Below are 121,896 nucleotides of genomic sequence, written 5' to 3'. Positions count from 1 at the left end.
TCTGCGCTTACCGTACCTTCGGCTCAATAACATCGTGCTGAAGGTAAGCTGTGCCCAATATCAGTTTGGGTAAAAATACATATTTTGCTAGATATGGGAGCTGCTGTCACGAACTATTTTTGTATATAAAATGCATATGAGTCGTGCTAAACGTCGTATATTAAAAATAACTTATTCAAAGTAAAGTAATGCAGCTTGAAACGATGATGAATGTGAGGAAACATGTTTCAATGCAACCACGCCACAAGGTGCGGCATTGAGTGATGTCCCATTTTTGAATTTTTATTCATGTTTTAGATGATTGCAGTCTGCGCAGACGTCCTGACTTTTTTTTAATAACTTTTTATTTCTCACGCAAATTTTGACGGAGGTGTGATTCCACCATCATACATAAACACAAACACAAAATATATACACTTGGCACAGCCATAAATAACAGACAGAACAACAGCAAAAAAATAGGTAAAATAAATAAATGTTAATACAATTAATACAATAAAAATGGAGGGGAGGTGTTTAGTCATCAAGTAAAATTTGTGTGATGGGCTTCCATCTTTTCTTGAATTGATCGAGTTTCAGTTGAAGTCTTGCAGTGAAGACGCCATGACTTTTATATTGTTTTGTTCACTGATTGCAGACAATAAACCGAATGACTGTCCATCCTTGTGTCGCTCATGATTGAGGGTCGTTACACTGGTATTGTGTAAGGTTTAGTTTAGCCTCTGATTTTATGACCGGAAGGCAGATATTTTTGGCAGTCTCCAGCGTGCTGCTAACGATGTTGATAACCAGCGGAGGTGCCGACCACATGGTGCGTGTATGTTGTGTCGCTCATTGCAGCAACTGAAATAAAAGCCTCATCCAGTCCAGCCTGAACGTGGATCCTTGGTAGGACGGCGACACCGCAGTTATATATATACTTAGAACAGTTCATATTTCAGTTTAATGCTGTATAACAATGTGGTCATGGTGCTTTCCAGTCTCAACTTCATTTTGGTCCAGGAAACTCCAAGTGCCTTTTCTTTTTTGACTTAACACATCGTTAAGTTTCGGTTCTGGCAAAAGTCATCACTCATAACGTGATTTCTGACTCTTTTATGGCCAAAATGACAACACATTACCATATGGCTTTCAATTATATTTGTTTGGTTCAGAATCTAATTTGGCGGTTACCAATACGATCAGCAGGTGGTGCTCTCGGTTTCAAACACGAATTCGTTTGAAATAGCCTGTGTCTAGCGTTTATCGTGAAGGGTCCAACTTTAAATACTAAATATTTTCAGCGTTAATTGATCGACTTTGTAGTTCGTTCATATGGATAATGATTGATCAGTCCAAAAGAAAAATAAAATCGACCCTGTTAGGATTGTATAATTATATTTATCCTACAGTTGACATTTAATATGTTATATGTGCTCTCAGCCATTTTGAAGAGTTCTCAGCCTGTAAGCTGCTCTTCAAGGCCATGAGTTGTTTTTGATGTACAGACTGTCTTTTGTCTCACATACCAACGGATACATCCTGACCTGGCATCCCATAACTCAAGATTGTTCTTCACCAAAAAGCCTGGGAAGAAGGAGGGGAGGAGTTTGCCCAGGACCGAGGTCACCTGTCATCATCGGATGGAAAGCAGGCCTTTGAAAGGAGACTAATTAACTCTACGTAGCAAAAGGCAAAAACTGAATATTAGAAGGGAGGTTTTTCGAAGACATCTTCAGAGCCAGCCAGCCAGCGAGCAGAGCAGAGCGAGCGAGGAGATGTCTAACAGCAGGATCTCCGCAGCTCTCAAAATGATGATTAATAAAGTAACTAATTCTAAAGAACCGATTCTCTTTGTCCTATATTTCAGAGCGTTTTATTATAAATGTTGGAGACTTGAACCCAACAGACCCACAAATAATGCACGCAGTTTGATTTTATTAAACTACGTTTTATTCACAGGACAAAGGAAATTGGATCAAACGAAAGAATAAAGCAAATTGTATACACAAGCACTCATTGTTACTAAGGGGGAATGTGGAAGAAATGATGCAACAGGTTAACAGTACTGATCAATGAACCCGTTTTGAAGATAATAGGCTCATTTCAATGATCAGGGATTGTTTTCATAGCGCGCCAACATGGGATATTTGACCTAAACACCAAAGAGGTTGTTGCACTAGCCCTTTTTGTGAACTTTTGAGAACAAAAAGTATCTCATTGAAGGAGTGCGTGAGAAGCAGCACATGGCCAACCGGGAAATTGAAAAAAAAAAGGTACCTATCGCTTTTGGCGGTGGACTTCACGGGGATTGTTCTCATCCCGACGACAGGGACGGAGAGAACCACAGGCTCTCCTAGCTTTGTGGCTCTGGTGAGGACAAGCCCCGACCCTAAGGACCTTGGTCGGCCATCTTATTGTTATAATAATCATGATTGTTGACAACAGGCAAAATTGCCGACACACGATAAAATAGATAATCTATCAAGAAACATGACACATATGCAAATCATTAATCGTTTGAATCCATCCGAAGACTTTAGGGTTTCAAATCTTTATTATAAAGCTGGAGAATCTGCTCACTTCCTGTGAACAAATGTGGGTTTTTTTGATGTGTTGGCAAAGTCAGTGGTTAGTGCAATATAGACGGCCTGTGTGATACTTGGTCAAGTTTTTAAGCCCCCACTTTCAGTAAATGTTTGACCACAAACCGAGCAGGCAAAAGTCTTCTCGCCAGTGTTGGTTCTTGTAATTTCTCGTGCCGATATAGATACATTTTTACCCACTAAGTCAATAGGTCAAAGGTTTTTCACCAGGGTGGATTCTGATGTGTTTCTTTAAGCTTCCACTGTGGCTGAATCTTTTATCGCAAACTGAGCAGGAAAAGGGCTTCTCTTCAGTGTGGGTTTTGGTGTGTATTTTTAAGTTCCCACTGTTAATGAATCTTTGACCGCAAATTGAGCAGGAAAAAATCTTCTCACCAGTGTGGGTTCTCATGTGTTTTTTTAAGTCCCCACTATGGGTGAATCTTTTATCACAAACTGAGCAGGAAAAAGGCTTCTCACCTGTGTGGGTTCTATTGTGTTTTGTTAAGTTCCCACGATCACTGAATCTTTTATCACAAACCGAGCAGGAAAAAGGCTTCTCGCCAGTGTGGGTTCTTTGGTGTGATTTTAAGTCACAATTATATGAGAATCGTTTTCCACAAATTGAACAAGAAAAGGGCTTCTTGCCAGTGTGGGTTAGTTCGTGTGATTTTAAGTGTCCATTTAGGGTGAATCTTTTACCACAAACTGAACAACAAAAAGGCTTCTCGCCAGTGTGGGTTCTAGTGTGTCTATTTAAGTGCCCACTTATAGTGAATCTTTGACCGCAAACTGAACAAGAAAAAGGCTTCTCCCCAGTGTGGGTTCTACTGTGTAATTTCAAGTTTCCTTTGAGGGAGAATCTTTTATCGCAAACTGAGCAGGAAAAAGGCTTCTCGCCAGCGTGTATTAGTGTGTGTTTTTTTAAGTTCCCACGGTGGGTGAAATTTTTTCCACAAATTGAGCAGGAGAAAGGCTCCTCGCCAGTGTGGGTTAGTTGGTGTAATTTTAGGTGTCCATTTAGGGTGAATCGTTTACCACAAACTGAACAAGAAAAAGGCTTCTCGCCAGTGTGGGTTAGTTGATGGAATTTCAATTCTCCATTTCTGGTGAATGTTTTACCACAAACTGAGCAAGCAAAAGGCTTCTCCCCAGTGTGGGTTAGTTGGTGTGATTTCAAGTGCCCTTTTTGGTTGAAAGTTTTACCACAAACTGAGCAAGCAAAAGGCTTCTCCCCAGTGTGGGTTAGTTGGTGTGATTTCAAGTGCCCATTTTGGTTGAAAGTTTTACCACAAACTGAGCAGGCAAAAGGCTTCTCCCCAGTGTGGGTTCTGGTGTGTATTTTTAAGTTCCAATTTTCGGTGAATCTTTTACCGCAAACTGAGCAGGCAAAAAGCTTCTCGCCAGTGTGGGTTCTAATGTGTCTCTTTAAGTCTCCTCTTTGAGTGAATCTTTTATCGCAAACTGAGCAGGAAAAATGCTTCTCGCCAGCGTGGAATTTCATATGCAACTTCATAAAAGACTTGTGTCGAAATGTTTTCCCACACTGAGAACATTTGTTACCACCTTCCGACTGCGAGTTGTCGTCATTTGTTTCCACGTGTTGAGGGGAGCTGATGCTTAGAGGCTCCTGCCAACCGTTATCTTCAGGTTGACCTTGATCTTCGACAGTTGAACGGACCCCGCTCACGAGCAAGACTGGAAAATCGTCCTCCTCTTTAACGCGAACAGGCTCCCCATCCTCTGTTTCTTGCTTAACGTGATAAGGCTTCAGATCCTCCTCCTCAATTTTAACGTCAGGCAACTCTGGTTCCTGCTGTGCAGTAGGAAGATATTCTTGGCTGACTTCTGCAAGACACAAGACACATTTATTTGTATTGCCCTCAACTCGTTCAGTGCCGTAAAATAACGTTTTCAAAAGCATTGTCCCCGAGTGCAAAAACAAAAAAATCTAAAGGCTTAAGCTCTGCTGATCAGTAAGTATTAGGCCTCTGGGAATGAAATCAATATGATAAATCACCACTAGATGCCAAGAATGGCTTTGTTCGGATCGTCTTGTAAATTGTTCATAAGTGTGACTCCGCACACAGACACACACATACTTTTCCTGACGGTTCTCACCTTTGGGATTATGAATTTACGACAGCCCCTTAAGTTATAATTTCCCTCTTTACGAATGAATCATTTTTGGATGTTTTCTGGCACTATGTTTTTGTTGACCTTAAAACAGCAGTTGTGCAGTGAAAAATTTGACTAAACCATCTAATTTTAATCATTTGTACTGCAGGAATAAAATATGAGTATTATCCCGATATCTTACCCTGTGTATGGTTCTAATTGCTTGTTTTTGGAGGATAAAAAGGGGCTGGAGTCAACTTTTGTAATGATTGCCCCAGACTTCTGCACAATATGTTAAGTATGGCAGAACTAGAGAACAATATAATAAATAAAATGCATTATAGTTTAAAAGGAATTTGGCTTTATTAATGATTGAAATGCTTTCAGATACTTTAGTTTGTATGTGTCTGATGTGTGTTTTCCAACGTTATTTATTGTCTATTATGACCCCTAAAAACTCAATTTCTGTTACAGCGTCCATTGCAGCACCATCCATTTTGACTTCTAAATCTTGATTTGCCTTGCAATTACCAAAGAATATGACTTTGGTTTTATTTCAATTTAATGATCATTTATTTATATCCATCCATACTTTTAGGTTAATTAATTCATGATTATTGCAAGTCACTGAATCAATATAGTTATCATTTGAATAGAAAATGTTATGGTCGTCTGCAAATATTACTAATTTTAATAGTTTTGAAACATTAAAAATATCCTTAATATATAAATTAAATAACTTTGGACCCAGGATAGAACCCTGTGGTACTTCACATCAGATGTCCAAGTATTCAGATGACAACTGTCCCATTTTCACATAATTCTTCCTCCCCGTCAAAAAACACACGATTGAAACAGAAAAAAAACATTTTTGGGGAGGAGAGAATCTTGAAAAGGAGACTTTGGAATACCATTAAGAGGATATTTGAGATGAGTGGCTTGAAGTGGAGAAGTTAGAATGTGAAAGGAATTGATGGAGGAGGTGTAGCTTGTTGATTTGGTGAGTGGAAGTCTACAGCAATCTAAATGAGTGAGCAAAATGAGGTGGGAGCCTGGGGTACTCATAGAAGAGGTGGCTTATTGTCTAATTGCAAAAAGTGGATGGGGCTGGAGCATGTGGTAAAGGTGCCATCTTTTGGATATAAGAAGGACTGAAGGCACCAAACCCTGACATTTCCACATGGTTGTGTAAAATTCGCGCAATTTAAATTGCGATGCACTTTTGGTTTTAAGTCATGTCGGTATTTGTCATTTATTGTAAAGAAATCAGGGAACTATTGAACTTTTGATGCAACTTCATACGAGTTGCTGCTAAACTTTATTTTAATTCTGGCACTTTTGCTTTTTAGTTTGAGGGAACATTTTCAGGGAGCCATTTAAGTTTTCATGTTACTTTACACGAGTCACTCGAGGTTATTTCCTGCACTTTTTGTATTTGCTAGACGTGAAAAATGAGTCATTTACAGTCAAAGGCTGAAAAGACTGCATTTCAAACCACTATTCTTTCTTTCTTTCGAATGCAGTGGGACCTCGCTACTTCGCGGTTCCACGTTCGCGGATTCAGAGCTTCGCAGGTCCAAATAATAATAATAATAAAATTAAATAGTTAAAAAAAAATGAAAAATAAATAAACATTTTTGAAGGGGTGGGCGTCGCTACTTTGGGGTTCCATCGCTACTTTGTGGTTCCACGTTCGCGGGTTCAGAGGTTCGCAGGTCTAAATAATAATAAAATTAAATAATATAAAAAAGATAATATTGTTTTTTTAAGCATATTTGAAGGGGGTCGCTACTTCGCGGGTTTTCACTTTTCGCGGGTGGTTTTGGGCCACATTAACCGCGATACCGAGGGATTACTGTAGTAGATTTTTTTTTCGCTAGCCTGCAAAAGTTTGGGAAGCATTGTCACTGTAGCAGAAAGTAAAATGACGGACCTGCCCCGAGCTGCTTGGAAACAGCGTCCTGTTGTCGAAGTTCTCGCTCGGTCTCCTCTTTGGCTCCTCGAAGCTTCTCTCCAAGAAGTCCATCTTCCCCATTCGAGGACATTTTCTCCAAGTTTGAACAAAAAAACGCCACGAGGTGTCGCTCCAAATCGGCAGTGAAAAGGACAAACCTTCGGAAGGACCGCAAAGTGATACTTCTGTCGAGTTTAACGTCGTTTTAAGTAAACGACAGGACTTTCTCGACATTTTCTTGTTCGGCGGCCATGACACCTTCACCTTCGAAACACCGCCGCAATGGATTGTGGGACACAGAAATAGACGACTGGATATGTTGGTGTGCTGTGGTAGCCCACTAACAAGCGGCCATTTTGGTCGGGGCAACTTCGCACAATGGACATTGAAAAGAAATCACAACTTGCTCATTTTAAAACTGATTTTCATGTGGGTAACTTGTTGTTATCAACATCACGGCAAATTAGACTGAAAACATTTAAGAAACTGAAAAAAGATTCCTTGAAAAAAACTTACGTTATTAAAACAACAATTTATAAACCATTATGGAAGTTAAATTTTAACACTGTATATTAAACGCTGAGAATGATCTATTTCTAATTCAAAATCAGTGTTAGGAGGACTCTTTGAGACTTTGAGAAAAAATGGCATAACCTTTTTTTATCCTTTTTATTGTTTTTTTTTTCCAAATCAAAGTAAATGAATTACCGTTATATATACAAGTAACAAGCAAAAAAAATCATCTATGTATAAAAATATTTAAATAGATAAATAAATAAATAAACACTTAGTTAAAGGGAATTGGTACTCTGACTTGTACTGACGTGTCCGTATGTTGCGACCCTCTTTCATGCACGACACAAGGTTTCACAATCTCTGGGTTTATTGCCTGCATTCAATAAACAAAACAATACAAAAGTCAGGGGCTTCTGTTCACGACTGCAATTATCTTCAACGCTTACAAACTTATTTAAGCTACAGCAAGCAGACAACATGCGAGCACATTAATAATGAAACTTCGATAATAACAATGAACATAACTTTCACACGTACCTGCATTCAATAAACAAAACAATACAAAAGTCAGGGGCTTCTGTTCACGACTGCAATTATCTAAAATATTAAAGATACAAAAGAACGGGTCATCACTCAACAGGCCGCACCTCGTGGCGTGTTTGCATCAAAACACGTTGCATCTTCATTTCAAGCTGTTGTAGCGAGCAGAGACGGGAGTCGTAGGCGGAGTGTCAACAAAGGTGCCAACGGACGCTGCTTTAATAACATGTAAACTTGCGATAACCAAAACAAACACACGAGAGTGGCTAGAACCGGTCGAATTAAGAGTCCCCCTAGGAACTCGCCAACTAAACAATAGTTCCGTGGGTGAATTATGTACAACCCACTACACAAGCCCCCCCAGAATTCACCCATAGTCAAAGTCTCTGTGCCTGGTTGGGACGCTGACCCGGCCACTGCGGGTACAAGGAGTTGGAACAGCGGGGGGGTGAGAGCTTGTGGACTCAGTTGGAAAGCCCACAGTTGCTGGGGGCGGAGGGTCAGAGTGGGTACCCACGGGACCGGAGGGTCGTGCCGCAGGAGGACGGCCGCGCCGTGGGGCTTGGGCCAGTTCCAATGGCTTGGACATATCCATGTGGGCAGGCTTAACCCTGTCCACGGAGACAGTCTCTGGCCTACCACCAATGTCCACGACCATGGTCTTGTCGCCATGCTGCAGGACCTTAAACGGTCCATCATAAGGAGGGCGCAATGGTCCGCGGTGGGCATCGTGGCGAATGAAAACAAAACCAGCCGAGCGCAGGTTGGAGGGAACCCGTGAAACTGGCCTGCCGTGTCGCGATGTGGGGATAGGCACAAACGCTCCCGCAGTGCCCTGCAAGATGGACTTCTCCCTGGATGCAGCCCAGGGTGTCGTTGGGTCTGGAATGAAATCACCTGGCACCCGCAGCACTTGACCGTAAACCAACTCAGCTGAAGAGCACTGAAGGTCTTCTTTGGGAGCGGTCCTCAGTCCCAGCATGACCCAGGGTAGCTTATCGACCCAGTCCCCATCGGTCAGGCTGGCGCGCAAGGCCGCTTTCATCGAGCGGTGGAACCGCTCGCACAACCCGTTAGCCTGGGGGTGGTAGGCAGTGGTGCGGTGAAGTTTGACTCCAAGGCTCTCGGCAACCGTGTTCCACATCTCGGAGGTGAACTGTGCGCCCCTGTCAGATGAGAGATCTGCAGGGGGTCCAAAACGGGCGACCCAGGTTCCGATGAACGCCCGGGCCACATCGACAGCTGAGGTGGAAGTCAGCGGAACTGCTTCAGGCCAACGGGTCGTCCTGTCCACCATCGTCAGGAGGTAAGTGAAACCGTGTGAAGGGGGCAGTGGGCCCACCAGGTCAATGTTAACATGGTCAAACTTCCGTTCGGGGATGGCAAATGGTACCAATGGGGCCTTGATGTGACGGTGCACTTTGGCGCGTTGACATGCCACGCATGAGTCGACCCAGTCCCGGACGTCCTTTCTCATCCCTTTCCACACAAACTTCTGGGCCACTAGCTTAATGGATGCTTTCCTGCCAGGATGAGACAGGCCATGTATTGCCTCAAAAACAGCCCGACGCCAGCCAGCAGGGACAAGCGGCCTAGGCCAACCCATGGAGACGTCACAACAAAGCTTGGCCCCTGAGTTTCCGACCGCAACCTCCTCCAGCCGCAAACCAGTGTCTGAGCTCTTGAGCGTTTGGATGCCGTTATCAGAAGCCTGGTCCACACTCATACTGGAATAATCAAGCCCCAATTGCACAGCGCTGATGGTTGCTCTGGACAGGCAATCCGCAACCACGTTGGACTTCCCAGCAATGTGCCTGATGTCAGTCGTGTATTCCGATATGAATGACAGCTGGCGCTGCTGGCGGGCAGACCATGGTTCGGACGTCTTGGACATGGAGAACGTAAGAGGCTTATGATCAACAAAGACGATGAACTCACGGCCCTCCAAGATGAAACGGAAGTGGCGAATCGCCAACCAGATGGCAAGTAGTTCTCTGTCGAATGCACTGTATTTACGTTCTCTGGGGACCAGCTGGCGACTAAAAAAGGCGAGTGGCTGCCAAGCATTGTCAACCCACTGCTCGAACACGGCACCCACTGCAAGGTCTGATGCGTCTGTAGTCAGTGCGACTGGGGCTCCGGGGGCTGGGTGAGCCAGCATGGCTGCCTGGCACAGCGCGGTTTTTGTGTCCTCGAATGCCTTGATCCTCTCAGTGGTCCATTCAACAGCTTGATTGGGTGACCTGCCCTTGAGGGCTTCGTAGAGTGGGCGCATGACATCAGCGGCTCGGCGAATAAACCTATGGTAGAATGTCACCATGCCGAGAAACTCCCTGAGGCCCCGTGCTGTTGGCGGCTGAGGAAAGGTGGAGACGGCCTCTACCTTAGACGGTAGGGGGGAAGCCCCATCCTTGGTGATGAGATGCCCAAGGAAGTGGATGGAGCGTACGCCAAAAACACATTTCGCGGGATTTATAATCAGGCCATGCTGACTGAGCTTGGTGAAGAGGTCTCTGAGGTGCTCCAAGTGTTCCTCTTCTGAGGAGCTGGCAACCAGGACGTCGTCCAGGTAGACAAACACAAAAGGCATGTCCCTGAGCACTGAATCCATCAGCCTTTGGAAGGACTGAGCGGCATTTTTCAGTCCGAACGGCATCCTGAGAAATTCGAACAACCCAAATGGAGTTATCACGGCCGTCTTCGGTATATCTGAGGGATGCACTGGCAGTTGGTGGTATCCGCGCACGAGGTTCACCTTGGAAAAGAGAAGTTTGCCCGCCAGGTGTGCAGAGAAGTCTTGAATGTGCGGGACTGGGTAACGGTCGGGCGTGGTAGCCTCGTTAAGGCGGCGATAGTCCCCGCATGGGCGCCAGCCACCGCCTGGTTTCGGGACCATGTGTAGTGGAGAGGCCCAGGGGCTGTCTGATCGGCGAATGATGCCGAGACGTTCCATGTTAGCAAATTCGGATTTAGCAACTGCCAGTCTGTCTGGATTGAGTCGTCGGGCCCTGGCATGAACCGGGGGCCCCTTGGTTTCAATGTGGTGCTCAACCCCATGTCTGGTCGTGGAGGCTGAGAAGGTGGGCTTCGCCAGACTGGGGAACTCGGCGAGGAGCCGGTGGTAAATATCACCGTCCAAGAGAGAGCTGGACAGACCCTCAAAAATCCCTTTGTCGCGGACACACGCGAGAGAGGAGAAATTCAATGCGTCAACGAGGCGGCCATTTTTCACATCGACGAGTAATCCATTGGCACACAGAAAATCTGCACCAAGAAGAGGAAAAGCAATATCCGCAGTGACAAAGTCCCATGTAAACTGCTGACCCCCAAAACACACGTCCACTGTCCGTGTCCCATATGTGCGGATGGGGGTGTCATTGGCAGAAGTTAATGGAGGTCCATGTGTTCCCCCCCCCCACATCGTCCACAGTGGCAGGGAGGACGCTCCTCTGGGCGCCGGTGTCACACAAGAACTTTTGGCCGGAGATGGCGTCCCGGATGAACAGTAGCCGGTTTCTTGCGCCTGCACTCACGGCCGCTACAGAGTGCAGGCCTTGAAGTTTCCCGTCGCGTTGGAGGTGCAAGGGGGACGGCACTTCTTGGCCCTGGGCCCAAAACGTGCATGGTAGTAACACAGACCTGACACATTCTGATCGTCGGTGGCCGCGCGTGCCTTGCTGGCTGGGGGCGTCGCACTTGATGGTTTGTAAGTGCGTGTAGGGGCCAGCACCTCATGTGTGTATCTATGTGTGGCCAGGAAAAAACGGTCCGCTTCCTCTGCCAGTGCACGCGGATCTGTAATGGTTGTATTCGCAAGCGCCGTCTGGACATGCGGCGGCATGTGACGCAGAAAAAGTTCAATGAAAAGAAAATTTGGCTCTTCGGTGCCAAGCAAGTTTAACATCATTTCCATGTGATCCGATGGCTTACTGTCTCCTAAGCCCTGAATAGCAAGGAGGCGTCGAGCACGCTCAGAACGCGACAGTTCAAAGATTCTGAGGAGATATGCCTTCAGTCCCTTATATTTATCCAGTTCAGGAGGGGATGTGATGAAACTCACCGCTCTGGCTGCAGTTGAGCTCCCCAGAGCAGACACCACGTGGTAATAGCGAGAGTCATCATTAGTGATTCCGTGCAGGGCGAATTGAGCCTCTGCTTGTGCGAACCACGTTAGCGCTGATGACTCCCAGAACTCGGGGAGCTTGAGGGTGGGCGCGTATGCCATGACGGTATGCTCAGTAGTATGCACAGCCTCGGAAACTTCCACGAGACTAATGTCGGGGTCACCAATGTAGCGAGCAGAGACGGGAGTCGTAGGCGGAGTGTCAACAAAGGTGCCAACGGACGCTGCTTTAATAACATGTAAACTTGCGATAACCCAAACAAACACACGAGAGTGGCTAGAACCGGTCGAATTAAGAGTCCCCCTAGGAACTCGCCAACTAAACAATAGTTCCGTGGGTGAATTATGTACAACCCACTACACTGTATTGCTTAACCTCTTATTTAGTGTTTTTTTAATATACATCATTTAGAACAACTTATATATCTTTATATACAAAAATAATTTCGAAAGCAGCTCAAATGTCTAGCAAAATATGCATTTTTTTTATCCAACTGATATTGGGCACATCTTACCTTCAACGCTTACAAACTAATTTAAGCTACGGCAAGCGCTGAAGCCCATAAAGTGCCAAACGAAAAGAACAGTCGCAGACGCCCATGACTTAACAACTGAATGAGGTACCGGAATATTAACAGTAATACAACAAAAACACAGATTTTGTGAGAATTCAAAAAAACATTCAAAACAATCAAATTTCAACTCTGTTACACGTATAGATCAGGGGTGTCAAACTCAATTATACAGAGGGCCAGAACTCAAACCACACCTTTGAACGGGATGAATATATATTGAATACACTTTCTTTTTAATAAATAAATAAAAATATATGAATTTAAAACAGTCAGGAAAATTATTCCAGAATAAACAAACTTAAAAATTAATTGAATTAAAAATCGTTGCCCTCCATAAAAATATATCTTGTCAAAACCATCAAAATGAAAATGTGAAAAAAAACGGAAAATATGAATGAAATGAGCAGGTTGTGATTTTTTTTTCAATGTACTTCCATTGCGCGAAGTTGCCCCGACCAAAATGGCCGCTGGGTAGGCATGCGGGTTAGCCGGCTGCTAGAGCACGCTGACCTATCTAGTCCTCTATTTGTATCTGTGTCCCACAATCCATTGCGGTGGGGTTTCGAAAGAGAAGGTGTCATGGCTGCCGAACGATAAATTGTCCTATATTCAACTTAAAACAACGTAAATTCGATAGAAGTATCACTTTGCAGTCCTTTCCGAAGGTTTGTCCTTTTTACTCCCGAGTTGGAGCGTTTTTTCGTTCAAACTTGGAGAAAATGTGCTCCAGTGGGGAAGGATCTTTTCAAGAGAAGCTTCGGGGAACCAAAGAGGAGACCGAGCGAGAACGTCGATTACCGGACGCCTTTTCCAAGCAGCTCGGGGCAGGTCCGTCATTTTTTGCTTCTGCTACATCCTTGATGAGGTTTTGTGAAAGGATAGTGGGATTGTGGATGCCTTCTTAAGGATGGGCTGGGCACCCATGTGATGCGGCAGGGGTAATCTGGAGGGACGAAAGCATGACCAATTTAGGTGCCGAGGTGCTTAACTTGTTTGGGTGCTTAGGCAATTGGGTTGGCCATGGTCCAAACATTTTTTTTCCTTTTATTTTCTTTGTTATTGTATGTGTTTGTCTAGCTGTCGGTCACCCCTCTCGAGGGATATGACCAAGGTAGATAGATAGGTAGACATCCTTGGCATCAGGGGCGTTACCAGTGTGGGGTGGCCTTTGTCATGCCGAGAAATGCATCCCTGCCGAGATTTGCATCCCGTAGCTACTATAACCACTTTTACCTCGTTTTATCTCAATTTTACATCAATTTTCGGGAATGTAATGGCGAACATACAACCAAAACCACTTCGTCTTGCATTTCTTGGAAATTTAATACAACTTAGACCATTCCGTCTTTGTATTTGTTGTGAATGTAATCGAACGGTAATGCACGCCTTATATAAATCACTTTTGAGCAGGTAACATAAACGTCTCCCGTTTATCTGTTGATGATTTGACAGTTCATTTCAGCATAATAAGCTTTATGGTAGATTGGATAACAGTTTCAAAACGAGCGATTTCAGTAGAAAAAGGCAAAATAAACGTGACGTGCATTTTTTGGTTTGAACAATTTTATTGACACTTTTAACAGCAATTAAACACATTCACTATTTCACTGTATCATATTCTAACAATATGGATCATTATGGAGTTATATGTTCGCCATAGTTATAGTAGCTACGGGATGTAATTCTCTGGAGGGGTGCATTTCTTGGCATAACAGGTTAGGTTCCCGGCTAGGGTTTGGGCTTCAAATCAGGGTTTTAAACATAAGGTTCCAAAATAGGATGGAGGCCAGGGCTAGAAAAACTAAGGCTTAGGCTCCTCTTTAGGGTCTCAAATTGAATTTAGTGATCTGAAATAGGATTGGGGCTAGTTTAAGCTAGAGTTATGTGTAGATTGTGCAGTCCTTTGAGATATTTTTTGTGATTAAGGGCTATATAAATAAATGTGACTCTACTTGAATCCAATGCGCTTCTTGTCATCTATCAAATGAAGAGTTCTGTACCGGGTACAGTTGTAACACAGACTTTTGGAGCTACTCAGCACTCGACCATAGATGTCTACTTGAAAAAAAAAACAGAATTAGGATACCATGTATAACAGTTTGAGAGGACTAGCATAAAATATCATAAAATGGACAGGGAGGAGGCAAAATGTTACAACTGTATGCGGTCTCTTCTATATACAGACGCTGCCATACTTAAGGACGATTGTTCATAAGTTGAATTTGTTGGTAAGTTGCTCTGGTGCTATATTTTGTATGTTTAAGGTTTATGTAAGTAACCTGTATTGTTTTGTGCAAAAAAATAAACATCTCATAAAAGAATATGCTCTATAAAGATAAATACAGTCAAGCTTAACTTACTTATGGAAACGCTAGGCGAGTTCCACCTCCGTGGTAGAAAGTGGGTGGAAAAAAAGCGTTCCGACCATTTTCCCAACCGCATCGAGCTTTCCTATTCCACATTCGTTTCAAAAGAAACGGCTCGCCTCTCCTTTACACTTTACACCAGGGGTCAGCAACCAAGAGATTTGATGACATTGCCAATTTTTCTGAAAATACTTGTTTCCCGAAAAACTTCAGAGAAATTTGGCTCCTTGCATAACGATGTAAGAAGTTTTCAAGCAGAAGTTTCGCCTCCACACTTTTTTTTATATCTATATTTTTGATACATAGAATATTTAAACAATACTTTCCATAAACAATAGGGCACTTTGCTTGAAAAATAACATTTGATTGCAAGAACACTAAACTTATGCATGACTTTGCAAAAATTCTTAGCCCCTGATGTTTCGGGTGCCGGATCACATGATTCAGGTCGTCATGGTGATTGTAGGGTCCTACGAAACGTCATCTCAACGAATGCCTTTAGTCATTTTTTTAAAAAAAGAATAAAGATTTAAAGCGTTAACAGTCTGTACTTATATCTTTGCTTTTCTCGTCACACTGTGTGTACTTAGCATATACGCCGACGCCAACTCACCGCCATACAGAGTAATTTGGAGAAAACAGGAAAAAAATGCGGCATCTGATCAAAGCTACTCCTCTCATCTAGTGATGATTTAATTCCCAGAGGCTTAATACTTAGTGGTCAGCAGCGCCTAAGCCTTTAGCATTTTTTTACATTTTGGCACTCAGGGACAAGCTTCTGAAAACATATTATATGGCACTGAACGAGTTTCAGATTCAGATCTACTTTATTGTCATTCTAGTACACGTGTATACAGAACGAAATGTCGATACATCTGACCCGCACAGTTTCCTTGAATGTACAGATATAAATAAAAGTTGTATTGTATTATGGCTACGTATAGTATTTTACCATAGTGCCCATAGTGCAAGAGGAGTAGCTAACCAGATGTGCAAAATGGGCAGTCAGGTTAACAAGTCAGGTAAACAGTAACAATAACACTGTAACAATAACGCTGTAAGTACAATGGTGCAGAGAGCAAATGTGCAAGGAGTGGCGAGCTATAAAGAACTGCCAGTAGTGCAAAAAGTCAGATTAGCAGCCGTTTAGATTTAGGTTAACTACTGGACTGTCTCAGAAAATTAGAATATTGTGATAAAGTTCTTTATTTTCTGTAATGCAATTAAAAAAAACAAAAATGTCATACATTCTGGATTCATTACACATCAACTGAACTATTTCAAGCCTTTTATTATTTGAATATTGCTGATTTTGGCTTACAGCTGAAAAAAACTCAAAAATCCTATCTCAAAATATTAGAATACTTCCTCAGACCAAGTAAAAAAATAATTTTATAACAGCAAAACTAAATCAAACATTTGAAAATGTCCATTGATGCACTCAGTACTTGGTTGAGAATCCTTTTGCACGGATTACTGCATCAATCCGGCGTGGCATGGAGGCAATCAGCCTGTGGCATTGCTGAGGTGTTATTGATGCCCAGGATGCTTCGATAGCGGCCTTCAGCTCATTTGCATTTGTAGGTCTGGTGTCTTTCATCTTCTTCTTAACTATACCCCACAAATTCTCGATGGGGTTCAGGTCAGGGGAATTAGCGGGCCAATCAAGGACAGTGATGCCATGGTCAGTGCACCAGTTACTGGTGGTTTTGGCACTGCGTGCAGGTGCCAGATCATGCTGGAAAATGAAATACTCGTCTCCATAGAGCTTTTCAGCAGATGGAAGCATGTAGTGCTCTAAAATCTCTTGGTACACAGTTGCATTTACTCTGGACTTGATGAAACACAGTGGACCAACACCAGCAGCTGACATGGCTCCCCAAACCATTGCTGACTGTGGGAACTTCACACTGGATTTCAAGCAACTTGGATTTTGCTCTTCTCCAGCCTTTCTCCAGACTCTGGCGCCTTGACTTCCAAATGAAATGCAAAACTTGCTTTCGTCTGAAAAGAGGACTTTGGACCACTCTGCAACTGTCCAGTGCTTCTTCTCCATAGCCCAAGTCAGACGCTTCTTCCGTTGTCTTGAGTTCAGAAGTGGCTCGACCATGGGAATACGGCTATTGTAGCCCATTTCCCGGACACGTCTGTGAACTGTGGCTTTTGATACCTGGACTCCAGCTTCAGCCCACTGTCTTTGAAGCTCCCTCAAATTCTGGAAGCGGCTCTTCTTCACAATTTTGTTAAGGCTGCGGTCATCTCTCTTGGTTGTGCAGCGTTTCCGGCCACATTTTTCCCTTCCAACAGACTTTTTGTGGATATGCTTTGAAACTGCACTCTGTGAACAGCCTGCTCTTTGAGAAATTTCTTTTTGTGTCTTACCCTCCTGATGGAGGGTATCAATGATGGTCCTCTGGACAGCAGTCTTCCCCATACTTGTGATTTAGTTTACTGAACCAAGCTGAGTGTTTTTAAGGCTCAGGAAACCCTCGCAAGGTGTTTCGAGTTAATTAGATGATTCAGGTGATTAGTTGAATAGCCTACTTGTATACTTTTGCATGATATTCTAATATTTTGAGATAGGATTTTTGAGTTTTCTTAAGCTGTAAGCCAAATTCAGCAATATTAAAATAATAAAAGGCTTGAAATAGTTCAGTTGATGTGTAATGAATCCAGAATGTATGACATTTTTGTTTTTTTAATTGCATTACAGAAAATAAAGAACTTTATCACAATATTCTAATTTTCTGAGACAGTCCAGTATATGTTAGATTGACCATTTAACAGTCTAATGGCCAGGGGGACTAGACTACTGCGGAACCTGGTGGTCCTGCACCGCACACTGCAGTACCTCTTCCCAGAGGCTAGCAGAGTGAACAGTCCATGATGGGGGTGAGAGGGGTCCCCGATAATGTTCTTAGCATGGGATAGGCAGCGCTTCTGGCCAATGTCCTGAATGGAGGGAAGTGTAGTCCCGATTATTTTCTCTGCTGTCCTCGTTACCCTCCTCACACTACCCCAGTCGGTAGCGCTGCAGCCTCCACACCACACAGAGATACAGCTGGTCAGGATACTCTCTATGGTGCCCCTGTAGAATGTGATGAGGGAGGGTGGGGGCAGGTGGGCTCTCCTCATCCTCCGCAGGAAGTACAGGCGCTGCTGTGCCCTCTTAACCAGTGATGCAGTGTTCACGGACCAGGTGAGTTTGTTTGTAATGTGCACCCCTAGGAACTTGATACTGCTGACAACCTCCACAGCCTTGTTGTTGATGCAAAGTGGGGCATGGTTGGGCTGGTTTTTCCTAAAGTCGACAATGATCTCTTTAGTTTTGTCAACATTCAGGACCAGGCTGTTGTCCCTGCACCAGCCCACCAACTGCTCCACCTCCTCTCTGTAGGCCAGGTCGTTGTCGTCCCTGATTAGGCCCACCACTGTTGTGTCGTCAGCATACTTCACGATGTGGTTTGTGGCGGACCTAGGGACGCAGTCGTGTGTCATCAAGGTGAACAGCAATGGGCTCAGGACACAGCCTTGGGGGGAGCCCGTGCTGAGGTAGATGACATCTGAGATGTTCTGACCTATCCGCACTGATTGGGGTCTGTCACTGAGGAAGTCCAGGAGCCAGTTCCGCAGGGGGGTGTTGAAACCCAGGAGTCTCATTTTGTTTACCAGATGTTGTGGGATGATGGTGTTGAATGCTGAACTGAGGTCCAGGAACAGCATCCGCACATGGGTGTTCTTCTCCTCTAGGTGTGTCAGGCTCAGGTGAAGCGCAGAGGAGATGGCATCCCTGGTGGAGCGGTTTGTCCGGTAGGCAAACTGAAAGGGGTCGAATGAGGAGGGGAGACTGGAGGTGATGTGCTCTTTAACCAGTCTCTCAAAGCACTTCATTATGATAGGAGTCAGTGCAACGGGCCGGTAATCGTTGAATGATAAGATCTGGGGTTTCTTTGGCACTGGGATGATGTTGGCAATTTTGAAGCATGATGGTACTTTGGCTTGGTCTAGCAAGGTGTTGAAAATGTCTGTTAGTACACAAGCCAGCTGATCGGTGCACTCCCTAAGTACCTGCCCCGGAATGTTGTCCGGGCCTGGAGCCTTCCTTGTGTTGACCCCTCTCAGGGTCTTCCTCACGTCAGTTGAGTCCAGGTGGAGTGCCATTTCGTCCTGATTTGGAACCGCTTTCGCTGCAGGGGTGCCGTTATGTGCCTTGAACCTTCCAAAGAATTTGTTGAGGTCATTCAGAAAGTCCATGCTAGTGTCCTGCACTGGGGCGGTGGTTGGCTTGTATCTGGTGATGGCCTGAATGCCTTTCCACATATCCCTGGTGTTGGTTGTGCTGAGGAAACGGTCCTGGATTTTTTGACTGTGCGTTCGCTTTGCTAGTCTGATAGCACGGTTCAGGTTAGCCCTCGCTGATCTCAGCGCCTCCTTGTCGCCAGATTTAAAGAAAAGGTTCCGTACTTTTAGTTGTTTGCGTATCTCAGCAGTCATCTAGGGCTTCTGATTGGCACGGGTGCATATAGTTTTGGTATTGCTGACGTCTTCTGCGCATTTACTGATGTAGGCTGACACAGAAATGGCGTACTCATCTATATTTATTTTGTTGTTGTAAGTGGCAGCCGATTTAAACATGTCCCAATCAGTGCAATCAAAGCAGTCCTGTAGTGCCTCCATTGCCCCCTCAGACCACACCCTCACCTGCTTCACTGTAGGTTTTTCTCTGGTCAGCAGGGGCTTGTATGCTGGAATTAGCATAACAGAAAGGTGATCTGATGAGCCAAGGTGGGGGCGGGGGGCTGCTTTATATGCACCTTTGATGTTTGTGTAGGCCAGGTCTAATGTGTTCCTACCTCTTGTAGCAAAATTTACATGCTGATGGAAATGCGGGAGAACTGTTTTCATATTGGCCTGGTTAAAGTCCCCCGCCGCAATAAAAATGCACTCGGTGTAAGCATGCTGCAGTTCACTCACAGTTCGGTAGAGAACGTCCATTGCCTCCTTCGTATTAGCGCTGGGGGGCACGTACACGGCAGTAATGATGGTCGCGCTAAACTCCCTCGGTAGGTAGAAGGGTCTGCAGATCACCGTCAAAAGTTCAATGTCTCGTGAGCAGTGATTCGAGATTATCTTCGCATTTCTAAACCAGTTGTTGTTGGTATAAATGCATAGACCGCCACCCCTGCTCTTGCCGGTGAGCTCGCCGCTTCTATCAGCGCGGAAAGCAGTTAGCCCCACAATGCTAACAGCGTCATTCGGGATAGATGAGTTTAGCCATGTCTCCGTCAGAATTAAAGCACAACAGTTCGTCAACTCGCGGTTCGATGTAAATTCCACTTGTAAATGGTCCAGTTTGTTGTCCAGGGAGCGGACGTTGGATAGGAAAATGGATGGTAGAGGCGTTTTGAAGGGTTTGGCCTTCAGCCGAGCCGTTAGCCCGGCCCGACAACCTCGTTTCCTTCCCCGGTCACAGCGCTTCCGCTTGCCACTTTTATTCGCTGCTTTGTAGGCCTCTGGCTTCTGTTGACGTAGCACTCCGAGGCTAAGTAAACACTCCAGAGTGATCGTAGAAATTTGCGCTGGATTTCTGGATGTTCGCATATCCAGCAAAAAACTGCGATCGTATATTAATCTGCAGTTAGAGTTGTCTTTGTTCGCCCTCATAAACTGAGTCGAAGATTGAGGTTTTTGACCAGAATGTGAGAAACTGTCGGGAGCAGATGCAGCCGCAGCCATACAGGGCGCCGCCATTTTGAAATCTTCAGGGCAATACAAATAAATGTGACTTGTGTCTTGCAGACGTCAGCCAAGAATGTCTTCCTACTGCGCGGCAGGAACCAGAGTTGCCCGCCGTTAAAATTGAGGAGGAGGAGGAAGATCTGAAGCCTTATCACGTTAAGCTAGAGTCAGAGGATGGGGAGCCTGTTCGCGTTAAAGAGGAGCAAGATTTTCCAGTCTTGCTAGTGACCGGGGTCCGTTCAACCGTCGAAGATCAAGGACAAGCTGAAAATAACAGTTGGCAGGAGCCTCTAAGCATCAGCTCCCCTCAACACGTGGAAACGGATGACGACGACACGTCCCACTCTGCGAGCCCTGAAAGCGACTCGCAGTCGGAAGGGGGTAACACATGTTCTCAGGGTGAGAAAAAGTTTCGACGCAAGTCTCATATGAAGTTACATATGATATTCCAGGATGGGGAGAACTCTTTTGCCTGCTCAGTTTGTGGTGTAACATTCACACATAGTGGGGACTTAACAAAACACATTAGAACCCACACTGGGGATAAGCCTTTTTCCTGTTCAGTTTGTGGAAAAGGATACCTCCAGCGTGGGGACTTAAAAAGACACACACTAACCCACACTGGGGAGAAGCCTTTCGCTTGCTCAGTTTGTGGTAAACAATTCACAGAAAAAGGGAGTTTAACAAAACATTTTAGATCCCACAGTGGCGAGAAGCCTTTTGTCTGCTCAATTTGTGGAAAACGATTTAGCCGGAGTGGGGACTTAAAAAAACACATGAGAACCCACACTGGTGAGAAGCCTTTTTCCTGCTCAGTTTGCGGTAAAAAATTCGCCCGAAGTGGACACTTGAAATTACACCAACTAACCCACACTGGCGAGAAGCTTTTCACCTGCTCAATTTGTGGTAAGAGTTTTACCGTGAGTGGAAGCTTAAAGAAACACATTAGAACACACACTGGTGCAAAGCCTTTCACTTGCTCAATTTGTGGTAAAAGATTCACAGAAAATGGGAGTTTAACAAAACACATTAGAGCCCATACTGGCGAGAAGCCTTTTGCTTGCTCAATTTGTGGAAAACGATTCATCCGGAGTGGGAGCTTAAAAAAACACATGAGAACCCACACTGGCGAGAAGCTTTTTTCCTGCTCAGTTTGTGGTAAGAGTTTTACCGTGAGTGGAAGCTTAAAGAGACACATTAGAACCCACTCTGGTGAGAAACCTTTTGCTTGCTCCATTTGTGGGAAAAGATTCACAGAAAATGGGAGTTTAACAAAACATAGTAAAACCCACACTGGCGAGAAGCCTTTTGTCTGCCCAATTTGTGGAAAACGTTTCATCCACAATTCGAGCATTAAAAGGCACACTAGAACCCACACTGGCGAGAAGCCCTTTTCCTGCTCAGTTTGCGGTCAAAGTTTCACCCGGAGTGGGAACTTAAAAATACACATTAGAACCCACACAGGTGAGAAACCTTTGACCTGTTGACTTTGTGGTGAAAAATTTGTCCATAATGGCACTAGAAATAACACACAAGAAACCGCACGGGTGAGAAGCCTTTTGCCTGCTCAGTTTGTGGTAAAAAAATTCTCCCAACAGGGAAACTTGAAATTACACTAACTAACTCACACTGTCGAGAAGCCTTTTTCTTGCTCAGTTTGTGGTCAAACACTCACTGAAAATGGGAGCTTAAAAAACGCTTAATTGACCAAGTATCACACAGGCCGTCTATAGGAACATTACTGCCACAAAACTATTTCCCCTCACCTTTTTCCAACAACTGACTCTGCCAACACATCAAAAACCCCACATTCATTCACAGGAAGTGAGCAGACTCTCCTGCTGTAGAATAAAGATTTGAAACCCCAAAGTCTTCATCTGGATTCAAAAGATTAATGATTTGTGTCATGTTTATTGATAGATGATCGATTTCATCGTATGTCCGCATAAATTTTGGCTGTTATCAACAATTACAATTATGAAACAATAAGATTGCCATGTGGTAGACGGCAGCAAGGAAAGTCGCTCTGGAAAAACCACTACAAAATAACGTAATACCTACCAGGAAAAAGACAGAAAAGGGATAATTTGTCATTTATATTAGAGAAAAACACTTCAATTAAATATAGTCAAGGAGGGAAGACTTGTCGAGGAAACTGGCGCAAAGGAGAAACAGAACGAGGGAGCAGAGGGCTTGAAAAAAGTATCAAAGAACTTTTGGAAAGAACTGTGTTGCTGGAGCAAAAAGTGGAGCGCATGGAGGAGCTGAATACTAACACGGAAGAGCGAACGGCGCGATTGGAACGATCCACAGCCTCCCTGCTCCAGCATACCGCCAAATTAGCAACAAAGTATGAGGATTCGGAGTCATGATCAAGACGCAACAACATTGGAATGGCATTCCGTAGGGTGCCGAGAGGAACGATACAATCGGCTTCATAACGGGCTTCAATAAGTCGGGCGTTCCGACAACAGGGCACATGGACATTCGTATTGAGAGGGCGCACCGCTCACTGGTGCCCAAGCCTCAAGGTAATAGTCATGTGGAACAAGTTAAATATCCAGACTGAATGGATTAAGGGAATTATTAAAACATGGTCAACAGTACAAAAAAAAAAATATCAAGGTCTGTGAAGAGGCTACAAAAATAGACAAAACTCCAGACTTTAAACCTGGGGTTGGTTATGGATGTAGGATTTGAAAAATGGGCCCAAATAGGATTGATGTTGATTACCCAAGTGTTCAACGGACAGACATTGAAATTGTTAGAACACGTTCAACAAGAATTTTACTTAACTAGAAATGATCTTTACAAATAGTTGCAACTCAGGCATTACCTCCAGAAACATGATGAATGGGGTAAAGTATTTAAAGAGTCAACTAAGGTTGAGGAATTATTAATTTCACACTCAAAAGGACAATCAATAAAGGGGGTTATCTCAAAATTATATAAAGCTCTGCGAATGGATCTCAGTAATGAGATGGTAATCAAGGAAAAATGGGAACAAGAAGCTAATGTAGTGATAAAAGACGACAAATGGGGAAAAAAAGAGGGACACAAAATAACCAGCCGTCCGACATGGAGACAGTTTGAATGGAAAGTAAAGATTGTCATTATCGCTGAGAGAGCGCAGCTGCGACAGCTTAATTTGCGCCAACAGGCCGAAAAGCTGATTGGCTGTTACTTTCTTTTTAAACCCCTGGTTTCCAAGAGGAAGCTGTCAGATCGTTATACGAACTATTGCTAAGAAACTCAGTAAGCCTTTTCGTCCGTCTCTGTGCCTGCCCTGCCTTTTTCTGCCTGAGCTTTGTTGCGAACCTATTTCCGGACCTCACTTCGCCCCATTCTGTCTGCCTGTTACCTGACCTTTTTTGCCCCGTTACCTGCCTGTCTCCCGTTACCGACCTCGTTTACGAACTCGACACCGCTTTTGATCTCCAGTCCCGGCCAACGACTTGCTATTCGCGCCTGTCTCCGATCCTCCTCGCCAGACACAAAAGTGCCACTTGCGCATCGCCCGCTCCTCTTGTACGTCAGCCATCGGATCGGGGAACCAAGCCTTACTCTTCCTCGTTTTCAAGAAAAACTGAGAAAACGACGCTATTGGGTTCTGTGTCCATTTCTGGTCGGCGGCAAAAAATGTGATTCTTCTATACACCCTCCACCACTTCAAAATATAAAATACCTCCAATCTATGTTGGCGTAACTGTGGGAGGGTCGGAAATTTCACGCATATTTTCTGGAATTTCCGCGTAATATTACATTTCTGGAGAAGTTTTCATACAGAAATAAAATTAATTATAGGTTGGGAGTTGCGGTTGGACCCAGTGACCTACGTATTAGGGATTTTGCAAGAAAGATTATTGACCGGTCATCATAAATATATACTAAAGGTGTTGTGGTAAATAGACTTGCATTTGTAGTATAGAGTTGCATACATTTAGAAATGTAGAAAGACTTGCTTACATTGCTTACAGTAGTGAGGGAATGTTGACATCATTCGAGAAGATCCTTGGCAAAACAGTTGAGTTTCCCTAAAAGGGCATGAGTCCTTCCTCAAGGACTCTCTGAGCAAACTGAGGCGAACAACATGTCCTAATAAGGTACGACAGCATCTTCCGTGTTGATTACTGAGGACTAGGGCCGCCTTTTGGGTTGTACTCAAACTGAAGCTATAAAAGCATTGTTATGTCTGGAGTTCTCTGAGTTCTTTTGGGATGACGAAATAAAAGGCTCCCCCTCATGGCTGGTTCCCGATGTACTTAATTCAATCACGAAAGAAGACTTAAAAGATTATCGAACCTACATTTTTTCTTCCACAAAGGTTATGCATCTGGTAGCAAAGAAAATGACCACAGTGTCCGAGCTGAAAACACAACCTCCTGACATAAAACAATGGAGAGACAAAGCAAATGTAGATTATGGCAGAAATCACTGCAAGACTTCAACTGAAACTAGATCAATTCGAGAAAAGATGGAAGCTTATCACACCATTTTTACTTGATTTCTAAACACCTCACTTTTTATTTCATTTATTTTATTAACATTTTTTGTTGTTGGTTCTTTTGTTTTTTATGGGTATGTCAATTATATATTTTGTTTGTTTGTTTTGTTGTATGATGGAGGAATCAAACATCTTTCAAAGTGTGTGTGAGAAATAAAACGTTATTAAAAAAAAAAGGAGAAAATGATCCCTTTAATCAGTATATTACCAACAATGATTTAATGCAGAAAATGAATTCATCATTTGAATAAGAAAATTCTACTTAATTCTATTTGCATGTGTTTTTTTCTTCTACAGTGAACGTTCAACCTACTTCATTTTTGAACTTTTTCTTTATAATAAAACCTCATTCATGTCGAGCAACTCACAACAAAATGTTCATTAACAATATATATGATATAACGAAACACATGTAACATGAAAGTTTGTTAGGGCCCGGAGCCCTGGAGCGCGACAGGTATGCAATTGATCCCACTTTCCTTCTTTGCGTAGCGCACAGCAGAAAGCTGCCATTGAAACGAATACAGCGCAGTATGTGACACTGCTCGTGAATCTGCACGGGAACTTTACTTTGCGGTTTGAGGACCTGCAGCAGAAACGACCACGGGTCACTTTCCCCATTGACCCTTTTAATGCAGAGACTGACTGAAATCCCTACTGGAATTGATTGAGCTACGCGAAGATCACAGACTGAAAGGCCCCGTTTCGTTTTGGACTGAAAAATACCCATGTGGAAAAAGAGCCGCTCTCAATGTTCTCGTCAACATATGTCTGCGATTCCCTGTTTTCTACCTTGAAACACGTGAAATCAATAATGGGACAAAGACTTCATCTGACAATTGGGAATATGTTACTCGGTGTTTTGTTTTGAGCAAATCTGCTACATGACAAAAGTAATACAGTTTTTCTACTGAATCCGTTCCAGATTGGAAATTTAGGTACGGTTTCGTCGTGGTCTGAATTGATTTTCCCCATAAGAAATGCTGGTAAACTCACTTAGCAGTTCTGTTTAGAGATCAACTCGGGCCCCCCAAAAAATCCAGCCTCACCCCAAGTGTTGAAACCCGTCGGAGTAACATGAATGGCAGGACGGCGCCCGGATCAAACCCTAAAATATTTTTTTTGCTAGGCCGCCGTCAGATTATTGAACTTGATTTTGCAGGACGAGCCCGGAAACCCCCCAAATGTAATATTTCATTTGTGAGGACTCAGGATATATAAGTTTCAAAACTTCCTTAGAAATTGTCATGGCCTGCATTTTCCTTTGTATCACTTCATCCCGGTGTATTTTGGGCAGAAAAAAAAGCTTTCTTAAGTTTAAAATAATTGACATATTTTTATGAACATCATAAACATGATCGATTCCAACAACGATCGTTGGGACACAAGATAAAAGCTAAACAACAAGAGCGAAGGAGAAATCTTGCTTAATCACGTGGAGAAATACTGCAGATAGATTTTTCAGCTCAAATAAATGACAAAAGATAAATGAAATCGATAATCATAAATTAAAAAAAACGCCCACAAAAAATACATATGACTCCAAAAACTTGGTGTTTAACTCCCGTGTTATACGTCAAAGTGTCCTTGGGTAAGACACTGAATCCCCAATGCCCTTAATAAGCAGGCGGCGCCATGCATGGCTGCATGGCCGCTATTGGTGTGTGAGTGTGTGTTTATGGGAAGAGAAGCTTCGAGGAGCCAAAGAGGAGACCGAGCGAGAACTTCGGCGACCGGAGGCTGGTTCCAAGCAGCTCGAGGCAGGTTCGTCATTTTCGCTTTTGCTACAGTGACAATGCTTCCCAAACTTCAAAATTAGTGATTCAAAAGAAAGAATGAATAGTGGGTTTTAATTCAAATACAATTTTTTTCAGCCTTTTACTGTAAATGACTAATTTTTCACCTCTAGCAAATATTAAAAGTGCAGGAAATAAAATGAAGTTTAGCAGCAACTGCTATGAAATAGCATCCAAACTTATATATATTTGTAACCGCGGTGTAGCCGTGCCACCAAAGATCCACATTCAGGCTGGACTGGAGGATAAGGTTTTTAATACAATTGCTGCAATGAATGAGTCTCACACAACACGTGGTTAGCACCTCCACTAGTTCTCAACATCGTTAGCAGCACGCTGTAGCCTGCCCTCAACATATCAAATACTTCTTTTCAGTTTACATAAAATACATTTTAGAATATCAAGCTTAACAATACATTTTTACATACATTTTAACACGAGATCGTATAGTGTTTTTTTTAACGTTTAAAATGAATTCAATTCTAATTGTCTTTAAACTTAATTTTAACCAACATAATTATTTTTATATAGATGAGAATATATAAATAATAACAAGAACGGGTACTATTTACCTGCAAATGAATGAGTCACAATATGAGGTAGTACAGAAAAATATTTGAAATAACTCTTTTCAAATATTTTCGACGGACGTTGTGCCACGGAACTTTTTTATAAATAAAAGTGTACCTTGCTTCAAAAAGGCTTTATACAATAAAAATGTCTATCCATGTTGTATATTTGGATTGGTGTAAATTAATATCATTACTTCACCGATATTATTTTGTATAATGTACAATATTGTTGTGAACGGAAAAATCTTGAAGTGATAACTGATTTGTATTACCAATAAACTGATGATTAAAACCCAATGAATATATAGATTTATGATATATTTGTTGCCGATTTACAATTTCAACCTCGATAACACTAAATTTTGTGAGATAGATATATATATATATATATATATATATATATATATATATATATATATATATATATATACACAATATGTATCAAGGCTCCCCGGGTCGGTTTTCTTGCTTTGTCCCTACATTACCAATTTTGTAACATCGTGCTAGGAAAATGAAAACAACCAGGACAAAAAGAAACAAAGGGGAAAAATATAATCAAGGAAAAAGAAATAAAAGAATAAACAACATTTAATTTCCTCGTGCTGAGGTTTTGAGGTCTTCCTTGCCCGGATGTCGGTTTCAGATCAGGAGATGGTGTCGTTGTAATCCTGTGCAGTCCAACGAGACGTCTTGTAATAAAGGGCCAAACAAAGAAATGGGACTTGACACATCAACACTGGAAGTCGCAGAAAGGGGAGTGGAAACATTTCAAAATCTACAAAAAAAAAGAGAAAATACAAAACAATTGGAACTTTTCTTTATGCCCAACACGTTTAAAGTCGACCACACAGGATCCCCTCAAAATGCACAGCGGCCAATCACAAGAGGGGTATCAGGCGTCTTGGAGGGGAGCCGGCTCCTTTTGTTCACTTCCAAGAGTTGGCTCATAGAGACCCTTCGTTCACAAAGGATACGAGTTGGTTGCCAGAGCTTCCACCAATGGCAACAGCGCTCGGCCCTCGTTTGCTTTTTCTTTTGGCGTATTCGTAAATACTATATTGGTAATTGCTATGTAGCCATATGCAGGGTTCGTACGAGTGCTTGAAAGCCTTGAATATGCTTGAAATTTAATGTTGTGTTTTCGAGGTCAGCGAAAAGCTTGAGTTTTGGGTGAGGTGCTTGAAAATGTTTCCATTGTTGCAATTGATATCTTGGCCATCTGACTCCATAAACCATGCGATAAATGAAGAAGTGGCTCAAGAGGACAACTCTATTTAGTAAACTGGCTCTTCTAATTCGGTTTACTGACAGCTCCTCCGAGTTTTTTTTTTAATGATGTATTATCAATAATAATAGAACATTATTTACCAAATTATTCAACAGTTAGCCATATATGTTTGCAGGGGATCCCCAAAGGACACATTCAATCAAAATATTCACTGATCTACAAAAACAAATTGTACAATACAAAACAATATAAGCTTTTTACACTGAATATGCAAAACATGAACATATCAATTACAAATATTAACCCTTCGGTGCTAAAATAGAAAATGCAAAAAAAAAAAACAATTTGCAATTCTACCATGAACGATTTAGTAACATATGATAAACGCACAAAAAATAAGAATTCAAATAAGTAAAACAAAAAGCAAAAGATCAGCAGTCAATTGAAAGATTGAATGCACTCATATCATAAAAATGAGTTCAAATTTGGCTCATTTTTCTGCTTTTATACACGATTACATTATTCTTTTTTTTTCTTTTGTGTTGAAATCTATTATTTCGCAACACCTTCAGAGCTGTTTCTGTGTTTGTAAACAAGTGTGATGATGCCAAGCGTTGTGGGCATTGTTGAAGCACAATGGCAGAATTGATGTCAGTTTATACCAGCACTTTCACACAAAGATCATAGGCCATGGATAGGAAAATCCCAAAGTAGCACAAAGTATGTGCTAGGAGCAAGATAGCGATTTTATTTTAATCATCAAAGACGAAAACAACAAAAAAAACTTTATTCTGATGCCCGCTGGATTTTTATTACCTTTGGAGGTACTGTAGCAAAAATACAAAAATGGCTATGGGAGTGCTTGAGAACAGCTCAAATTTAGCCATGAAAACGATGTATGAACCCTGTTTCCATTACTTCCTGTATAGTTAATCTTGAGGTTGACTGTGTATTACTGGCTAAGGCCCTTGCAACATCCATTTCCGCCTGGTCATCCTGGAAGGGGGATTACCCCATTTGCGGTCCCTTCCTAAAGTTTCTTCATTTTCTGCATCCTGACCTTTCTTGAGGTTTTCCTTGCGCTCTTGTAGCTTTCAGATCAGGTTGATGTTATAATGGTGTTCTGCGCGTCCCTTTTGTGAGTTTCTGTGATTAAAGTCGTCACACATAAATGCGATTCAACTTGTGTGTTGCAGACATCGGTGAAGAATATCTTCCTACTTCGAGGCAGGAACCAGAGTGTCCAGGAACTGTTTACAAGATACTCCAAATTGTGTTGAACAGAGCAGGTTGGTCGTTTTACTTTCTGCATCGTCCTTATTTTGGAGGGAACGTCATTGGCCATCGCCCCAAAAAATACGCAGAGAGGTGATATGGCAAAAAGGGAATGCTACTTATTGCATTGCTCGAAAAACCACTCGTGATGGTTGCCCGCCCCCGGCTCATGACTTCTGCCAGATGTCTACACACAATAGGCAATTGTCAGGTTCAACTTCCCTTATCCTTAGTTATTATCTACTTTCCACAACACTTGACATCTCGTATTTGGCCGTCGACGTCCACCGCCCTTTCTTTTCAAATAACGTCCGGGCTTCTGTCTCGCTCATTCTTTAAAAAAAACATACCTTATTTCTTAATCGTTCTATTTTGAATACGACATATTTGCCAAACGGTGAATATTTTTCATATCCACAAATCTTTTTTTACATCGGCAATCACCATCTATTTTCTTTACCTTTGACCGAATTGTCGAGAAATTGACGTCGACGTGTAGCGACGCGCAAACCAAAGCGGACCTTATGTTATCTGGTCATCATGGCGGCGCAACATTTACTTTCAAAACCAGGCACCGCTTCAGTGTTTTGACGTCGTGTATTTTCACACCCTAAGGGCGCAGTCTCCCTAGTTGGATTATTTTGGGTTTATTCCAAGTGACAGCAGTAAGAAGGGCTGCACGCTGAACGGAAATCGAATCGATATTGCCAGGTGACGTGGTGCGATAGCGTAACCGCAAACCACTGCGTTTTTTTTCCAAAGATTCATACTTCCAGTTTTTTTGTTTGATTGAAGGAGTATTTGGCCGACAAAAATGGTCACATTCCGTGGTTTAACAGCGCCGGCCAATCAGAAGCGGGTTTTTAATGGCACCAACCAGTAAAGGCGAGGCAAAGTTTGCAAGACGTGTGCGCGCAGAAAATCGCCCAGAAATTGCGATTCTGGTCCGAGAAATGGCAACTACTTTTTTTCCCCAAAATCGTGCGGCAAGTCCCAAAATACTGAAGAAGCGGTCTGCAAACTTTGTTTCGAAACGGCGAAAGTGATGTGAAGCTAGCGTAGCCGCTAAAGTGTGCCGCGATTTTGGCTTCTATGGGTTTGGAAGGAGAAAGCACAGTTATTATCATCACCGGTCTGGACATCAAACCTCGGACCTATCCAAGGCTGTGGGAAATAAAAGTATTGCAACAAATGCTGATCGAGAATCTGCTGAGCAACAGGGCCTTGCTTTTATGAGTCATAAAGGGATATCGATCCATGCTGAGTACATCAAAGCATGCCATCCATAATCAAAAGGTGAGAACCAGACTAAAGCTACCATAGTGAGGTTTGTCAACAGGAAATGAAAAAAATGAAATCCTTAAGCACCTAAAAAACTAAAAGGGACAAATGTTTATTTAAATGAACATTTAAGCAAAAAATACTTTTTAAAATACTTTTATATACTCTTATTTATTTTTTTTTTCTTGAGAAAACTAATAAGATACAAGGAACTAGGACTTCAAATTGTAGAGTATACATAAAGTAAATCGGCACTCCAGAAGGAGAAATTGTTTGGATTCGAGAAATGCAGGAGCTGGACAGGTTTGCCTGAAGATCTGGATAGAGCGGTAAATCCATATAATGACACTGGACAATGATGTATTCAAATGATAGAATGGCATTCTGGACTGACAACATAGACACCTTTATTAAAGATCACAATAAAAAAAAAAATCGATCATACTATATAAGGCCATGATCTACCGGAACTGAGCATTATTGATCACACTGACTCCAATAATTCTAAATTAGATGAATTTGAGAACCCGTTTGTTGTGATTGTATTTAATTTATATATTAACGATATTTTTGATATTTCAAAACGATTTAAATTAGTAAGTTCTGCAAACATTTTCTATTTAAATGATAACTATATCGATTTGATAAAGTTATGATATAATAATAGCAGCAATAACAACTACGTAACTTGTTTTAAATGCAGTATTTCCAATCTCACTCATATCTCATTTTCTTTATCCCTGTATTTCGCCGGTAATGTTTTTTTGTATTTAAATTTGAACACATGAATATTTAGACATTGTTTGATCTCATCTTGTAAATTATTCCATGGATGGACATAAATAAAGTATCTTTAAATTTAAATAAAACCAAAGTTATATTCTTTAGTAATCGCGAGGCAAATCAAGATTTTGAAGTCAAAATGGATGGTGCTGCAATGGACACTGTAACAGAAATTGAGTTTTTAGGAGTCACAATAGACAATAAATGAAGCTGGAAAACACACATCAGACACATACAAACTAAAGTATCTAAAAGCATTTCAATCATTAATAAAGCCAAATTCCCTTTAAAGTATACTGTAAAGCATTGTATTTATGATATTGTTCTCCAGTTCTGCTATACTTAACATATTGTGCAGAAGTCTGGGGCAATCACAAAAGTTATCCTCCAAAAACCATACACAGGGTAGGATATCGGGATCATACGGACATTTTATTCCTGAAGTCCAAATGATTAAAATTAGACGATTTAGTCAAAGTTTTCACTGCACAACTGCGATTTAAGGTCAACAAAAACATAGTGACGGAAATGATTCCCTCGGAAAGAGAGAAATTATAACTTAAGGGGCTGTCGTAAATTCATCATCCCAAAGGTGAGAAGCGTCAGGAAAAGTATGTGTGTGTCTGTGTGCGGAGTCACACTTATGAACAATTTACAAGACGATCCGAACAAAGCCATTCTTGGCATCTAGTGGTGATTTATCATATTGATTTCATTCCCAGAGGCCTAATACTTACTGATCAGCAGAGCTTAAGCCTTTAGATTTTTTTTACGTTTTGGCACTTTGGGACAATGCTTTTGAAAACGTAGATTACGGCACTGAACGAGTTGAGGGCAATACAAATAAATGTAACTTGTGTCTTGCAGACGTCAGCCAGAAATATCTTCCTACTGCGCGCCAGGAACCAGAGTTGCCTGCTGTTAAAATGGAGGAGGAGGAGGAAGATCTGAAGCCTTATCACGTTAAGCAAGAGACAGAGGATGGGGAGCCTGTTCGCGATAAAGGAGAGGACGATTTTCCAGTCTTGCTCGTGACCGAGGTCCGTTCAACCGTCGAAGATCAAGGACAACCTGAAGATCAAGGTCAACCTGAAGATAACGGTTGGCGCGAGCCTGGAAGCATCAGCTCCCGTCAACACGTGAAAACGGATGAGGACGACACGTCCCACTCCGCAAACGCTGAAGGTGGTAACACATGCTCCCGGTGTGGGAAAACGTTTCGGAGCAAGTATTATATAAAGTTGCATATGAAATTCCACGCTGGGGAGAAGCCTTTTGCCTGCTCAGTTTGCAATAAAAGATTCACTACAAGTGGTACCTTAAAGCGTCACATTAGATCCCACATTGGCGAGAAGCCTTTCGCCTGCTCGGTTTGTGGTTCAAGATTTGCCTTGAAATGTACCTTAAAACGACACTCTGATGCACACTGGCGAGAAACTTTTTTCTTGCTCAGTGTGTGGTCAAAAATTCTCCCGAAATGGACTCTTGAAATCACACCAACTAACGCACACTGGCGAGAAGCCTTTCTCCTGCTCGGTTTGTGGTCTAAGATTTACCTTGAAAGGTACCTTAAAACGACACACTCTGATGCACACTGGCGAGAAACTTTTTTCTTGCTCAGTGTGTGGTCAAAAATTCTCCCGAAATGGACGCTTGAAATCACACCAACTAACCCACACTAACGAGAAGCCTTTCTCCTGCTCAATTTGTGGAAAAAAATTCACCCAGCGTCGGGAGGTAAAACAACACACAGTAATACACACTGGCAAGAAGCCTTTTGCCTGCTCAGTTTGCGGCAGAGGATTTATCTTCCGATGGGTCCTAAAACAACACCTGCGAACCCACACTGGCGAGAAGCCTTTTTCCTGCTCAACTTGTGGAATACGATTCTCACACAATGGGAGCTTAAAATTACACCAAAAAACCCACACTGGCGAGAAGCCTTTATAATAATAATAATAATATCCTGCTTAGTTTGTGGAAAAGGATTCACCCAGCGTTGGGACTTAAAAAAACACACTCAAACCCACACTGGCGAGAAGCCTTTCGCTTGCTCAATTTGTGGTAAAAGATTCACTGATCGTTGGAACTTAAATAGACACATTAAAACCCACGCTGGCAAGAAGCCTTTGAGTTGTTGACATTGTGGTAAAAATAAAAATCATCCATATCGGACACTGGAAATTACACACATGAACCCACACTGGCGAGAAGACTTTTGCCTGCTCGGTATGTGGTCACACATTTACTGAAAGTGGGAGATTAAAAACTTGACAACGTATCACACAGGCAGTCTATTGGAACATAACTGCCACAAAACCTATTGCCCTCACTTTTTCCATCCACTGACTCTGCCAACACATTAATAAAGACACATTCCTTCACAGGAAGGATTTTCATTTGTGTCATGTTCCTTCATAGATGATCTATTTCCTCGTGTGTCCGCATAAAATTCTGCGTTTATCAACAATTATAATTATGAAACAATAAGATGGCCGACCTAGGTCCCCAGGGTTGGGGCTTGTTTTCACCAGAGCCACAAAGCCTGGAGAGCCTGTGGTTCTCTCTGTCCCTGTTGTCAGGATGAGAACAATCCCCGTGAAGTCCACCGCCAAAAGAGATGGAGACCTTTATTTCTTCATCTTCCCGGTTGGCCATGTGCTGCTTCTCACACACTCCTCCCTTGAGAGACTTTTTGTTCTCAAAAGTACACAAAATGGGTTAGTGAAACAACCTCTGTAGTATTTTGGTCAAATATTATTTTTTGCATGCTATGAAAACATCCCCTGATCGTTTAAATAAGTCTATTATCTTACAACCGTGTTCATAGATCAGTACTGTTAACATGTTGCATCATTTCCTCAGCCTCCCCCCTTGCCAACACTGAGTGCTTATGTCAACAATGTGCTTTATTCTTTCGTTTGATCCAATTTCCTTTGTCCTGTGAATAAAATGTAGTGTGTTAAAATCAAACTGAGTGCGTTACTTGTCGGTCGATGTTATTTTTCTTCTGGACTGATCAATCATTATCCATATCAACGAACTACAAAATCGATCAATTAAAGCTGAAAATACATTATGTTTGAAGTTGCATCCTTCATGATAAATGCTAGACACAGGCTATTTCAAATGAATTTGTGTTGGATACCGAGAGCACCGCCTTGCTGACCGAATTAGTAACCACCAAATTAGATTCCGAACCAAACAAATATAATTGAAAGCTATATGGTAATGTTTTGTTATTTTGGCCATAAAAGAGTCAGAAAACATGTTAGGAGTTATGACTTTTACCAGGACCGAAACTTAACGATGTGTTAAGTCAAGACAGAAAAGGGACTTGGATTTTCCTGGACCAAAATGAAGTTGAGACTGGAAATCACCATGACCACATTGTAAGACATCATTAAACTGAAATATGAACTGTTATAAGTATATATGTAACCGCGGTGTCGCCGTCCTACCAAGGATCCACATTCAGGCTGGACTGGATGATGAGGCTTTTATTTCAGTTGCTGCAATGAGCGACACAACATACGCACACCATGTGGTTAGCACCTCCGCTGGCTTTCAACATTGTTTGCAGCGCGCTGGAGACTGCCAACAATATCCGCCTTCCGTCCATAAAATCAGAGGCTAAACTAAGGCCCAATCTCATTCCTCTCGCTTGGTCCTGAGAACCCTCCAGTGAGGTCCCTCCATTGGGAAGTCCCATCGATGAGTGGAGTGCAAAGTGAAGATTGTCCCCTAAGAAATTGGACGGGACTTGCAAGGTTCCACCCCAGTCCAGTAGATGGCCGTAATACGATTGGCTGTAGACCTCAGTGACGTACAGGCCTACGTCACATGTAAACAACTTGAGTCTGTTGCCTGTTATTACCGATTGCCTGGAAGCCCATCACCTTTTCCGTTTCTCCAATCAACGGAGTAGAAATGCGTGCTATTGAAGACTGCTTCGGTGCTATGTAGCGCTGATTCATCTTTAAAAGGTACGTACACTCATTTTAAAAAAATGACCCGTTCGGTCAAATGCAGTAAGGGTTAACATACAACGCACGTTCACATAATACCCTATGTTTGTGTAGACATAAATGACAACCTACTTATTGGTATCTTAATGCCATTTTATGACATATAGTAGGGGTTTTTAACGCGTGACACGATGAAAAGTAAACAAACACAAGAACAGTCCACCTGACCCTTAATAATAATAATAATAATAATAATTTCCTTGTATTGTCATTCTGTGTAACAATGTACACAGAACGAAATGTCGATTACACCTGACCCGTTGTAGCAAGCCGATGCAGCCGCAGCCAACAGAGGGCGCCGCCAACCATTTTTTAAGTCTTAGGTATGACTCGGCCGAGGCGCGAACCAGCGACCTCCCAGTCTCAAAGCGGGCGCCTTACCATCTAGGCTACTGAGCCGGTTAAGCTGACATGATCGTCACCAAACTTCCCCGTATGACCCAAACACCTTAGTACATAAGGAATTGAATTCAAAAAGGTTGTCATTGGATATAAAAAAGGTCATTTCAACATTTTTCATGATGCTTACATCACAGTAAAAGCTGTCTTTTTCTTTTCTATGCCCACATTTATGTCTAAATTGTTTGTTATCTATTGTGTTCCAGAGTGGCCGTCCCATAAGCGTGGACAGGTTGGACAGGAATGTTCCCATCCTGTGCTTATGGTTGGATGTGGAGTCAGAACTCATTCAGGACTTAAGGTTGAGCAAGAAGGTTATGTGGGCCCTGCAGGAGCTGCTAAAGAGGGAACAGGGCCATGACTGGAGGTCCTGATCTACGTCTACTGGCTGGCCCACGGTCTGTCCTACCGTGTGGTCACAGGTCTTCAGGGTTCCCTGGTCCACCGTACAGAGAATTGTCCACAGTTAATATGGAATAAATTGCTCAAAAGCCATGTTTTAGCCTCTGGATGTCAGACCCACATTTGCATCCTGTGCTTTTCTGCATTACTATTCAATAAACATCTTTATTTTGAGTAACACCTTGGTGGTTTATTTCATAATGATGTGAGCTACTGTGTGTGAACTATGTGACTGTTGGACAGAAAACAACTACAAATCACTCCAGCTTAAATAATAGTTTACTTTCAGAAAATTGTGCCAAAATACATAATAGTAAATAAATAATATAAATGTGTCACAAAATGTAACAAAAATATACCAATACTTCCATAAAACTGGAAAACATAAACTGGAACTTCATTGAATTCTTAATAAAATAAAATATCTTCCTTTTATAAAACAAAGGGGAACATCGCAGGGATGTCACTGTTCTGGAAATTTGTCCACGAGCTTCCCAAATAGGATCGGGAACCGCTCAGTTTTGGCCTCAGTTTCCTTTTCTTCACTCTGGCAGACTCCTCTTTCAAAAAGTCAAGAAGTGTATCGTGCTTCCTTTTTTTCTGGGTGATTTGGGGTTTGGTGCCAGAGTGAAAGATGCCAACGACGTGCCCGGTGGTGTGGATGGTGTGGTTGATGTGATGGTGGCCAGCTCTTCCACAGGACGTTCTACATTGGACTTTAGGTTGGGTGGAAAAAACAAGAATAATTACTTCACTATACGATCACTTGTTGAAAGTATCTTGTTAAAATGGTTGATTTTGAAAACTATTTGATATGCTTAGCGAAGTCTCCAGCGTGCTGCTAACAATGTTGAAAGCCAGCGGAGGTGCTAACCACACGGTGCGCGTATGATGTGTCGCTCATTACAGCAACTGGAATAAAAGCCTCATCATCCGGTCCAGCCTGAATAGGGATCCTTGGTGGGACGGCTACACCGCAGTTACGTATATAACAGTTCATATTTCAGTTTAATGTTGTCTAACAATGTGGTCATGGCGATTTCCAGTCCCAGCTTCATTTTGGTCCAGGAAAATCCAAGTCCCTTTTCTGTGGTGCTCTTGGTTTCCATTACAAATTCATTTGAAATAGCCTGTGTCTAGCATTTATCATGAAGGATGCAAGTTTTCAGCTTTAAATGATCAATTTTGTAGTTTGTTGATATGGATAATGATTGATCGACCCACAAATAACGCACGCAGTTTGATTTTATAAAACTACGTTTTATTCACATGACAAAGAAAATGGAATGAAACGAAAGAATTAACAGGTTCAAAGTCGGCCCTTTCATTGTTATAATCATACAGTGGGACCTCGGTTATCGCGGTCAATGGGGAACAAAACCACCCACGATAAGTGAAAATCCGCGAAGTAGCGGTGCAACTTAAAAAAAAAAAAAAATTAAATTATTTTTTAGACCCGGTTAATATGGACCAAAACCACCCACCACCAAAAGTGAAAATCCGCAAAGTAGCTGTGCACCTTAAAAAAAATCCTTTTTTTTTCATTTTTTAATAATTCTTTTTTAGACCCACAAAATCTGCGAAGTAGCGACGCCCCTTAAAATCTTTTAACCCACGCAGGAGGTTTCCACGAACTGTGCCGCACACGCACTAACCACTGCGCTGCCGTGCTGCCCGGCCAGCCTCAGCGCCTAAGGTAAAAGTGGTTGTAGAAGCGGGAGTGACGTGTGCTCGCGAGGGGAAGAGAGTCAAGAGAGAGAGAGAGTCGAGAGAGAAAGCCAGTCGAGAGAGAAAGAGAGAGGGGAGACGGAGATGCGAGAGAACTTTTATAGAACGAGGTAAAAGCAGTTGTACTAGTAGCGGGAGTGACGTGTACGCGTTCCCGCGACAGGGGATGCAATTCTCAGCAGGAATGCATTTCTCAGCATAACACCTGCCTCCGCGCCGAAAGCCCGACTTGTCGCGGTGTCGTGCATATCGCGCCTGACGCGGATTGGGGGCTCGCTCGCAGGAGAGACTGAATGGCATTCGCGGTGCGGCGCAAGTAAAAAAAATATATTATTGTTATTTAATTATTATTTTTTTGGGGGGCGGCAGTAGCTCAGGAGGTAGAGCGCTCGTCTCGGGATCAAGAGATCACAGGTCGAATCCCGGCTCCTCCGTGTTACATGTCAAAGTGTCCTTGGGTAAGACACTGAACCCCTAATACCCCCAATAAGCTGGTTAGCGCCTTACAGGCCGCTATTGGGAAATGTAGAGCACATTGTAAAAGCGCTTTGGGAAGTCATTGACTTGAAAAGCGCTATAGAAATGCAGTTCATTTCATTTCATAGACCCGGGGGGACCAAAACCACCCCCAAAAAGTGGAAATCTGTGAAGTAGCGACACCCCTTAAAAAAAAAACTATTACAGGCCGCGAAGCTCTGAAGCTGCGATCGTCGAACCGCGAAAGAGCGAGGTCCCACTGTACTTGTTGATAACAGGCAAAATTGTATGTGGACACACGAGGAAATACATCATCTATCAAGGAAAATGACGCATATGCAAATCATGAATCTTTTGAATCCAATGGAAGACTTTGGGGTTACAAATCTTTATTATGCAGCTGGAGAGTCTGCTCACTTCCTGTGAATGAATGTGCCTTTTATGATGTGGTGGCAAAAAGGAAAAAAGTGAGGGCAAATGGTTTTGTGGCAGTTATGTTCCTATAGACGGCCTGTATGATACTTAGCCAAATGAATGTTTTTAAGTTACAGCTCTTAGTGAATTTTTGACCACAAACTGAGCAGGCAAAAGTGTGGAGTCTTGTGTGTAATTTAGTGTCCAATAGGGATCTTTTTTTTTCACCACAATGTCAACAGGTCAAAGGCTTCTCACCAGTGTGGGTTCTAGTGTGTTTTTTTAAGTTCCCATTTTGGGTGAATGTTTTACCGCAAACTGAGCAGGAAAAAGGCTTCTCGCCTGTGTGGGTTCTAATGTGTTGTTTTAAGTCCCCACGCTGGGTGAATCTTTTACCACAGACTGAGCAGGGAAAAGGCTTCTCCCCAGTGTGGGTTCTGGTGTGTAATTTTAAGCTCCCATTATTAGTAAATCTTTTGCCGCAAACTGAGCAAGAAAGAAGCTTTTCGCCAGTGTGGGTTAGTTGGTGTAATTTTAGGCTCCCATTTTTAGTGAACCTTTTGCCGCAAACTGAGCAAGAAAGAAGCTTCTCGCCAGTGTGGGTTAGTTGGTGTAATTTCAGATATCCACTTTGGGTGAATCTTTTATCACAAAGTGAGCAGGAAAAAGGCTTTTCACCAGTGTGGGTATTTTTGTGTAACTTCAAGCTTCCTTTTTGGGAGAATCCTTTTCCGCAAATTGAGCAGGAAAAAGGCTTCTCGCCTGTGTGCATGAGTTGGTGTGATTTTAAGTTCCCATTCTGTGAGAATTTTTGACCGCAAACTGAGCAACCAAAAGGCTTCTCGCCAGTGTGGGTTCTAATGTGTGTTTTTAACCTCCCACGCTCAGTGAATCTTTTACCACAGACCGAGCAGGAAAAAGGCTTCTCGCCAGTGTGGGTTCTGGTGTGTATTTTTAAGCTCTCATTTTTAGTGAACCTTTGACCGCAAACTGAGCAGCCAAAAGGCTTCTCACCAGTGTGGGTTTTAATGTGTCTTTTTAACTTCCCACTCTCAATGAATCTTTTACCACAGACTGAGCAGGAAAAGGGCTTCTCGCCAGTGTGGGTTCTGGTGTGTATTTTTAAGCTCTCATTTTTAGTGAACATTTGACCGCAAACTGAGCAGGAAAAAGGCTTCTTGCCAGTGTGGGTTAGTTGATGTAATTTCAAGTGTTCATTTCGGGTGAATTTTTGACCACAAACTGAACAAGAAAAAGGCTTCTCGCCAGCGTGGGTTTTTCGGTGTGATTTTAAGCTCCCGTTCTGTGAGAATCGCTTTCCACAAATTGAGCAGGAGAAAGGCTTCTCGTCAGTGTGTGTTCTAATGTGTCTCTTTAAGTTTCCACTTATAGTGAATCTTTGATCGCAAACTGAGCAGGCAAAAGGCTTCTCGCCAGTGTGGGATCTAATGTGACTCTTTAAGTTTCCACTTGTAGTGCATCTTTTATCGCAAACTGAGCAGGAAAAAGGCTTCTCCCCAGCGTGGAATTTCATATGCAACTTCATGTAAGACTTGCTTTGAAACGTTTTCCCACACTGAGAACATGTGTTACCACCTTCAGCATTTGCGGAGTGGGATGTCTCGTCGTCATCCGTTTCCACGTGTTGACGGGAGCTGGTGCTTAGAGGCTCCTGCCGACCCTTATCCTCAGGTTGACCTTGATCTTCCACGGTTGAACGGACCCTGGTCACGAGCAATCCTGGAAAATCGTCGTCCTCTTTAACGCAAACAGGCTCCCCATCCTCCGTCTCTTCCTTAACGTGATAAGGCTTCAGATCTTCCTCCTCCTCCTCAATTTTAACGGCAGGCGACTCTGGTTCCTGCCGTGCAGTAGGAAGATATTTCGGGCTGACGTCTGCAAGACACAAGTCACATTTATTTGTATTGCCCTTAACTTGTTCAGAAGCATTGTCCCCGAGTGCCAAAATGTAAGAAAAATTCTAAAGGCTTAGGCCAGGGGTCGGGAACCTTTTTGACTCAAAGAGCCATAAAAGCAAAAAATATTATTTTATTTTGGGAAAGAGCCACAACATATATTATGAGACAAATTTACTAAATTGCTAAACCCGCGCCCCAGACAAAAGCTTGGTCTTCAGCACATTTATTTTTGATGATTTGATAAAAATTATGAAAAGAGAAAAATGCCAGAGCCCCTGTCCCAAATTCAACAAACAGACCACTTTAAACTTGTCTCTTTCTTGCAATGACTCAAGATCGGTTAAATTCCTTTTGACCCTTTTTTTCATACATATTGGTTTCAAAACCAGATGCAAGCATTTATTTTGTAAAAACGTTACAACATTCTGAGAATAGGGAGCCTTATGTGCTTACCTTTGGCGAGAGATGGGAGGGAATGCTTGCACTTTTTGCATAGCTCCACCCATCCCTCCCACTCACCCAATCAAATGACTAAGTTCTCTTCCGGTGTTTTGGCGTATTTACAGTTCTGTGGATTCATCATAAGGTATCTGAACACTGAACACAGATTATATAGTGAACTTTTATATAAAGGATTCTTTAGCGTTGTACAGCCAAAACGAGTTTTTTTTCCCCCTTTTATTGTGTGACACCTTGACTGTAAATTGTAGTGAAAAACGTGCCCTATATATACTGCGAAGTATAATATAGTCATTTAGCTCTGGTTTGGCTTTGCGTGTGCTTGGATACGATGGACGACGTAGGTTTTAAACAAGATGTCGAAATTTTGCATGCAATCAAATTTATCTCTGAGCCACAGATACTCATAGAAAGAGCCATATATGGCTCGCGGGCCATAGGTTCCCGACCCCTGGCTTAGGCGCTACTGATCAGTAAGTATTAGGCCTTTGGGAATGAGATCACCATGAGATGCCAAGAGTGGCTTTGTTCAGATCGTCTTGTAAATTGTTCCAAAGTGTGACTCCACACACAGACATACTTTTCCTGGTGGTTCTCACCTTTGGGATGCTGAGTTCACGACAGCCCCTTAAGTTATATTTTCCCTCTTTCCAAACGAATCATTTTTGGATGTTTTATGGCACTATGTTTTTTGACCTTAAATAGCAGTTGTGAAGTGAAAATATTGACTAATTCATCCAATTTTAATCATTTTGACAGCAGGAATAAAATATGAGTATGATCCCGATATCTTACCCTGAGTATGGTTCTAATTGGCGGTTTTTGGAGGATAACTTTTGTGATTGCCCCAGACTTCTGCACAATATGTTAAGTATGGCAGAACTGGAGAACAATATCATAAATACAAGGCATTATAGTTTAGGTTAATTACTTCAAGATCATTGCAAGTTATCGAAACAATATAATTATCATTGGAATAGAAAATGTTAGTGTCGTCGGCATCTTTATACTTTTGAAACATTAAAAATATCGATAACATAAATTACTCCACAACAGATGTCCAAGTACTCAGATGACAACTGTCCCATTTTTAAATATTGCTTCCTCCCCGTCAAAACACTTTGAATCCATTGCAAAGCCTATGATTATCACCGTTAGGCAAATAGGTTGTATTCGAAACAGCCCTAGCGCACGTGACTGATTTTAAAATAAGGTACGTATTTTGAAAGAATGAGCGAGACAGAAGCCCGGACCTTTTTCGAAAGGAAAGTACGGTGGACATCAACGGCCAAATATGAGTGTTGTGGAAAGTATATGTTAACTTTCCCTTTTTGCCATATCTCCTCTCTGCGTATTTTTTTGGGGTGACGCCCAACGATGTTCCCTCCAAAATAAGGACGTTGCGGAAAGTAAAACGACCAACCTGCTCTGTTCAACACAATTTGGAGTATCTTGTAAACAGTTCCTGGACCCTCTGGTTCCTGCCTCGCAGTAGGAAGATATTCTTCACCGATGTCTGCAAAACAAAAGTCAAATCGCATTTATTTATGACGCCTTTAATCACAGAAACTCACAAAGGGATGCGCAGAACACCATTGTAACATCAACCTGATCTGAAAGCTACAAGAGGGCAAGGAAACACTCAAAAAAGGTCAGGATGCGGAAAATGAAGAAACCTTGGGAAGGGACCGCACATGAAATATACAGGAAGTCATGGAAACAGTGTTCATACATGGTTTTCATGGCCAAATTCGAGTACTTTGCAAGTACTCTCGTAGCCATTTTTAAATTTTTCTCCAGTACCTCCAAAAAGAAAAAAAATCCAGCGGCCATTAGAGGAAAGTTTTTTGTTGTTGTCATCTTTGATGATTAAAAAAAAAGTCGCTATCTTGCTCCGAGCACATACTTTGTGCTATTTTGGGGTGTTTCCATCCACGACCATTGATCTTTGTGTGTGAAAGGGCTGCTATAAACTGACATCGATTCTGCCATTGTGCTTCAAAAATGCCTAAAGGCGTTGCATAATAATAGATTTCAATGTGAAAGAAAAAAAAGGAAGAAGGTAATTGTGCATAAAAAGCAGAAAAATGAGCCAAATTTGGACTCATTTTTAGGATACGAGTGCATTCAATCTTTCAATCGACTGCTGATCTTTTGCTTTTTTTTTTTTTTTACTTATTTGACTCCGATTTTTTTGTGTCATGGTTGTCTATATCGGTCAAGATAGAATTGCAAATTGATTTTTTTTTTTTCATTTTATTTTCTATTTTAGCACTAAAGAGTAAATATTTTGAATTGATATGTTCATGTCTTGCATTTTCAGGGATTTTGTCTTCAGCGTGTAAAAAGCTTATATTGTTTTGTATTGTACAATTTGTTTGTGTAGATCTGTGAATATTTTGACTTAATGTGTCCTTTGGGGATTCCCTGCAAACATATATGAATAACTGTTGAATAATTTGGTGGATAATGTTATATGGGGTTTTGGGGTTTTTAAGGGTTATTGATCTATCTTCGTTATTCATTATCCATTATCCGTTATCGGTCAGTTCATAATAAGCTACAAAGCCTAGGAACCGGGACACTTACTCTCAGCCAAAAGGCCAAGCTAAGGTCCTAGCCCTAAAGCCTTGCTGCGATCATTGCGAATGCACCGTTCCCGGAGGTACTGCAATACCGAGCCGATGCGTGGAGTGGACAGAGCAAGCTCATATTCCATCTCCGAAAAGCAAAAATCAAAGATAGTGAAGGCCAAGCTAAGGACCTAGCATCAAAGCCTTGCTAAGGCCAAGCTAAGATCTTAGCATCAAAGCCTAGCAAGAATTCTTGGAGGCCAAGCTATGATACTGCCACTTCTGGAACATATCCACTAGTCCATATACATCATTAAAAAAAAAACTTGGAGGAGCTGTTTCAGTATATCCGAATTAGAAGAGCCAGTGTACTAAATAGAGTTGTCCTCTTGAGCAGCTTCTTCATTTATTGCATGATCTATAGAGTCAGACTGCCAATCTCGTGGCAATGGCGACCATTTCAAGCACTTCACCCAAAACTCAGGTTACAAATTTATATATAGAGGGGTTCGAGGTCCTAAGATTATCCACAATGCATTTGCTGGTGGGCATTTTTGGAAGTCAACAAAGCTTTTCACGTCATTGTCATTGTTCAGCGAACAAGTTGGATTCTACATCGTAATGCCGAATACGTGCGTTATTGTTGGCTGTTGTAGCCGAGGGGTTAAGGGTGGGAAGGGCTTCTTTAGACTTCCGAAGTGTGTTTACGAACAGGGGATTGAAGCTCAGGAGAAAAGTGAACGGCGAAGACGAATGTGGCTGGCAGCTATCAACCGGTCGAATTTGCCGAAGCTCGACTGTGTTCGTGTTTGTTCTGACCACTTTCTGACAGGTAAGTTGAATTATCTATGATGTAGAAATCAATTTTAAAAAGGTTATGGGACATGTGTACCCTATGTACATCTGTTGACACCATTCAAGTATGGCTAGGTTAAATATAGTAGGTGTTGCTTCTTGAGTAACATTTCTGAAAAAATATTCTTCACACAGAATCGATGATGACTTGTCAACAATGATCCATGGTTGTAAACTTGGCTGAGACAAACTCTGAGAATGTAGAACTTTCCCTTTCACAATCTTGTTTTCATCACCTTCGCTTGTGTGCACAGACTCATCCCGAACCCAACCAGACACAAATCTGTCGTAGGCTTCCATACTTTTGTAATTTTGAAAATCCTTCAGTTCACAAAAGGGACTTGGGTGGAAAATAAGATAGTTAACAAGTTCGATGTAAGTCACACACGGCAACAAATCGGGATCAGACTTCCAGTCCTTATTTTTAATTTTGTAGGGATCCAATTTTCCAATAAAATGCAACTTCGCAGCGTACTGCTCACGTGCTTGCTTGTCTAAACTCTCCACGTAGTTTTCCATAGTGTTGATGGACAAAATCCGTACACAAACGAAGCTAGTTGAGTAAATAAATAGACAAACTGAGTAAATATTTGCTCCTCTCGCTATCACCTCTTTGATCGATTGACTTCCGAAATGGCGGCACGAAGCCTTGTTACTATTTTTAGCACAGAGCTCGGAGCCCTCTATATGTAAAAAGTTTTGATGCGACTTTATTTCCTGCACTTTTAGTATTTACTCGAGGTAAAAAAAAGTCATATACTGTAAAAGTCTGAAAAATAATGTATTTAAATGAAAAAAAACCCCACCATTCTATCTTTTGCAAAATTTTGGAAAGCATTGTCATTGTAGCGGAAGCAAAAAAATGTTCAACCTTCCCCGAGCTGCTTGGAAACAGAGTCCGGTCGTCGCGGTCCTTCCCCACCGGAGCGCATTTTATCCGTCTTTCAAAGTAAAAACGCTCCAACTCGGCAGTAGAAGGGAAAAACTTTCGAAAAGGACCGATAAGTGATACTTCTGTCGAGTCGTTCTAGTGTTCGGCAGCCATGACACCTTCTCATTTGAAACCCCACCGCAATGGATTATGGGTACGAGTGACGCATGCTGAGTTCAATAAAATGGGTGTTTCGGAAGATCCTACCATATACGACCGAAAGGCGTCTCAAGAATGTGGGAAGTCTGGGTTTTTTAACCCGCAACCAGGGAAATATCATTAGAAGGACACTCGGGGTGGGAGGTCCTAGTTGGAAAGTTGGGGTACATGGCCTTTTTCCCGGTCGGAGGTTGGAAAAGTCAGTTGTCGTCTTTTCGGGAACGCAGCAACAGAAACACATAGAAGACGAGATACGTCGGTGCAAAATTATCGAAGCTTGGAGTTAAGTGGACATTAAAAATAATTCTAGTTGTTGTTTTAGCTCATCTGCCTAATAGATGCTGAATGTCAGTCTGACACGACACCATTTCATTGTTTGCATTAAGGTTCATCGGTTGAGCAAGTCTCGCTAAATCACGTGAGTTCCCGCGAGACTTAGCCCAAGCACCCTTCTCTGACCTGTGAGACTTTGCCATCTAGCGGTGATATACTGGTACTTCTCTTACCCCTTTCTGCTACTATTTACATAAACATATTTCATACCTGTCAACCTGTACTTTTTTTGCCGTACAAAGTACGCTTATGATGCATTTTAAGACGCTTACGGCGTACGAGGAAATCTTATATTTATTTTGAATGCCAACAGTTGAACCATCGAACTTATTTGAACCTTATTCGTTTTGATTGCTAAAGGGGGAACGAAATGGGCTACTGATGGGTTACGTGCTGTATAGTCTTCATATTCATATTTCAGTTTAATGTTGTCTTACAACGTGGTCTTGTGATTTACAAGTCACATTTATTTATATAGCCCGTAATCACAAAAATGTCTCAAAGGACTGCAGAGGATTACAATTACAAAATGACACAATTCCCTGATCTTAAACCAGCATGCGGGCAAGGAACAACTCAAAAACCTCAGTGTGAGTAGAAAAGAGAAACCTTTCCAGTCTCAACTTCATTTTGGCCCAGGAAAATCCAAGTCCCTTTTCTGTCTTGACACACAGTTAAGTTTCGGTTCTGGCAAAAATCACTCGTAACATGATTTCTGACTCTTTTATGGCCAACATAACAATACATTTCTAAATGGCTTTAAATTATATCTATTTGGTTCAGAACCAATTCGGACAGCAGGCAGTGCTATTGGTTTCCAACACGAATTCATAAGAAATAGCTAGTATTTATGATGAAAGATGCAACTTTAAACACAAAGTATTTTCAGCTTTAAATGATCGATTTTGTAGTTTGTTGATATGGATAATGATTGCTCAGTCCAGAAGAACAATAAAATCGACCCAAAAATAATGCACGTTTGATTTTAACACACTACATTTTATTCACATGACAACACGAACGAAAGAATAAAGCACATTGTTGACATAAGCATTCAGTGTTAGCAAGGGGGAAGGCTGAAGAAATGATGCAGCATGTTAACAGTAATGATCAATGAACCCGGTTTTAAGATAATAAACTCATTTCAATGATCAGGGATTGTTTTCATAGCATGCCAACATGGGATATTTGCCCAAAACACCAAAGAGGTTGTTGCACTAACCCTTTCTGTGTACTTTTGAGAGCAAAAAAATCCCTCGTGGAAGGGTTATGAGAGAAGCAGCACATGGCCAACGAGGAAGATGACGAAATAAAGGTTCCTATCTCTTTTGGTGGTGGACTTCACGGGGATATTTAGAAGAATGGAATATAATTTACTTTTATTGTCATTCTTTGTAACCATGCACAAAGAAGGAAATGTCGATAGACCTGACCCGTACAGTTAAAATGTAGCGAGTCGATGCAGCTGCAGCCAGACAGGGCGCAGCCATTTTAGTCATTAGGTGAGCAAATCCCCAATTCCAACCCATAGCCGAGCGCCAAGCAGGGAGGCAATGAGTACCAATGTTGTAAGTCTTAGGTATGACTCGGCCGAGGCTTGAACCAGCAACCTCCCAGTCTCGGAGCGGGCGCCCTACCATTTAGGCTACCGAGCTGATCCCCAAAAATGAAATGATCTGCATTTACATATTGATTGAAAAAGCGCTGATTTCCCAAAGCGCTTTACAATGTGCTCCACATTTCCCAATAGCGGCCTTGCAGCCATGTAAGGCGCTAACCTGCTTATTGGGGGTATTAGGGGTTCAGTGTCTTACCCAAGGACACTTCGACATGTAACACAGAGGAGCCGGGATTCGAACTGTGATCTCTTGATCCCAAGACGACAGGGACCGAGAGAATCACAGCCTCTCCAAGCTTTGGGGCTCTGGTGAGACCAGACCACAACCCTATCGACCTAGGTTGGTGATCTTATTATTATAATAATGATCTATCCATCCATCTATCTATCTACCTTGGTCATATCCCTCAGGAGGGGTGACCGACAGCAAGACAAACTCATACAATAACAAAGAAAATAAAAGGGAAAAAATAGCAAAAAACTCACACAAACATTTTTGGACCATGGCAGACCCAAATGCCCAAACAAGTAAGGCACCCCGGCGCCGAAGTTGGTCATGCTTTCGTCCCTCCAGATGAAACGGGACACAAGAAAGCGGCCGTGTCACTCAGGTCAGGGTGACACAACACACTCTTTTGTTCAACAGGGCTTAACAGCTTTCACTGGTTTAACCCTGCCGCATCATACAGGTGCCCTGCCCATCCCTTAGAATGCACCCAAACATCCCACTACCCTTTTACGTCACCTCTCCACTCATTCCTATCACCAACCATAGCTCTAGCTTTCACTATTAATGATAATTGTTGATAACAGGCAATATTTTATGCAGACAGACAATGAAATAGATCATCTATCAAGAAACATGACTCATATGAGAATAATTAATCTTTTGAATCCATATGAAGACTTTGGGGTTTCAATTCTTTATTATACAGCTGGAGAGTCTGCTCACTTCCTGTGAATGAATGTGGGTTTTTTGGTGTGATTTCAATTGTCCATTTTGGGTGAATTTTTGACCACAAACTGAGCAAGAAAAAGGCTTCTCGCCAGTGTGGGTTCTAATGTGTGTCTTTAAGTTTCCACTCACGGTAAAAGTCTGACCACAAATTAAGCAGGCGAAAGGCTTCTCGCCAGTGTGGGTTTGTTGGTGTAATTTCAAGTGTCCGTTTCGGGTGAATTTTTGACCGCAAACTGAGCAGGCGAAAGGCTTCTCGCCAGTGTGGGTTCTGGTGTGCATTTTTAAGCTTCCATTCTGAGTGAATGTTTTACCACAAACTGAACAAGAAAAAGGCTTCTCGCCAGTGTGGGTTAGTAGATGTAATTTCAATACTCCGTTATGGGTGAATTTTTTGCCGCAAACTGAACAGGAAAAAGGCTTCTCGCCGGTGTGGATTTTTTGGTGTGATTTTAAGCTCCCGTTCTGTGAGAATCGTTTTCCACAAGTTGAGCAGGAGAAAGGCTTCTCGCCAGTGTGGGTTAGTTGGTGTAATTTCAGGTGTCCGTTTTGGGTGAATCTTTGACCGCAAACTGAGCAAGGAAAAGGCTTCTCGCCAGTGTGGGTTCTTGTGTGTAATTTCAAGTGTCCATTTTGGCTGAATCTTTGACCGCAAATTGAGCAGGCAAAAGCCTTCTCGCCAGTGTGTGCAAGTTGGTGTAATTTCAATTGTCTATTTTGGGTGAATTTTTTACTGCAAACTGAGCAAGAAAAAGGCATCTCGCCAGTGTGGGTTAGTGTGTGGGTTTTTAAGCGCCAATTATGAGAATATCGTTTTCCACAAATAGAGCAGGCGAAAGGCTTCTCGCCAGTGTGGATTTGTTGGTGTAATTTCAAATTTTCATTTCGGGTGAATTTTTTACCACAAACTGAGCAGGAAAAAGGCTTCTCGCCAGTGTGAGTTAGTGCGTGTTTTTTACAGCTTCCACTCTGGGTGAACCGTTTCCCACAAATTGAGCAGGCGAAAGGGTTTCCGCCAGTGTGGATTACTTGGTGTAATTTTAAGTGTACATTTTGGGTGAATTTTTGACCACAAAATGAGCAGGAAAAAGGCTTCTCCCCAGTGTGGGTTCTCGTGTGTTTTTTTAAGCTCCCACTGTCAATGAATCTTCTGTCGCAAACTGAGCAGGCAAAAGGCTTCTCGCCAGTGTGGGTTCTGGTGTGCATTTTCAAGCTTCCTTTCTTTTTGAATGTTTTGCCACAAACTGAACAAGAAAAAGGCTTCTCCCCAGTGTGGGTTAGTGTGTGTTGTTTTAAGACCCAACGCAAGGTAAATCTTTGATCGCAAACTGAGCAGGCAAAAGGCTTCTCGCCAGTGTGGGTTAGTTTGTGTGATTTTAAGTGTCCGTTTAGGCTGAATCTTTTACCACAAACTGAGCAGGCAAAAGGCTTCTCCCCAGTGTGGAATTTCATATGCAACTTCACATAATACTTGCTTCGAAACGTTTTCTTACACTGGGAACATGTGTTACCATCTTCAGCGTTTGCGGAGTGGGACTTGTCGCCGTCATCCGTTTCTACGTGTTGACGGGAGCTGATGCTTCGAGGATCCCGCCTACCGTTATCTTCAGGTTGACCTTGATCTTCGACAATTGAACGGACCTCGGTCACTAGCAAGCCTGGAAAATCGTCCTCCTCTTTAACGCAAACAGGCTCCCCATCTTCTGTCTCTTGCTTAACGTGATAAGGCTTCAGATCTTCCTCCTCCTCCTCAATTTTAACGGCTGGCAACTCTGGTTCATGTTGCCCAGTTGGAAGATATTTTGGGCTGACGTCTGCAAGACACAAGTCACATTTATTTCTACTGCCTTTAACTCGTAACGTAACGTTTTCAGAAGCAGTGTTTCTGAGGTGCCAAAACGTAAAAAGATTCTAAAGGCTTCTGCGCTGCTGATCAGTAAGTGTCAGGCCTCTGGGAATTAAATCATCACGAGATGGTAGGAGTGGCTTTGACCAGATTCCTTTGTAGACACTTAAGCCGCGTTTGATTCCTGTATCCACCGTATTACTTTGTATGGCGGTGAGTAGAAAAGCAAAGATATAAGTACATACTGTTAACGATTCAAATCTTTAGTCTTTCTAAAAAAAATGACCAAGGGCCTTTTGTTGGAATAACGTATCGTAGGACCCTGCGATCACCGTGACGACCTGAATCATGCGATCACGTCAACAGAGACATCACGGACTGGGAATTCTTGCAAAGTCATGCATAAGTTTAGTGTTCTTGCAATCAAATATTATTTTTGTTTATGGAAAGTATGGTTTAGATATTCTATGTATCGAAAACAAAGATATTAAAAAAAAGCACCGAGGCGAAACATCTGCTTGAAATGCATCGTTTTGCAAGGAGCCATTTTTCTCAGTTTTCCGGGAAACAAGTATTTTCAAAAAACATGGCAATGTCATCATATCAACTAAATCAACTGTTGTCTCATGAAAGATGACTGTTAAAGCTTCCTCGTGGTGTGTCCTATGCCGGTATAGCTACAGAGCTAGATTTTCTGTAGGCCATCAAAAATGAGTCAATATGGCCAACATCGGCACTTCCCATTTGAGAGAAACGTCTGGCACTAATCAGAAACAGTCACAGAGGGCTGCAAAGACCACCAAGACAACATCCCATGATCTGAAACCTACACGAGGGCAAGGAAAAAAAATCCCAGCATGAGGAAAATGAAGAAACCTTGAAAATGAGTCACACGTGAGGTCATCTCCTTGACCAGGCCAAAATGGATGATGCAAGGGCAACACTAGAAAACACACAACCGACATCCGTGTTTTTTCATACCATAGGAAGTCTCTGGCTGGCTGCTGGGGTTTAATGGGTCCCTACTGCGTTTCTAAAACATGTATTATTAAAAAACTATTATTTGAAATTAATATGAATTTTATAAATAAGAAAGGTGAGGAATCCGCCCGGAACTACACGACAGGAGTTGACCTGAAAAGAGCTGGGACCACCGTTTCCAAGGTTACTGTAGGAAATACACTAAGACGTCAGGATTTGAACTCACGCATGGCACGAAAGGTTCCTCTGCTTAAACCAGCACATGTCGAGGCCCGTCTTCAGTTTGCATATGACCATTGATACGGAGGAGTCGTGGGAGAAGATTTTGTGGTCAGGTGAGACCAAAATAGAACTTTTTGGTCACAATTCTAATAAGCGTGTTCGGAAGAAAAACAATGAAGAGTGCAATCCTTACTCCGAAGCATGGGGGTGCTTTGGGGGTGTTTTTCTGCACATGGGACGGGACAAGTGCACTGCATTAAAGAGAGGATGACTGGGGCCGTGTATTGAGAGATTTTTGGGAACAACCTCCCCTCCTCAGTCAGAGCTTTTTGTCTTTTTGTCTGGCAGGTCTTCCGACACGACAACGACCCGAAGCACACAGCCAGGAAAACCAAGGTGTAGCTCCATAAGAAGCATATGAAGGTTCTAGCATGGTCCAAACAGTCTCCAGACCTGAAACCATTCAGGGAGCTCCAACTCTGTGTTTCTCAGCGACAGCCCAGAAACCTGACTGATCTCGAGAAGATCTTCGTGGAGGAGTGGGCCAAGATCGCTCCTGCAGTGTGTGCAAACCTGGTGAAAGACTACAAGAAACGTTTGACCGCTAATAGCAGACAAAAAGCTACTGTACCAAATATTATCATTCGTTTTCTCAGGTGTTATTTTCAGCTATATCACACAAATAAACTGTTAGAAAATTAAGCATTGTGATTTCTGGATTTTTTCTTATTAGTTTATCTGTCTCACAGTGGACATGCACCTGCGATGAAAATTTGAATGATTTCTACGCGGAAGATGTAGCAAAATAGCAGGGTGTTCAAATACTTATTTTTTTTCCACCGTGTGTATTTTGAAAGAACGAGCGAGACAGAAGCCCGGACTTTATTCTAAAGGAAAGTACGGTGGACGTCGACGGCCAAATAAGAGATGTCGAGGACGTTACAGAAAGTAAAACGACCAACCTGCTCTGTTCAACACAATTCGGAGTATCTTGTAAACAGTTCCTGGCAACTCTGGTTCCTGCCACGCAGTAGCAAGATATTCTTCACCCATGTCTGCAACACACAAGTCAAATGGCATTTATTTGTGACGCCTTTAATCACAGAAACTCACAAAGGGACGCACAGAACACAGCAGAGTTCCTACAGCTTAAGGCAAGTTCAATTCAAGACTTTTAGAATGCCTTTGATGTCAAATTTAAGACAAAGTTGACAAAAAAACACACAATTGAAACAAACAAAAACATGACACGAATAAGAGGCTATTTTAAACAAAGGTTTTTTTTTTAAATTACATATTGGTCCAATGTTTGATCTGAAAAAACATAAAAATCTCCAGAGATTAAGACATTTAACCAGGTTGCAATGGGTGTTGCAAGGGCCTCAGTGCATAATACACAGTCAACCTCAACATTAAATATAGAGTAAGTTGTAGAGAGATCAAGCTTCCTGTCTCAAAATTTCAAAAGATGCAGCAGGTTCTACAATAGCATGCATCTGGTCCAGGTACCATTCTGAATACTCAGGACGCCTGAACCTGTCAAACTTCTAAGCTCGTTCTTCTCCCTCAAGGACGAGGAAACAAAAGTATGCGGTTACTCTGAAGCTATTAAATATTGGAGTGTCCTAAGTCGAGATTAGAAAATTTCCTGTCACGAGGTGTCAGACAGTCCCAAACCTGACTTGAGAGACGTTTATTTAAACAGCAACAACAAAAGACTGTACTGACGAGAAGGGGGGTGGGAGTTGGGTAGTAGAGGAGAAGATCTTGAGAGGGAAACTTGAGAGGGGATCTTAGGGTGGCGAAAATCTTGAAAATAGGTTACTTGGTAATATCCTTAAAGAAGACTGTTGAAGTTTTGGCACAAGGAGGGGAAACTTGAGAGGGATACTTGGGGAAGTTCTTGGGGAGGAGAGAATCTTGAAAAGTAGACTTTGGAATACCCTTAAGAGGAGGGTTGGAGTGAATGGCAAGTCTTGGAGTGCAGAAACTGGAACGTGGAAAGGATTGACGGAAGAGGTCGCGGGAGGTGTAGCTTGTTTTGGCGAGTGAAAGTCTACAGGAATCTAAATGGTTCAGCAAAATGAGGTGGGAGCCTGGGGTATTCATAGAAAAGGTGACTGATTGTCCAATTGCAAACACCTGCGAAGAGGAAAAGTGGAAGGGGCTGGAAAATAGGGTGAAGCTGCCATGGTTTGGAGATGAGAAGGACTGAAGGCACAAAACCCTGACATTTCCAGATGGCACACACCAAAAATACGGCAAAAGGATCACTACAACTTTCAGCAGTTTTCCTGTATACAGTACAAATATGTTCATATAGAGGAGACCGGGTACATTTGTAACATTTTGCTTTCTCCCCCCACCATTTATGTCGTTAACTAGCAAGAAAATGAAGCCAAAAATGTGGACATGAGAAGCCACTTGCCAGAAATGTGACATTCTTCAGCAGGTTTGACATGAAATGAAAAAATAAACTGCGAGAAAGAAAGAGGTGGAAATTTCACAGACAATTGTGTTTTTGGACCATACAGTTGAGACACCTGTTTTAAAGAATCAGTGCGACGAGCTTGGGACTATTCCAGACCTAACTACAGGGTTTTCATAGCCAAATTCAACCACTTTTTAAGGAATTTTAAAGCCAATTTCCCAATTTCTCCAGGACCATTGAAGGAGGAAATTCAGATTCCGATTCAGATCTACTTTATTGTCATTCTAGTACGCGTGTATACAGAACGAAATGTCGATACATCTGACCCGCACAGTTTCCTTGTATGTACAGATATAAATAAATGTTGTATTGTATTATGGCTACGTATAGTATTTTACCATAGTGCCGATAGTGCAAGAGGAGTAGCTAGCCGTTAGCCCGGCCCGACAACCTCGTTTTCTTCCCCGGTCACAGCGCTTCCGCTTGCCACTTTTATTCGCTGCTTTGTAGGCCGCTGGATTTTGTTGGCGTAGTACTCCGAGGCTAAGTAAACACTCCAGAGTGATCGTGGAAATTAGCGCTGGATTTCTGGATGTTCGCATATCCAGCAAAAAACTGCGATCGTATATTAATCTGCAGTTAGAGTTGTCTTTGTTCGCCCTCAAAAACTGAGTCGAAGACTAGGGTTTTTGACCAGAATGTGAGAAACTGTTGGGAGCAGATGCAGCCGCAGCCATACAGGGCGCCGCCATTTTTAATACACGGATCAAAAGAACGGGAGCCTAAATCTTAGTGTCAGACCCTAACCTTATTTCGGAACCCTAAAATCATTAAAAATTCTAAATTGCAGCCAAAACCCTCGCATATAATCCTTGACCTAACCCAGTTTCAAACTATAACCCCAGCCCTAAACCTTTTTTTCCTGTTTTATGGAAACCTACATTCAGTTGAGAACCCCAATATGGGGCTCAAACCCTAGTTCACAACCCTCAACGTATCCCAAGAGCCAAGAAGAGATCCGCAGGTCCGAGAGCGTTCTCTATTGGGGCCTTGGTCCAGTGGAATGCGCTTCCCCTTGAGATTCGATCTGCAACCTCAGTGGAAATGTTTAAATCTAAGCTTAAAACAAACTTCTACTCTCTGGCATATGATTAACCTATATTTTATGTTGACAATATCCATGCATTATTTGCCATCGTGTAGGTTTTAGAACAGGGTATGGTGTCTCTTTATCCATTTTGTCTATTTTGTGTTTTTATGCTGAATTGTCCCCCCTTTTAAGTTGTTTTGTGCATACAGTTACGTAACAATAAGTCATACATGCATTAAAGCAACAAAAAATCTAAAGAGACGCTTCTGAGACGAAAAGAGCCGTCTAATTTTGGTCAGTCAAGCTGAAAGAGTCGCTTCTCTAAAAAAAAGAAAAACTGAATTCTTGTCACTACTACGAAGAAATATGCTGGGAGAGGCTGCTCCCTCCGTGGGGACTAATGCGCACCCTGTGTTCTGAGGGGGCCGGGGCGAGTCCAAGCAAGTGTCCGGTGACTTACACAATTATATACGAGATGACATATGCGCTGCCCAGACTGCCCTCATTACTTCATCCACTTATCTCTGGGTGGGCAGGGTGTGTCTGTGAATGAGGGACCCGCCACCCCCTGATAACGCCCCTGATATCAAGGATGTAGCAGAAGCGAAAATGACGGACCTGGCCCGAGCTGCTTGGAAACAGTGTCCGGTCGTCGGCGTTCTCGCTCGGTCTCCTCTTTGACTCCCCGAAGCTTCTCTTTGAGAGGCCCTTCTTCCCCACTAGAGCACATTTTCTCCAAGTTTGAACGAAAAAACGCCACCAGGTGTCGCTCCACCTCGGGAGTAAAAAGGACAAACCTTCGAAAAATACCGCAAAGTGATACTTCTGTCGTTTTTAGTCGACTACATGACGTTTGGTAGTTTTCTCGACATTCTCTTGTTAGGCGATGGTGCGGCAGCCATGACAGCTCTTCCTACCAAACACCGCCGCAATGGATTGTGGGACAAAGATACAAACAGAGGACTGGATTGGTCAGTTTTCTGTAGCAACCCGCGAACTAGCGTGCCTACGTGGCGGCCATTTTGGTCAGGGCAACTTCGCGCAATGGATGTACATTGAAAAGAAATCACAACCTGCTCATTTTAAAACTGATTTTCATGTGGGTAACTTGTAGTTGTCAACGCCAGCAATATTACGGAAAATTAACTTAAAATATTTAAAAACTAAAAAATGCTTCTGAAATTCTTTTTTATAAAGCATTATAGAAGTTAAAATTTAACACCGTACAAGAGATATAATTACACTCATTATTTAGACGTTACTTTATGTGTGTGTGTGTATGAGAAACATTGTTTTTATATTTAGTAATTTAAAAACAAGCTAATTACCTCGAGACAGAAATTCAAGAGATTTACATTGAAACCCTGACACTTCCGTGTTAATTTTTTAGGTAGTGGTGATGAAACAGAGCATCAATTTTAGAATTTGGAAATACTTTGTGTTCCTGTTTTGGTATTACGTTGTGTATTTATTCATTCTGCTCATTCATTTTAAAACCCATCACCATGTTTTTTAGCATTTGAAGGATTTTATATTTTATTTATTTGGCTATAAAGGGTTTTATACAATTGTATACAAATTACAGTTTTTGAATGTAATAAGGATTTTTCACAGAGGAGGCTTAAGGTCGGGTTAGGGTCAAAAGGTTTGGAGGCTGACTCCCTATCTGTATGTGAGTGTGTGTGTGTGTGAATGGGTAAGTGTGAAGCACATTGTAAAGCGCTTCGGGAGCTCTTCATTGACTTGAAAGGAGCTATAGAAATGCAGACCATTTAGCATCTTTATTATCCTCAAAAGGTTTGGAGGCTGACTCCCTATCGGTATGTGAGTGTGTGTGTGTGAATGGGTAAGTGTGAAGCACATTGGAAAGCGCTTCGGGAGCTCTTCATTGACTTCAAAAGCGCTATAGAAATGCCGTTTACCATTCCTGCAACAACGAGTCTAACAGCGCCACCTGCTGTCACTAGGTAAGGTTTAGTTTAGCCTCTGATTTTATGACAGACAGGAAGGCGTATATTGTTAGCAGTCTCCAGCACGCCAGGATGGATGAAGTCGGACATCCGGGCACTTGGTCACGTGTGTCATGTCCTGCATGGTCGCCATGACACCCAGCTGGCCCCGGCCCTCGACACCGGCTGACACAGATTGACTTAATTGCGTGGGGGATTCTTAAGGGCTCGTTTTGGGACTGCCGGTGGCGAGACCATTGTTTTGTTTTGTTTGACTCGAGGAAGACCTGTCATGCCCGTTTGTTCTGAGTTAGTGCCTTTAAGCCTGTTTTGTGAGTATTACCTAGTCTGAATTTCTGATTGCCTGTAAGCCTGTTTTTGTTTTGTCTTTGGTCCCTGCGTGTTGGACAACTTTTATTTTCTAAATAAAAGTAACTGATCGTCACGCAAATGAGTTCACACTTCCTGCCTCCTGATCTGGTTCCGTGACAACGTGACCAAACAATCCACCATCTTTGTTTGGGGGGAGGAAAAACGTTGTTATCGAGTCCGACTGGAATAAAGGTGAAAAGTTGCTGTGTAAACGGGTGTACGTCTAATAAAAGGAAGAGTCCCGATGGGAAATATTTCATAATTCCATCTGACAAGGAAAGGAGGGAGAAATTGAAGTCTGCGGTCAATCGAGGCGTGCTAAAAAAGGATGGATCCATCCTCCCCAACAAACTGTGGTCCCGCTGCAGCACTCACACCTATGTTTGTCCTACGTTTTTCTGCTCTGTAGATCCTCTTCAACATTGGCTCCTCATCCATCCTCTCCATGTGTCCAGACCAACCTAGTACTCTCTTATCCACACGCTTGCTCAGTTCATGACATTTCATATTTCGGTTTAATGTTGTCTTACCATGTGATCATGGCGATTTCCAGTTCCATTCTCAACTTCATCATGGTCCAGGAAAATCCAAGTCCCTTTTCTGTTTTGTCTTGACTTAACACAGAGTTAAGTTTTTGGTTCTGGCAAAAGTCATCACTCATAACGTGATTTCTGACTCTTTTATGGCCAAAATAGCAACACATTTCCAAATGGCTTTCAATTACCGTATTTGCCACACTATAAGGCGCACCGGGTTATAGGGCGCACCCCGAAAAAATTGTTTTTGGTCCTACTTTTGACATACATAAGACGCACCGGATGATAAGGCGCTACAATGGGAATGTGGACAAAACAGTCAGATAGTTCAGTCCAACTTCTTACCCCCTTAACATTCCCAAAGCTTGCAAAGACGCAAATACGTGTCTCAGACATATACGGAAACAGTGTCTGTACGATGTCACTCAAATGCATCGTTCCATCATTCGGAATGTTAAAGTCTTGGGATTCAAGAAATGCCAACCATTCCTTATTTTCTTTTTCGCTCGCAGCTTTACTGTATATATGACAATGAACACTTGGAATTGAGTTTAATTTTAAAATAGACACTCCATTCCATCCATTATCTGCACCGCTTATCACAGAAACATCGAGTTCAGTCTGAAACAAGATACAGGGATACTATATGTAGCTGGAGTAGCTCACCGAAGTCGTTGTGTTCATAATAATGTGCAGCCGTGGTCCTCTTATATCTGTGAGTTTAGTAAATCCAGGAGAATAAAATATTTACAAATACAAATTAGTAAATAAATGTTTTCTCTATGCCGTAGTGCAACCCAACGTGTGATTCGCAGACTTTGTTTTGCCGCTTCAGCCAATGCCAGCCTGTAAATGATAAAAAGGATCGGCCCCTTGACCTCCGAATAACTTTAGCCAATAGTGATCTATTCAAATGATGATTGACACTTTGGTTAGCCAATGAAACGCCGATAAATAAATCCCAGCATACACCGCAGACTACTTGGCGTTCGGGGGAAAATCTAGTCGGCGCCCGCAAGTTAGTTGCAAGACTTTACGAATTAATATTAATCCATAAATAAGGCGCACTGTAATATAAGGCGCATGGTCAGCTTTTAAAAAAAAATAAAGGCTTTTAGGTGCGCCTTATAGTCAGGGATAAGAATGGAGATTTTCATTTTCAGCTGAAATAGCCAGGGTCCATGGCGGAGCCCGGTGGGGGGCGAAGCCCCCCTGAAGCCAACAGCATTTATCTTATTTGCTATGTGAAAATTGCACGAGAATGAATTAAATCCAACAAAACAGAAACCATATATATATATATATATATATATATATATATATATATATATAAATAAATTAAAAAAATAATATATTGACATTGAAATCATTTGTAATATTGAACATGATCATGATGATACAAAATAATTTATTTTAATCATGTTTATAACAAATTTTAAATTTTGTTTATCCTGTTCTAAATATTGTATAAACACAAAAGATAAAATCATTTAATAAATAAATAGATTTATAAATACCTCAGATTGGGATTTTCTGTCACACAGGGGAACCAGTGGTTGACTGCTGCTATTATTTGAAGTGGAAGGATTCGGAACGGCCAGTAATGTTGAATCGGTGGTGTTACTGTTAGTTTCACTGCCGATTTTAAATGCGGATCCGAGTGCATCATTTGATCGCCGGCAAGCTATTTTTGCTTTGTGCTTGTTCATTTTAGCATGATCGATCAGTGCCACACAACCTCGCGTACCATAATTGATCAGATCGACACAGTATAGACACTTTGCTTTCCCTAGGACATCACACTTTGCGATGAACTGGCTCAAAGTTTCTGTAACTTCCTCGATCTTTGCGCCGATTTTAACGTTTACTGTTACAGTCTTCTCCAGCCATGACCACTTCAATTTATTCTTGATTCCTTTATCAATCTCGGAGACAAAAGCCTCGTCTTCTCTTCTTCGTATTTTCATATTTACTTTTTCAAACACTCATTTCACCGTTTGAAAAGACCGGAAGGAGCGCCATGTTTGAGAAAGCCAATGCTCTGGACAAAAGCTCCGCTGATTGGTTATCAGCGAACCTATCGACCAATGGTAGGAGTCGATCTTTTTGTTAGCTAAACCACGTTGTGTGATGAAACAGTCACGTGTCATAACTCACCCCCCTCCCCCAAATATTTTCTCATCGAATTTAGACGATTTACGGAAATGACCTTTAGGGTTCAAAAACAGCGGAAATCCGCAGATCAGCGGAAAATTCTGATCCCTGTATAGTGCGGAAAATACGGTATATTTATTTGGTTCATAATCTCAGTGGTAACCAATTGAGTCAGTAGGCGGTGCTCTCGGTTTCCGACACAAATTCATTTGAAATAGCCTGTGTCCAGCATTCATCATGAAGGATGCAACTTTAAACACAATGTATTTTCAGCTTAAATCGATCGATTTTGTAGTTCGTTGATATGGATAATGATTGATCGGACCAGAAGAAAAATAACATCAACCCACAAATAATGCAAGCAGTTTGATTTTATTAAACTACGTTTTATTCAGAGGACAAAGAAAATGGAATCCAACGAAAGAATAAAGCGCATTGTTGACACAAGCACTCAGTGTTAGCAAGGGGGAAGGTGGAAGAAATGATGTAACGGGTTAACAGTACCTATCAATGAACCCGGTTTGAAGATAATACTCTTTTCAATGATCAGGGATTGTTTTCATAGCGTGCCAACATGGGATATTTGCCCAAAACACCAAAGAGGTTGTTGCACTAACCCTTTTTGTGTACTTTGGAGAACAAAAAGTCCCTTATGGGAGGAGTGTGTGAGAAGCAGCACATGGCCAACCAGAAAGATGAAGAAATAAAGATTCCTATCTCTTTTGGCAGTGGACTTCACTGGGATTGTTCTCATCCCGACGACAGGGACGGAGGGAACCACAGGCTCACTAAGCTTTGGGGCTCTGGTGATAACAGGCCCCAACCCTCAGGATCTAGGTCAGCCATCTTATTGTTATGAGAATTATAATTATTGATAAAAGGCAACATTTTAGGGGGATGAGAGATGAAATAGATCATCTATCAAGAAACATGACACATATGCAAATCATGAATCTTTTGAATCCATATGAAGACTTTGGGGATACAAATCTTTATTATACAGCTGGAGAGTCTGCTCAATTCCTGTGAATGAATGTGGCTTTTATGATGTGGTGGCAAAAAGGAAAAAGGTGAGGGGAAATGGTTTTGTGGCAGTTATGTTCCTATAGACGGCCTGCGTCAAGTTTTTAATCTCTCACTTTCAGTAAATGCTTGACCACAAACCGAGCAGGCCAAAGTAAACTCGCCAGTGTGGGTTCTTGTGTGTAATTTTTGGTGTCCAATATGGATAATTTTTTTTCACCACAATGTCAACAGGTCAAAGGCTTCTCGCCAGTGTAGGTTCTAGAGTGTAATTTCAAGTGTACGTTTTGGGTCAATCTTTGACCGCAAACTGAGCAAGAAAAAGGCTTCTCGCCAGTGTGGGTTAGTGTGTGTCTTTTTAAGCTCCGACCTCTAGTGAATCTTTGACCGCAAACTGAACAAGAAAAAGGCTCCTCGCCAGTGTGGGTTAATGTGTGTCTTTTTAAGCTCTGACTTGTAGTGAATCTTTGACCGCAAACTGAACAAGAAAAAGGGTTCTCGCCAGTGTGGGTTCTAGTGTGTTCTGTTAAGTCCCCACTGTGTGAGAATTTTTTACTGGCGCGCTACCAAGCTTGAGGTTATCCATCAAATCTGGTGTGATAGTTTGTTGAAGTATAAAGCGGCCGTTGCCTCTGCAAAATCGGCCTACCTTTTTCTAAGGTGATTGCGTCACAAAAGAACAATCTCAAAGTCCTTTTCAACACTGTAGCATCGCTTACAATGCAACAGACTATCCCAGATAGCTCCACTCATTCTGCCCACGACATAATGGTCTTCTTTACTAAGAAGATCAAAAGCAAGGAACAGGAAGAAATCGCTAAAGACCGTATTAATTCAACACATACTAAAGCACTGAAATCTATAGATGCATGACAAGGTGGCTGTCCAGGGATTTTGTCCCGTTTTAGTGAACTGTCACTCGATAATCTTAAACAGATGGCGAATACGGCCAAACAGACGACTTGCGAAGAAAATTACTAGAACTGCTTTCTTCCATCTTCGTAACATTGCTAAAATTCGTCCTATACTTTCTCAGTCGGATGCGGAAATCATAATACCCGTGTTTGTTACCTCCCATCTCGATTACTGTAAATCACTACTTTCCGGTCTTCCGATGACCAGACTCAAGAGTCTTCAGCTGGTACAAAATGCAGCAGCGAGGCTTTTAACTAGGAGAAAAAGGACGATCACATCACCCCAATTTTGGCTAACCTGCATTGGCTCCCTGTTAGCCTAAGATGCGATTTTAAGGTTATCCTATTACTATACAAAATCATACATGGACTTTCCCCCTCATATCTTTCAGATCTGATTTCCCCCGATGTCCCGGCTCGAAGCCTTCGTTCTGAGAGCGCCGGTCTCCTGGTGATCCCAAGAGCCAAGAAGTGTTCCGCTGGTTCGAGAGCGTTCTCCATCCGGGCACCGGTGTTATGGAATGCTCTTCCCCCTGAGATCCGATCTGCTGCCTCAGTGGACACGTTTAAGTCTAAGCTTAAAACTCACTTCTACTCTATAGCATATGAATAACCTAAACTTCTTATATGTAATAACTTGTGAAGCCCTTTGAGACTATTTGTGATTAAGGGCTATACAAATAAAAATGACTTGACTTGACCACTGGAAACTGTACAAGAAAAAGGCTTCTTGCCAGTGTGGGTTAATGTGTGTTTTTTTAAGCTCCCACTTTTGGTGAATCTTTGACCGCAAACTGAACAAGAAAAAGGCTTCTTGCCAGTATGGGTTCTGGAGTGTATTTTTAAGTTCCCACTTTTGGTGAATCTTTTACCGCAAACTGAGCAGGAAAAAGGCTTCTCGCCAGTGTGGGTTCTGGTGTGTAACCTTAAGCCTCCATTTTGGGCGAATCGTTTTCCACAAACTGAACAAAAAAATGGCTTCTCGCCAGTATGGGTTCTGGAGTGCATTTTTAAGCTCCCACTTTCGGTGAATCTTTTACCGCAAACGGAGCAGGAAAAAGGCTTCTCGCCAGTGTGGGTTAATGTGTGTTTTTTTAAGTTTCCACTTTTAGTGAATCCATGACCGCAGACTGAACAAGAAAAAGGCTTCTCGCCAGTGTGGGTTCTGGAGTGTATTTTTAAGCTCCCACTTTCGGTGAATCTTTTACCGCAAACGGAGCAGGAAAAAGGCTTCTCGCCGGTGTGGGTTCGTATGTGGTGTTTAAGGAGCCAACGCACGATAAATCCTCTACCACAAACTGAGCAAGAAAAAGGCTTCTCGCCGGTGTGGGTTCTGGTGTGTATTTTTAATTCCCCAGGCTGGCTGAATTTTTTCCCACAAACAGAGCAGGCAAAAGGCTTTTTGCCAGTGTGGGTTAGTTGGTGTGTTTTCAAGTGTCCATTTTGGGAGAATTGTTTACCGCAAGTTGAGCAAGAAAAAGGCTTCTCACCAGCATGGAATTTCATATGCACCTTCATATAAGACATGCGTTGAAACGTTTTCCCACACTGGGAACATGTGTTACCACCTTCCAACTGCGAGTCGCTTTCAGGGTTTGCAGAGCGGGGCGTGTCATTGTCATCCGTTTCCACGTGTTGACTGGAGCTGATGCTTACAAGCTCCTGCAAACCTTTATCTTTAGGTTGACCTTGATCTTCGACAATTGAACGGACCTCGGTCACGAGCAAGACTGGAAAACCGTCCTCATCTTTAACGCGAACAGGCTGCCTATCCTCTGTCTCTTGCTTAATGTGATAAGGCTTCAGATCTTCCTCCTCCTCCTCAATTTTAACGGCTGGCAACTCTGGTTCCTGCTTCGCAGTAGGAAGATATTCTTGGCTGACGTCTGAAAGACACAAGTCGCATTTACTTGTATTGCCCTTAACTTGTTCAGAAGCATTGTCCCCGAGTGCCAAAACGTAAGAAAAATTCTAAAGGCTTAGGCACTACTGATCAGCAAGTATTAGGCCTCTGGGAATGAAATCACCACGAGATGCCAAGAGTGGCTTTGTTCAGATCGTCTTGCAAATTGTTCCAAAGTGTGACTCCACACACAGACACACACACACGTTTCCTGGTGGTTCTCACCTTTGGGATGATGAGTTCACGACAGCCCCTCATTTAGAATTTCCCTCTTTCCGAATGAATCATTTATGGGTGTTTTCCGGCACTATGTTTTTGTTGACCTCAAATAGCAGTTGTGCAGTGAAAATTTTGATTAAATCATCCAATTTTAATCATTTGGACTGCAGGAAATAACTATTAGTATGATCTCGATATCCTACCCTGAGTACGGTTCTAATCGCACGTTTTTGGAGGATAACTTTTGTCATGATTGCCCCAGACTTCTGCGCAATATGTTAAGTATGGCAGAACTAGAGAACTATATCATAAATACAATGCATGATAGTTTAAAAGGAATTTGGCTTTATTAATGATTGAAATGCTTTTAGATACTTTAGTTTGTATGCGTCTGATGTGTGTATTCCAGCTTCATTTATTGTCCATTATCCACCCCTAAAAACTTTGATTTCTATTGCAGCACCATCCATTTTAAATCTTGATTTGCCTTGCGATTAACAAAGAATATTACATTGGTTTTATTTAGATTCAAAGATCATTTATTTTTATCCATCCATACTTTTAGGTTAATTACTTCACTATCATTGCAAGTTATCAAATCAATATAATCATCATTGGAATAGAAAATGTTAGTGACGTCGGCAAATATTATTAATCTTTATACTTTTGAAACATGAAAAATATTGATAAAATACAAATTAAATAACTTTGGACCCAGGATAGAACCCTGTGGTACTCCACAACAGATAGATACTTTCTTCATCCCCGCAGGGAAATTCACATTTCCAGCAGCATCCCTTCGCTGAGAACAATACAATAATAAAGCAAAAAGAATACAATATACAAATACCCAATGTGATGTGCAAATGCCCACTGTAACGTGTTATATAGAGGATCTAGATAGTGCTACACAGAATACATATTACAATAAAATTCGGTAATGTGCAATGTAGGGGGTGTGGTTTAATGTGGGCCTTTACTCTGCCGGGTAGAGTTAAAGAGCTTCATGGCATGGGGGCGAGCAACAATCACGAGTTGTTAAGAGCAATGCAATAAGGAGCCTTCCCTTTTTGGCATATCTCCTCTCTGCGTATTTTTTGGGGCGACGCCCAACGACGTCCCCTCCAAAATAAGGAGGTTGCAGAAAGTAAAACGACCAACCTGCTCTGTTCAACACAATTTGGAGTAGCTTGTAAACAGTTCCTGGACACGCTGATTCCTGCCACGCAATGGGAAGATGGTCTTCACCGATGTCTGCAACACACAAGTCAAATCGCATTTATTTGTGAAACTCACAAAAGGGACATGCAGAACACCATTGCAATATCAATCTGATCTGAAAACTACAAGAGGGCAAGGAAAATCTCAAAAAAAGGTCAGGATGCGGAAAATGAAGAAACCTTGGGAAGGGACCGCACATTAAATATAATGTAATGGAAACAGGGTTCATACATGGTTTTCATGGCCAAATTCGAGCACTTTTCAAGCACTTCCAAAGCCATTTTTTAATTTTTCTCCAGTACCTCCAAAGGGAAAGAAAATCCAGCGGCCATCAGAGGAAAGTTTTTTTTTTGTCATCTTTGATGATTAAAATAAAGTCGCTATCTTGCTCCTAGCACATATTTTGTGCTATTTTGGGGTGTTCCCATCCACGACCTACGATCTTTGTGTGTGAAGGGTCTGCTATAAACTGACATCGATTCTGCCATTGTGCTTCAACAATGCCTGAAGGCGTTGCATAATAATAGATTTCAATACGAAAGAAAAAAAGGAAGAAGGTAATTGTGCATAAAAACTGCTGATCTTTTGCTTTTTGTTTCACTTATTTGACTGCGATTTTTTTGTGTGCTTTTCATATGTGTCTAAATCGGTCAAGAAAGAATTGCAAATTGTCTATTTTAGCACTGAAAAGTTAACATTTTGAATTGATGTGTTCATGTTTTGCATTTTCAGGGATTTTGTCTTCAGCGTGTAAAAAGCTTATTTTGTTTTGTATTGTACAATTTGTTTTTGTAGATCTGTGAATATTTTGATTTATATTTAATGTGTCCTTTGGGGATCCCCTGCAAACATATATGACTAACTGTTGAATAATTTGGTGAATAATGTTATATTATTAATGATAATACATCATTAAAAACAAAACTCGGAGGAGCTGTTTGGGAGCCAAGAGAGCCGGCTCTTCTCAGTAAACCGAATTAGAAGAGCCAGTTTACTAAATAGAGTTGTCCTCTTGAGCCACTTCTTCGTTTATTGCATGGTCTATAGAGTCAGATGGCCAAGAGAACAATTGCAACAATGGCAACATTTTCAAGCACCTCACCCAAAACTCAAGCTTTTCGCTGACCTCGAAAACACAACATTAAATTTCAAGCATATTCAAGGCTTTCAAGCACTCGTACGAACCCTGCATATGCTTACATAGCAATTACCAATATAGTATTTACGAATACGCCAAAAGAAAAAGCAAACGAGGGCCGAGCGCTGTTGCCATTGGTGGAAGCCACGGCAACCAACTCGTATCCTTTGTGAACGAAGGGTCTCTATGAACCAACTCTTGGAAGTGAACAAAGGGAGCCGGCTCCCCTCCAAGACGCCCGATCCCCCTCTTATGATTGGCCGCTGTGTATTTTTAGGGGATCATGTGTGGTCGACTTTAAACGTGTTGGGCATAAAAAAAAAAGTATTTTGTATTTTCTCTTTTTTGGGGGGGAGATTTTGAAACATTTCCATACCCCTTCCTGTGTTTTCCAGTGTTGATGTGTCGAGTCCCATTTCTTTCTTTGGCCCTAAATCACAATCTATCTCGTTGGACTGCACAGGATTACAATGACACCGTCCCCTGATCTGAAACCGACATCCGGGCAAGGAAAAACTCAAAATCTCAGCGCAAGGAAATTAAATGTTGTTTATTTCTTTTTCCTTGGTTATATTTTTCCCCCTTTGTTTCTTTTTGTCCTGGTTGTTTTCATTTTCCTAGCACGATGTTACAAAATGATTGGTAATGTAGGGACAAAGCAAGAAAACCAACCCGGAGAAGTTTGGATTCTACTTCATACCAGATGCTGCTAAACTTCATTTTATTTTCTGCACTTTTAGTATTTGCTGGAGGTGAAAAATGAGTCATTTACTGTAAAAGGCTGAAAAAAGTTGTATTTGAATTTCAAACCACTATTCGTTCTTTCTTTTGAATCACTAATTTTGAAGTTTGGGAAGCATTGTCATGTAGCAGAAGCAAAAAAATGTCCAACCTTCCCCGAGCTGCTTGGAAACAGTGTCCGGTCGTCGACGTTCTCGCTCGGTCTCCTCTTTAGCTCCCCGAAGCTTCTCTTGAAAAGATCCTTCCCAACTGGAGCACATTTTATCCACCTTTCAACGTAAAAACGCTCCAACTCGGCAGTAATAAGGAAAACTTTCGAAAAGGACCACAAAGTGATACTTGTGTCGAGTTTACATCGTTTGAAGTCGACTACTGGACTTTCACGACATTCTAGTGTTCGGCAGCCATGACACCTTCTGCCTACAAACCTCGCCGCAATGGATTGTGGGTACACGTGACACGGATCACACGCTGCGTTCACAAAAATAGGTGTTTCGGGATATCCTACCAGATACGACTGAAAAGCATCTCAAGAATGTGGGAAGTCAAGGTTTATTAACCTGCAACCGGGGAAATATCATTCGAAGGACACTCGAGGTGTGAGATCCCAGTTGCAAAGTTGGGGTACATAGCCTTTCTCCTGGTCGGAGGTTGGAAAACTCGGTTGTCGTCTTTTCGGGAACGCAGCAACAGGAAACAAAAGACGGGATAGGTCGGCGCCAAAATAACTCAATTAGTCCGGTGAACGACTATGTTAAGACAATGTATGTAAAAAAGGAAATGCTAAAAAAGTAAAAAGAAAAAAAGTAGTAACGGGTGTACTCATAACTTTTGTTCTGTTTAAATTCCTGCTGAAATGTTTTTGTCTAGTTTGTGTATAAGTGTCCTGCAATGACGAGTACAACAGTGCCACCTGCTGGTGCAACAGAGTTGAAATTTGATGTCATTGATTTTTTTTTGAATTCTCACAAAATCCGTGTTTGTGTTCTCATCTCATTAGCGGTACCGCTTATCGTTATTAAGGTCGCCCATCCCAGCCATCTCCGGGCAGTGCGCACGGGACACCCTGAACTGGTTGCCAGCCAATATCTATCTATCTATCTATATATATCTATATATATCTATATATATATATATATATATATATATATATATATATATATATATATATATATATATATATATATATATATAGATAGATAGATAGATAGATACTTTATTCATCCCCGCAGGGAAAATCACAGAAATAATATAAATAGATAGATCTAACCGATAAGTGCCCTGAAAAAATATTTTGCCCCTAAATCAATTATTTTTTGCATATTTAACATGTAAATAAACGACATTTATGAAAAATTGTTATCGCTATAACACAATTTGGCCTGTAGATAGAGCCAAACATCTTCTGCCTCTTCATGCCCACACTTTCTTGTGTAAATACTGTTTAAATGATCTTTTATCATTTTTGTTTTTTTTTATTCTCTCACCAAAATGTGAACCTGGAGTGCCACGTCCAATTTCGTTGTCACAATATGTTCGACCCATTTTGTAACACTGGTAATAAAGGTATATTCTATTCTGGAAATTTTCATCTTTTTTGTTTGTTTGTAACCCTTTTAAAGACGCCTGACATGAGCATTTCTTACATTGAGAGCCATGAAAAAAATATTTGCCCCTAAATTATTTTTCTGCATATTTATTTTGTATTTAAAGGAAACATGTACAGTATATGAAAAAATGTTATCGCTATAACACAATTTGGCCTGTAGATGGGGCCATACACTCATTTTTAAACGCTGTCCAAAAACACCACTGTTGACTGTTGCAGTAAGCACTGGTGCGACAGGTTGGATAACATACAGGCTTGGGTAGAGTTACTTTAACTGGATTACTTTCGATGACTTTTGATTACTCCAATACCAAATATGCTAATAAAAGACAAAAGAAACTAAATATGAATCAAATGATGACTCACAACACGTGGTAAGCTTTCTCTCCTGGCTTTGATCTCTTTGAAACGAACATCAAATGCGACAGAAACAAAATGATTATAAATCCAAACAGCTTGCCGACATCATTTTTGCCGTTCCATGTGTTCCGTTACTCCCAAAGCCTGCACAAAATTTTGTCATTTTATTCATATTCATATCGTATTGAAGTAATCCAAAAGTCATTGAAAGTAATCAAGTAAAAGTAACCCTACCCAACCCTGGACTCGAATCCTTTGATCCCGACATTGTGTTCCGTCCAGAAGGCCATTTTAATTGCGCGTGTGTAAGAAGCTGGTCTTGAAGTGGACTGCGGTTTTGTTATTGAGAGTGTGCTACACAAAAAGCGGCGCTCGTCTTTAATGGGGTGAACGCGGCCGGAGTTCGACCGCAAACATCTCCGAGGGCAATTACCGGGTAGAGTTCCTTGCTCGGGGGCACGTCAGACGCTCGTAACCCGGCTCGTTTACTGTCTGAAACCGGCGTGGAATTCGTCCCGTTTCAGGAAAAGCTACCGTCGTTTCTGACTATCTATCATATTATCTATTATTAGGTATTAGGGGTTCAGTGTCTTACCCAAGGACACTTCGACATGTAACACGGACAAGCCGGGATTCAAACTGGGATCCCAAGACGAGCGCTCTACCTCCTGAGCAACTGCCGCCATCTATCTATCTATCTATCTGTCCATCTAAAAATAAAAAAATCAGGTCGTTTACACGTCATTTAGCACCCGGGTCTCCACAACAAGTGGTGAGCGGTTAAAGGATAAAGAAAAGAATTATGAATAGGATTTCTTACCGGTCGGCAGAAGCCATGCTCTATTCCTGAAAGAAGGGAAACTCGCACACCTTCTTCATATTTTGCTATTATTTCTTTCTTAAATGCAATAGTTGTACGCACTACTCTTCTTTTTTCACCTGTAGCAACTTTGCTGCTTGCACCAACCTTCTTCCCAGGCATAATTAGGGGTTAAAACACTCCGTTCACCGATATTATAAAGGAAAGCAAAAAGGAGTGTGCGCTCACGTGACAACAGTTCTTCACGAGGGGTGGGGGCAATCTAGACTCGTACGCCGCTCAGCGTCGCCCCCTAGCGTACCGGCGCGTGAACTCCGATTTTTTGAACGAAAAGCGAAGCAAGAATTTCTCGAAATTTTTGGTCGAGAACCGATTTGTTCGAACTGAGAGGCGTTCGAAAACCCAGGTTCCACTGTATATACCTTCGTAAGTACGTATGAAAGGGACAAAATAAGAAGGATCATCTTCTCTCAATGGAAAGTGCAAGAGAATAGTGACAAGGATTTCAGAAATACGCACACACACAGGACCTTATCATTTAGACTAGAGCCGTCACAATGGCCACACAGATCTGGTCATCTGGTTCCTTGCCACGGTTCCTTTGTGTGAGTGGAAATGGTCCTCCTGTCCATTGGCTGGTTGTCACCATTCTCTATTGTCCGCCTGGAGAGGCGATGGCCTTTCCATCTCGGCCCTCATCTTCCGCTCCTTTCTGATTTGGGCATATATTCTCAGCGGATTCTTCCGAGCTTGCTCCCACCTTTTCCCTCAATCCACCTTTCGCTTCCATTGTGACTGAGAAGCTCATTTGGATTGTGACAAACTATATTTTATGTTGACGACATTTGTGTATGATTTGTTATTGCAATATCCGTTGCAGCCTGGTCATCCTGGAAGGGGGATGACCTCATGGGCGGTCCCTTCTTAAGGTTTCTTCATTGTCCTCATGTTGAGGTTTTTTGAGTTTTTCCTTGCCCTCATGTAGGTTTTAGATCAGGGGATGGTGTCATAATAGTCTGTGGTTAAAAAAAATCTGTCATAAGACCCTTGTGATTAAGGGTGTCACAAATAAACATGACTTGACTTGAGGTTTTTGAGTTTTTCCTTGTCCTCATGTATGTTTTAGATCAGGGGATGGTGACCTAATAGTCTGTGGTTTGCAATAGTCTATGGTCTGTGAAGCCCTTTGAGACTCTTTGCGATTAAGGGCGTCACAAATAAACAGGACTTGACTAGAGGTTTTTGAGTTTTTCCTTGCCCTCATGTCGGTTTTAGATCAGGGGATGGTATCATAATAGTCTGTGGTTTGCAATAATCTGTGGTCTGTGCAGCTCTTTGAGACTCTTTGTGATTAAGGGCATCACAAATAAACATGGTGAGGTTTTTGAGTTTTTCCTTGCCCTCATGTCAGTTTTAGATCAGGGGATGGTGTCATAGTAGTCTGTGGTTTGCAATAATCTTTGGTCTGTGCATCCCTTTGAGAGTCTTTGTGAATAAGGGCGTCACAAATAAACAGGACTTGACTTGACGAAGATGAAGAGAATGCGGACGTCAATCTAATCCCATGATTTAGCTGGAAAGCCGTGTTGGGAAAGCTGCTTCCAATCTCAATAACCACAAAGGAGATCAATCAAGCTTTCAGACATGTTGAATGGTAGTACTCCTGATAGAAGCTTTGCTAAGTCAGTCTTTGTCAGAAGATCAGTGGCAAGGGACCTTCAATGTCTGTAATACTCCAGGGAGCCACTAGGGAGCACCAAAGACCCACCTGCGGCTCCGGAGTAGGTTTAGCGGGTGGAGAGGTCCACAGTGTTCGTATTTCCACTCACTTATCCTTCCTTGTTTAAAAATGTTAAAAAAGTCCTCTTTGTTTTCCCAAATTATTGAAGTTTAAGGTAGGTGGCAAAGTTTCAAGTGTCTTAAAAAACAAAACAAAAAACCCAACATTTTCTCTATTAAGTATGTGCTAACTAAAAACCTCAAGTTATATTTATTTTCTTTGATCTATTAAGCAATATATGGCTCATGATGCACAGGTTCACAACCCTGTATGCAGAAACTAAATATGAATCAATTTTTAAGGGTTATTGTTCTATTTTCTTTATTAATTATCCATTATCCGTTATCGGTCAGTTCATAATACGCTACAAAGCCAAGGATTCGGGAACTCTCACACCCAGCCAAAAGGCCAAGCCAAGGGGGGGGGGGGTTAAGGGGTTTTTAAGGTTATTTAGCTTGTTCATAAATCATTATCCATTATCCGTTATCGGTCAGTTCATAATACGCTACAAAGCCTAGGAGCCGGGACACTTGCCTTGCCGCGATAGAACACAATCCTAGATCACAGTCGGCACCATGAATGGAAACTGATACCCGTAATTAACGTATGATGCAGACTTGTAAAGTCCGGGTCCCGTTAAAAGTAATCCAAGGAAACAAAATGTATATTTCCAAAGTTAAGTGCGGGAAAAATATATCCACTATTGTCCGCTGCGACAACAGACAGCTCTACCAGTAACTCAGCTTTACCCCACTTCCCATCAGCCCGCGTTTGCTCCGCCCCTTCTTTTTGATTCGTCTGTAGAACACAAAACAGAATAAATCTCTAAAATGAATACATTACAAAAATATACAGTTGCAAATACATATTATACATGGTGACACATATTTACAAAGAAAGACGGTACACGGAGAGAGTTTTCAAAGCTTTAATAATAATAATATAACTTTCATCCCAAACCGTGCCTGTAAAAGGTACCACCACGCTAGTAGGATCGTATTGTAGCAAACATACTTGTGAAAAAAAAGGCACCCCGTTAATGTTAAATTCACAGAAACTCGTCTTGAACTTCCTTCTTACAACTATCGCCATCAAGGGCGTCTTCCTCGGTATCGGAACGTACCTTAACTTCACAGAATACATATACTAAAATTTAGAGATTGCAGTCTTTATTGGCACACATATTGAACTGGTCTTAATCTTACTTTATAAATTCCTGCGCCGCTTCACTGAATAGGCCGCAGGGCTGAACATTTGGGAAAAAAGTAGCGGCTTATAGTCCGGAATTTACGGTAGTTTGTCTTTAAATAGCATATTTGGTATTGGAGTAATCCAAAAGTCATTGAAAGTAATCAAGTTAAAGTTACCCTGCCCACGGGCCATACAGAAGCCTGTTTAGCTTTTTAATCCGCGCCACCGAACTAAAATGACCGAATTTTCCATTTTCCTGCTATGCCCACCTTTCCCTCAATACAAGGCACACTCGAACCACATTAAACATTAATGGAAAACACCATGCAGACCCCAGCAGGCAGCTGCACAGTTGGTGTCAGAACTACAGTGAGCACTTTGCCACATGTGTCTCGTTAATTGTGCTATCGGTGTTGTGGTTTATTGGAGTCGAGCTTGACATTAGGAGAACGCATTAGTTTAAAACGGGAAATCCCAGGCTTGTTTCTCCCGTGTTTAGATGTCAGCGAGCCTTATTGATAAAAACACCCGTTTGGTTTGGATTAGTTTGCGAAATAACAAAATCCCCCTGGCAAGCTGATTAGATATCAGGCCGACCCCAACGATTTTCTTGGAAATGGTGTAACTTTGGAGAATCGAAAGAAGACGAAAACATTCTGGAAAAACATGATCAATTCCTGGAAAGCATGCACTTTGAGGAAAAAAACAAGTGCGTCATCGCGAGGGGACACGCTAAGTAACATGAGATGTTGTCTGAGGGTATAAAAAAGCTGATTGTCTCTTAGACGAATGAGAACTCTGTTTTCGACACTGACGGAAATAAATAAACGGCTCTCGCTCTCCCGCCAAGATCTCCTTGCATCTTGTTTTTATGTTTTGCGGTGAGGCAATAAGGTCTGCTCCGAAATTTGAAAAATAGTTGTCCAAAAATGGCAATTTCTATTTCACTTTCTTTGGTTTCACTTTGGTAATCAAGCCCTTTGATTAAAAACAACCAGATGGCAACAAACAGACACATTTCCCCAGAAATCATGCAGGTATTTAGTCCCTTTGACGCAGGTAACTTTAAATACCCTATTTTCATGGGCATAAGGCGCAGGTTTCAGATGTTTTTCAAATTGTGCAGCGCCCCCTATCCTGTGATGTAAAGCGGTGGATGTGAAGACTGAGAGGCCACAGATTTGAACCTTGGCCGAGTCATAGACTTACATTTTTGGGTGAAAAACGATGTTTTTGTGAGGTTGTTCACATTTCCAACAAAATGTGACAGCCCTACCAACACTACTGTACTCTTTTATACACACCACTATCAGGGTTGGGTAGGGTTACTTTAACCTGATTACTTTCAATGACTTGTTGCAAAGTATTAAGGATTGGTAATCAGAATATATAACAGAAAAATACTTTAAAATGAAGTTTATTATTAATCTACTTATAAAATTCATTGCATGTTTTCCATCTGCCATCAGTACGTACCTGTATTGACTCATCTTCATTCATGCAATGTTTCTTCCAAGCCACGTGAACTCCTCTTTCCACTACGCTTTTAACGTCCGTTTACGTTTTGTAGCGTCATCCATTTTGTTAGCTTCTTTTGAATCTTTCTTCTGGGGCTGGGGTTTTGGCTCGATTCCTAAACACTTATCCATTTGTCTTGTGTTTTCTGTGCGTCTACTTTGGAAAACGCGACCCTATGACGCTCAGGAAAGTCCGGAAGCAGGAAGTTATATTCAATGCAGGCTTCTGATTGGCTGCCGAGTATGCAAATTGCCTAACTAATTCCGAGATTTCCAAACCAAACGAAGATTTGGAAATCAGAATAAAGCAAACGTTTTTTATATGTATATATATACATATAATAGTATGTGAATTAAAGCATACTTGTGTGTGTATGTAGTAGTACGTTTAGGAGACTATAGTAGTGTATTTATGAGAGTATACTAGTATATGTGAGAGAGTATAGTGGTCAGGGTTGGGTAGGGTTACTTTAACTGGATTACTTTCAATGACTTTTGGATTACTCCAATACCATATATGCTAATAAAAGGCAAAAGAAACTAAATAGGAATCAAATGATGACTCACAACACGTGGTAAGCTTTCTCTCCTGGCTTTGATCTCTTTGATCTCCGGCAAACCGAACATTTTCGTTTCGTTTCTGTCGCATTTTATGTTCGTTTTGCCGGAGATCAAAGAGATCAAAGCCAGGAGAGAAAGCTTACCACGTGTTGTGAGTCATCATTTGATTCATATTGAGTTTCTTTTGTCTTTTATGAGCATATTTGGTATTGGAGTCATCCAAAAAGTCATTGAAAGTAATCCAGTTAAAGTAACCCTACCCAACACAGCATTTTATGTTAGTTTTGCCGGAGATCAAAGAGATCAAAGCCAGGAGAGAAAGCTTACCACGTGTTGTGAGTCATAACTTTATTCATATTTAGTTTATTTTGTCTTTTATTAGCATATTTGGTATAGGAGTAATACAAAAGTCATTGAAAGTAATCCAGTTAAAGTAACCCTACCCAACCCTGCATTTTATGTTAGTTTTGCCGAAGATCAAAGAGATCAAAGCCAGGAGAGAAAGCTTACCACGTGTTGTGAGTCATCATTTGATTCATATTGAGTTTCTTTTGTCTTTTATTAGCATATTTGGTATTAGAGTAATCCAAAAGTCATTGAAAGTAATCCAGTTAAAGTAACCCTACCCAACCCTGCATTTTATGTTAGTTTTGCCGGAGATCAAAGAGATCAAAGCCAGGAGAGAAAGCTTACCCCGTGTTGTGAGTCATAACTTTATTCATATTTAGTTTCTTTTGTCTTTTATTAGCATATTTGGTATAGGAGTAATACAAAAGTCATTGAAAGTAATCCAGTTAAAGTAATCCTACCCAACCCTGGTTTTGCCGGAGATCAAAGAGATCAAAGCCAGGAGAGAAAGCTTACCACGTGTTGTGAGTCATCATTTGATTCATATTTCGTTTCTTTTGTCTTTTTTGAGCATATTTGGTATTGGAGTCATCCAAAAGTCATTGAAAGTAATCCAGTTAAAGTAATCCTACCCAACCCTGGTTTTGCCGGAGATCAAAGAGATCAAAGCCAGTAGAGAAAGCTTACCACGTGTTGTGAGTCATCATTTGATTCATATTTGGTTTCTTTTGTCTTTTTTGAGCATATTTGGTATTGGAGTCATCCAAAAGTCATTGAAAGTAATCCAGTTAAAGTAACCCTACCCAACCCTGCTCGCACTCTTGTTATTGTTCCTCCCCGGGTGTATTTGGAGTGGTAAACATGTGGTCCACACTCCCCTGCGTCCATCCTCTCGGGGGTTTCGCATCTACGATTAATCCCTCGGTGACGCCCAATTAAAAAAGTCACAATTATATAGATAGATGGATGAATATATAGATACTTTAATCATGCCCGTAGGGAAATTCACACTTCCAGCAGTATACTTGTGTTGAAAAATAAAATCATAAAATAAAGATATAGACTAGAAAAATACCCAATATAACGTGTTGATATAGAGCATGGGTGTCAAACTCATTTGAACTCGGGGGCCACACGATAGAACAAACATTCTGTCGGGGGCCGGACTAGTAGATTAAAGAGAAAGAAAAAGGGATAAAGAAATAAGAGAAAGAGGGAGGGAAAAGGAGAGAGGGCGGGACAAAGAAAGAAAAAGAGAGAGAGGGAGAGAGCGTGAGGAACAAAAGATAAAAAGTCCTGAGAGGGGGAAAAGAAAGGGAGAGGAAGAAATAAATCCAAAGAGAAATAGAAAGACAGAAGGAGAGAAAAGAGAAAAGAGAAAAGAAAGCACGAAGGGTAGGAAGAGAGAAAGAGAAAAGAGAGAAAAGGAAAAAAGAAAGTGAGAGCAAAAGGAGTTAAAAAGACAGAGAGAGAAAGAGACAAAGAGCAACAAAGGAAGAGAAAAAGAGAGACACAGAGAGTGAAAGAAACAGAGACAGAGAGTGGGAGAAAAGTGGGAGAGAGAAAGAGAGAAAGAAAAAGAAATACAAGTACAGTGTCTTTGTTTGAGGCACCTTTCTTTGGCAACATCAAGTTGACATATTTCAATTGCAGCTCGTTTTTCTCTTGCACTTCTCTGAGTGTTGTCTCACGGGCCGGATTCAAACCCTTAGCGGGCCTGATTTGGCCCGCGGGCCGCCTGTTTGACGCCTGTGATATAGAGTATTTAAATAGTGCTACGGAAAATACACACTGTCATAAAAATAGGGTAATATGCAAATGTGGAGGTGGGGTTTAATGTGGGCTTTTACTCCCCCGGGTGGAGTTAAAGAGCCTCATGGCATGAGGTAGAAATGATCTCCTCAGTCTGTCCGTGGAACAAGACTGTGACAGCAGATGATGTGGTAGGAAAAGCGTATCTTGCGTATTTGCAGTTGTAATGCATACGTCTGTATGTATTTTTGGTGTATTGTTGAAGTTGTTTGACAAACTTGGATTCTTTTATCGTTTTATATCATAGGATATTCTGTTGTTTTGTGGACGATATTTTTGATTCGTCCAAAAGAAGGAATTAAAAAAGTGTTTTTTCGAATCAAATCCCATTTAGGTTAAAACTGTGACCATATCAGACGGATGAAGGTAAATGCATCTGTACTTTTCTGGTTTGCAGTATTTAGTGACATTTTTATAAAAGAACTCTGCTCGCACCTTGTTTTGTAACCAATTCTCACACACGTGAATTTAATTTTCCTGTGTATTTTCTGTACACCCCTTTGAGATTTCTTGTGATTAAGGGCTATACAAATAAACATGACTAAATATGACAATTAAAAAAAAGTCAGGATATTGAGTTCAAATTTGTCAGTAAGTGTTGACAGTCTGTTCAATGTCTTTGTGTGTGGCCTTGGTGTAGTTTGCTTACTCGACTGTGGTGTGTTTACTTGACTTCCTTCGTGCGCCCCGTTGATGTTGGGAATTAATTATCAAAATTAATCGTTTACCTAATTGTTCGAATGAGTTATCTGACTCCTTTAACCAAACACAACCTACATTCACCCAACAATTTATGCTTGTTTCTTGAGGGAAAAATGATCAGGAGGACGACATTTCCACACGGGGGCAGATTTATTTTCCCGAACAGAATAACTAAGTGGGAAGCCTTCTTCTAAAGTCCTTTAGCTTTCTCCTATTGGCCATCTTCTCCCCGCATAATGGAGAGCCGGCTCCTCCCATGGGCGTGCCAAGGAAGCCCACGGTGGGCCTCACAATCTCATAGACGAACGTCTTGATGTCTGAACATTCTGTGTCAGCGCACTCACGCGTCCTGTTATTTACAGAACTAGACCAAATATTATGCATTTGGAACAGCCTGCCCTGTCATTGAACTAAAGCCCACTCAGTGAAAATCTTCATTGCGTTATGAGTCAATCGTATAAAACCCTTTATAGTCAAATGTATAAAATCCTTCAGTGGCCTGGTACTGTTATGTCTATGGGGATCCAAACTGTATCTGGAGATGCACCGACGAGCAAAAGCGGCAAGCCCCTTCATGTCTCGCAATAAGCACAGTGACTGTTTAACTACAATCCCATGTGTGTTCTCACTTCAATGCGCCTTTCCCTCTATGATTTGCTTTGTGTGTGTTATGAGCTTGGGGGAAGGCCGTGGTTTGAGAATACGTCTTTCAGAGCAATGAGAGACGAATGTTCCGGAATAAAAAATGGCTCTTTTCCACTTTCCAGTCAGGCACTTTCCAGAAAGAGCAGGATGTTTGCATGTGTGGCGAGCTGTTCTTAAATACAGCTCCCTGGGTAATGAGCAGATCGACTCGGGCGTGACCACCCCCAGGGAGTGTACTGGGAAGTAAACCTCGGCCAGCCTGCCCAGTACAGCCTGCCTTTTGGGGTGGGACCTTGGCCAAAACAAAGACACATGTTTATCAATTGTGTTGGTATTTATTGGTGCCTCTACTCAAAACCTAGCTTAAAACACTCCCAGAAGTCTAAAGTACAACTCAGTAAATTTTCACGAAAATCGGTTCAGCCATATTGGAGCCTTTAAGCCACATACGAATACAGTGGGGCCTCGCTACTTACGTTCGAGGGTTCAGAGCTTCGCGGCCTGTAATAGTTAAAAAAAAAAAAAAAAAAAAATATCAATAAAAAAAAATAAAAAAATTATAATAATGAAAAATATTACATTAAATTTAGAAATTACATGATTTTACAAAATTTGAAAACAAAAAATTCAATTAGAATTAGTAATTGCATCATTTTACAAAATTTTAAAACACAAAAAAAGGCACCTATATGCTAAGCCATAAACGCAAGCTCATTGGCCAGCACTCGCTGAATACTCGACTCCCCATTGGCCCATTCACTACAGTATGCCACGCATATCTCGTACCTATACTGCTTCTCGCCATTACTGTAGCCTTTGCCTTTTAAAGTTGTGTGAAGTCCTCGTGATGGCTCCTAAACGCTCTTCATCCCTCGGTGCAGCTTGTGAACTGAAGAAAAAGCGAAAGATGCTGACAATTACTGAAAAAGTGAGTTATTGGACAAATTGAAAGCAGGAAATAGCTACGCTAGCGTAGCCCGACAATATCCATTACGCCGCCTCCTGAATCTCTCTCTCTCTAACCGTATTCCATACGGTGTACTGTAAATGATCTGATCTGCATTTCTATAGCGCTTTTCAAGTCAATGACTTCCCAAAGCGCTTTACAATGTGCTTCACATTTCCCAATAGCGGCCTTGCAGCCATGTAAGGCGATAACCTGCTTATTGGGGGTATTAAGGGTTCAGTGTCTTACCCAAGGACACTTCGACATGTAACACGGACGAGCCGGGATTCGAACTGGGATCCCTTGATCCCAAGACGAGCGCTCTACCTCCTGAGCTACTGCCGCCCCTGTATTCTACTGTATACAGCAAAGGTTTTTTTTCACTTATCGCGGGTGGTTTTGGTCCCCATTAACCACGATAACCGAGGTCCCACTGTAAACAAACACACAAAAACGGGATAAATTAATTTAGATCAGAATGATTAGATAGATGGCAGCACGGCGGCGCAGTGGTTAGAGCTTGTGCGGCACAGTTCATGTCTCGGGAACCTCCTGCGTGGGTTCAAATCCAGCTCCAGACTTCCTGTGCGGAGTTTGTATGTTCTCCCCGTGCTTGCGTGGGTTTCCTCCCACATTCCAAAAACATGCATTTCAGGTGGATTGGCCGGTCCAAATTGTCCTCTAGGTGTGAATAAGCGATTGAGTTGTCTGTCCCCGTGTGCCCTGCGATTGGCTGGCAACCAGTTCAGGGTGTCCCCTGCCCACTGCCCGGAGATGGCTGGGATGGGCTCGAGCCCTCCCGCGACCCTAATGAGGATAAGCGGTACGGGAGATGAGATGAGATGATTAGATAGATATTCATATTTAGTCTAGATTTGCAATTCCGTCGCCCCAACTGAGGAGCAAGGACAGGTGTCACCGCATTAAGGCAGCACACATACGTAAGCATCAAATATTAGCGGTGCAATTAACAGCCACCCACTGTCACCGAGCACATCGGTGATCTTGTTTCACACATGCCAACACTTCGTCTTCGCTCTTCCTCACTCGCACTCGTAGCCTACCACCAGGGTTGGGTAGGGTTACTTTAACTTAAAAATACATGCAACTAGAATTACCGTATTTTCCGCGCTATAAGGCGCACTGGCTTATAGGGCGCACCCCGAAAAAATAGTTTTTGGTCTTATTTTTGACATACACAAGACGCACCGGATGATAAGGCGTTACAATGGGAACGTCGACAAAACAGTCAGATAGTTCAGTCCAACTGATTACCCCCTTAACATTCCCAAAGCTTGCAAAGACGCAAATACGTGTCGAGAACATGTGCGGATGCGGTGTCCGTACGATGTCACTCAAATGCATCGTTCCGTCATTCGGAAGGTTAAAGTCTTGGGATTCAAGAAATGCCAACCATTCCTTAGTTTCTATTTTCTTTTTCGCTCGCAACTTTACTGTGCATATGACAATAAACACTTGGAATTGAGTTTCATTTAAAAATAGACACTCCATCCCATCCATTATCTGCACCGCTTATCACAGAAACATCGAGTTCAGTCTGAAACAAGATACAGGGATAATATATATAGCCAGAGTAGCTCACCGAAGTCGTCGTGTTCATAATAATGTGCAGCCATGGTCCTCTTATATCCGTGAGTTTAGTAAATCCAGGAGAATAAAATATTTACAAATACAAAATAGTAAAAAAATGCTTTCTGTATGCCGTCTGCCACGGGCTATACGCATTCATCTTTTTCGGCCAATTGCAGGCTTTGTTTTGCCGTTTAAGCCAATGGCAGCCTGTAAATGATAAAAAGGATCCGCCCCTTGACCTCCGAACAACTTTAGCCAATAGTGATCGATTCAAATGATGATTGACACATTGGTTAGCCAATGAAACGCTGGTAAATAAATCCCAGCATACACCGCGGAGTACTTGGTGTTCGGGGGAAAATCTAGTCAGCGGCTGCAAGTTAGTTGGAAGACTTTGCGACTTAATATTAATCCCTATATAAGGCGCACTGTATTATAAGGCGCATGGTCAGCTTTTGAAAAAAATAAAGGCTTTTAGGTGCGCCTTATAGTGCGGAAAATACGGTAAGTAGAATTTTCTTATTCAAATTTTGAATTCATTTTCTGCATTCAATTATTGTTGGTAATATACTGATTCAAGGGATAACCACAAAACTGTCTTTTTTTCATTTTCTCTTTTTATACTTTTTTTTCCGTAACTTCTTTAAACAACATCATCATTCGTAATATAATGCATCAAAGCAAATGAGCCGTTTGAGAGCCGGCTCTCTTGAATGAGTTGAGCCGAAAAAGCCGGTTCTCTAGAAAGAGACGGACTTCATTTCACTACACTACTACCACATGAAATCCGAGGCGGCAGACGCATGCGCACAGTAGCATCAAACCGCTCGCTTCGTTTGCAACGGAAAAAAACGATACCGAGATAGAGGCTACCGCGGCGAACTCGTTTGACTTGATTGATTTGCCGTTTGGTGATCGTCGGTGTATACCGGAGGGTACCCATCATTGACAAATTTGCGTTTTTCCGTACAGATTTTCTTGTACGTCGTACACGTCTTCAAATGCATAATTTGTACGGCAAAAACGTACAGGTTGACAGGTATGTATCAACAACAGAAAAAAAGAATACCTTCAAACTTGTCACCATAAACATAAATAACTAGGCGTCACAGTAACAGCCTCTGGTATCCATCTATCCACTCGCACGCAGGGTTGGGTAGGGTTACTTTAACTTGATTACTTTCAATGACTTTTGGATTACTCCAATACCAAATATACTAATAAAAGACAAAAGAAACTAAATAGGAATAAAGTTATGACTCACAACACATGGTAAGCTTTCTCCCCTGGCTTTGATCTCTTTGATCTCCGGCAAAACGAACATCAAATGCAGGGTTGGGTAGGGTTACTTTTACTGGATTACTTTTAATGACTTTTGGATTACTCCAATACCAAATATGCTAATAAAAGACAAAATAAACTAAATATGAATAAAGTTATGACTCACAACACATGGTAAGCTTTCCTTCCTGGCTTTGATCTCTTTGATCTCCGGCAAAACTAACATAAAATGCAGGGTTGGGTAGGGTTACTTGAACTTGATTACTTTCAATTACTTTTGGATGACTCCAATACCAAATATGCTAATAAAAGACAAAATAAACTAAATATGAATAAAGTTATGACTCACAACACGTGGTAAGCTTTCCTTCCTGGCTTTGATCTCTTTGATCTCCGGCAAAACTAACATAAAATGCAGGGTTGGGTAGGGTTACTTTAACTTGATTACTTTCAATGACTTTTGGATGACCCCAATACCAAATATGCTAATACAAGACAAAAGAAACTGAATATGAACAAAATGATGACTCACAACACGTGGTAAGCTTTCTCTCCTGGCTTTGATCTCTTTGAAAACATAACATATAATGCGTCAGAAACAAAATGAAAATAGATCCAAACAGCTTGCCAACATCATTTTTGCCGTTCCATGTATTCCGTTATTCCCCAAGCCTGCACAAAATGGAGTCATTTCATTCATATTTGGTTTCTTTTGTCTTTTATTAGCAAATTTGGTATTGGAGTAATCCAAAAGTCATTGAAAGTAATCCAGTTAAAGTCACCCTACCCAACCCTGCCTACGACACATTCATGATCTCACCAGGAAAAAATGGCTCAATAGCATTTGGCAAAGAAGGCTGACATCATTTCAGAGCAACTTAAAGGATTTTAGGGTAATTGTTCATGGTGAAGGATTTTTCTTTTATTGAATTGACTCTAAGGGATTTGATATAATACAAATTACATTTTGTTGAATGCAGTGGGGATTTTTCACAGAAGGTTGAAGGTCGCGCCGTTCAAAGTGTTTTGGCTGGGGAATTTTAATAGCGGGGCGCCGACGAGGGAATTAGGCCTTGTTTTGATAAATTATTGGCATCACTATGAGCTGATAAGCTTTCAAGTTGTGAGCCCTTCAGACATGGCGGCGTCTTCCGGCGAGGAGGAGGTGGCGACTGGGTGGAAGCCACGGGGCGGAGTCACCCAGGGGAGGAGTTTCTTCTTGGCTCTTGGAGTCACAAGTAGACCAGCAACACAAATTATTATTTGGCCTGCACTTTTCACAAAGAGGTGTTCCGAGATGAGTTGGAAACCCCCCGCTTATCTTATGTCGCATAATACTAACATTTTGGGGGGCTTATTGAGTCGGTTGCACGATACACAACTGTATTTAATCCCATTTTTTTAGTGGAAGTACAATGTTGGCAACAAGATTGACTTGATAGAATTGGAAATGATTAGAATGAAACACAAACGTTTTCTTCTTTTTTCCGTGTTTTTTTTTCTACTTTTTTAAAAAATTCTTTAAAAAAAAAAGTCTCTGAAATGAAATGATCTGCATTTCTATAGCGCTTTTCAAGTCAATGACTTCCCAAAGCGCTTTACATTGTGCTTCACATTTCCCAATAGCGGCCGTGATCTGTGCAGCCATGTAAGGCGCTAACCTGCTTATTGGGGGTAATTGGGGGTTCAATGTCTTACCCAAGGACACTTCGACATGTAACACGGACGAGCCGGGATTCGAACTGGGATCCCTTAATCCTAAAACGATCGCTCTACCTCCTGAGCTACTGCCGCCCCCCCTCTCATTCTGTTTATTTTTTCCGAGCTGTTACTATTTTCCTTTTATTCTCTATTTACCTTTTTTCCTGTGTTTCTTTCTTTTCTTTTGGCTTTTTTTTCAGATTTTTTTCAGATTTTTTCTCTTCCTTTTGTTTCTTTTTTTTCTCAGCTTTTTACTACTTTTACATTTTGGTATTTTCTTCTTTTTTGTTCTATTCCCCCTTTCCTTTAAGTCATTTTGTGCACAATTTTACATAATATTTGGTCATATAGGGATGAAAAAAGCAAAAACAACCTGAAGAGCCGTTTATGACCCGAAAGAGCCGGTTCCTTTTAGTGAACCGAGCCGAAGGAGCCGGTTCTCGAAAAACTCTACTGACTTTACTCAACTTCGTTCTACTTCGACCTTGACTTCAAAATACCGCATTTAGAACACAGCGTCAGGGGAACCCTTGTATTTTGACCTTCATGTACTGTAACTTTGACTTAATTTGCTTCTTAATTAGCAATTTCGAGCCCTGATTTTTGTGAGCCGGCTCGATTTTCTTGTGCGCTATTGCGCACACGCGCAGCTTAGAGGGAACATCGCTGGTAACATGGACATGACACTCTCACATGTGCGAAGACATACAAAGACTGACCCACATTGGTTCTTTGAACTACAAGCAGACCCAACAAGATTATCCGGGCTGGCTTCCCATCAAGACCACTGGGACGGGTGGGTGTTTACTCCGAAATGTACTCGGTAACTGAAGTGTCATCCTCTGCATGTGTTTATGCATCGCTTCTTGAAACTGTGACAGCGCTTTGGATGCTGTTGAAAGCCACAGCGAGGTTTCGTCTCCAGGTGATTCTGTTTTTCTCGCTTCCGACTCTCTTTGAGGATGCTTGAAGGAGAAAACTGAGGATTTATGCTCTCTGAAATTTCTCCAGGAGGGAAACCGCCTCTGACATTAATATGCAAGACTATTTTTGGTGTTGGCTGGGGTTAAATGGTGTTTTATTATTGTGGATGGAGTCTAATTCTCCATTCTTCTTGTCCTCATTAGAGTTGCTGAAGCTCATAATTTCTGACTATGCCAAAAACTCACTGGTGTTGTTTCGAAAGATGAGTAAAGAATGAAATGATGCTTTCTTCCATCTTCGTAACATTGCTAAAATCCGTTCAATACTCTCTGGTCTCCCGAAGTCTAGAATCAAGTCTCTTCAGCTGGTACAAAATGCCGCAGCGATGCTTTTAACTAGGACAAAAAAGTACTATCACATAACACCGATTTTGGCTAACTTGCATTGGCTCCCAGTTAGCCTTAGATGTGATTTCAAGGTAGTATTATACAAAATCATACATGGACTTGCTCCCTCTTATCTTTCAGATCTGATTTGCCCCTATGTCCCGGTCCGAAGCCTACGATCTGAGAGTGCCGGTCTTCTGGTGATCCCGAGAGCAAAGAAGAAATTGACAGGTTCAAGAGCGTTCTCCGTCCGGGCACCGGTGCTGTGGAATGCTCTTCCCCCTGAGATCCGATCTGCAACCTCAGTGGAAATGTTTCAATCTAAGCTTAAAACTCACTTCTACTCCATAGCATATGAATAACCTACTGTTCTTGTCGGCTGAAAAATAGTCTGTGCAATACAGTGTAATAATCTGTGAAGCCCTTTGAGACTATTCGTGATTTAGGGCGTCTCAAATAAAAATGACTTGACTTGACATTTCTATAGCGCTTCGCAAGTCAAGACTTCCCAAAGCGCTTTACAATGTGCTCCACATTTCCCAATAGCGGCCGTGCAGCCATGTAAGGCGCTAACCTGCTTATTGGGGATATTAGGGGTTCAGTGTCTTACCCAAGGACACTTCGACATGCGACATAGAGGAGCCGGGATTCGAACTGTGATTTCTTGATCCCAAGACGAGCGCTCTACCTCCTGAGCCACTGCCGCCCCGAAACACTCAATAGCACAGCAAATGGTTATTTTCCAGGTTCAGTACACAAAAAGTCATGTAGCAAGGACGCGAGGGGTCTGTGTTCCAGAAAAACTAAAATTTGCCAATGATGGGTACGATCCGGTATACACCGACAATCACCAAACGGCGAATCAATCAAGTCAAACCAGTTCGCCGCGGTAGCCTCTATCTCGGTATGGTTTTTTTTAGTTGCAGGCTTTGTTTTCCTTCGGAGGGGGGGTGTATGAGGGGGTGAGGGACAGACAGAGATGGCCGGATCCAACTAGATGTTTGTGTCTGCCGCCTGGGGATTTCCCATCATGCATCATTCTGGAAAAAAAAATGTGGTGTACGATTATTTTGTATTTTGTACGGGAAAATACGACAGTTTGTACGGGCATAGTTGCAGGTATGCAACCAGGGTTGGGTAGGGTTACTTTAACTTGATTACTTTCAGTGACTTTTGGATGACTCCAATACCAAATATGCTCATAAAAGACAAAAGAAACTAAATAGGAATAAAATTAGTAAATTTTGTGCAGGCTTGGGGAGTAACAGAATACATGGAACGGCAAAAATATTGTTGGCAAGCCGTTTGTATTTATTTTCATTTTGTTTCTGTCGCATTTGATATTCGTTTTGCCGGAGATCAAAGAGATCAAAGCCAGGAGAGAAAGCTTACCACGTGTTGTGAGTCATCATTTTATTCATATTGAGTTTTTTTGTCTTTTATTAGCATATTTGGTATTGGAGTCATCCAAAAGTCATTGAAAGTAATCCAGTTAAAGTAACTCTACCCAACCCTGCATTTGATGTTCGTTTTGCCGGAGATCAAAGAGATCAAAGCCAGGATAGAAAGCTTACCACGTGTTGTGAGTCATCATTTGATTCATATTTAGTTTTTTTTTGGCTTTTATTAGCATATTTGGTATTGGAGTAATCCAAAAGTCATTGAAAGTAATCACGTTAAAGTAACCCTACCCAACCCTGTATGCAACTATGTGAGGCTTGCACACTAGTTTCAGTCTAAACTGCCTTCCTTTGAATTAATGGATCTCATCTCATCTCATTAGCTGCACCGCTTATCCTCAGTAGGGTCGCGGGGGTGCTGGAGCCCATCCCAGCCATATCCGGGCAGTGGGCAGGGGACACCCTGAACTGATTGCCAGCCAATCGCAGGGCACACGGGGACAGACAACTCACACGCCCATTCACACCTAGGGACAATTTGGACCGGCCAATTCACCTGAAATGCATGTTTTTCGGAATGTGGGAGGAAACCCACGCAAGCACAGGGAGAACATACAAACTCCGCACAGGAAGTCCAGTAGCTGGATTTGAACCCACACAGGAGGTTCCCAAGACCATAGAACTGTGACGCACACGCGCTAACCACTGCATCACCGTGCTGCCCTGAATTCATGGATAATTCTACAAATTTTCTTTGAAATGCAATGACTGCAACGACCCGCAAATCTGTTCCTCTTGATTACTCGAGATTGCCTCCGAAATAATTGCCTGTTCTCTCCAGTTATTTCTTGAAGCACGACCCAATCAGCTCCCTTTGAAATCACTCCTATCGTTTCAAATCGCACCATTTTTTCCCCTTCACAGGCTTCAAAATCTCTCTGCCCTTGCAGAGTAAAAATAGATCTATACACTATACCAGGGGTAGGGAACCTATGGCTCGGGAGCCATATATGGCTCTTTTCATGAGTACGTATGGCTCCGAAATAAAATGGAACTATTGCACATCTCTCTGTGACGTTCCAAAGTCAAGTGATTTCATCCCGATTTCGGTCCATATAAAACTGAAACAACTTAATGCAGAATTTTGATAAAAAAAACATTTAAACTGATGAATAAAAACGCTGCCAAACGACTCTGATTGGGTGAGCAGTACAGGTGGGCGGATCCCTGCACACAGCGCAAGGCACTTCCTTCTCTCTCTCTCGCTCAGTGCAGTGAATAGGACCATATGCTTATCGTTTGCAGTATTTTGTGACATTTTTACAAAAGAACTTTGCATGCACATTGTTTTGAAACCGTTATGAAGGACAAATTTCATGAAAAAAAATGGCCTCAACACTCTTAACTGAAGGTGGAAGACAAATTGTAAATGGCATATTGACATTGAGGGCAGCACGGCGGCGCAGTGGTTAGCGCGTGCGCGGCACAGTTCTAAGGTCTCGGGAACCTCCTGTGTGGGTTCAAATCCAGCTACCGGACTTCCTGTGCGGAGTTTGTATGTTCTCCCTGTGCTTGCGTGGGTTTCCTTCGGGCCCTCCGGTTTCCTCCCACATTCCAAATACATGCATGTCAGGTGAATTGGCCAGTCCAAATCGTCCCTAAGTGTGAATGAGCGAGTGAGTTGTCTGTCCCCGTGTGCCCTGCGATTGGCTGGCAACCAGTTCAGGGTGTCCCCTGCCCACTGCCCGAAGATGGCTGGGACTCCAGCACCCCCGCGACCTTACTGGGGATAAGCGGTGCAGCTGATGAGATGAGATATTGACATTGATTTGGGACACAGGATTTGGCATTATTATCATTTCATACATTTGATGAAATGAAAATGTGCTGAAGAATTAGCTTTTGTCTAGAACAGGGGTGTCAGACTCATTTGAACTCGGGGGCCACACGATAGAAAAAACATTCTGTCGGGGGCCGGACGAGTAGATTAAAGAGAAAGAAAAAGAGAGATAAAGAAATAAGAAAAAGAGGGAGGGAAAGGGAGAGAGGGCGGGACAAATAAAGAAAAAGAGAGGGAGAGAGCGTGAGAAACAAAAGAGATAAAAAGTCGTGAGAGAGGGGGAAAAGAAAGGGAGAGGAAGAAAGAAATCCAAAGAGAAATAGAAAGACAGAAGGAGAGAACAGAGAAAAGAAAGCGCGAAGGGTATGAAGAGAGAAAGAGAAAAGAGAGAAAAGGAAAAAAAGGAAGTTAGAGCAAAAGAGGTTAAAAGACACAGAGAGAGAAAGAGCAACAAAAAAGGAGAAAAATAGAAACACACAGAGTGAAAGAGACAGAGACAGAGAATGGGAGAAAAGGGGTGGAAAAGAGAGAGAGAGAGAGAGTGAGAGAGAGAGAAAGAAATACAAATACAGTCTTTGTTTGAGGCACCTGGCTTTGGCAACATCAAGTTGACATATTTCAACCTGCAGCTCGTTTTTCTCTTGCGCTTCTTTGAGTGTCCCACCTGTTTGACACATGTGGTCTAGAGAGTGTGTTTGGCCGTTTTTTCAATTTTGTCTGAAAATATATAACGTGGCTCTCTCGATTTCTTTTTAAAACATTTTTTTGCTTTTATGGCTTTTTGGATCAAAACGGTTCCCTGCACAATAAACTACAATTTAGCTCGGACAGAAACACGAAAGCGGACATTTGATGACTTTTCTGGAAATCCAACTCGTGAGCATATGGTGTAAAGCTCCTTTGGTGGAGTGCATGTCTGCGTTTTAATATAGGCAATAATTGTCAACTATTATGACACCATCCCCTGATCTAAGAACTACATGAGGGCAAGGAAAAACTCAAAACCTCAAGTTATGTTTATTTTTGACATCCTTAAACACAAGGAGTCTCAAAGGGCTGCACAGACCACAGATTATTACAAACCACAGACTATTATGACACCATCCCCTGATCTAAGACCGTCATGAGGGCAAGGAAAAACTAAAAACCTCAAGTCAAGTCAAGTTTTTTTGTATGGCCCTTAATCACAAAGAGTCTCAAAGGGATGCGCAGGTTATTGCACATATTATTATTACAGACTATTTTTACACCATCCCCTGATCTGAAACCAACATGAGGGCAAGGAACAACTTAAAAACCTCTTCCTTTTGTTTCTTTTTTTCTCAGCTTTTCACTACTTTTTCAATTTGGTATTTTTTTCTTTTTTGTACTATTACCTGGCTTTATTCTCTTTGATCTCCGGCAAAACGAACATCAAATGCCACAGAAACAAAATGAAAATCAATCCAAACAGCTTGCCGACATCATTTTTGCCGTTCCATGTATTCCGCTACTCCCCAAGCCTGATCTTGCCGGAGATCAAAGAGATCAAAGCCAGGAGAGAAAGCTTACCACGTGTTGTGAGTCATCTTTTGATTCATATTTAGTTTATTTTGTCTTTTATTAGCATATTTGGTATTGGAGTCATCCAAAGGTCATTGAAAGTAATCCAGTTCAAGTAACCCTACCCATTCCTGCTCGGCAGTAACGTTGAAACCACTATAAAATCATTTGGCCACCTTGCCTTTGGCTTTCTGCCAGAATATAAGCCCACCCCATTTAAAACATGTGGAAATAAAAAAGAAAACTCTGTAGTTTTTTTCACCCAAATCCGAAACAAATCCTAATTTGCCAAGAGACTGTTTAAAAAAAAAAGTAATTTCAAGAGGCTCTGCCAGCCCAAACGTGCGACAAAAAACTAATTGCAAAGGAACACTGTGAAAAGGGGAAGCAAATGGAAGCTGTTTTAACAGCCCTGCTGCGCTTCTTTATGGGACCCTGCGAGTCAAATGAAATTGGCACAAAGGAGAGCTGCGAGGCTGTGCCGCTGAACGCCAAGCACTGAAAACTTTTTTTGGAGGATGAATTTATTAAAAACTTTTCAAAGAATGCAAGGCTGAATAGTCGGCCCTCATACATTTTCACTTTACCAAATCCGGCCCGCTTTCTGAAAAGTTTGGACACCCTTGGTGTAGACCCTTCTATCTACCGAGAGAGCTAACTGTGGTCATTGCTGTTTACGTTCCACCGGATGCTAACATTCCACCGGATGCTAACGTTAGCATAGAGCTGAATCTCCTGCCCGCTGCTATCAATAAACAGCAGCTCGCACACCCCGACGGAGCGTTTATCGTTGCCGGCGACTTTAATCAGGCATGCTTAAGGACTGTACTTCCCAAATTCATTCACTACGTGGACTGAGCAACCAGTGGAAAAACACTAGACCGTGAGTACAGTAAGATCAAACATCTAGTTGGATCCGGCCATCTCTGTCTGTCCCTCACCCCCCTCCGGAGGAAAACAAAGCCTATGCAACAAGGACAGTACAAACATCTTCTTTGTTCCTTTATCTCTTGGTTTTCTTTATCCTCACTGTAAAATGTGGACCTGGAGTGCCACGTCCAATTTCGTTGTCACAATATATTCAACCCATGTTGTAACAATGACAGTAAATGTATATTCTATTCTATTCTATTCTATTTGTTCCTTTATCTTCTTTATTTTCTTTTATCCTCACTGTAAAATGTGGAACTGGAGTGCCACGTCCAATTTCGTTTTCACAATATTTTCAACCCATGTTGTAACAATGACAATAAAGGTATATTCTATTCTATTCTATTCTATTCTATTTGTTCCTTTATCTTCTTTATTTTCTTTTATCCTCACTGTAAAATGTGGAACTGGAGTGCCACGTCCAATTTCGTTTTCACAATATTTTCAACCCATGTTGTAACAATGACAATAAAGGTATATTCTATTCTATTCTATTCTATTTGTTCCTTTATCTTCTTTATTTTCTTTTATCCTCACTGTGAAATGTGGATCTGGAGTGCCACGTCCAATTTTGTTGTCACAATATATTCAACCCATTTTCTTACAATGACAATAAAGGTATATTCTATTCTATTCTATTCTATTCTATTCTTTTCTATTCTATTCTATTTGTTCCTTTATCTTCTTTATTTTCTTTTATCCTCACTGTAAAATGTGGAACTGGAGTGCCACGTCCAATTTCGTTTTCACAATATTTTCAACCCATGTTGTAACAATGACAATAAAGGTATATTCTATTCTATTCTATTCTATTCTATTCTATTCTATTCTATTCTATTTGTTCCTTTATCTTCTTTATTTTCTTTTATCCTCACTGTGAAATGTGGATCTGGAGTGCCACGTCCAATTTTGTTGTCACAATATATTCAACCCATTTTCTTACAATGACAATAAAGGTATATTCTATTCTATTCTATTCTATTCTATTCTATTCTTTTCTATTCTATTCTATTTGTTCCTTTATCTTCTTTATTTTCTTTTATCCTCACTGTAAAATGTGGAACTGGAGTGCCACGTCCAATTTCGTTTTCACAATATTTTCAACCCATGTTGTAACAATGACAATAAAGGTATATTCTATTCTATTCTATTCTATTCTATTCTATTCTATTCTATTCTATTCTATTTGTTCCTTTATCTTCTTTATTTTCTTTTATCCTCACTGTGAAATGTGGATCTGGAGTGCCACGTCCAATTTTGTTGTCACAATATATTCAACCCATTTTCTAACAATGACAATAAAGGTATATTCTATTCTATTCTATTCTATTCTATTTGTTCCTTTATCTTCTTTATTTTCTTTTATCCTCACTGTAACATGTGGATCTGGAGTGCCACGTCCAATTTTGTTGTCACAATATATTCAACCCACATGGTAACAATGACAATAAAAGTATATTCTATTCTATTCTATTCTATTCTATTTGTTCCTTTATCTTCTTTGATTTCTTTATCCTCACTGTGAAATGTGGATCTGAAGTGCCACGTCCAATTTCGTTGTCACAATATATTCAACCCACATGGTAACAATGACAATAAAAGTATATTCTATTCTATTCCATTCTATTCTATTCTATCCTATTCTATTTCTTTTCTATTTGTTCCTTTATCTTCTTTGTTTTCTTCATCCTCACTGTTAAATGTGAAACTGGAGTGCCACGTCCAATTTTGTTGTCACAATATATTCAACCCACATGGTAACAATGACAATAAAAGTATATTCTATTCTATTCTATTCTATTTGTTACTTTATCTTCTTTATTTTCTTTTATCCTCACTGTAAAATGTGGACTTGGAGTGCCACGTCCAATTTCGTTTTCACAAAATTTTCAACCCATGTTGTAACAATGACAATAAAAGTATATTCTATTCTATTCTATTCTATTCTATTCTATTCTATTCTATTCTATTCTATTCTATTCTATTCTATTTGTTACTTTATCTTCTTTGTTTTCTTCATCCTCACTGTTAAATGTGAAACTGGAGTGCCACGTCCAATTTTGTTGTCACAATATATTCAACCCATGTTGTAACAATGACAATAAAGGTATATTCTATTCTATTCTATTCTATTCTATTTGATCCTTTATCTTCTTGGTTTTCTTTATCCTCACTGTAAAATGTGGACCTGGAGTGCCACGTCCAATTTCGTTGTCACCATATATTCAACCCATGTTGTTACAATGACAATAAAAGTATATTCTATTCTATTCTAATTAGACGTCTGCCATCTTGAGAAAGATTGAAAAAACAGGGTGCAAAGTAGTTAAAAACGCAGAGTTAATGGCATCCTGCCCAAGAACCTCGTGAAAGTAATCTCGGGTTGCATTACAGACGTCCCCATAGAAATGTTAGGAAAGCTTTGATGGTTTTTGGCCGTGTTTGCTAACAAGCTTCTCTTCAAGGGAGGAACGCTCCTGTGGATAAATGGAACCTTGTGTAGGGAAAGAGAAGGAGTCATTGCAAGCAGGGTTAGGCAGGGTTACTTGAACTGGATTACTTTCAATGACTTTTGGATTACTCCAATACCAAATATGCTCATAAAAGACAAAAGAAACTAAAGATGAATAAAATGACTCCATTTTGTGCAGGCTTGGGGAGTAACGGAACACAAAAATGATGCTGGCAAGCTGTTTGGATTGATTTTGATTTTGTTTCCGTCGCATTTGATGTTCGTTTTGCCGGAGATCAAAGAGATCAAAGCCAGGAGAGAAAGCTTACCACGTGTTGTGAGTCATCATTTGATTCATATTTAGTTTCTTCTCTCTTTTATTAGCATATTTGGTATTGGAGTCATCCAAAAGTCATTGAAAGTAATCCAGTTCAAGTAACCCTTCCCAACGAAATTGGACGTGGCACTCCAGTGTCACATTTAACAGTGAAGATAAAAGAAAACAAAGAAGATAAAGGAACAAATAGAATAGAATAGAATATACCTTTATTGTCATTGTGACAAAATGGGTTGAACATATTGTGACAACCAAGGTTACACATATTTACAAAGAGAGACAGTACACCTTCAAAGCTTTAATAATAATAATATAACTTTCATCCCAAACCGTGCCTGTGAAGGGTAGCAAAACGCTACTAGCAACACGCTCGCAACACAGTAAACGGGTCTGTTAGAAAAAACGTACGGTACTTTTCGAAATCACTTTCCCCCGCTAACCGTTTCACCGGATGCTAACGTTAGCATAGCGCTAAATCTCCTGCCCGCTGCTATCAATAAACAGCAGCTTGCACACCCCAACGGAGCTTTATCATCGACGGCGACTTTAATCGGGCATGTTTATGGACTGTACTTCCCAAATTCATTTAATATGTGGACTGAGCAAAACACTGGACTATGTGTAATGTAAGATCGAACATCAAACATTTCGGTTGTATCCACCAACTATGTTTGTCCCCCCCCAAAGGAAAACAAAGCCTACTTACAACAAAGACAGTTAGTTCTTTGCTCCTTTATCTCTTTGTTTCCTTATCCTCACTGGAAATGTGGAACTGGAGTCGTCCAATTTCGTTGTCACAGCATATCCCATGTTGTAACAATGACAATAAAGGCATATTCTATTCTATTCTATATAGACGTCACCCCACGCTCCCTTATTCAAAAACACGCTAGCAACACACTCGCAAAGTAAAGTTTACGCGCAGTAGCTCTGTTTCCCCTTTATCGGACTGCTCGATGGCTTTTAGCTTGAAAGCTGCGTCATGTGCCTTTCTTTTTGCAATTTGCATAATGAGGATATGTCTACGCTAATTTAATTTGTGCACAAGCTAAGAAGTTGCAGTCTTCCTCTGCGCATACATTCCACCGGTCTTAATCTTACCTTTTGTACTCTACAACGCTGGCGACCGTTAGAAAAATGACATAAATTGGCCGCATCACTGAATAAGCCGCGGGGTTGAAGGTTTGGGAAAAAAGTAGCGGCATATAGTCCAGAATTTACGGTAACCACTATTGTCCGCCGTGTCCACAAACAGGTCTGTCTGTTCCTCACCTTTACCGGTCGCCACTTCCCGTCACCCCGCGTTTGTTCCGCCCCTCCTTTTTCATTTGCCCGTGCAAAACATATCAGAATAAGTGTCTAAAATAAATACAAATAAATACATTACAAAAATATACAGTTGCAGATACATATTATACATGGTTATACATATTTACAAAGAAAGACGGTACACCGAGAGAGTTTTCAAAGCTTTAATAATAATAATATAACTTTCATCCCAAACGGTGCCCGTGACAGGGCAGTTAATGGGAGCAACACGCTCGCAACACAATAAACGGGTCTGGTAAAAAAACATACCGTACTTGTAAAAATCACGATGAACCGTCTTCATCTTCCTCCTTAGAACTGAAGCCATCAAAGTCGTCTTCCTCAGTGTCGGAAAGAAACTTTGTCATATGAAATCTGCGTCATGTGCCTTTCTTTTTGCAATTTGCATAATGAGGATATGTCTACGCTAATTTAATTCGTGCACAAGCTAAGAAGTTGCAGTCTTCCTCTGCGCATACATTCCACCGGTCTTAATCTTACCTTTTGTACTCGAGCGCCGCTGGCGGCCGTTAGAAAAATGACATCAATTGGCCGCATCACTGAATAAGCCGCAGGGTTGAAGGTTTGGGAAAAAAGTAGCGGCTTATAGTCCAGAATTTACGGTAGTTTCTTTTGTTTTTTAATCCAGTTAAAGTAACCCTACCCGACCCTGATTGCAAGGTACCGTATTTGGTTGGGGGTAGAAGCTGTTAGGGCGTCTGAGGCCAATATGCCAGCGACTTCAGAGCTTTGATGTAGGCGCTGTAAATGAGGGCCACCGGAGGTCCAGACTAATGGGAGTTCATGGGGAGATTAAAGGCTCAGTGTGGCAGAAATCGTATCTTTGTATGTGACAGCACGCGTTTGGGAGCAATTACTGCCGGTTATTTTCGGGGCGAATAAAAGTCAGAGTTTATTTTGAGAAAGTCTACAGGAAAGGGGATAAAATGCGGGACTGTTATCTTTTACGGCACTGGTGTCAATCAGGCGGCCCGCGGGCCAGATCGGGCCCGCTAAGGGACTGAATTCGGCCAGCGGGAAAACACTCAGAGAAGCGCAAGAGAAAAATGAGCTGCTGGTTGAAATATGTCAGCTTGATGTTGCCAAAGACAGGTGACTCGAACAAAGACACTGTACTTGTATTTCTTTCTCTCTCTCTCTCTCTCTCTCTCTCTCTCTCTCTCTCTCTCTCTCTCTCTCTCTCTCTCTCTCTCTCTCTCTCTTTCTCTCTCTCTCTCTCTCTCTCTCTCTCTGTGTCTCTCACCCCTTTTCTCCCACTCTCTGTCTCAGTTTCTTTCACTCTCTGTGTCTCTCTCTTTTTTTTCTTCCTTTGTTGCTCTTTGTCTCTTTCTCTCTCTGTGTCTTTTAACCTATTTTGCCCTAACTTCCTTTTTTCATTTTCTCTCTTTACTCTTTTATCTCTTCATGCCCTTCGCGCTTTCTCTTCTCTTTTCTCTCCTTCTGTCTTTCTATTTCTCTTTGGATTTCTTTCTTCCTCTCCCTTTCTTTTCCCCCTCTCTCACGGCTTTTTATCTTTTGTTTCTCACGCTCTCGCTCTTTTTCTTTATTTATCCCTCTCTTTTTCTCTCTTTCTCTCTCTCTCTTTCCACCCCTTTTCTCACACTCTCTGTCTTTGTCTCTTTCTCCCTCTGTGTCTTTTGAACCTCTTTTGCTCTAACTTCCTTTTTTCATTTTCTCTCTATCCTCTTTCTCTCTTCATACCCTTCGCGCTTTCTTTTCTCTTTTCTCTCCTTCTGTCTTTCTATTTCTCTTTGGATTTCTTTCTTCTTCTCCCTTTCTTATCCCCCTCTCTCACGACTTTTTATATTTTGTTTCTCACGCTCTCTCCCTGTGGCTCTTTTTCTTTCTTTATCCCTCTCTTTTTCTCTCTTTCTCTCTCTCTCTTTCCACCCCTTTTCTCCCACTCTCTGTCTTTGTCTCTTTCTCTCTCTGTGTCTTTTGAACCTCTTTTGCTCTAACTTCTTTTTTTCATTTTCTCTCTATTCTCTTTCTCTCTTCATACCCTTTGCGCTTTCTTTTCTCTTTTCTCTCCTTCTGTCTTTCTATTTCTCTTTGGATTTCTTTCTTCCTCTCCTTTTCCTTCCCCTCTCTCTCACGACTTTTCATCTCTTTTTTTTCTCATGCTCTCTCCCTCTCTCTCTTTTTCTTTTTTTGTCCCGCCCTCTCTCCTTTTCCCTCCCTCTTTCTCTTATTTCTTTATCTCTCTTTGTCTTTCTCGTTAATCTACTAGTCCGGCCCCCGACAGAATGTTTGTACTATCGTGTGGCCCCCGAGTTCAAATGAGTTCGACACCCCTGCTTTACAGCAATGGAACTGTTTTCAGTGGGTTGCGGGCAGAGGTCTGTAGTAACGAGTTACTTTTACTCCGTTACATTTACTCCGTTACATTTACTTAAGTAAGTTTTGGGACATTTAGTAATTCTGGGAGTATTTAAATCACTATAGCAGTGTCTGAAACTCATGACAAAAGGTTACCGGACACCCATTTTTAACAACTTGAAACACAATAAGAAGACTCATCGCAAAAAAAACAGTATTGTTGCAAAGTATTAAGGATTGATAATCAGAGTATATAACAGAAAAACACTTTAAATTTAAGTTTATTCTAAATCTACTTATAACATTCATTGCATATATGTTTTCCATCCGCCATCAGTATGTACCTGTATTTACTCATCTTCATTCATGCAATGTTTGCTACAAGCCACATAAACTCCTCTTTCCACGATGCTTTTAATGTATGTTTACGTTTTGTAGCGTCATAAATGTTGTTTAGCTTCTTTTGAATCTTTCTATGGGGCTGAAGTCTTGGCTTGATTCCTAACCACTTCTCCATTTTTCTTGTGTTCTCTGTCTACTTTGGAAAATGATATGCAAATGCACGACCTTATAACGCTCGGGAAAGTCCGGAAGCAGGAAGTTATTCGATGCAGGCTTCTGATTGGCTGCCGAGTATGCAAATTGCCAAACGAACCGAAATTTCCAAACCGATCGAAGATTTCAAAATCGGAATAAAGCAAATGTTTGATTTGAAAAAAAAATCTATCTTTTTTTCCCTTGACTATACTTTTACTTGAATATATTTCTGCTGAAGAAAGTGTACTCTTACTCCACTACATTAGGCAACATCGAAGCCGTTACTTTAATCCCCTCCAAAACGAACGAAGATTTCAAAATCGGAATAAAGCAAATGTTTGATTTGAAAAAAAAATCTATCTTTTTTTCCCTTGACTATACTTTTACTTGAATATATTTCTGCTAAAGAAAGTGTACTCTTACTCCACTACATTAGGCCACATAGAAGCCGTTACTTTAATCCCCTCCAAACCAAACGAAGATTTTAAAATCGGAATAAAGCAAACGTTTGATTTGAAGAAAAAAATCTATCTTTTTTTCCCTTGACTATACTTTTACTTGAATATATTTCTGCTGAAGAAAGTGTACTCTTACTCCACTACATTAGGCAACATCGAAGCCGTTACTTTAATCCCCTCCAAAACGAACGAAGATTTCAAAATCGGAATAAAGCAAATGTTTGATTTGAAAAAAAAATCTATCTTTTTTTCCCTTGACTATACTTTTACTTGAATATATTTCTGCTGAAGAAAGTGTACTCTTACTCCACCACATTAGGCAACATCGAAGCCGTTACTTTAATCCCCTCCAAACCGAACGAAGATTTCAAAATTGGAATAAAGCAAATGTTTGATTTGAAGAAAAAAAATCTTTCTTGTTTTTTTCTTTCCTTGACTATACTTTTACTTGATTAGATTTCTGCTGAAGAAAGAGTACTCTTACTCCACAACATTAGGTGACATTGAGGCTTTAATCCCCTCCACTTTCATACGTGTCTGTCTGTCTCTACTTAAAAACATTTGAAAAATGTATTTTATTTCTTTATCTAGATTTTACCCGTCACCCAAACATCCACAAGGTGGCACTTATCATCATTTGTGGTCTGTGCAGCCCTTTGAGACTCTTTGTGATTAAGGGCGTCGCATATAAACATGACGAGATTTTTGAGTTTTCCCTTGCCCTTATGTAAGTTTTAGATCAGGGGATGGTGTCAGAATAGTCTAGGGTTTGCTATAATTTGTGGTCTGTGCAGCCCTTTGAGACTCTTTGTGATTAAGGGCCAAACAAATACACATGACTTGACTTGAGGTTTAGAGTTTTTCCTTGCCCTCATGTAGGTCTTAGATCAGGGGATGCTGTCATAATAATCTGTGGTTTGCAATAATCTGTGGTCTGTGCAGCCCTTTGAGACTCTTTGTGATTAAGGGCGTCGCATATAAACATGGCGAGATTTTTGAGATTTCCCTTGCCCCTATGTAAGTTTTAGATCAGGGGATGGTTTCAGAATAGTCTAGGGTTTGCTATAATCTGTGGTCTGTGCAGCCCTTTGAGACTCTTTGTGATTAAGGGCGTCACAAATAAACAGGACTTGACTTGAGGTTTTGAGTTTTCCCTTGCCCTAATGTAGGTCTTAGATCAGGGGATGTTGTCATGATAGTCTGTAGTTTGCAATAATCAGTGGTCTGTGCAGCCCTTTGAGACTTTTTGTGATTAAGGGCCAAACAAATACACATGACTTGACTTGAGGTTTTGAGTTTTTCCTTGCCCTCATGTAGGTCTTAGATCAGGGGATGGTGTCATAATAATCTGTGGTTTGCAATAATCTGTGGTCTGTGCAGCCCTTTGAGACTCTTTGTGATTAAGGGCGTCGCATATAAACATGACGAGATTTTGGAGTTTTCCCTTGCCCTTATGTAAGTTTTAGATCAGGGGATGGTGTCATAATAGTCTGTAGTTTGGAATAATCTGTGGTCTGTGCAGCCCTTTGATACTCTTTGTGATTAAGGGCGTCACAAATAAACAGGACTTGACTTGAGGTTTTGAGTTTTTCCTTGCCCTCATGTAGGTCTTAGATCAGGGGATGGTGTAAAAATAGTCTGTAGATTGCAATAATCTGTGGTCTGTGCAGCCCTTTGAGACTCTTTGTGATTAAGGGCCAAACAAATGAACATGACTTGACTTGCTGGTCAGGTGAAAAACTTCTACTGACTCTCCTCTAAACTGCACGAGGGTGAATGGTGGGTCCTCAAGTCACACCAGTTGAGAACCAGTGTCTTACGGTACAAATCCTTTATTAAATAATCAGAACATGAAACAAAACAATAAAAAAGAGCATTTGTACAAAGACCTCTTGATAAGAACAACATCAACAGCAGCAGCAGTCCAAGCAGTCCAAGAGGAAGTCTCCTTCTCTGTTTGGTCCTCCGAGCTCAAGGGGGCGCTATTACGGTCACTCTCAGTCTCATGCGACCGGACCCAAAGGCAATCTGGATCCCAAAGGCTCCAAGGCACTTTGAAGAGAGTTTGTGGGGGGTCCAGAGATGTCCGTGAGTATGTGTATTCGTTTTTGGTATGTTGAAATACTCGGTGTATGTAGTCGTACTTCTTCGGAGTGTCATTAAGCTGAAATGTACACCTTAGAGATCTGAGTGTAGTAATCCTGTTTGTTTTCGCAGGGGCTGTAATCCTAAAACTGTAACAAAAAGTGGAAATACATGCATCGAAATACTACGTGAAGCTACTGTGATTCATTCCAATATGTTTTCCTCTTGTGCAGGGTTGGGTAGGGTTACTTTAACTGGATTACTTTCAATGACTTTTGGATGACTCCAATACCAAATATGCTAATAAAAGACAAAAGAAACTAAATATCAATAAAATGACTCCATTTTGTGCAGGCTTGGGGAGTAACGGAACACATGGAAGGGCAAAAATGATGTTTGGATTTATTTTCATTTTTTTTCTGTCGCATTTGATGTTCGTTTTGCCGGAGATCAAAGAGATCAAAGCCAGGAGAGAAAGCTTACCGTGTGTTGTGAGTCATCATTTGATTCATATTTAGTTTCTTTTGTCTTTTATTAGCATATTTGGTATTGGAGTCATCCAAAAGTCATTGAAAGTAATCCAGTTCAAGTGACCCTACCCAACGAAATTGGACATGGCACTCCAGTTTCACATTTAACAGTGAGGATAAAAGAAAACAAAGAAGATAAAGGAACAAATAAAATAGAATAGAATAGAATAGAGTAGAATAGAATAGAATAGATTAGAATATACCTTTATTGTCATTGTGACAAAATAGGTTGAACATATTGTGACAACCTGGGTTGGGTAGGGTTACTTTAACTTGATTACTTTCAATTACTTTTGGATTACTCCATTACCAAATATGCTAATAAAAGACAAAATAAACTAAATATGTATAAAATGATTCCATTTTGTGCAGGCTTGGGGAGTAACGGAATACATGGAACGGCAAAAATGATATTATTATTTTCATTTTGTTTCTGTCTCATTTGATGTTCGTTTTGCCGGAGATCAAAGAGATCAAAGCCAGGAGAGAACGCTTACCACGTGTTGTGAGTCATCATTTTATTCATATTTAGTTTCTTTTGTCTTTTATTAGCATATTTGGTATTGGAGTTATCCAAAAGTCATTTAAAGTAATCCAGTTCAAGTAACCCTACCCAACCCTGGTCGCATTTTATGTTAGTTTTGCCGGAGATCAAAGAGATGAAAGCCAGGAGAGAAAGCTTACCACGTGTTGTGAGTCATCATTTGATTCATATTTAGTTTATTTTGTCTTTTATTAGCATATTTGCTATTGGAGTCATCCAAAAGTCATTGAAAGTAATTCAGTTAAAGTAACCCTACCCAACCCTGCTCTTGTGTGAAGTACTACTAACACCCGACTGGTGACCGCATCGATTTCAAACAATTTTTTTGTAAATCGGATTAGACGTAAATCGAAATCCAGTAGAATGGTTACCATACTCAATTTAGTGATAGATTGCTGTGCCGGCTGGTTACAAATAATGTCATATGTAATACCAGGCTGCTACACGCATTGGTGCTACACCAGAGGTGGGCAATTATTTGAAGTGGCCGCATTTTTTCATCTATGAATAAATATACATGCAGAAATCTACATATTACAGTATATTTCTTATTTTTAGTAGATAAGTTTTAACAAAATTGTTTTGAAACACTCAAAATGAAAGAAAAATAATATGTTAGGTCCCTCTTTTAGGCACTAAATTTGATATTTCGTTGTGTAGAATTACTGTAGATGTATTACCTTAGTATCTTTAGAGTATTTTTGCAGTTGAATTTCTGTAATGATTTTGTAGTATTACTGCAGTTCTGTTTTTGTAGCATTTTTACCATGGAAGTTTTGTAGTATTTCATCTCATCTCATCTCATTAGCCATACCGCTTATCCTCATTAGGGTCGCGGGGGGGCTGGAGCCCATCCCAGCCATCTCCGGGCAGTGGGCAGGGGACACCCTGAACTGGTTGCCAGCCAATCGCAGGGCACACAGGGACAGACAACTCATTCGCTCATTCACACCTAGGGACAATTTGGACCGGCCAATTTACCTGAAATGCATGTTTTTGGAACGTGGGAGGAAACCGGAGTGCCCGGAGAACGCAAGCACGGGGAGAACATACAAACTCCGCACAGGAAGTCTGGAGCTGGATTTGAACCCACGACAGGTTCCCGTGACATGAACTGTGCCGCACAAGCGCTAACCACTGCGCCGCCGTGCTGCCTGTAGTATTTCAATATTAGTATTTTGTCGTATTTATGTAATCATTCTATAGTATTCTTTTAGTAAGTGTAAGTGTAATATTTTTGTAGTATTACTGTGGTTGTATTTTTGTAGTATTTAGTATATAGTATGAAATGAAATGATGTGCATTTCTCTAGCGCTTTTCAAGTCAATGACTTCCCAAAGCGCTTTACAGTGTGCTTCACATTTCCCAATAGCGGCCGTGCAGCCATGTAAGGCGCTAACCTGCTTATTGGGGGTATTAGGGGTTCAGTGTCTTACCCAAGGACACTTGGACATGTAACACGGACGAGCCGGGACTCGAACTGGGATCCCTTGATCCCGAGACCTACCTCCTGAGCTACTGCCGCCCCATAGTATATCTGTAGTAGTGTTTTTGTATCATAATCATAATTGTAGTGGTATTTTTTGTAATAATTCTTTAGAAGTATTTTTGAAGCTTGATTTTTTTTGTCCAGGACTTTGGGAACACCCTGAATTGAGATTGCCATGTCAGCCTTGCCTTTAAAATGAGAATGTCAGAATGTAAGTGTGTTCCTCCCAAATGTATATGTACAAGCCAGAATGCCGTGTCAGCAAAACCAACCTTGATACTCAGTCTTTTACCTGCAAGATATTTTCAAACCATGCTTTGTGACGGTTTCAAACGGCTTCAAACAAGTACAGTGGAACCCGGGTTTTCGAACGCCTCTCAGTAAGAACAAATCGGAGTCCGACAAAAAATTTCGAGAAGTTCTTGCTTCGCTGTTCGGTCAAAAAAATCGGAGTTCTAGCAGGGTGCGTTGCTGAGCGGCGTACGGGTGTTTTAGCCCCTTATTAAAAGTCAGTGCAGGCAACTACAGGTGAAAAAAGAAAAGTAGTGCGCACAACTATCGCATTTAAGAAAGAAATAATAGCAAAATATGAAGGACTTGTGCGAGTGTCTGCTCTTGCCTGCGCCTTCTGCTGACCACCACAAAGGTAAGAAATCCTATGCATAATTCTTTTCTTTATCCTTTCATTTTTATTTTCACACGTTCATGTTAGCGTCATCTTTCCTACGGAAGGTTACGATAACGCGAACGTACGATTAGCCTGGGTTAGCTTTATGTTTCCGTTAAACATTCAAGGTAAACATTCAGGGTGTTGGAACGGAGCCCAACATTCAAGGTGTTGGAACGCAGCCCCCTTTCTAATGAACCGCTCACCACTTGTTGTGGAGACCCGGGTGCTAAATGACTTGTAAACGACCTGATTTTTTTTATTTTTACACGTTCATGATTGCGTAATCTTTCATACGGAAGATCAAACATCAAACATTCCGGTTGTATCCACCAACTCTGTTTGTCCCCCCCCCGGAGGAAAACAAAGCCTACTTACAACAAAGTCAGTTAGTTCTTTGTTCCTTTATCTCTTTGTTTCCTCATCCTCGCTGTAAATGTGGACCTGGAGTCGTCCAATTCCGTTGTCACAGCATATCCCATGTTGTAACAATGACAATAAAGGCATACCTAAGACTTATAACATTGGTAAATTGGCGGCGCACTCTGTTGGCTGCGGCTGCATCGGCTCGCTACAACGGGTCAGGTGTAACGACATTTCGTTCTGTGTACATTGTTACAAAGAATGACAATACAAAGGAAATTATTATTATTATTATTCTATTCTATTCTATTCTATTACGTTAACGCGAATGTACGATTAGCCTGGGTTAGCTTCATGTTCACGTTAAGCATTCAAGGCAAACATTCAGGGTGTTGGAACGGATTAAAACGATTGACATTATTTTTAACGGGAAAAATGATTTCGGTGATCGAACAAATCGGTTTTCGAACAGGGTTCTGGAACCGATTACGGTCGGGAACCGAGGTTCCACTGTATCTAATAAACTAGCCTGTCAAATGTGGTTTATGAAGGTTGGTGTCCCCACTGATGGGATAGGTGGTTCCAACGATGGCTTCTCTGGTCCAAAGCGGGATTCTCAACATGGTGTCCCCTCAGCAGAGTCGCTTGAAAATTCCAGTTTAAGGCTTGACGTGCGGTCCAACCGTTGAGATGAGAATGTTCTGGTTGCGAGTCGGATTCTGGTCTTGGTTCGAGTTCCTTCCTTCACTGGCTCTCTCTGCTTCTTCTTTCATGTCCTCAGCAGCAATCCATAGGTTGCACTCGCCAACACTCCTTGACTTTTCTCCATGAAGTACAAAAAAAAAAAACTTCTCTCTGAAGAAAAAAATCTGACGAAAAATCACACTACGGGTAATCAGCACTTACATTCACGCCCCGCTTTCACAGCCATCACGAATTGGTCATGGGCAATGTTCCCTGGAATTTTCCTTACGGGTCTGAGCGTTCACACAAAGTCGGTGAGCAACGCTTGAAACGACAGTGAGCAACCGCAATCCCAAGTGTGGCGACTAAATCAATATCAAAACTTGACATCACGTTACATTTTACTGAGTTTCCGGCAATGCAAATTTTTTTTTCACTTTTGAATGAATTGACTCATGTACGATTGCAAAGGTTGCAGGCTCACAAACGTCATTTGTTTTTACAATTCTTTCACAAGATTTCAATTTTTTTTTTTTTTTTTCTGGTGTCTTTTGTCACATAATATTAACATTTTTGGGGGCTTATTTCGTCGGTTGCACGATACACAACTGTATTTAATCACATTTTTGAGTGGAAATGTTGGCAACAAGATTGACTTGGTATCATTGGAAATTAAAACATGCATTTCAGGTGAATTGGCCGGTCCAAATTGTCCCTAGGTGTGAATGAGCGAGTGAGTTGTCTGTCCCCGTGTGCCCTGCGATTGGCTGGCAACCAGTTCACGGTGTCCCCTGCCCACTGCCCGATGATTGCTGGGATAGGCTCCAGCACCCCGGCGACCCTACTGAGGATAAGCGGTGCAGCTAATGAGATGAGATGAGACAAACTTTTCTTCTTTTTCCGTGTTTTTTTTCTACTTTTTTTTTAAATTCCTTTAAAAAAAAATCTTATTGTGTTTTTTTTTCCTAGCTGTTACTTTTTTATTTTTGTTCTCTATTACCTTTTTTCCTTTGTTTCTTTCTTTTCTGGCTTTTTCTGATTTTTTTCCTTCATTTTTCTCTTCCTTTTGTTTCTTTTTTTCTCAGCTTTTCACTACTTTTTCATTTTGGTATTTTATTCTATTTTGTTGTATTCCCCCTTCCTTTAAGTCATTTTGTGCATCATTGTACATAATATTTAGTCGTATAGGGATGAAAGAAGCAAAAACAACCCGAAGAGCCGTTTAGGACCCGAAAGAGCCGGTTCCTTTTAGTGAGCCGAGCCGAAGAAGCCGGTTCTCGAAAAACTCTCCTGACTTGACTCAACTTGGTTCTACTTCGACATTGACTTCAAAATACAGTGTTTAGAACACAACGTCAGGGGAATTCTTGTATTTTTGCCTTCATGCACTGTAACTTTGACTTAATTCACTTCTTAATTAGCAATTTGGAGCCCTGATTTTTGTGAGCTGGCTAGTGCGCGGAAAAGCTCTGGGCAGTGCGCGATTGCGCGCACACGCAGCTTAGAGGGAACATTGCTCATGGGCCAGAAGAGAAACATTACACAGAAAGAGTGGATGCAGAAATATAAAGTTGATGCACGTCAGTGACTAAAAACACCAGGGCCAAGGTGTTCCCGGTAAGAAGCAAGAGTCTACAATGGAACAGAAACGTCAACAGGCCAGATTGGAGCAGCTGAGCTGAAGACCAACATCTTCACAAAAAGATGGCTTGCTAAGCACGTTCCTAACCTACCACTGTTTCTGACTCTTTCAAAACTAAAACTCTCACAAATCTATGACCATCATTTAGAAACAGTGTTCTTCTGGTGAGGCAGGAATTGAGAGTTGATATGTGTCGATATTGAGACATCCAAGGCGTTGGAAGGGACGGATCCATTGTTCTGACCATGGAGTTTTTCACATTGTTGTGCCATCTTCTCCAAAGAGGAGGAGAAGAGCTCTCTCGGACTTGTCCATGTGCTCAGGGTTCTGTCTCCGAGGCAAATGAAGACGCCGGAGGGAGTTTATTCCACAAAAAAACCATGCGCCTGTTCCTCTGTCCCCGTCCCTTCACGCTTCGGTGCAGCAACGCTGCTGGTTGAGTTTCACCTTGTGTTTGAGACCGTCGTACAGTTCGAAGTTGTAGTTCTCCAGCGTGGTGGAGGACCGGGAGGACAGGCCGCTGTAAGAACAGGTGCAGTAGAGGAGGAGGCCGGCGCAAACGGCTCCCAGCAGGACCCCGAGGGAACTCATGACGATGATGGTGACCAGGATGGGGTCCAAAGTGTACAGCCACCAGTTGTCCTTCTCCGAGGCCGGAGTCACTGGGGGCTCCGACGATGGCGATGCGGTGTTCCATTCTAGGAATCGCAAACCCAGAATGTCAAATGGGACAATTTTTCAAACATGAAAAAAATGGAGAGTCTAACAGTGTTCTGGTTTTCCCGCGTCCCTGCGCCCTGGACGCATAGTCTCAAATCAACGCAACGCAACTTTTTTAACACAAAATTGTCATTATTACCCGATTACTTTTATTTTTAACAAAGATTTACCGCACTCCAAACTTTTCGTCAGACAGATCCGCTATTGTTGTTTTGGTCTCGCGGTTCGAGTTTTCGTCCGCACGCCGATCTCAACTAACGAGATCTCTTTGCTTCGAGATGACGTCATTGTTTTGGTGCTTGTCGTCCATTTAAGGTGAAAATCAACACAAAATCGGTCATTTCTTCAGTGTCAGTAATAAGTCGAAACATAACGCAGAAAGTGATAACAACGGCAATCATTCCCGCACGAAAAAACGGCGGAGAAATTCTTCGGAAGACCGCGGAGGCAAGGAAAACACGTGTGTTGAAGCGAACGATTCGATGAAAGAAAATAAACAAAAGAATACTCCGAGCAAGAAAAGGACTTTTCTGCCAAAATGGACTCAATTATATTCCTGGTGACGCTATGAGGAGGATGATAATGGATCGGACCTTGAGAAGGCATTACAACTGTGGCGGAACAGCAAACCACAAAGAATATATGAACTGAAAAATCTGACGTGATAACTGATTCGTATTACCAATAAACTGTGATGATTAAAACTGAATGAATGTATAGATTTATATGATATATTTGTCGCCGATTTACAATTTCAACCTCGATAACACAAAATTTTGGGGAGCCATAGATCTCTGTTGGGACCCCTAGATTTTTCAGCATGCCAGTCCCCGGGACCCATCACTTTTTACAGCTAAAATTAAAACTGGTTTAATTGGCTTACCTCCGCCGAAGGGTGCTCTGCCTTTGTCCAGCCGCACATCTCCAAACTGATTGGGCGTCTGGACTGCTAGAAAGAAGCAGAATTCTGTTGCGTTTACTTCATTACAGACTTGCATAAGTAATGCACCTCTGAATCTTTAATCGTCCGTTTGATCATCAAAAGAGAACGCATACACTGATTCGGTTTGGGTTTCCAATATGTCTGCCTCACAGTCAATGTTCCCTCTAAGCTGCGTGTGTGCGTGATTGCGCACTGCCCAGAGCTTTTCCGCGCACAAGAAAATCGAGCCGGCTCACAAAAATCAGGGCTCAAAATTGCTCATTAAGAAGTGAATTAAGTCAAAGTTACAGTGCATTAAGGTAAAAATACACGGGTTCCCCTGACGCTCTGTTCTAAATGCGGTATTTTGAAGTCAAGGCCGAAGTTTAAGGAAGTTGAGTAAATTAAGTAGAATTTTTCGAGAACCGGCTTTTTTGGCTCGGCTCACTAAAAAGAACCGGCTCTTTTGGGTCCCAAACGGCTCTTCAGGTTGTTTTTGCTTTTTTAATCCCTACACGACCAAATATTATGTAAAATTGTCTACAAAATGACTTAAAGGAAGGGGAAATAGTACAAAAAAGAAAAAAATACCAAAATGAAAAAGGAGTGAAAAGCTGAGAAAAAAAGAAACAAAAGGAAGAGAGAAAAAAAAGGAAACATTTTGAAAAAGCCAGAAAAAAGAAAAGAAAGAAACAAAGGAAAAATATAAATAAAGAACAAAAATAAAAAAGTAACAGTTAGGAAAAAAAACACAATGAGATTTTTTTTTAAAGGAATTTAAAAAAAAAGTAGAAAAAAACAGTGAAAAAGAATAAAAAGTTTGTGTTGCATTCCAATAATTTCCAACGATACCAAGTCAATCTTGTTGCCAACATTGTACTTCCACTAAAAAAATGTAATTAAATACAGTTTTGTATCGTGCAACCGGCTCAATAAGCCCCCAAAAATGTTAGTATGATGCGACAAAAGATACCAGGAAATAAAAGAAATGGAAATCTTGTGAAAGAATTGTAAAAACAAATGACGTTTGTGAGCCTGCAACCTTTGCAACCGTACATGAGTCAATTCATTCAAAAGTGACAAATACCATTGAGAGCACTGAGCTTAAATAGAAGGGAAGCCAATCTGTCAAGAGCCTCAGCTGGATCCACACAGGCGGGGCCAATTGGACGCCGTGGCAACCGTGACAATATGTGCTATTTACATCATAGTCACTATTAGCCAATCACGTTACTGTCCTTAGATTCCCACACCCCTTAGGGCGGATCTGCTTTTTTAAATTAGGAATTTACTAAAAAGACGGGGATTGAGGGAAGACTTTTTAGAACGGTTTGGAGTTTCTCAATCCAAGGGCTGGGTCTTCTCCTGTTCTCCTTGCGACTTTGAAATCAATTGATGTCTTCTTAACCTATCGAGTGTCTTAGTTTTAAACGGAGCAGTGGTGAAACCACCCACCCACAAACAGGCTTTAAATCTACTTATACATTTATTGCATGTATATGACATGGCTGTTTTCCATCTGCCATTAATAGGTACTTTTATTGATTCATCTTCATTCATGCAATGTTTGCGTTGCGTCGTCTGCTACAAGCCACGTGAACTCCTCTTTCCACCATGCTTTTCATGTACGTTTACGTTTTGTAGCGTCATCAATTTGGTTCCCTTCTTTTGAATCTTTCTTCTGGGGCTGAGGTTTTGGCCTTATTCCTCAACACTTATCCATATTTCTTGTGTTCTCTGACCGTCTACTTTGGAAACGCACGACCCTATAACGCTCGGGAAAGTCCGGATGCACGAAGTTATTCGATGCAGGCTTCTGATTGGCTGCTGAGTATGCAAATTTCCCAACGAACCGAAATTCCAGAATTTCCAAACCGAACAAAGATTTCGAAATCGGAATAAAGCAAACGTTTGATTCGAGCAAAAATCTTTTGCTTTTTTTTTTTTTCTTGAAAAAGTTGTCGGCCACCCGGGCGGAGACGTTTTTTTTTTCTTTTTTCTTTTTTAATGGCGGTTTTGCTCGACTGAATTAGAAAATGAAGTTGTCTCAGCTGAGCATTACATTTCTTATTTGAAATGAGAGAAATAATAGAGGTACACCAGCTAAGCAAACATAGTCCAACAGAAGCCTACACCTAAATAGGGAAGTCGCAAATTGATGTTTAGTTTGTCATTTTGGTATGGAACTACTCCCGAAAACGGTCGGGTCTCAACAGAATCCGACATATAATCAGGGTTGGGTAGGGTTACTTGAACTGGATTACTTTCAATGACTTTTGAATGACTCCAATAGCAAATATGCTAATAAAAGACAAAAGAAACTAAATAGGAATCAAATGATGACTCACAACACGCGGTAAGCTTTCTATCCTGGCTTTGATCTCCGGCAAAACGAACATCAAATGCGTCAGAAACAAAATAAAAATAATAATATCATTTTTGCCCTTCCATGTATTCTGTTACTCCCCAAACCTGCACAAAATTGAGTCATTTGATTCCTATTTAGTTTCTTTTGTCTTTTATTAGCATATTTGGTATCGGAGTAATCCAAAAGTCATTGAAAGTAATCCAGTTAAAGTAACCCTACCCAACCCTGGTTGTCACAATATGTTCAACCCATTTTGTCACAATGACAATAAAGGTATATTCTATTCTATTCTATTCTATTTGTTCCTTTATCTTCTTTGTTTTCTTTTATCCTCATTGTTAAATGTGAAACTGGAGTGCCACGTCCAATTTTGTTGGGTAGGGTTACTTTAACTTGATTACTTTCAATGACTTTTGGATGACTCCAATACCAAATATGCTAATAAAGACAAAAGAAACTAAATAGGAATCAAATGATGACTCACAACACGTGGTAAGCTTTCTCTCCTGGCTTTGATCTCTTAGATCTCTGGCAAAACGAACATCAAATGCCACAGAACAAAAAATGAAAATCAATACAAAAATCATTTTTGCCCTTCCATGTGTTATGTTACTCCCAAAACCTGCACAAAATGGAGTCATTTTATTGATATTTAGTTTTTTTTGTCTTAGCATATTTGGTATTGGGAGTAATCCAAAAGTCATTGAAAGTAATCCAGTTAAAGTAACCCGACCCAACCCTGCATATAATGACATATAACATATAATAATCCGGAAATTGAACAGACAAGTTGAGCTAACAAGATTGATTTGTAGGCCCTTCCATTTTCTCTTTGTGTGTGTAATGCGACTTATATTTGTCCACAAAAAGTGAGAATTTGTTGCAAAGAGTAAAAAAATTGGTGTATCAGGAATGTGTTTTTAGCACTCTAATGCACAGTCGTCGAACAGGCGGCCCGCGGGCCGGATGAGGCCCGCTAAGGGTTGGAATCCGGCCCGTGAGACAACACTCAGAGAAGCGCACGATACACAACTGTATTTAAACACATTTTTAATGGAAGTACAATGTTGGCAACAAGATTGACTTGCTATCATTGGAAATGATTTGAATGCTACTTTTTTAATTCCTTTAAAAAAAAATCTCATTGTGTTTATTTTTTCCTAATTGTTACTTTTTTCTTGCTTTTTTTTTGTTCTATTACCCTTTTCCCTTTATTTGCTTCTTTCTTTTCTTCTTGCTTTATTCTGATTTTTTCCTTTTTTTCTCTTCCTTTTGTTTCTTTTTTCCTCAGCTTTTCACTACTTTTTCTTTTTGGTATTTTTTTTCTTTTTTTTTCTATTCCCCCTTCCTTTAAGTCATTTTGTGCACAATTTTACATGTTATTTGGTTGTGTAGGGATAGGAGAAGCAAAAACAACCTGAAGAGCCGTTTGGGACCCGAAAGAGCCGTTTTCATTTAGTGAGCCGAGCCGAAGAAGCCGGTTCTCGGAAAACTCTACTGACTTGACCCAACTTTGTTTTACTTTTTTCCTTAAATTTTCTTTTTTTTCTGGCTTTTCTCCAGAATTTTTTTCCTGCTCTGTTTTTCCCTTTCTCCAACCTTTTGTTTCTTCTCAGCTTTTCACTACTTTTTCATTATGGTATTTTTTTTTCTTTTTTGATATATTTACCCCCCTTCCTTTGTCATTTTGTGCATCCTTTTTACATATTATTTGGTCATGTAGGGATGAAAGAAGCAACTACAACCTGAAGAGCCGTTTGGGACCCGAAAGAGCCGGTTCTTCTTAGTTAGCCGAGCCGAAAAAGCCGGTTCTCGAAAAACTCTCCTTATTTTACTCAACTTCGTTCTACTTCGACATTGACTTCAAAATACCGCATTTAGAACACAGCGTCAGGGGAACCCTTGTAAATTTACCTTCATACACTGTAACTTTGACCGAATTCGCTTCTTAATTATCAATTTCGATCCCTGATTTTTGTGAGCCGGCTAGATTTTCTTATGCGCGGAAAAGCTTCGGGTAATGCGCAATTGCACGCAGCTTAGAGGGAACATCGGAGTCAAAATGTGCGTATGTCTTGAAAATTCCTGCAGCTGGCAGGCATACAAGAACGGGAGTAACTGCTTGGCAAGGCACACGTCTCCATCCGAAGGCATTATTTCAATTTTTTCCAGGGCGGCTGAGCTTGGCAGCGCGCAGCATTAATAAATGTTCTCCGTCCATTAACTAATTACAAAGTATTGGAGGCTCGGAGCGGAAAAATGTCAAGCCGGGTCCTCCGGTCCCTCCTCCGCCTGATTTAAAAGCACAGAATCAGCCAAAAAGCACTCTGGAGACAAAAAAATGCAGTGACTAAAAGCGCCACCTGCATGCGTGACGGTGTTTTAAAAAGGAATAGGAATCTTGCATCATGTTCTTGAGTGTGGAATACCTGACACGGAGAAACCGTAAGGGAATTTGTTGCACAGTGCGAAACATTTCTTTACATCCCGTAGAACAAGCGTAGAGAGTAGAGAAGCGCAAGAGAAAAACAAGCTGAAGGTTGAAATAGGTCAACTTGATGTTGCCAAAGAAAGGTGCCTCGAACAAAGACACTGTACTTGTATTTCTCTCTCTCTCTCTCTCTCTCTCTCTCTCTCTCTCTCTCTCTCTCTCTCTCTCTCTCTCTCTCTCTCGCTCTCTCCCTCTTTTCCACCCATTTATTCCCACTCTCTGTCTCTGTCTCTTTCACTCTCTGTGTCTCTCTTTTTCTCTTCCTTTGTTCATCTTAGTCTCTTTCTCTCTCTGTGTCTTTTCAACTTCTTTTGCTCTAACTTCCTTTTTTCCTTTTCTCTCTTTTTTCTTTCTCTCTTCATACCCTTCGCGCTTTCTTTTCTCTGCTTCTGTCTTTTTATTTCTCTTTGGATTTCTTTCTTCCTCTCCCTTTCTTTTCCCCCTCTCTCACAACTTTTTATCTTTTGTTTCTCACGCTCTCTCCCTCTCTCTCTTTTTCTTTCTTTGACCCGCCTGCCTCGAACAAAGACACTGTACTTGTATTCCTTTTCTCTCTCTCTCTCTCTCTCTCTCTCTCTCTCTCTCTCTCTCTCTCTCTCTCTCTCTCTCTCTCTCTCTCTCTCTCTCTCTCTCTCTCTCTCTCTCTCCCACTCTCTGTCTCTGTCTCTTTCACTCTCTGTATCTCTTTTTCTCTTCCTTTGTTGCTCTTTGTCTCTTTCTCTCTCTGTGTCTTTTTAACTTCTTTTCCTCTAACTTCCTTTTTTCCTTTACTCTCTTTTCTCTATCTCCTCCTACCCTTTGTGCTTTCTTTTCTCTTTTCTCTCCTTCTGTCTTTCTATTTCTCTTTGGATTTCTTTCTTCCTCTCCCTTTCTTTTCCCCCTCTCTCACGACTTTTTATCTTTTGTTTCTCACACACTCTCCCTCTCTCTCTTTTTCTTTCTTTGACCTGCCTGCCTCGAACAAAGACACTGTACTTGTATTCCTTCTCTCTCTCTCTCTCTCTCTGTCTCTCTCTCTCTCCCACTCACCCCCCCTCTTTTCGACCCCTTTTCTCACACTCTCTTTCTCTTTCACTCTCTGTGTCTCTCTTTTTCTCTTCCTTTGTTCATCTTAGTCTCTTTTTCTCTCTGTGTCTTTTTAACTTCTTTTGCTCTAACTTCCTTTTTCCTTTTCTCTCTTTTCTCTTTCTCTCTTCCTACCCTTTGCGCTTTCTTTTCTTTTCTCTCTCCTTCTGTCTTTTTATTTCTTTGGATTTCTTTCTTCCTCTCCCTTTCTTTTCCCCCTCTCCCACGACTTTTTATCTTTTGTTTCTCACGCTCTCTCCCTCTCTCTCTTTTTCTTTCTTTCTCCCACCCTCACTCCCTTTCCCTCCCTCTATCTCTTAATTCTTTATCTCTCTTTTTCTTTCTCTTTAATCTACTTGTTCAAGAATGTTTGTTCTATCCTGTAGTTTCTCTAGGACAGTGGTGTCGGACTCACTGATTTTTTTTGCTTCAATCTTAAAATATCCCTCATTACGTAGCAACTGATTCCATGGCACGTTTGGATTGGTGGGCACGAACATCAAGAAAAGGATGATGGTCTATTTACAGGCCGGGCATATTTTCCTACTTAAAACACCCACCAGTGAAATCGGCTCCGTGCGGATTTAATCCGGGCGACTCTAAAGATGCAGTGGGAACAACACACGTAGGTGGCGCAATATGTAAATGTGAGAGAGCTTTATTTTGAAAAACGCCCATAAAAACCAATCATGATCATGACTGCATCCATCACTGACTGATGTCTTGCCAGTAGCTTTTTCTTGTTTTTTATTAAATGTGCACATGCTTATAAGCATTCCTGGGGCGGCAGTAGCTCAGGAGGGAGATCGCAGTTCGAATCCCGGCTCCTCCCGTGTTACATGTCGAAGTGTCCTTGGGTAAGACACTGAACCCCAATTCCCCCAATTAAGCATGGCTGCTTGTGTTTTTTGCCAGGTGTCAGAATCAATATAATATAGTCCAAATAGCTCGCTGTTAGCTTCAAGGCTAAGGCTAGCCTGCTGTGATCATTTGGTGTACATAGGGCCGGGTATCTTGGCAGCTTACTGCATGCTTTTGCATGGCCGTTATTGGTGTGTGAGTGTGTGTGAATGGGTAAATGTGAAGCACATTGTAAAGCGCTTTGGGAAGTCTTCAAATCCAATTAAGAACAGTTCATTGAGACAGATTCTCCTGGTGTCTGAGTTTTAGCTGTCAGTTTGACAGCTCTGGTTTGCTCAACCCAGCGAAAGTCCAATCTGGGGACGGTTCCGAGAGGACAGTCCGGGCCCAGGGACAGGACGGCAAGCTGTTGAGATAAATAAGTCCTTCAGTCCTCCACTCCAGCCTGTCCCAACGCAAGGAAAGCAACCCTTCTGGTTCCTCTCGTCTTCCTGACGGCAAACGTTCAAAACCCGGTTCAGCAGAACGTACGGTGTCGATCCCGGCTGTCCAACCTCACTGTCAGCACCGGCTCCACCCCTGGGGCGGCCATGCTGGAGGACCAGTTTGAGTACTGGTAGCACTGCGAAGAACTGTGATAGGCCACCGACTGTTGGCTCTTCTGGGTGGCTAGGTGTCGTCTGCAGCAACAAAGGGCTCTGACCAAGATGGCCAGAGCCAGGACCAGAAGGGTGGCTCCGACAGCCATAATGTAATACCAGTGGATGGGGAAGGGAGGCACTGGAATACCTCCCCCTGATGGAAAAATACAGAATAATTGGCCGACAGGAAAAGAGAAGAACATGTACTGAAATTCTCGATTTTCGAATCCGTGCGTCTCAGCATGCATTGGCATGCTGGTTGAAACATAGCACATACCCAAAACAGAAGGCCAAGGGAAAATTCAAATGCATCCATGTGCAGAAATGCATCATTGGGTAGTGAAGGATTTTTGATTTGATTGCATTGACTATAAGGGATTTCATCTACCGTATTTTCCGCACTATAAGGCGCACCTAAAAGCCTTTCTTTTTTTTCAAAAGCTGACCATGCGCCTTATAATACAGTGCGCCTTATATAGGGATCAATATTAAGTCGCAAAGTCTTGCAACTAAGGCAGGCAGCCGCTGACTAGTTGCTGGGATTTCTATACCGGCGTTTCATTTCCTAACCAATGTGTCAATCATCATTTGAATCAGTCACTATTGGCTAAAGTTATTCGGAGGTAAAGGGGGCGGATCCTTTTGATCATTTACAGGCTCGCATAGGCTAAAAGGGTAAAACAAAGCCTGCGATTGGCCGAAAAAGATGAATGCGAATCGCACGTTGGGTTGCACTACGGCATAGAGAAAACCTTTTTTTACTATTCTGTATTTGTAAATATTTTACTCTCCTGGATTTACTACACTCACGGATATAAGAGGACCATGGTTGCACATTATTATTGAACACAACGACCTCAGTGAACTACTCCGGCTATATATTTTCCCAGTATCTTGTTTCAGAGTGATCTTGATGTTTCTGTGATGGGTCTTTTTTTAAATTAAACTCAATTCCAAGTGTTTATTGTGATATGCACAGTAAAGTTGCGAGCGAAAAAGAAAATAGAAACTAAGGAATGGTTGGCATTTCTTAAATCCCAAGACTTTAACCTTCCGAATGATATTTGGAACGATACATTTGAGTGACATCGTACAGACAATGTTTCCGTACATGTCTGAGACACGTATTTGCTTCTTTGCAAGCTTTCGGAATGTTAAGGGGGTAATAAGTTGGACTGAACTATCTGACTGTTTTGTCAATGTTCCCATTGTAGCGCCTTATAATCCGGTGCGCCTTATGTATGTCAAAAATAGGACCAAAAACTATTTTTTTGGGGGTGCGCCCTATAACCCGGTGCGCCTTATAGTGTGGAAAATACGGTAATACAAATTACATTTTGCTAAATGCAGTGGGGATTTTTCACAGGGATTCAGGGCTTGTGGTCAGTGTGGCCTGGACAAGAATGATGTTTACATGAAAACGAGAACAAGGACAAGAAGCTGACGCGCGAAAAGGAGCCGAGGTTTCTGATAAGCTTTCTGGTTTGTGAGCCCTTCAGACATGGCGGCGTCTTGTTTCGAGGAGGAGGTGACGTTGGCACCTGGCACGCCCACAGGAGGAGTTAGCTCGCCTTTGTAGCATTTTCATTTGACTTGCAAGGTCTCATAAAAACATTTGAAACAGCTTGCCGTTGCTTTACCTTTTCACAGCATTTGTTTCCAGTTAAATTGTTGTATGTTTCGCCTGGGAGGGCCTTTCATATTATATTCCTTGAAAACAGCTTCAGTCCATTGACAAACTAGGCAGACACTACTGTTTCGGATTTGGGTGAAAAAAAATACTCCAGTTCTCACTTCTCCTGGAAGCGGCGGCCCTCACACTCAACTTTCCTTTTTTTTATTTACAGTCACCATGTGGGAAATGGGGTAGGATAAAATTCTCAGAGAAAGCCAATGGAAAGGTGGCCAAAAGGCTACTGCCAGAATCTGGTAAAAGATTTTTATTTTATACTGTGGTCATTATTCCTGGCGGGCCACATATTATATATTTTATGACAGAGGCTGCGGGCCAGTAAAATTTTCATCATGGGCCGTAATTGGCCCCCGGGCCGGAGTTTGGACGTGCATGGGGTTGGCACCACCTGGCAATCGGGTGCTGCCAGTATTTGTTAATTTAATTGCCAGACTTAGCAGAAAAGCTTCAAACGCGTACACTGTTATGCCTTTGTCTTTCTTCTCATGCATCAGCCTAGACTTGCAGATTAAAGAGAAAGAAAAAGAGAGATAAAAAAATAAGAGAAAGAGGGAGGGAGAGGGAGAGAGGGCGGGACAAAGAAAGAAAAAGAGACGGAGGGAGACAGCTTGAGAAACGAAAAATAAAAAGACGTGAGAGAGGGAGAAAAGAAAGGGAGAGGAAGAAAGAAATCCAAAGAGAAATAGAAAGACAGAAGGAGAGAGAAAAGAAAAGAAAGCGCAAAGGGTAGGAAGAGAGAAAGGGAAAAGAGAGAAAAGGAAAAAAAGGAAGTTAGAGCAAAAGAGGTTAAAAGACACAGAGAGAGAAAGAGCAACAAAGAAGGAGAAAAATAGAAACACACAGAGTGAAAGAGACAGAAACAGAGTGGGAGAAAAGGGGTGAGAGAGAGAGAAAGAGAGAGAGAGAGAGAGAGAGACAGAGAGAGCGAGAGCGAGAGAAATTAATCCAAGTACAGTGTTTCTTGAGTTAACCTATTTCAACCTGCAGCTTGTTTTTCTCTTGCGCTTCTCTGAGTGTTGTCTTGCGGGCCGGATTCAATCCCTTAGCGGGCCTGATCTGGCCCGCGGGCCGCCTGGTTGACACCTGTGCTCTAGGTTATATCTATCAAAAGTGGTGTTTAAAATAAATGAAGACCAAATGCTCTCTTTGGCCACCAGAGGGCAGTAAATGGGTAAACGCTCTGATGCTTAGCATGTGGACTGAACAAGTTAGTACCAGAAAATAGACATTTACAACAGGGTGGCGCTCGGCTCAACACAGATTATATCTCAGCGCCCCCTGTTGGAGAGATGTGTAAATACAATGGTACCGAGTGGCCTCTAGTATTACCTAGGCCACTTCAGTACTAGTACCACACAATCTCACACAACCCTTTAAGAGTCAATGGACAATAAGCCACGCCCACAATAAGCCACGCCCACACTAAGCCACGCAGACTCAAAATAATTCTTCGGTGCAGGGCAAGGTGTTTCGTACTGGGTTTAGGTTCCGAGAGGGACCGGACCGTGGACAACGGGAGGACACGGTTGCTGATACCTGCTAGCGACCCGGTTGCATCGTTGTTGGGCGATCGCTAGCCCGACCCATGCCCGGATCCCCCTCCGTTTCGCTTCGTGTGACGAACGGACATGACGCAATTTTTAATTGAACTGATTTTGTCTTTATTGTCATTGATAGTATAGCAGTGTTCTGGTTTTCCCGCGTCCCTGCGTCCTAGACGCATCATTTTTGCTGGGGACGCATCGTGTCAAATCAACATGCATCCCCGGGACGCAACTTTTTGGACACAAAATTGTCATTTTTACCCGATTACTTTTTTTTTAACAAAGATTTACCGCACTCCAAACTTTTCGTGCGGCAGATCCGCCATTGTTGTTTTGGTCTCGCGGTTCGAGTTTTCGTCTGCACGGCGATCTCCAGTTCGAGTTGTGTCGGGAAAGTTCGTTTCTTTTTAGAGAACCGGCTTTTTCGGCTCAACTCATTCAAGAGAGCCGGCTCTCCAACGGCTCACTTGCTTTGATGCATTATATTACGAATGATGATGTTGTATAAAGAAGATAAGAAAAAATGGAAGTATAAAAGGAGAAAATGAGGGTGAACCCTTTTAATCAGTATACAGGGGAACCTCGGTTTTCGAACGCCTCTCAGTTCGAACAAATCGGAGTCCGAACAAAAAAATTTAAGAAATTCTTGCTTCGTTGTTCGAACAAAAATCGGAGTTCGAACGCCGGGGTGGATGTTTCACATCATATTTTTTTACTCCTTTTAATTTTCTCAGATGCAATTGCACCTCCAATACACTAGGGGACGTCCGCTTAGCTAGCTTCGGCTCTTTTTCCACGATAGACCCCTTCATCACGCCGGCACAAGAATTCTTCAGGGCAAGGAGTTGATTCCTTGAATAAACGCATTTTTGTGCGCTAAAACCCATGTCCATAGGATAGAAGTAATCCATAGTGTAGTTGTCAAAACGGGAATAAAAAACACCGAAGATAGGAGCAGACAATAAAACAATAGGGCAGCTGCTGGAAAAGGCAGCCGCTCGTGGCAGCGCCGCTTTGATATGTTCTTTTTACTCTTTTTAATTTTCTCAGGTGCAATTGCACCTGCAATACACTAGGGGGCATCCGAGATGAAACAAATGAGTAGCAAATGGGCCGAGTTACAGAATTTCGTCGAACTCCACCACCCCGATGAAGCTGCAGCCACCAGAGTCATCGATGACTTTAACGACACTGTCATGTACCGCTTCCGAAAAGTGCTAAAAAGAAGTCAGAAGCAAGTGTCATTGGATAGATATTTGAAGAGAAAAGAACACCCGTAGCATAGAGATTTGATCGTGCTAGCACCCCTCAGACAGAAGAGCGCCCCCAAGTCTTTATGGAAGGGGACTCTCCTTCCAAACAATCATTTTCCTTCCTCCTCCATCCCTCCCACCGTCCATCTGCGCCTTCTGCTGACCACCACAAAGGTAAAAAAATCCTATTCATAATTCTTTTCTTTATCCGTTTTTTAATTTCTACACGTTCATGTTAGCGTCATCTTTCGTATGGAAGATTACGATAACGCGAACATACGATTAGCCTGGGTTACATTTATGTTATTTGTGTCTTAAAGGTAAACAAAGGTAAACATTTAGGGTGTTGGAACGGATTAAAACGATTTACATTATTTGTAATGGGAAAAATGATTTCGGTGTTCGAACAAATCGCTTTTCGAACAGGGTTCTGGAACGGATTATGGTCGAGAACCGAGGTTCCACTGCATTACCAACAATAATTCAATGCAGAAAATGAATTGATAATTTGAATAAGAAAATGTATTTTTCTACTTAATTCTATTTGCATGTATTTTTTCCTTTTTACAGTCAACGTCCAAGCGACTTCACCGACTATACAGCCTGGAATTCCCTGACCAATCCTTAACAAATCCACCCTCTTCTTCGCTCGTCTTTGTAGCATTTTCATTTGACTTGCAAGGTCTCACAAAAACAGTTAAAACAGCTTGCCGTTGCTTTACCTTTTCACAGCATTCGTTTCCAGTTAAATTATTGTATGTTTCGCCTGGGAGGGCCTCTTATATTATATTCCTTGAAAACAGCTTGCCGTTGCTTTACCTTTTCTCAGCATTCGTTTCCAGTTAAATTATTGTATGTTTCGCCTGGGAGGGCCTCTTGTAATATATTCCTTGATAACAGCTTGCCGTTGCTTTACCTATTCACAGCATTCGTTTCCAGTTAAATTATTGTATGTTTCGCCTGGGAGGGCCTCTTATATTATATTCCTTGAAAACAGCTTGCCGTTGCTTTACCTTTTCACAGCATTCGTTTCCAGTTAAATTATTGTATGTTTCGCCTGGGAGGGCCTCTTATATTATATTCCTTGAAA

General features: G+C 41.5%; 6 protein-coding genes and 1 pseudogene across 13 annotated transcripts in view; 2 read left to right on the top strand and 5 right to left on the bottom strand.

Moving 5' to 3' along the window:
* Positions 1–1,917: 1,917 nt before the first annotated feature.
* On the bottom strand, positions 1,918–46,680 carry LOC148368502 (uncharacterized). Of its 3 annotated transcripts, XM_088330536.1 has the most exons (4): positions 46,060–46,680; positions 43,184–43,276; positions 40,979–41,278; positions 37,134–37,479 (listed from the first exon to the last, which is right to left on the bottom strand). In XM_088330536.1, exons 1-4 carry the CDS (start codon positions 46,118–46,120, stop codon positions 37,196–37,198), a joined length of 738 nt encoding a protein of 245 aa, XP_088186662.1. In that variant the 5' UTR covers positions 46,121–46,680; the 3' UTR covers positions 37,134–37,195. The 3 variants fall into 3 exon arrangements, with proteins under 3 accessions (XP_088186661.1, XP_088186662.1, XP_088186660.1); XM_088330535.1 differs by lacking the exons at positions 37,134–37,479; positions 40,979–41,278 and adding an exon at positions 1,918–4,412; XM_088330534.1 differs by lacking the exon at positions 37,134–37,479 and having other exon boundaries at positions 37,525–41,278; positions 46,060–46,654.
* LOC148368505 (uncharacterized) lies at positions 12,957–23,100 on the top strand. The gene is made up of 2 exons (XM_088330540.1): positions 12,957–13,218; positions 20,556–23,100. Exons 1-2 carry the CDS (start codon positions 13,110–13,112, stop codon positions 21,980–21,982), a joined length of 1,536 nt encoding a protein of 511 aa, XP_088186666.1. The 5' UTR covers positions 12,957–13,109; the 3' UTR covers positions 21,983–23,100.
* LOC148368504 (uncharacterized) lies at positions 29,736–34,907 on the top strand. The gene is made up of 2 exons (XM_088330547.1): positions 29,736–29,884; positions 32,802–34,907. Exons 1-2 carry the CDS (start codon positions 29,767–29,769, stop codon positions 33,614–33,616), a joined length of 933 nt encoding a protein of 310 aa, XP_088186673.1. The 5' UTR covers positions 29,736–29,766; the 3' UTR covers positions 33,617–34,907.
* LOC148368503 (U2 spliceosomal RNA) lies at positions 44,404–44,584 on the bottom strand (annotated as a pseudogene).
* A 934-nt stretch (positions 46,681–47,614) lies between the features above and the next one.
* On the bottom strand, positions 47,615–56,683 carry LOC148368501 (uncharacterized). 4 transcript variants are annotated; one of them, XM_088330531.1, is made up of 4 exons: positions 56,552–56,676; positions 56,373–56,473; positions 53,196–53,288; positions 47,615–50,998 (listed from the first exon to the last, which is right to left on the bottom strand). In XM_088330531.1, the coding sequence occupies exons 3-4, from the start codon at positions 53,284–53,286 to the stop codon at positions 49,146–49,148; spliced, it is 1,944 nt and encodes a 647-aa protein (XP_088186657.1). In that variant the 5' UTR covers positions 53,287–53,288; positions 56,373–56,473; positions 56,552–56,676; the 3' UTR covers positions 47,615–49,145. The 4 variants fall into 4 exon arrangements, with proteins under 4 accessions (XP_088186657.1, XP_088186654.1, XP_088186658.1 ...); XM_088330528.1 differs by having other exon boundaries at positions 56,373–56,683; XM_088330532.1 differs by lacking the exons at positions 56,373–56,473; positions 56,552–56,676 and adding an exon at positions 56,163–56,238.
* A 4,438-nt stretch (positions 56,684–61,121) lies between these two features.
* Positions 61,122–68,351, bottom strand: LOC148368500 (uncharacterized). The gene is made up of 3 exons (XM_088330543.1): positions 68,076–68,351; positions 65,986–66,078; positions 61,122–64,588 (listed from the first exon to the last, which is right to left on the bottom strand). Exons 1-3 carry the CDS (start codon positions 68,182–68,184, stop codon positions 63,375–63,377), a joined length of 1,416 nt encoding a protein of 471 aa, XP_088186669.1. The 5' UTR covers positions 68,185–68,351; the 3' UTR covers positions 61,122–63,374.
* A 38,771-nt stretch (positions 68,352–107,122) lies between these two features.
* Positions 107,123–121,896, bottom strand: part of LOC148368498 (neuropilin-2-like) — a 167,376-nt gene continuing 152,602 nt past the window's right edge. The window contains exons 17-18 of one of the 3 annotated variants that reach the window (XM_088330522.1): positions 108,852–108,914; positions 107,123–107,946 (exon numbers count right to left, since the gene is read on the bottom strand). In XM_088330522.1, the coding sequence (XP_088186648.1) occupies positions 107,657–107,946; positions 108,852–108,914 (353 nt within the window). In that variant the 3' untranslated portion in view covers positions 107,123–107,656. Of the gene's footprint in view, positions 107,947–108,851; positions 108,918–115,158; positions 116,471–121,896 lie in introns of those variants that run through there. The other 2 variants (XM_088330521.1, XM_088330523.1) reach the window with 2 other exon arrangements.

Source organism: Urocampus carinirostris, chromosome 3, assembly GCF_059441175.1.
Source record: "Urocampus carinirostris isolate Australia breed hairy pipefish chromosome 3, RoL_Ucar_1.0, whole genome shotgun sequence".
NCBI classification, from domain to species: domain Eukaryota; kingdom Metazoa; phylum Chordata; class Actinopteri; order Syngnathiformes; family Syngnathidae; genus Urocampus; species Urocampus carinirostris.
Note: the sequence above shows the minus strand (reverse complement) of the source record. Positions and strands in the feature narration are given on the sequence as shown.

Bases quoted from the DNA above. Each gene is read 5' to 3' on its own strand.
- LOC148368501 (XM_088330528.1), bottom strand. From the start codon at position 56,484: ATGTGCTCTAGTGGGGAAGAAGGGCCTCTCAAAGAGAAGCTTCGGGGA. The intron at 53,289-56,372 runs GTCCGTCATTTT...TGTGTGTTGCAG, and splicing joins TTCCAAGCAGCTCGGGCCAG to ACATGGGTGAAGAATATCTT. The intron at 50,999-53,195 runs GTTGGTCGTTTT...TGTGTCTTGCAG, and splicing joins AATTGTGTTGAACAGAGCAG to ACGTCAGCCCAAAATATCTT.
- LOC148368504 (XM_088330547.1), top strand. From the start codon at position 29,767: ATGCGATTCAACTTGTGTGTTGCAGACATCGGTGAAGAATATCTTCCT. The intron at 29,885-32,801 runs GTTGGTCGTTTT...TGTGTCTTGCAG, and splicing joins AATTGTGTTGAACAGAGCAG to ACGTCAGCCAGAAATATCTT.
- LOC148368500 (XM_088330543.1), bottom strand. From the start codon at position 68,184: ATGTGCTCCAGTTGGGAAGGATCTTTTCAAGAGAAGCTTCGGGGAGCT. The intron at 66,079-68,075 runs GTTGGACATTTT...TGTGTGTTGCAG, and splicing joins TTCCAAGCAGCTCGGGGAAG to ACATCGGTGAAGACCATCTT. The intron at 64,589-65,985 runs GTTGGTCGTTTT...TGTGTCTTTCAG, and splicing joins AATTGTGTTGAACAGAGCAG to ACGTCAGCCAAGAATATCTT.
- LOC148368502 (XM_088330534.1), bottom strand. From the start codon at position 46,120: ATGCGCTCCGGTGGGGAAGGACCGCGACGACCGGACTCTGTTTCCAAG. The intron at 43,277-46,059 runs GTTGAACATTTT...TTTGTTTTGCAG, and splicing joins TTCCAAGCAGCTCGGGGAAG to ACATCGGTGAAGAATATCTT. The intron at 41,279-43,183 runs GTTGGTCGTTTT...TGTGTCTTGCAG, and splicing joins AATTGTGTTGAACAGAGCAG to ACGTCAGCCCGAAATATCTT.
- LOC148368505 (XM_088330540.1), top strand. From the start codon at position 13,110: ATGTGCTCCAGTGGGGAAGGATCTTTTCAAGAGAAGCTTCGGGGAACC. The intron at 13,219-20,555 runs GTCCGTCATTTT...TGTGTCTTGCAG, and splicing joins TTCCAAGCAGCTCGGGGCAG to ACGTCAGCCAAGAATGTCTT.